The sequence below is a fragment of the Chionomys nivalis genome, chromosome 25, assembly GCF_950005125.1.
Source record: "Chionomys nivalis chromosome 25, mChiNiv1.1, whole genome shotgun sequence".
Classification (NCBI taxonomy): Eukaryota; Metazoa; Chordata; class Mammalia; order Rodentia; family Cricetidae; genus Chionomys; species Chionomys nivalis.
Genome location: NC_080110.1, coordinates 29,864,064 through 29,997,141, shown reverse-complemented (window position 1 = coordinate 29,997,141; position 133,078 = coordinate 29,864,064). Strand labels below are relative to the sequence as shown.

The following is a 133,078-nucleotide window of genomic DNA, read 5'->3' as shown; positions in this document are numbered from 1 at the left end:
CCCCCCCCTTTTTTTGGTTTTGGTTTTGGTTTTTCAAGACAGTGTTTCTCTGTAGCTTTGGAGGTTGTCCTGGAACTCACTCTGTAGACCAGGTTGGCCTCAAACTCACAGAGATCCACCTGCCTCTGCCTTCTGAGTGCTGGGACTAACGGTGTGTGCCATCACCACCCAGCTGAGCAACCACTTTGAAGAATAATTCTAGAATCATGGGAGATTTCCAACTTCTATGAACCAGTAGTTCTGCCCCTGTTAGGAGATCCTAAAAGAACCTGCATGAGTATATCAAGAGATGTTTGACAGGCATTCCCAGTCTTTGCAAGGGGCGTGGGGGGAGGGGACTGGACCAACTTTAACGTGCAATGACCAGAAAATGGATACTTAAGTTGTGGTCTATTCAGATAATTTGCAGCGAGAGTCAGTTGGCTCTGCAAAACTATAAACACAGAGACTCTCAGAAATGTAAAGTGCAAGAAAAGATGCACATTTCAGAGAAACTCACACAGCAAAGACTTCTGAAACATTGCATCAGAAAGATAAACACCAAATTCAGGATACAGGCATCTAGGGGAGAGATGATCTGTTAGAGAGATGTTTAGGGTTAACAATGTGTCCTTTCAAGATGTTTTTATTCATTTTTTTTAAGTTTTTTTTTATTTATAGGTACACACGTATATCTGCAAGTTTGCACACATGTGTGGGTTCCTTCAAACTTCAGCGGGAAGAGGGTGTCAGATCCCCTAGAGCTGGAGTACAGGTGGCAGTAAGCCACCCTTCCTGGCTTCTGGGCCTCGAGAAGAGCAGCAAGCATTCATAACTGCTGAGCCCATGTCTTCATTCTCAGTCCTTCATGTGTCATGCGTGATGCAGAACAGCATCTATAGAAGCTAGACACCGTGATGTGTGGCTACTCTCGGCGGTTTGGGAAGCTGAGTCAGGTGGATCAAATACTTCCTGGAGTGCAGTTCAGAGCCCCCAGGCGGCAACACAGTGTGCTCCATTTCAGAAAGAAATGAGCCGGGTGCAGGGGCATATGTCTTTAATCCCAGCACTCGAGAGGCAGAGGCAAGCTGATCTCTGTAAGTTTGAGGCCAGCCTGGTCTACAAGAGCTAGTTCCAGGACAGGCTCCAAAGCTACAGAGAAACCCTGCCTCACAAAACCAATGTTTTGTTGTGTTTTGCTGTTTTTCTGAGACAGGGTTTCTCTGTGTGATCGTCCTGGTGTCCTAGAACTCTTTCTGAAAACCAGGCTGACCTTGAACTCACTGACCTTTAACCCTGAAGGGATTGATGGCGTGCACAACCACCACTACCACAACTAAGAAGTTCATTTTTTTTAACGAAATTTATTCAAACAGGAAATGGAGGCCCAAAACACATTCTCACGGAGTGGGCCAGCCAGGGTAGGTCCGGGGCTCCAGTGCTGCGGGGCCTGCTGTTCACTTTACCGAGCCGAGACTGGCCTCCCGCCTGTTGCTGCTGGCCCTGTTTGGCTGGTTCAGGGTCCACCCTACTGCAACCTAGGAGACGGAACTGCTGGCACCGCAGCAGCCACAGCGACGCTTGGCACACAGCACGGGCACAATAAGGAACCGTGGAAGCTTGGGAATCACAGTCAGCAAGTTGTGGCTGAAAGGCAAAGAAGAAAAGCTACGTTATGAGCCAAGGGCTCTCTGCGTACTAAATGACCCCAAGAGTCAAGCCCCATTTCTCCAGCTGGCCCCAGGCCAGGAGTAGAAGTAAGGACAAGTACTTGTGACCCAGATTGTACCACCCCACTGAAGCCAGAATGCATGGCTTATGACTACTACATAAAAGTTCCAAGAGTAAAGGCCGACAGGCATGACGTTCTTCGACACAATAGTAGGACTCTTGACAACATTCTCCCCTTTTATGTGGAACACCTGAAGACACCTGCTCTCCTGAACCTTGCAAGGCCGGAGGAGTGGAATGAAGCAACAATTATCTTCACAAGGAGGCCCTCAGGAAACAAGTTTATGGTTTCCTTCCTTTCTAACGGAGGGCATTTCCAGTTCAGATCTCAGACAGACCATCTTTGCATCTCTTCCAGAAGGAGGAGGGAAGGAGGAGGAAGAAGAGGAGAGAGAAAAAAGAAAATCAGCGTATGGTGCTGTTGTGGTTAAACCGAGGGTAGCTGAAGTCCAGAGGCTGTCGCTGAAGAGGAGGCTGCGGGCTGGAGAGAGGACTCCTCTGTCAGCGCCCCAATGGCTTTTCCAGAACGCCCTTCTCAGTTCGCACCCCCAGGGCAGCTCATCACCTCTGTAACTCTAGTTCTAAGGGTCTGAATACCTCTCCAGCCTCCCCTGGCATCATGGGTACACGATACACAGACACACAAGCAGGCAAAACACCCACAGCAATAAAATTAATTTTCTATTTTTTTTTTTTTAAGTAGAAGCTGCGGATGGATGATGGGACAGTGTGGAGGGGGAGGACACTTGTTCCCAGCCGGGCTGTGACAAGTAGGATGGAAGTCTGGGAGAGGAAATGATTGGCGTCAATCACTTCATCCAAGCCTCATTCTCCAGATGACGTCACTCCAGTTCAGAAAGAAGAAAGAACTTGGCAGACAGCAGCCGCTCGCCTCCTGGCCTACCTCCAAGAGCACAGGCCCTCACAGTCTTGCCATCCTGGGTGCTCCCCAGCCTCACTCTCTCTCCTCTGCTGCTGGCTCCCCAGAAGGTGTGCAGCACCTTCTCATTCTATGCACCCTACGGCATCTTTCTTCTATGCAGATTCTCTTCCCTGGCTTCCAGGCCCCCGGGTATTCCTGTTTGGGCCCAGCGTCCAGAAAAAAACACCATCTAAAGATGTGTTTCCCCCTCGCCCACACCCTCTCTGTAGTTATCCCTTCTCTCTCCACCTCCCACCAACAGTCAACATCACTTGGAGTGATTTCTCCACCCCCCCACCCTTACCCCCCCACTTTCACCCCCACCCCCCACCCCCGCCATCAAATACACAACCCCTCAATCACCTTCATTCTTCTAAACAGCACCCGCCCCTCATGGTTGGTTCTTTTTCTCCTAGCATCCCAGTACTGAGGACGGTGGCCTCCCATATACCATACACATTGCTGTGGGGTTGCCGGTCCTCAAAATGTGGTGACCTGCATTCCCACTTGGCTGGGCATGAGCCTGTTGCTCCCTCTGCCTCGTACTCAGCCCACACACTTGCAGCGTTTTGGAGTGGCCACCCGGCAGAGTTCCAGCCCTCAAATCGCACTTCCTAATTCCTCAACGTGACAAAAAGATACCCAACTCTATGAATCCCTCAACACCATGCTCCTCCACCCCCTCCCCACTGTGGCACCCCATCAACTGCACGCTGTCCCCCACCTGCCTTTTGCTTATGCCCACCTGCAGCCAAGGCCTCCGGAGATGCCCACCTCCCAAAGCCTGCCGCGCTCATTGTACAAACTATTCATCCCCAGTAACTACGCACTGCCAATGATTCTCTTCTGCTTAGCCCGGGACAGGCATTGAAACTGCCTAGGCCACTTGATCCAGCACCTGCCTCTGTCTGCACACCCCATCACAAAAACCCTAAAAGCACTTGTCTAATGACTGTTTCTCCCCCACGGTGCCTAGGAGGTAGACAGTAGAAGCTGGATATAAGCGAAGACGGGTTTCTCTTCCCACATGCGCTGGCCTCAAAACAGCCAGCGCTGACCAGAATAGTAAGCACCTGCTTTAGAGCCCTGACTTCCAGAATTCTCACACAGGCCTGTTTCCTCCTAGCGGTTCTCAGCTCAGGCTCCCAATCAGGCACCGGATTACTCTGGACACAGAGACTGCTGACCCACCTCTGAAAGGGAGCCCCAGTCCCTTGAGGGTTTCTGACTTGGTGATAATGTTTCCTTGCCTGTCTTTGGTCCTCAGCACAAGGAAATGACCCAACTATGGAGAAAGAGTGAAGCCTAAACCCTGAACCACGATGTGTCCTAGCTGAAGTCACTCCCGCCCAGCTGGTCCCTGGTCAAAGGCACCCAGGGGAGCTCGCTCCTGCCCTTGGGAGAGAAAGAAGACACTGCACCTTTAAGTCTGCAGCCAGCTCGGAAAAACAAGCTGTGATTTATATAAGCGGGAAAATCATGTGATTTGCAGGAACGTTGCCTCCTCCCTGGCCCCCGCCCCGTCGCCTGTGAGCCCGTCCCAGAGGGCTGGGGCGCGGCCGGAGCTGGGCTGCTGGGCGCGGGGTGCGGGCGGGGCACTGGGGGCCTCTCGGGCGGGCGGTGGCAGCCCCTAAGTGGGCCGTGGAGTTTGGTCTCCAGACAGCCTCAGGGCTGTTATGGTTTGGAAGTGCAGATCCCGGGCACTGCCCCTGCTTCCGCGACCCGCCACTGTGGTCGCACAAAGCTATCCAGGTCCGTACAGGTCCCCACCCCACCCCTGCCCCACCCCCAGCTCCAGCCAACTTGGCCTGGCCCCATCAGGCCAAACTGTGGCTTGAGACACCCAGGCTGTTCCCAACTTCTCCCAGAAAAAGGAAATCCCGGGCCCCACACACTGGCTTCTGTGTCCCAAAACACCCAGCAGGAAGGGAGAGCATTTGGGGAAATAATCTGTTTGGGAAAGGACTTGATGATGAAAGTCGGCCGTTCCCATCCACGCAGCTGAGAGGGGCAGTGTGCAGGTCACCAGCTTTCAGGGAGAAAACAGAACCCTGATGTGACCCTTTCAGACAGAGGACCGACAGCGGTGTTTTCAAAAGAGAGGTGGTGGCTCCGCCTACACCCACGCGCAAGTTCAGCAAGTTCGGTAAGGCATCACTCCTCCGAGGAAAGGGGTGGGCAAGGCCTCACTTGCAAGTGGGATAGAGAAGACACGCTCTTCCAAAACCAAGCCCAAGAGAAGTGAAGCGGGAGAGATGGGGGTCTCTGAGCACCTCATCCTTCCCAGAAACTACAAAGATGGACTCCCAGAAAGATTGTCCTGGTCTTCACAAAGTAACCAAGACCAGACAGGCACTTCAGCCTCTCAGAGAGGGCTTCAAGATCAGTGGTTCCTAACGCTGTGTCCCTTTAATACAGTTCCTCAGGTTGCGGTGACCCCCAACCATAAAGTTATTTCTGTTGCTACTTCATAACTGTATTTTTGCTACTGTTATGAATCATAATGTAAATATCTGTGTTTCCCAAGGTCTTTGGCGACCCCGTGAAAGAACCGCATGACCCCATAGGTCGCAACTCACAGCTCGAGAACCACTGGTCTAGATTCTATTTAATTTTCCACTTCAGGGGATAACTGAGGTGTAGGATGGGTGTCGTCTCCTGCAGGAAAAACTTGATGCTCGTGAACAAGTTGGTAACTTATCAACGAACCACGGAACCATGACCTCAGCCTAGGTCAGCAGAGCCACTCTCAGCGGCTAAGGGCCAGCTGGGCCATTCTCTGAGCCCCCTGGCTGTGTCCCATGAAAAGTCTTTGTCATGCTGAGCTCAGAGAGTCACCGGGGGTCCTGACACACCACAGAGAGAAGGCCCATCCTGGAGACCAAATGTTTTCCATTTCTCTTCAAACCCTAAAGAAAAACACTGTAGGTTAACACTATTCTAGAAAATTCTAGAGGTTCATACTGTGTTCACATACTAAGACCATTCATCCAGTTACTGGGGTATTTAGTGTGTGCTTGGCAAAGCGCTGGGGTAGTGGGGGCGCAAAGTAAGAACAGCCGCTCCCTGAGTCTGGATCCTGCCTCACCGGAAACGGCAAAGAAAGGCCTTTCTGTCCTCGCCAGCATGCCTGTCCCCTCCCAGACCACCCCCAGCAGGTGCTGCCCCCACCCCTGCCGTGATTGCCTCACGGTTTCTTGCCAAGAACCGCTTCTGGAAGGTTCTAACTCTCTAGGGTTTGGGCGGTGGCTATAAGAAGTAACCTAAAGATCTGTCCAAAAAGTGAGATCAAAGTTGGCAGCCTCCTGAGCCACTCCCCCGAAACGATAAAGCCAGCAAATTATAATTCAGTTCAGGCCCCACTTGGCTCTCCCCTACCTGCTGTGTTCTCTACCCAACCTAACCCCTTCTCCCCGACGCCACCCCTGCAACCCCCTCTTGGTACACCCATCCAGCTTGCAGGACTCCTCCAAAGCTTCTTAAGCCAAGGACTTGCCCAGATTGGAGTCCTCCTTGGGGAACCAGTGCCACCTAACTAAAACAGCTCGACTGTACCCCATCTCTAAGGTGCTGGCCCCCTTGGCACTGCACAGATACCTCCTGGATCACCTGCCTCTTCTGCTGCTTACTGAAGGGGCTCCACCATCCGCGGTGACTGTGAGTCTGTCCGCTGTATCTGCCAGTTCTCCTCTGCCTTGTTCAGATCTTTTTCCTATCTCAAGCTCCTCTCCTTCCCATTTCAGGCACAGCATGGTGGCACTCAGAGGAAGTCCTGTCTGTGAGCCTGCACCGAGCCAAGATTTTAAACGAACAAACAAATTAAGGCCCTGGACCGAGAACACCCTGGGAACGACAAACTGTTACCTTTGAAAGGAACCTCCGAGGCCTTTTCTCAAACGCACCAAGGAGGGTGTCAGCAAATGAGTGAGCCCGGCTCACCATGGACACTGTCTCTTTTAGGAAATGGAGCCTCAGCAGGCAGAAAAAGGCAGCCTAAGTCCTGCCAAACCCAACTGTTTTAAATTAGCCTTCCAGTAAAACGGGGGTGCTGTACTAACTGGTCTCCGGGGTCCCTAAAGCAGCAAAGCTCTGAGACTCTCTGCGTTTCCCCTAAACAACCTTTGAGAAAGCATTGATGTTCATAACAGAATGGAAAATGGATTGGGGCTCAGGCCTGGGGCTGTAGCTGAAGCTAAGAATCGGGCTTTCACAGTGTCTCAGGCCTGCTTCCCTGAAAGGGCCCCTGCTCTTTCCCAAGCTGCCTCTGAGTAGAAGAGAGCATGCAACTTCCCCAGAGCGGAGAGGCCCAGGAGAGGGGAAAGCTGGCCCAGGACCCAGTCCAGGCTCCCCTCTGACTCCATAGAGACATTCCTCCCTCCCAGCTGGTGTGTGTGTGTGTGTGTGTGTGTGTGTGTGTGTGTGTGTGTGTGTGTGTGTATGTGTGTGTGTGTGTGTATGTGTGTATGGGGGGGGTACTTTGGGACCTTCTGAACAGCACACCCTTCAGTCCGCCCGGGCCCCCAGCATCCTGAACCTCCATTTACAGTGTTTAGTGACAACTAGCACATTTGACAACCTCCCCAAGTATGAGCCCCACCAGACCTCTTTCCCAGGGTCTAATGGGTGATACTGGGACAAAAAGGCAGGGGGTGGGGAAAATCCAACCAGACAACCTCAGAGACTTGGATCTCAGGGCCAAGGCTAGAGAGGACCAGAAGGAAATCTCCCCAGTCCATCTCAGTATCATCCTCCCACCACAGGAGCAGAGCCGACCCAGAGATCCTAGGATGAACCAATAGTCCCAGGAAGGACTGCCCCCCCCAGCCCACACTTAGCCTAGGTCCTGACTAGGAATCAACAAGCATTCCCAAAAATTCAAGGCAGTCTCTTTCCAAGCCAGGCTCCTCTGAGATCTCCGGATGGATGCAGCCTGCCTGTATATCTCCAACCTTCCACATCTCCGAGTTCCGGTCATACCTGGGAAGTCCAAAAAGCAATGCCAAAGTTCACAGCCCCATAGCTAAGGAGGTATTAGATGTTTTAAAGACTATTATTCTGAACCTGGCGGTGGTGGTGGTGTACATCTTTTATCCCAGCACTATGGAGGCAGAAGCAGGCAAATCTCTGTGAATTCGAGGCCAGCCTGGTCTACAAAGCGAGTTCCAGGATAGCCAGGGTTGTTATACAGAGAAGAATATCTGTCTTGAAAAACAAAACAGAGAGAGAGAGAGAGAGAGAGAGAGAGAGAGAGAGAGAGAGAGAGAGAGTTCTGAATGCTCAGGGTACGTCATTCTGGGCTTGGCTTTGGCTCTTGTTTTATCTCTGTCTCCTAACCAGTACCTTTCCCTCTGTTTATAGAAAGTCTGGAGACAGGGAGCTCCACTGAGGGCCCCCCTAACCTGCCCATTCTGTGCCTGCTCCAGCTTTTGTCGGAGGGCCTCCAAGAAGAGATCTTCCAGCTACTGTGTGCCTGCCAAGAAACCCTTGAGTAAATGATTGGAGTCCCACCTTGCAGGAACTCCATCATCGTGTCTCCCCAACATTGCAGTCCCTTCCAAAACTTGCCCCCACAAATCCCCAAGATGCTCAGAGGGCTTAGGCTCCTACTGGCCTGCGGCTTGGATTTCCTGACTTTCTCCTCCCAACCTTCACGAGCACCTTCCCCCTCAGTGGCTGTCCTCTCCCTGCACCGCCTAGTCACCCTGGGCTCTGCCCTATTGGTGTGTTCTCCCAGCCACCCCCCAGTCTACACAGCAGCAGGCATTTCTCAAGGTGCAGTTACTGAGAAAAGGAGGATTTGCTAACAGGCGGTACTCTTCTGAAAATCTATCCATGCATGGTTCCATACCTCCAAAACTTCCCCGAGTTCCTAGTCTAATCTTCAGTTTTCTTTTATTTTTTAAATGTTATTATGTTAAGTGTATAGGTGATTTGCCTGCATGTCTGACTTGCCACTTGCACGCCTCCAAAGGCCGGAAGAGGGCATTGAATCCCTGGAACTGGAGATATGGATGGTATTGAGCCACCGTGTGGGTGCTGGGAATTGAACCTGTGAACCTTCAGTTTTCTTCCTCTTTCTTCTCAACTTCAGATCCAGGCAGACTCAACTTCCTATGGGTTTCTTCTGCAGAACATTTGTCTCGCCTTCAGCATGCCCAGATTCTCCTTGCTCTCACAATAACCCTTCCTCGAGGGGTTCTTCATAGCCCATTCCTCAAAAAGAGTCATCTTCTACTGGGGAGTGATAGCCTTCTCCCCTGGAATGGCAAAGTGTGGTATTTTATCTTCTTGATAGCACTGTGCTTCGCCCCACCCCAATCCTTACATCCGGTGCCTCTGATAGTCAAGCAATCTACCTCAAATTGCTCCTGGTGATTTGTTTTTAAATAAGTTAAACAAAAACAAAAGTACTGGCAGTGGTGGCATACTCCTTTAATCCCAGCACTCTGGAGACAGAGGTAAGCAGATCTCTGAGTTCAAGGCCAGTCTGGTTCCAGGACAGTCAAGGCTATGCAGAGAAACCTTGTCTCAAAATAAATGAAATATTTAAAAAAACAAAAACCCAACATTTATTTAGTCAGGGGTAAGAGGTGCACATATGTAGTCAGGGGTTAAGAGGTGCACACATGTAGTCAAGAGGAAGAGGTGCACACATGTAGTCAGGGGAAGAGGTGCACACATGTAGTCAGGGGAAGAGGTGCACATATGTATTCAGGGGTAAGAGAGGTGCACACATGTAGTCAGGAGTAAGAGGTGCACATATGTAGTCAAGGGTTAAGAGGTGCACACATGTAGTCAGGGGAAGAGGTGCACATATGTATGTAGTCAGGGGTAAGAGAGGTGCACACATGTAGTCAGGGGAAGAGGTGCACATATGTATGTAGTCAGGGGTAAGAGAGGTGCACACATGTAGTCAGGGGAAGAGGTGCACATATGTATGTAGTCAGGGGTAAGAGAGGTGCACACATGTAGTCAGGAGTAAGAGGTGCACATATGTAGTCAAGGGTTAAGAGGTGCACACATGTAGTCAGGGGAAGAGGTGCACATATGTATTCAGGGGTAAGAGAGGTGCACACATGTAGTCAGGGGAAGAGGTGCACATATGTATTCAGGGGTAAGAGAGGTGCACACATGTAGTCAGGAGTAAGAGGTGCACATATGTAGTCAAGGGTTAAGAGGTGCACACATGTAGTCAGGGGAAGAGGTGCACATATGTATGTAGTCAGGGGTAAGAGAGGTGCACATGTGTAGCCAGGGGTAAGAGGTGCACATATGTGCCACATCACACAGGTGGAGGTCAGAGGGCAACTTGTGGGTGTTAGTTCTCTCCTTCTGCCATATGGGGTACAACAATGGAACCCTGGTCATGAGACGGGGCGACAGGCACCCCACCAGCCCTTTGTTTCCTTTTCCTCCCCCCATCCCAAGAATGAATCCCCATGGCAGCTGAAGATGGCAGTGAAGGTGAGCTGGCATATGAGACACAAAGAACAATAAATGGCTCTAGTGTACCCCAGTTCTCAGGACAGGTGGGATGCAGGGGGCGGGGTCTGGAGTCTCAGTGCAGGGGGAAGAAGAAGGTGGGTGGTGGCCGTGGTCATACAGCAGCAGCGGTCACACAGCAGCAGGAGTGTGTCACTGAAGTTGGAACTTGAAACAGTAAATTTTATGTTACATATACTTGTAACTACAATTTAAAAGCTAACCCTGAGCATGGCCTCAGGAGGGACTTGGAGCTAAGCCGCCTGCAGCTTTCCCTCAGTCACACACAGCACAGCCCTGAGGACCCTGTGCAGGCTCCACCTGCTCTCAGACCCGGATGTCTGAGTCAACCTTGCTCTTATGGCTGCAGGACCCATCAGAACTGCAGAGCAGCGACAACCGTGGCATCAGCTGTTGGTTCTGCACCTACATCAGTCATTAAAATTAGCTGTGTGACTTCTGTCTACCTCAATATGCCTATAAAGGAAAGTAGGAAGATAGTAGCCAGTCCCCATCAAGATACTGGAGGTGAATGTGCTTTGAGAAGTGCGTACAAACTTGTCTTGCCGTCTCATTCCACCTTATCACACAAGAAATATCTCAACCATAAGAAGGAAGCGGTTACCTGAAAATAAAGAGGCAGCCTGCAACGTTCAGGCAATACAACTTCAGCTGAGTTCCTCCGGCCATCACCCTAGCAAAGACAGACGGAAACCCTCTCCGGGGTCTGCACCAGAATATCCTCATTTTGCCAAGACACTTACGTCTCCATGATGGAGTGTTTTGATTTTGGTGTTTTAAAACATATTTGAGGGGCTGGAGAGATGGCTCAGAGGTTAAGAGCATTGCCTGCTCTTCCAAAGGTCCTGAGTTCAATTCCCAGCAACCACATGGTGGTTCACAACCATCTATAATGAGATCTGGTGCCCTCTTCTGGCTATAGGCATACATGCAGGCAGAATATATATATATATATTTGATGATAATGATGAGTGTGGTTGCTTTGCCCTTGTAATACTTTGCATGCCACGTATGTGCCTGGCGTCTGTGGAAGCCAGAAGAGGATGTTGGATCCCCAGAAACTCGAATTACAGGTGGTTGTGAGCCACCCCGGGGGTGCTGGGCACTGAACATCTCTCAGGCCCACGACTGGCTTTTATTCTGAGCCACTGTCAGGTCTGCCGACAGGTTGCCCATCACAACATTCTGATCACACACCGAGAGGGGCCTCAGCAGAAGCATGGCTGGGAGTATGACAAACAGGTCAAGAGGAACTGCACCCCCAGAATACGTGTCCAGAAAGGCCACCTCCTGATGATGCCCAGAGCACACTAACATGCTGTCAGCAACTAGTGAGGAAAAAAATGCCAGCAATATCATGTGACTAGGCCGCAAAGCTCATGAAAAGGTGGTCTCAAGGTGGCTCCCGTTGGTAGTGCTGGCTGCCCTTCAGTCTGCCCACCGGCTGGCTTTACTGCCCTGGCTGTTTCCACAGGATGTAGGAGGCAGTTTTTCTCTTCAATAAAAGTTCTTCTTCCCTTCAGAGCCAAGAAACAAGTTCAGATCCCCACAACCCAAGCGAATGCCAAAACCTCATTCCTCTCCCCAGGCATCGCCGTGACTCTCTGGTCCTCTCTGTCGGAGAGAATGGTCAATATGGAACCTTCCAGAGAAAGGACTGGGCCTGGTTTCAGCAAACAATACTCAGGACTTGTCCCGCACCCCACGGGGCCCCAGCTCCACGCAGATGGAAGTCATCTGGTTGAGGCCCTGTGCTGACTTCACCAATAATTACGTTATCCTTGTCCACACCCATTACCACATCACTTCCTTCCGAGTCCCTTCTCACTCATCCGGACTGTGCCAAGAAGCAGAAACTCAGCAGGGGACCTAGAGACACAACATGGGCCAAAGACTTGGACCATGCACGACTCCAAGCCATACCTTGTCCAGCATGGTCTCCTGAACAAGTGCCACCTCACCTCTGAAGAAAAGGACACAGCCTCCGTAGCCAACCTGTCACTTTGACGGAGAAAGAGCTATGGAGAGATTCCATGGGAGCCTTCCTCACAGGAGTAAGCTTGTGGCCCTTCTCTCTGTTACCCCAAAACACTCCCGGTGGTCTATTCCTGCTGGTCTCCCAGTTACTGTTCACAATCATCTAGGAGCACCTACAGATCCCAGGTTCAAAGACTCCCAAGAAGCAGAGGGTAGTGGTGGGGCTCTGAGGACATCACTATAATCCCCAAATGCCCTCTTCCTCATTTTGTAAGATTTTTCACTTTTCTCAGCGTGCAGGCAGGGCAGATCAAGAGGACTTTGAACCCAGGGGGATCTGGCGAAATAAAAGGTTGTTGTAAGCCGGGCAATGGTGGCGGTGGCGCACACCTTTAATCCCAGCACTCGGGAGGCAGAGGCAGGCAGATCTCTGTGAGTTCGAGACCAGCCTGGTCTACAGAGCTAGTTCCAGGACAGGCTCCAAAGCTACAGAGAAACCCTGTCTCGAAAAACAAAAAAAAAAAAAAAAAAAAAAAAAAAGGTTGTTGTAAAATGGGGTCTCACCCCAGACTCCTCACCCTCTCTCTGGGGCGGCCTGTGTAAGGGCAAGCCAATGTTCACCCAACTTTACCACATTAGGAGCCAGGGAGAAGGCAGAGTGGGAGCCAGAATTAGGAGACCCTGGAACTTGAAGCTCTGTGGAAGGGGTGGGGGAATTCCAGAGCTCCCCACTCCTGGGAATGTCTGCTCAGGAGGAGCTACAAAGGGTCCACGGCAAGACACTAGCAGCCAGGAATGTGGGCGCAGCCACCTCTAGCACCAGCTACCCTCTCTGCTCCTCAGTGGAGCTGTGTCCCCTCTGAGGCCCTCAGAGGCCCTCAGGCCCTCGGCTGGCTGCCCGAGGCCCACCCTGCCTTCTCACAGGGAACTTTGAAGAGCTGCACCTCCAGCCTCTGCCCTCACAAAGGCCCCCTCTGTCACAGCCTTGCTGAGAACAGGCCCCCACAAGGCACCCCCACTCTCCCTCCACCCCCACCCCCACACATGTGCTTCCTACAGGAACAGATTCTAAGCAGAGTTAATGTCAGATACCGTCTCCCGACAGCGTGCCGGAACAAAGGCTGCTCATGACTAACTGTGCCGGGGTGCTCGCTTGTCAGGGCTTAGGCAACCATAATTACAGGGAGAGGCAAAGCCACTCTCAGCAGCCACACCTGGCCATACAGTAGACAGCACGTCTTCCTGTCAAGGTGGGGGAGCCGAGAGACAGGGAGGCGACAAACCACAATTTGAATCATTTGGGGAGAAGCTATAAATATAATAATGAGTCATTTGTAAAATATAATTTCATCCAAAAGCCTAGAAAAAAATAGGAAAAACGTCCCTGTGCTATTTCAGGCTAAATTGTTCAAGAGTGTTCTGCCAGAACCTGGGGAAGGGACCCAGATGCCCATCAAAAGCCAGGCTGGGACTCACATATGGGCATCCTCAAGCTCGCCCCCTGCCAGGGTGCTGCTGGGGACCATGCTTAGGCTCAGGCTGACGCTGCAAGGCTGGTACTGCGGAACGCACAACTTGGAGAACCAGTAAGAATCGTGGACAAGCCTGCCTGGCATCCGGGCCACGAAGCCGGACACGGGTCTAGAAGAGACACGCTGTTGTTTTGGCTAACTCTTCCCCAGCCGTAGGTCAGCCTCCGGTTCCTAATAGCCTTTCCCTTACAGAGTGATATTTTTTTAAGCTAGTGTGGCCCATTCCAATTGCTGGGGACAGTGCATATTAAAACTCTTCCCAGGGCAAGAGGTCAATGGGTTTGGCCAAGTCACCACTGTCATACCACACAGTTGTGAAAGAGCATGTGTGCAATTTACAGAAAGGAAGCCTAATAAATTTGTGTGATCTTAAATCACTTAGAGGGCTAGAGGTAGCTCAGCCAACTGAGAGCACTTGCTGATTTTGCAGAGGCCCAAGTTCGATTCCCAGCACCAACATCATGTGTATCACGACCGCCAGCTATCTCCAGGGGATCTGACACTTCTGTGAACACTTGCACTCACGTGCACACCCACATACAGGCATACACACCTATGTATAATCTAAAATGATAAAAATAAAATTTTAAAGACTGTTGATGTCGTCTGGCAGTGGTGGCGCACGCCTTCAATCCCAGCATTTAGGAAGCAGAGGCAGGCGGATCTCTGTAAGTTCGAAGCCAGCCTGGTCTACAAAACGAGTTCCAAGACAACAGGGCTACACAGAGAAAACCTGTTGCAAAAACCAAAACAAAACAAATATTAATTTCATAAAAGACCTTTATTGAAAGATCCTCTTGTGGTTTTGTTGTTGGTGTTGTTCTGTTTTGTTTTTTAATGGCTGAAGGTGTCAGCATAAGAAGTTTGGACACTTGATTGACAGCTGCCAGACTCTCCCTTACCCAGCAGCTGGGGCAGCTGCTACATCTGGGAAGAAATGGAGGCCAACTGGCCACAGTTACCCTCAAAGTTCCCAAGTCCCAAGAGACTGTGACTGATAATGCCGCCACCTTGAAAAATCCCTTGTGGTGATGGCAGCTGCAGCTCTTAACACCACCATTTTCACCGAGAGCAAGGGAATCTGCCAGTCAAGCAGCCGGTTCCTTGGGCTGTCGTGAGTGCTGAGGCGGTTTCAGTCGGCCCAGGACCGATCCCAGAGACTTGAATCTAGTCCTAGAGGCTGAAGAAGCTTCAAACCAGGAGTCACTGCAGCGGCCACGGCCACTACTCAGCGTCAGATTTTGCTTCAAGAAACTTTGCCCAGGACAGCTTCAAATGACACCATAGACCATCCCAGCTGCACCCGTTCAAATGACGCCACCCACGGCCCTTCCAGCCCTCCGCATAACAATCCTCAGTCTAGACAGGAAGGAACAGCCTCTCTGCCCCCATGGCGGCTATGCATACACGAATGGGTGTCTAAGCAGAGAACCTCACACTGGTCTCCCCGGGGCTAACACCCAAGCTTCAGTACAGGTTCACAGAGCTTCGTTGCTCATTGCCTGCTGTGGTCACCCCAAAAGAAGGCAACCCCCCAGACTACCAGCCCCAGGCATATCTAGCAGCAGCTAGAGGAGACTCAAGAGTCTCCAAGCCTGCCAGACGCAGACACTCTGCAGGTACAGGGCTGTGAAGGCAGAGCGGAAGCACTCAGGCCCCAGCTCCGGAGCCTTGCTTTGAGTTGTGCAGCCACTGGCACAGTTAGGGCTTCTATTGCTGTGATGATGAAACACCATGACCCAAAAGCAAGTTGGGGAGGGCAGGCCTTGTTTGGTTTACACTTCCACATCACTGTCCATCACTGAAGGAAGTCAGGCAGGAGCACAAACAGGGCAGGATCCTGGATGCAGGAGCTGATGCGGAGGCCAGGGAGGGGTGCTGCTTACTGGCTTGCTCAACCTGCTTTCTTACTGAACCCAGGACCACCACCCAGGGATGGCACCACCCACAGTGGGCTGGACCCTCCCCCACTGCTGATCCCACTAATTGAGAAAATGCCTTACAGCTGGATCTCATAGAGGCATTTCCTCAACTGAGGCTCCTTCTTCTCTGACGACCATGGCTTGTGTCAAGCAAACACAAAACCAGCCAGTACAGCCGCAAAGAGTCGCTAATGGTACTGTAGGCCTCTGGGTTGAAGGCCAGTGGTTAGCTTTCCACATACAAGCTCAGAGCTACTGATACGAAGGGTACACCTTACCTGGTTTTGGTTTCTATCCAGAACAAGCTAGAGAACCCTCAGTGGACAGGTGGCATTGGCACAGCAGAGCACCACAAAGGAAGGCACATAGCATATGTGGTCAGTACTGGGTGGGCATGGATAACCCAAAAGCCAAGTTCCCTGGCTTGGTCTATAACCCCTGAGCAAACTTCCCTTCCTCCCTCCTGCTTTGTCTATAGGCATGGGGCTGAGGGGGCAGTATTCCACCTGCTGCTCAGGAGGCCAAGTCAATCAGAACTTCTCATTATCTAGCCAGACCTGGGTGAAGCTGCATCCAGGCCTCCCGTACCCTGCTGTGGGCCTCCTGCTCTCTCAAGTGAGATAGCTTTATTTTCTCCAAGAAATATTTAATGTTATTAAATATCTATCCGTGTTGACGCTTTCTAAATGTCCCCAATTTCCCCCTTTTTAAATAGTTTGCTCTTATTATTTTTAATCTCTTGTATATGTGTGACTGCATGCAGGTCTGTGCACAGGAGTACAGCTGCCTACCGAGGGAGAGTTGGGAGATCTTCAGCCACGGAGCTGAAGTCACAAGTGGTTGTGAGCCGCTCACCGTGGGCACTGGGATCCAAACCCTGGTGCCCCGCAAAAGCGGTAAGGGATCTTCACCACTGTGGGAGCCATCTCTCCAGACCCGAATCTCCCCCATTTTTTATATGCTGCTCCAGGGCCAGATGTTCATATTTGGTTTCAGCTGGTGGTATGTGTACATGTACGCCTGTGTGTGTGCATGGAGTGTGTGTGTGTGTGTTTGTGTGTTGTGTAGTGTGGAGTATGGGGTATGTGTGTGCAGAGACGTGGACGTCCCTCTCCATCATTCCCTCCCTTATTCAATTGAGACAGGGTCTCTCACCCAACTTAGAGCTGGTAGCCGGCAACCCCTGTGACCCTCCCACATCTGATACATACACCTCCCCCACACAGATGTTACAGGGGTTACAGGTAGCACACCTCCTCCCCACACAGTTATTGGGGTTACAGGTGAGTGCAGACATAGCTGGGTTTGGTTTTTTGTTTTTTAGTTTTTTGGTTTTTTTTTTTTTTGTGTGTGTGTGTAAGTGTATTTTAGGGATTTGAACTCATGTCCTTAGACTTCTGCAGGAAACCCTCTTAAACACTGAGTCATCTCTCCAGCCCATCTTTTGGATTTTTGAGCCAGGAGCCAGGAGCCAGGATCTCCTGAACTCAGGAAGACCCTGAGCCCCTGATCCTCCTGCTTATACCTCCCAAGTGCTGGGATTGCTGGAGTTTATGTTTGAATTAAAAATCTAAACAAGATCTATACACTGGAACACTAAAGGAAAGACATCTCTTGTCTTTCTCCTCCCTTCCCCAAGTCTTCCTCTCTCAGGTGGCTCACACCTCTAACATCCTGGCACTCTGGTGACTGAGGCAGGAGGATCAAGGATTATCATGCGTTCCAGACTGGCCAGGGATACAAAGTGAGACCCTGCCAAAAAGCAAAGAAAAAGAGCAGAAGAAAACTCCTCCATCTCCCTCTTTCCCTTGCTCCCTCTCTCTATTTCTCCGTGCACTTTATTAGGAAAAACACCGCAGTTGTTGATCCTACCTACAGAGTTCCCCAAGTCTGGATTCGAACGTTTTAAACCATGGTTATTGAACAAGAGTCTGTTCTTTTGTGTCCTGTAGATTGATAGTTTGTGTGCTATTGGCAGACAGAGGACAGCTTGCAGGATCCAGCTCTCTCCTCCCACCATGTGGGGCATGGGATGGAACTCAGGTGCCCAGGCTCGTCAGCGAGTGTATTTAGCCCGCTGAGCCGTCTTGCCGGCTCTAGATTCAGATTTATTATTGGCGTCTCCTCATGATCTTTTTCTATTTTCTAATATTACTTTAAGTATGACATGTCTACATCGAGTAGATGATGTCCTTTTGTCTCTTTTGTCATATTATCAGTCATTATCTGCCCTAGATCTATCATGATAGTCCATCATTTCTTCTTTATAGATTAGATGGAATTCTCATAAATGTACTCTTGATTACTTAGTATAGATACAGATTTTTTTTTCTCCAGTGCTGGGGTTGAACCTAGGGCCTCACATCTGCTAAGCAAACAAGCATTCTACCAGAAGCCTATATCTCTAGCCCTTTTTACTTCTTTTTATTTTGACATAGGGGCTTGCTGAGGCTGGCCTAGAACTCAATCTGTAACCCAGGCAGGCCTTCCTTGCCTCAGCCTCCCGAGCAGCTGGAGATTACAGGTCTGAGCTACCAAGTTCCCAGCACCCTGGCTTCTGCGATTGCACGGTTTCCTTCCAGAAGTCTCCTGAGCAGTGCTGACAGTGCGGGTTTGCGAGCAACGAATTCCTTCATACTCTGTGTGTCTGGAAAAGATTTGCCCTGAGTCTGATTTCTTATTTGCTTTTCTTTAAGTAAAGAGTTCCCTTAGATTATCTTGGGCTGGCCATGAACATACAATCCTCCTGCCTCAGCCTCACAAATGTTGAGATTATAGGCACACGCCATCCTGCCAGGGCTGAAAATTCTTCGATTTTACCTTCTGTTTGTATTGAATATAGAATTCTAGGATGGTAGATTTTTCTTCTTGTACTTTAAGTACGCTGTTCCATTGTCTTCTGGCTTTTGTTATCTCAAAAAACAAATTCCTGTTACTCCTAAGGGGTTCTTTTTCCTCAGGCTCTATTTTAAGAGGCAAAATCTCTAACCCGGACCAAACCTAAACTCTCTCTCTCCCCTTCTCTCTCTTCTCTCTCTCCCCTTCTCTCCCTCCCTCCTCTCTCCCTCTCCCCACCTCTCTGGATGACCTTGACTTGAACTTCTTAGCCTCCTACCTCCTTTTCCTACCTCTGCTTCCCAAGTTCTGGAATCGCAGACCTGTGCTACCATCTCCAGCTCATCGGACTTCTTCCCGTCCCTGTGTGTCTGGTTTTCCAGCATTTAGGTCTATACTAAGGCCCTGGCCATGCAGAGCAAGCCTCCCACACTGAGCTACAGCCCCAGCCTTGTATTCCCTTTTGAGAAGTCTCTACGACTACAGCTTCAAGTTTATTCATTTATCCTTCTGCAGCGTATAATCTGCTATTCATCTCATCCGGTGGAATTTTTTAATTTCCTATTATGTTTTCATATCTAGAAACTTGATTGAGAACCTTCCTGTGTTCTTATGCGTTTTTTTAATATGTTTAACACTTTCCTGAGCAACTTTTAATGTCTTTGTCTATTAATATCTTTTTTCTGATCTCTATGTCATTCCTGGGTGTTTTTATTGATTGATTTCTTATTGTGGGTGATATTTTTCCCAGCTATTTGTATTACTAATAATTTTTTTTTGCGGGGGGTGGGGTTTGAGACAGGGTTTCTCTGTGTAGCCCAGGCTGTCCTGGAACTCGCAGAGATCCGCCTGCTTCTGCCTCCCGAGAGCTGGGATTAAAGACGTGTACCACCATGTCCGGCTCTTTTTAAATTTTTATGTGTATGGGTGTTTTTACTGAATACATTTGTGTATCACATGTGTGCCTGGTGCCCAGGGGAGCATTGGCTCTCCTGGAACTGGAGTAACAGAGGCTGTGTATGTCTATGTGGATGTTGGGAATCCAACTAGGGCCTTCTGGAAGAGCAGCAAGTGTTCTTAACTGCTGAGCCATCTCTCGAGCCCCCATCGAACTACTCTGGAATAAATTGTGCGCCAGAGTTCAGTTATCTGGAAATAGTTTGAACTTTTCAAACCTTTCTCTTATGCTTTGCTGTTTGGAATGATATCAACTGGTCTAAGGGTAATTTTGTCCTCAACTACACCCACTCAGGTATTCTGACACCGTGATTTATGAGGTAGGAACACACTCTATTCCTTGTCTGTGTAAGCACCAGGGATTGTGCCCTCTTCCTGACTGTGGTCTTTGGGTTCTCCTTTTCCCTCTCCATAGTTTCCCTGGAAGGCCACTGGCATCTATTAAACCTGGGCTTTTTCTATGATTTGGTCTGATTTGGACTATTGTGTCAGTGGAGAGGCTTATCGGGCCATAAAAACTTTTCAGTAGGTGCTGACCCAGGCATGGCAGTGCACACCTCTCATCTAGAACTCCAGAGGCACACCAAGCGACAGTGGTGCATGCCTTTAATCCCAACACTCAGGGTGCAGAGGCAGGTGGATCTCTGTGAGTTCAAGGCCAGCCTGGTCTACAGAATGAGATCCAGGACAGGCTCCAAAGCTACAGAGAAACCCTGTCTCAAAAAACCAAAAACAGGGCTGGAGAGATGGCTCAGAGGTTAAGAGCATTGCCTGCTCTTCCAAAGGTCCTGAGTTCAATTCCCAGCAACCACATGGTGGCTCACAACCATCTGTAAAGGGGTCTGGTGCCCTCTTCTGGCCTGCAGGCATACACACAAACAGAATATTGTATACATAATAAATAAATAAATATTTTTAAAAAAATCAGAGAGAGAATCAGAGTTCAAGACCATCCTCAGTTACATAGTTTTAAGCCAACCCAAACTGTGAGATACCCTATCTCAAAAATAAATGAGTAAATAAAGTATTGCTGTACTAAATTTCAGGAGAATAAATAAAGAGAAACAAGTGGTCAGTTAGACACCAGTAGCTAGAAACAAGGATAAAAGAAGTGTGGTGGTACACACCTGTAATCTCAGCATTCGGGGGAAGAATCAGGCAGATCTCTGGGAGCTTGAGGCCAGCCCCATAAAAACACGACTGTGTCATGTGCATGCTGTTGTACTTTACCGCTAACAGCGCTGGGACACTGACAGCCAACCTCCGGAGCACTTATCTCATCCTGATAGAAGGTGGCAGCACCCAGCACTCCCAAGAATGTGACTTTAAATACCCTGACCTTGACAGTCCCACAGGCTTTGATCCAAGGCCTGTGAAGCTGACTCGGGAGTCACCCAAGGTGCCCAGAAAGTAAACCTGCAACCTGCTTCCCTGAGGCTCTCAAAACGCTCTCTCGTCAAGTGTGGTGGAGAGAAGAAAATATACATGGAAAAGCCTGGAAATCATTCACACTCATGTATGTCTGCTAAAAACAAACAACACACACACTCACACACATCTAGAACTGTCTGCTTGCTCAAGGGACACCAAGTGATGACCCCAGACACACTTGTTCAGCTGTGGACCAGCAACCCCACTGGAATACAGTGGAATGGAAGGACGGAAGACAGAGACAGGGCAGGTGAGCCCTGGCATTGCCATCGCCATGCCTCCCAGCTCCCTGGGCTCGGGATCCATGTTTGTTTTACTTTGAGACCATGATATAACTATATCATTTCTCCCTTCCCATTCCTCCCTTCAAATGCTCCAATACACCCTCTTGACTCTTTCAAATCCATGTCTCATTTTTCCTTAATCGTTGTTACATGCATAGATGTATATGTTTATACATATATATATCCCTAAATACGACCCGTTCAGTCTAAATAATGTTACTTGTGTATATGTTCTCAGAGCTGACCAGTTGGGGTGCTCTTCTCTGGGGAACACTGTTTCTTCCACTCTCAGCATTCCTTAGCTGCGTGATTCTGGGTGTAGGGCTGAAGCCTGATACGCTTTCCCCCGCCCACTTCTGTCTATCGCTGTTGCCCTTGTTCAGCTCATGTTTGGGCTTTGGTGCAGGTGAGACCTGATGGGTGTGGCTTCTGACACTCCTAAGAGACACAATCTCACAGCAGACTCCCCGAGCCTCTGGATTGCACAGTCTCTCCACCCCTTCTTCTGGAATGTTCCCTGAACTATAGATTCGGGAGTTGGTTTGTGGACGTTCCACTTGGAACTGGACTCCACAACTCTGCATTCTGATGCTGCAGTTTTTCTGGTCTCTGTCTACAGCAAAGAGCAATTTTCTTGATGAGGGGCAACGCCTGCATTTGGGGGCTAATGAATACGGTTCTGCCAAACTTATTGAATATGCTCTACACAAGCGCAGATACTGTAAGAACAAAATGTTGATCTTTAATATGATTAAGGAGTGTGTAACTGTAGAAGGAGGGCCTGTTTGCTCGTCCTAGCTGCCCAGAACCGAAATAATCACGAAGAAACTGTATTAATTAAAATCACTACTTGGCCCATTAGCTCTAGCTTCTTATTGGCTAACTCTTACATCTTAATTTAACCAATGTTTTTAATCTATATATCACCACGAGGTTGTGGCCTATCAGTAAAGTTTCAGCATTTATCTCCAGTGGCTCCATGGCGTCTCCCTCACTCACCCTTCTTTCTCCCAACATTTAGTTCAGTTTTCTCCGCCTACCTAAGTTCTGCCCTATCAACAGGCCAAGGCAGTTTCTTTATTCATTAACCAATAAAAGCAACACATAGACAGAAGGACCTCCCACACCATGTAACAGCCCTAAATGTAACATTCTCAAGGTGGGTTTCCCTTGCCTGTCTGTGGAACATTATTGCAGAGCCCTGAGCTCAGTTCTACATGGAAGGTATCAAAATTTTGGAGATAAAACCCAAGAAGCTGTATTTGTGTGGGGGGGTGCATTTTGTATGTGGGTGCACATGTGTATGGAGATCAGAGGTCAAGAGGTTGTGTCTCAAGGACCATTCACTTTGGTTTTGACATAGCGTCTGTCAGCAATCTTCAGGGGTTAACTGTCTCGCCTTCCCAGCACTGGGAAGAACACCCACTTTTCTCCATGGTGCTGGGGATTGAGCATCAAGTCCTCAGGATTCAGCAAGCACTCTGTTGACTGGGCTATCACCCCAGCTGCAAGAAGCTGAATTTTAACGGACTTCCTGTGATCTGAAAGTATGAGAACCCAGCGCTTCAGTGGTTCGGCCTGGAGAAGACTGGCTCATACTGTTTGGGAAATGGAGAAACAGTTGGGAGCTGCAATGTCTTCTACCCAACGTCTCCATCTCAGCTGGGCATTTCTCCAGCAGTGTAACTCCCGGCATTGGCTTCACGACTCTGCTTCTGGATGATTCTAAGAGCTAGTATGTAAAACCAAACATCTAGATGAAACTAGTCTTTGAGTCTGGGTGGCACTGATGCTGACAGCTGTCTTCTGTGTACTCTGCTCAGGACCAGGAAAGTGCTGTTTGGTCCTCTAAGCAACCAGTCTTAGCAGTCTGCCCAAAGCCCCAGATTCAAGCACAACGTAGCACAGATTCTAATTGGTCTTATCAATAAAATCCAGAGTCAGATATTAGGGGATGAAAGCCGAAGTCTCAGAGAAGCAGTGTGGCCACTAGAGGACCTTTTACCTCTACCAACGCTCAGAACGAAGGGTCAATCCTGTCCTCAGACTGCATCCATCTCCACCAAACCTCAGACTGTATCTGAGCTCCTGTCTCCTCCTGCCTTATATTCCTCTCTCTGCTCAGCCATATTACTCCTATCTCACCTCCATAGTACTAGGATTGAAGCCATGGGGCTCTCAAGTACTGAGATTAAAGGCATGTGATCCTCAGTGGTGGGATCACCTTTGTGTGAGCTCTGTTTCTCTTTTAAACAGATTCAATCTTGTGTAGCTCAGGGTGGCCTTGAATTCACAGAGATCCCTCTGCTTCTGTTTCCTCAGTCCTGGGATTAAAGGTATGTGCCACCAGTGCCTGACCTCTAGTGGTTTAGCTGTTAAAACACATACAAAATATCTCCACATTTCCCCATTTTTGTCTAAAATAAAAAATTATAACTAATATAAGAAAAACTATATACAAGAATACAATAACTATATGCAATATATACAGGCAATAAGTCATCAACAATGTCTCATCCATTTGCATTTGACAAATTCAGAGAAAAATTATCTATCATATCTTGGTGAGTACAAAGTGTTGTTCTTAATTTTCTATCCTAATTTGCATTACCATCCAAAACTATCTTTTGCTAGCTTTCAGCCTTATATACTTTATACCCCTCTTATGAGTTTTTTTTCTGAGTCTGCTAAACAAGGAAAACTATAACTATCTAGTCTTCAACTCCCTCAGAGACCTAAGAAGGAAATAATACTAACTGAGTAAGTAGGAAGTATGAGCAAGCAACTTCCAAAAAATGTGAGAAATGACAGAAACAGCTGGCCACCTGGACAGTCACCCAACGTTCCTCTGCAACATTAGGGCGTTCTTCTTCAGCCTACAGGCCAAAATAGCTAACAGACTTTTCTCTTTTTTTGTTTGTTTGTTTTTTTGTTTTTTTGAGACAGGGTTTCTCTGTGGTTTTGGAGCCTGTCCTGGAACTAGCTCTTAGAAGCCAGGTTGGCCTTGAACTCACAGAGATCTGCCTGCCTCTGCCTCCTGAGTGCTGGGATTAAAGGTGTGCACCACCACCACCCGGCCTCCAACAGACTTTTCTGTGAAGCAGGACATTCTGAAGGACTGTCCCACCTTGTTTTGACAATAGTTAAAACAGTTACTTTCTTTGGTGTCCTGCTTGTCCAATTAGGACAGCATACTGTCAGCAGTTGAGGTAAGAGCAATTTTTTGCCCTGTGGTTTACTTTTGCCACAAAGAAAGTAAACTCCACGTGGAGTTTCTTCAATGCCCATTATCTTCTCTGAAGTAGATTGGTGCTGCCATAAGCAGACATGTCTCATTGTCATAAAAAATAACCTATGTTATTAAAACATATTAAATGTCATATTCTGTAGAGCTCTGAAGTGTTTGAAGATGACCTGTCTATTTGAAATCTATCTTTGATCTTGTAAGCATAACTAATATGATGACAAGTTCGATTGTAATAGGTGACTGACTGATTACTAACCTGCATTTCCTTATTATCCTAAAAATTGGTAGTAAGTATTTCAAGGACTAGAAATTTCCATTACATTGTTAAATGAGCTGTATAAGTACAATACCTTGAACAAAAGTAGAAATGTGTGTACAGTATGTTCTAAAAAAATTAATCTCAATTTGTATCAATATACAAAATTAATATACAAAGGACAAATTCATTGTAAAACATTTAAAACTAGTAGTTGCTTTTAAAAAGTAGGTTCAATAATCCACCTTTTTATCTTATCATATCTGTATCTTCCCTTTTTTCTTTTCAGAGTAGATTCAATAATCTACCCTTTTTATGTTATCATGCCTATACCCTTTTCTATTCCAAAACAAGAATCTTAAATCTAATTTCCTTTTTTTAGCTTTTTTTCCTGAACATTACCAATAACAACTTGCAATCAATCCCTCTGAACAATGACAAATATTCATAACCCAATGAAAGACCAAAAACCACCCACCCCACCTCTTGGGAATGTGGATGTTGTGTTCTTAAGTTTATTTCCTGCTGTCTGGGGGTGATGGCATCTTTAGAAGATCCTGAAAGGAAAACCTGGGTTAACTGTCAAGCCCTGGGAGAGGTAGCTGAATCATTTGTTGTCCAATCTCTGCATAATGGGAAAGTGCAAGGCTTGTCTCAAGTTCTGGCTAGAGTAGTCTGTGAGGTTGGATCATCTCAGCTAGCTACCTCAAAATCACTTTGAGCAGTTTGTAGTCCAAAGCCAATCTTTAGGTGGTGTTTTTCAGCTTAGTGGTGTTAGTTCTGGTGGAATCATTGTCGTGGGACCCCATCCTCCTTTTTTTTTTTCTTTTTAGATTTATTAATTATATATACAGAGTTTTGTATGCATGGTCGCCTTCACACCAGATGAGGGCACCAGATCTCATTACAGGTGGTTGTCAGCCACCATGTGGGCAATGGGAATTGAACTCAGGACCTCTGGAAGAGCAGCCTGTGCTCTTAACCACCGAGCCATCTCTCCAGCCCCCCATCCTCCTTTTGAAGACTTCAAAGGTCACTGTTAGGCATGCTCATAGTTCACTGTAGAGAACTCTACCAAAGTTCAGACCAAACATGTAATTCTATCCTCAGACTGTTTCCTCAGACTGCATCCTCAGATTGCAATCCAGACTGTATCCCTCTCTACCAAACCTCAGACTGCATCTGAGCTCCTGTTCCCTCCTGCCTTATATTTGTCTCTCTGCCCAGCCACATCCCCTCCTGTCTCCACCTCCCAAGTCCTCGGATTAAAGGTGTGTGCCACCACTGCTTGGTCTCTGCACTCTGATCTTCAGGCAAGCTTTATATGTTAAAACACATACAAAATATCACTACACATAGTCCTGAGTTAGAACAAATTGAAGGAACATGGAGGGAGGTGCTTAAATCTAGTCCTTGCTCTGTGACAGGAATGGTGGTCTTCTTGGTCTCGAGTTGTATTAGGAAAGAGATGGGGAGCAATCCCATCAACACCCCCGCCTGCCTCACACAGTGTATTCTCCTCTCTCTGCTTCCACAGTCTTGATAATGTGCCACATACCTTGAGTGCCTGCTCATTTACTAACAAGTTTATCTTGGATCCAAGTTTCTGTGCTTTTCCAAGCCTGCCAGGTTTTAGGATCTCAGCAATTTTGTTTTTGCTTTGTTTGTGTTTCTGAAACAGGTTCTTTCTTCACAGCCCTGGCTGTCCTGGAACTCACTCTGTAGTCCAGGCTGGCCTCAAACTCATAGAGATTCACCTACCTCTCTCTGCCTCCTGAGTGCTGGGATTAAAGGCATGAGCCATCACATCCAGCTCAGTTTGTTTGTTTGTTTGTTTGTTTGTTTGTTTAAGCAAGGCAGCCTCTTGTCAATGTTATATTTCCTCTCTTCTGTTTTTGAGCCAGATGGTTTGATGATACCTGTTTATAGCAGTCTACCAACAGTAACAAGAAACAGCCAATTCAATGCAATGGTCTTTGTGTTGCTATTGCTGCAGGCAGCAAGCACAGGAACTACACAGGAAGTAAGAGGAGCCTGGGAGCCTAAGTGACCAGTTATGCTAGACTACAGTCTCCCAGCTCCAGAGGTGAGGTCTCACAGTTCTGACTCTTCTAGCTGAGCCAGTTCCACTTTTAGGGCCGGAGCTCTGCTCATGAACTAGTTTCTGTAACAGTTGGAATATTTAGATTAGAATGAACCAAACTCCAACTCAGCTGACTTAAGCAATGCAAAATACTTATCACCGCATATGTCTGTGGGGTAGAAGGAAAGAGGTGGCTTGAAGCTTGATCCAAGAGTTCACACAGTGTCCCAAAAGACTCAGGTAACCCTACTCCCTCCCCACTCTGTGTTTCTTGATGACTTCATCATGTGTGGTGGTTTGAATAAGAATGGCCCCCATAGGCTCAGATATTTGAATGCTTAGTCATTAGGGAGTGGCCTTGTTGGAAGAACTGTGTCACTGGGGGTGGGCTTTGAGGTTTCAAAAGCCCAAGCCAGGCCCAGTGATTCTTCCTGCTGCCTGCAGATCCAGATGTAGAACTCTCGGTTACTTCTCCAGTAACGCAGATGCCTGTGTACTACCACACTCTCCAACATGATGATAATGGACTCTGAAACCGTAAACCAGCCCCAGTTAAATGCTTTCTTTCTTGAGAGCTGCCAGGGTCCTGGCATCTCTTCACAGGGACAGAATACTGACTAGGACACTATGTTTTAACAGCTCCAACTTCCCCCATGGCAGTCATAACTTCAAATGAGTAGGTGCCAAGCCTACTCATAGTCCCTCGTTGACTTGAAACCCCAGCCGCTGTGGCCACTGTGCTGATTGGTGTAGGCACAGGTGGGGATAGAGTTCCATCCCACTAGACTGTATGGCTGGGGCTGTGACGCCTCTGCTGGAGATCCATGTGCTACAGCAAGGTGCAGCCTAACACACACAAGTTGGCCAAGCACTGATGCTTCTCCAGTTATTTATCCAAATTGACCTTACTACAGCTCAGATTCCGTGCCATCACTGTCTTGATTTAAATCCTTGTGGCTTCCCAGTCCCGCTGGAACAAAGACAGTGTTTGCTGACCAGCCTCATGCGATGATGTCACTGCCCACCTCCATCTTCCTTTCCTTCCTCCCTCAGGCTTCAGGTAGCCTGGACTTTCGTGGTTCCTTAAATTCATCCCACCCTTCTTCCCAACCTCCATGACTGCTTCCCTCTGATTGAACCTCTCTCTTTGCAGCCCTCTGTCCAGCTAGTCACTACTCTGTCCTCACAGATTGGTGTGCATTTCCCTTCTTCCTGGATGCTTTTCCAGAACCTCAATATAGAATCCTTTGGATCTTCCACACCTTGAACTTCTACACATGGTTTGGTAACATATCTCGGGTGAAAACTTTCAGAACTTAATATCAGAGAAGGAGGCCATGTCGGGTGTCTTCCAGATAGGACAAGATAAGCTGAGACAGATGAGGGGAAGTACTTAGAATGAATCCCATGCCACTGGCTTGGACAATAGAGGGGAAGCCAGTGTCACACAGTAGGGAGTTTAGAGTCTAGTATACACATGGCAAGCCTTGTTGGTCGTGGTTGAGCCTATCTATAATCCCAGCACTTGAAAGACAGAGACAGGAGGATTGTTGCAAATCTGAAGCTAGCCTGGTCTGCAAACTGAGTTCCAGTTCAGCCAGGGGTCTATACATAGGGAGTCCCGGTCTCAAGCCTGCACCCCTTGTCTTCGCCCACCACAGAGTCATAGGGGATCTGGAAGACGACTCCCACGCCACCCCCACCATGCTGCAGCAGCCCTCATTAGTGGATACTACACAGCCACATCGCAACCTTAGTGGTGGCCTGGGAAACTCATCCAACCTGCACACAAGACAACCCAGGCATAACTGTGCTCTGCACAGTCCTGAAGAAAGGTATAGGAAAACATAGGCCAGGCTCCTGGGCCTCCTGCTGTTCAGAATTACCTGAGAGGCTTCCTCACCGTCCACCCAGCTAAGCCCCAGCTGCCCAGAACTTGGAGCTACAACCCTCACACTTTCCCCTTTGCCTGCTCGCTCTTACTCCTTACACTCATTCTGGCTTCCCAAGACCATGAAGCAGGCCGGGGGGAGCTTCCGTGGTCACCTCTTCTTATAACAAGGCACTGCAGCAATGTGGCATTGGCAGAGAAGTGGCCTTTTCTCAAACTGCAGAGCCTCTGGCTTTATTCGTCCCTGTTGACCCCTCTCCCTGAGGCGTCCTTTATTGACACAATACTTCCCTGGGTTTCCTCCCACACCCTGGCTGCTATTTTCAGTTTCCTTTGTAAAATACAGTGGGTGGTGTTGAAGCCGGGTGATGGGTGCATAGGAGGTTGGAGCTCTATCCTTCTGTGTGTTTTAGACTTTCCAAAATAGTTTTTAAGAATAGCTTATTCACCGAGTAGCTCCTCTCTTCTCCATCTACCTAGTTGTTCTCGGATGTACAGAGGCTTACATAAACACCATCTGGGAAGCTCACTAAACGGACACTCCCTCGCCCTGCTCGACCAGGTTCCTGCTATTTTTCTGACTTCATCTTCAACCCCTCTCCTTCGCTCTCACACCGCCTCAGCCACACTGGCCCTCTTTTTTCTTGCGTAAACAAACATGTTAGAAAGTTCTCTGCGCTTCTGTGGTTTCCATTCTTGCACAGTAATAACTGACACATGCCCCTACATGCTCTCTGTTCAAACGTCACCTGCTCGGGCAGCCCTTCCAATAACTTGCACGTATGCACACACCCTATTGCACTGACCTGCTTTTTGGCTTCATACACTTACCACCTTCTAAAAATATCTGCTTTATTTGTCTCCTTGGCTCTCGTCCCCTAGCTCCAAGTTGGCTGGTACTCACAGAAGGCAAACTCCTGTTTTCTCTAGCTCCAATCCTGGCATATTCCTCAATCAAGATATGTTCGATGGAGAGATTAATCAGTGGTAGGTAGTCAAACAGGTAGATAGATGATTGATAGATAGATAGATAGATAGATAGATAGATAGATAGATAGATAGATCGATGATAGATAGATGACAGATAGATAGTTGATAGATAGATGATAGATAGATAGATAGATAGATAGATAGATAGATAGATAGATAGATAGATAGATAGATAGATGATAGATAGATGACAGATAGATAGTTGATAGATAGTTGATAGATAGATAGATAGATAGATAGATAGATAGATAGATAGATAGATAGATAGATGATAGATAGATAGATAGATAGATAGATAGATAGATAGACAGATGATAGATAGATAGATAGATAGATAGATGACAGTTAGATATAGATGATAGATAGATGATAGATAGATAGATAGATAGATAGATAGATAGACGATAGATAATAGAGAAGAAGTAGACAGACAGACAGACAGACAGACAGACAGATAGGATGACAGCATACAGAACTCAGGAGAGAGCTAGGGCTGTGGATTGAGGCGTGGCAACAATTTCATGGCTGGAATGGTGTCCCTATGGAGCGCAGGGAGAGGTGAGGAAGACTAGAATAGAATCCAAGAGATCGTCACCTCGGGTGGAGGAAAGATGGGGAGACTGGGGAGGAAACTAGGAATGAGTGGCCAAAGAGAAGGACAAGCACGGGAGGAAGAAGTGGCAGAGAAGCCAGGAGAGATGACTGTGTGAAAGCAGGACGCCATGGCCAGGTCCAGCAAGGACAGAATTAGGCAGAGAAACACCCACTGGTTTCCTGTCACTAGGAAGTCACCAGCGAAGAACCAGCTTCAGCACATTGAGGTTTGGCAGGCAACCAGTGCAAGCTGTGGGATAAATGTTCCACCTTCTGCCATTTGGAGGGAAAATTCTGATGTCCCTGGGAGAAAATAACAAGACCCAAAATAATGGCTTTCCCTCTCTCCTACTTCATTCTTTCTTCTTTGTTTTGTTTTTCAAGAAAGGGTTTCTCTGTGTAGCCCTGGCTGTCCTGGAACTCACTCTGTAGATCCGGCTGAGCTCGAACTCACAGAGATCCACCTGCCTCTGCCTCCAGAGTGCTGGGACTAAAGGCGTGCGCCACTACCGCCTGGCTTACTTCATCTTTCTTATCCCCATTCCCTACTCAGTCTTCCTGCTTCCATGCAGAAGATAAGCACAATTCCTGTTCAGACTTGACTACCAGGAGCTAGAAACAAGATCAAAATATATTGTATGGGGGGAGAAAAAGTCAAATTTAAATATTGCATGGGGGGGGAGTTAAATTTAAAATAAAAAATGGCTGTGTTTCTTATCTCTTACTCTTTTGTACTAGTGGTAGGAAGGAAGGGGGAGCATTTAGGAAGCTTGCCCTTATACCCCGTTGCCCAGAATGAGCTGGTATAGCCAGGTCTAATTTGATTACAGTCATGCGGGGAAAAGGATCATGAATGTTTGGAGAGTCAGGTTTCACCCAGAGCAGGGTTGCCATCCACTGAAGAGAACATGCCAGGTGCCAACTCAGTCCTCAAGGCATCATAATCACCAGGACTAGTGAGTGTGGATGCTACTCACAAGAATGGAGCAGGTTTGGACTGAAGAGATGAGTCGGAATTTAAGAGCACTGACAGCCCTTGTCAAGGACCTGGGGGTGGTTCCCAGCACCCACATGGTAGCTCACAACCATCTGTTACTCCAGTTCCAGAGGATTTGGCGCCCTCTCCTGGCCTTGGCAGGCACTGCACCCACATGTACGTATCCACATACAGACAAGTACATCTACGCATAATTAAAAGTCATTTTTTTCTTTATTTTATTTTATTTATTTATTATGTATACAGTATTCTGTCTGTGTGTATGTCAGCAGCCAGAAGAGGGCACCAGACCCCATTACAGATGGTTGTGAGCCACCATGTGGTTGCTGGGAATTGAACTCAGGACCTTTGGAAGAGCAGGCAGTGCTCTTAACCACTGAGCCATCTCTCCAGACCTAAAAGTCATTTTTTAAAGCATATTTCAACCCCCATGTACTAACCAAGGCTATGGGCGCATACAGTTTGTACCTCCACTCTACCAGACACCACGAGAGGAGCTGGAGCCTGGGCACAGAATGAAGGAACACAAGATAGTCATCCTAACCCGAAGGAGGTGCCATCGAGACACAGTGTATGTGACAGAGAAGAGGCTAACTCCAAGGAAGACTTAGTTAAAATAGATTAGATTATGCTAGAGTAACAACTGCCCAGATTGATTTACCCCAAGCAACCCAGCCTGCACAGATGCCCAGGAGGTCCTACTGGCACCACGCTCACTCCAGAACCCAGGCAGATGGAACATCCTTATCTGCACATTGCCCTGCGCTGAGTCAGAGGGAAAGAGAACTCAGAAGCGAGTTTTGAATTAGCAATTGAATTCCTGGTCCAGAAGTGAAATGTCTGTCTTCCACTTAGAAACCCACTGGTTAGAACCGGCCAGATGGCTCCATCCAACAACAGAGGGCAGAAAGACAGATCCTGCCGCCTTATGTCCGAAAGCAAGGAAGCAGGGATATTTAGCTAAGGGCACAAAATCTTTGAGACCATCATGGGGAAGTGACCTTTGACAAATATTTTAGTCCTCAATGGATGAGGTTAAGAGGCAGAAGGAGGACCTACCAGACAGAATCATGTGAGGGAAGAGTCACCAAGGCTTTACAATACCTGGCAAACCAAACCTGACCAAAATTTCTTCACGAGGAGTTGGGGGCTGGTCTGGAGTTTAGAGTCGGACAGGAAAGCTGAGCTTAGACTGGGAAGGACTTTGAATGACAGAGGAAACATTTTTTACTCTAAATAGACTCTTGACAACAGGAGGCCACTGGAGGAACTTTAAGCAATAAAATAATATAATCTGACTTGTATTTTAGGGAGGTCATGTTGGCAGCACAATGGGAAGGCTGGAAGGAGAGGGCCCGCGGGCTGGGAGATAGCAGCTAGTCTAGGCAAGCAGTGAGGAAGAGGAAGCTGCAAACTCTCCTCGGAGGAGACAAACAGGAGGGCCCTTCCCACCTGAAGAGGACTGTTCCTCCGCTCGCCCTTCCTCTTCCGTGGAAATATGCAAACATGACCAAAAATAAGAGGTAGTTAAGCGAACCCCAATATCACGGCAGCCAGCCTTTAGCCGCGCGTGGCTAATATCGCTTCATCTATAATCCGCTGACACTGCCACCCCACTAAATCCTCGCAAAGCAGATTGTACCCCCAAACTGTAGTTTCTTCATCGTGTGTCCTAAAAGATAAAGTGTGTACTATTATCTCTCATAAAAACTAACACCAAGTCAGGCATATGCCTTTGATCCCAGCACTCAGGAGACAGAGGCAGACAAATCTCTGGGCGTTCAAGGCCAGCCAGAGTTATCAAAAGCATTCTATTAATATAAAGTTCCCTGTAGTCTTTTTAATGGTTACAGCTGGTTTGTTGAACTAGCATGTACATAAAGTTTTTACATTTCAGCCGGGCGGTGGTGGCGCACGCCTTTAATCCCAGCACTTGGGAGGCAGAGGCAGGTGGATCTCTGTGAGTTCAAGACCAGCCTGGTCTACAAGAGCTAGCTCCAGGACAGGAACCAAAACCACAGAGAAACCCTGTCTCGAAAAAAAAAAAAAAAAAAAAGTTTTTACATTTTTACATTTCACACCAAGCCCCAGGATTGGAGGTCATTTGCCCTACAGGATTCCCCAAATCCGAAATCTTACTTATTGACTCCCCTGGTATCCGTTAGCATGTTTTTCCTGTATTTTCTGTAAACTGGTGACAGGAACAAAAACTTTCCTCTTTAAAAAAAAAAAAATTACACTTATTTTGTGTGTGTGGAAGCCAGACAACAACCTTGCCTGTTGTTCCTCAGCATCTCTCACTTGCCTGGAATTTACCAAGCAGGCTGGGCTGACTGAGTGAGTCCCAGGGACTTCTTGTGTCTGCCTTCTCAGCTCTGGAATCATAAGTGCACGCATGTTACTGCCAGAGGTGCGCACGTACACACACACTCACACTTGCCACTGTCAGAGGTATGCACACATACATGCTACTGCCAGAGGTGTGCATACACATTCACACATGCCACTGTCAGAGGTGTGCACACAAACACTTCCACATGCTACTGTCAGAGGTGTGCACACACGCATGTCATGCGCATACCACTTTCAGAGGTATGCACACACACATGCCACTGTCAGAGGTATGCACACACATACATACACACACATGCCACCGTCAGAAGTGTGCACGTGTGCATGCTCACACACATACACACACACAGAGTGAAGACTGAGGTTCTCAAATTTTCCAGACAAGCACTTACCAACTGAACTACCCCCCTAGCCCCTCAGGGATAATTATTTATAAACATTAACTTTTAAATTTTTCATTTTTTTTATGTCTGAGTGTTTTGCCTGTGTGTGTATCTGTGTACCACACTTCCTATGCATGCCTGGTGCCTCCAGAGGCAGGAAGAGAGCATAGGATCCCTTGAACTGGAATTACAAAACCACCATGTGGATGCTTGGAATCAAACTCGGGCCCTGTGGAAGGGCAGCCAATGCTCTTAACCTCTGAGCCATCTCTCCATGGCTTCACTAAGACAGTGTCTCTCCACTAAACCTAGAACTTACTGACTCTGCTGGACTGGCTAACCAGAGTTTCGGGGATCCCCAGTCTCTTCCTCTGAGCAGTGGGATTGCAGGCACGCAGCAGGGTCCCCAGCTTTTCACATAGGTGCTGGAGACCTGAACTCACCTCCTCCCTTGCCCAGCCTTGCCCACTGAGCCCTCCCACGCAGCCCCTTGGTGGGTTTATAAACATCAAGGAGTTCCTCCCTAGGATCCTGCAAGGGGGTCTTTATTACAGCTGAAGAAAGTGAGGTTTGGCGATGTGAGAGAACCCACCCAATCTCACAAAACCAGGACTTAACAGAGCCTGAGTCCCTCCGTGGTCCAGAACAAGTGCCACAGGAAGGGCGCCCTAGCGCTCTTAAGTTCCCGGCTAACTTCAATTTTATTTTATTCTTCCTTTTTCTTTTCTTTTCTTCTTTTTTTCTGCTTTTTGTTTTGTTTTGTTTTGTTTTGTTTTTGTTTTTGTGGGCAGTTTTTTGGTTTTTCTTTTTCTTTTTTTTTCTTCTTCTTTTTTTTTTGAGACAGGGTGTGTCTTCTCTGTGTAGCTTTGGAGTTTGGAGACTGTCCTAGAATTCCAGAACTCACTCTGTAGACCAGGCTGGCCTCCGACTTCAATTCTCTAACAGACATTGTAATTTCATACACGGCAGGTGCCTCACACATCACAGCGACCTAAACAATGGGTTTGCTATTGCTCTTACTTTCAGGAGAGAACGCCAAGGTCCGGGGGCCCTGCAGCTGGTGACCTCACCCCCAGGTGGCTCTGACAGTGGAGCCTCCATGCTTTGCCCCACTGCCCTGCACAACTTTTTCTCATGAAGGGCACCGGCCTGCCAGCACCCATAGGTGGAGCGGCATAAGGAGATGGGAACCAGCAAGCCAGCTTTCCTCACTGATGTACAGGAGAGAGCTCTCAACAGGCCCAGGGCGCGCCCTACCCCTTTCTGCCATGCGGTCCAACCAAACTCAACTCCTGTCCCACACACACAGAGGCCATGAGGGGTAGCATGTTCTCTCAGGAAGCTCCTTTTCCTGCAACACTGTAGCAAGCATCCAGGCGTCCACTCGAAGGAGAGACAGAGGCAACACTCCCCATGAGCAGCGGTTCCTCCCTAGAGCCATGGGGGACAATTGGAGAGAAAAACGGGGACATTTTCCCCCACTGGGATATCTTGTGTATTCTGCACTGGCCGCGGCGTTCCCTTCATCTAAAGGCTCTAAAATTTCAAATAAAAGAGGTACAATGAAAGCAGCAGCGCAGGATAAATAGCCACAGTGATCCGCAGCGGCCCTGCGAGCTCTATTCATAGCTTTAGAACTCCGAAGGCTTCTAGTAGCAGCTGCAGGCACAAAGCTTCACACTTTAATTCTAAGGCTTCCAGAAATAGGTCTGTCAGGCCCAAAATATCTCTGCATTCCATTACTCTTAACTGTGCCTTACTAACATGCCTTCCTTACCAGTTGGGGGTGAGGGGATCCTCTAGACCCCACCCCAGGAGCAGGCAGGAGCTTGGGAAAGAGGACAGGGGGTTGAGACGGGGCTAGCATAGGAGGCCTGAGGGGCAGACTGCTCACAGCAAGGCCGTGAAAGCTGGAGGGTGTTGTCATTTGCAGCCGTGGAAAAGGCTGATGTCACCGAGAGTCGTGCTGAAGGCAAGAGGCATAGGAGGAAGAGACAGCACTGCTGGGGTGGGCCACGAGGGCAATTGCCACATGAAGAATGAGGCCTAAGGACTCGCGGGGGAAAGGGTGCCAAGGCCTAGTGCCTAGCAGAGAGTAGGATTCAATCCAAGGCAAACGAGGCCACAGAACCCCAGGAAATCACAGGGACAAAGCTGGAGGAGGTGCCCGCTCCTGGTGTGCAAGTTTGGAACCTGAAGCGATCTGCACCTGCGTGTTTATAACAAAACAACCGACACTGGGTCAGGTCCAAATAATTCAGTGGGCGCTGTGTTCTTCCCCTTACACCGCGCGTCCCTCCGGTACAAAGGGAAGGGGCTGGCTCATCCCAGGCCTGCGCCTGCTGCCTGGCTCTATGAAAGGGCGTGACAGATGGGCCGATGCTGGCCACCACCCAGTCACGCTTCGCAAGCTGATTGGTTTTCAAAGGAGGACAGGGTTTGTGAATGGGGCCAGCTTGTTGCTTGCCGCCTTCAAATGGATGCTTCTGGTCGTGTGGCCAGCCAGGCTCCCTTGTGAATGGATAGCAACGGTGGGTGGCAAGGAAACCAGAGGGGACTCTCCCTTCTCCTCCCCTCCCCATCAGGCTGAAGCTAAGGTGAGGCTGGGGCTGGAGTCCTGGTGGCCTTCCTCCTGGCTGGTGGCTGACCCTCCTCCTGGCTGGTGGCCATCATCAGTCCTTCCCTTGCTCTGCCTTGGCTCAGCATCTGCTAGGATTAAGTTCTGATGAGCGTACATTTTAAAACATAAAATAAGATGGAAGTTTCTTCTTCTGTCATAAGGTTGCCCGTACACAGCTAGTTCACTAGCTGTGAGCACCTAGGCTGCTTGCCGCTCTGCCGTTCCTAGTTCTCAGTGTTATCCCTCTCGATCAACAAGGCTGTTCAAGCCCTGACATCATATCCACACTCCAGGCATCCACACGAAAAGGACATGGGACAAAAGTGTCCAGGTTCCATACCAGCCACTGAGATTTCCCCAAAGCTTCCGTGTAAGGCAAGGCTAAAAGACGGTAGCCTGATTCCAGCGCCACACCCCGCTGAAGGAAGGTATGGAAATGCAATGTTAGATCCCTATGGGGGAGGAGATGATTTGCCATGGTTTTCTTCCACTCTTCCACCTCCTCCAAGGGTCTTTTGCTCCAGATGATCATTTCCAGGATCTAACAAGCATAGCTGAGGAGTACGCAAGGGGTGACCACATTGCCCCGCTATGAAATAAGCACCTGTCAATCATGAATGTTTTGGGTTCCCCTTATGAGGGTTCCCCTCCTGAAATAAAATCCTTCCTGTGCCCAAGCATCACTTGGTCCTTCAGCAAAGCCGTGGAGGCCCTGGGGACCTGGACCCCGACACCACTGCTCTTGCTTCTGCCACTGCAATGAGCAGTCTTCATTCCTCGCTCAGCAGGCGTGGCTTTTACCAGCAGCCATGATGCGGTGGGCTGGTTTGTTAGCCTGTATGTAGGGTATAGTCTCAGGCCCTTTGTAGCCCCCAATGGTATTGAGCAAAGAGCTGGACTTTCTGTGTGGGGGAGTTAGAAGACTTCCATTCTTGGTCTCCTCCTGGCTCCCACGCCACCCACACAGGTGCTTGCCAGTCCCGTACCAGAGAACAGCCCCTCCGAGTGAGATTTCAGCCACCTCTGGAGTTCTAGCAGGTCTAAAGATGGCATCCTGGACCTGCTCACCTCTGCAACCCTCAGAGTTCCCACAGAAATCCCATGATCTTCGCTGTTTACACCCAGGTGAGAGAAGGGTACTGAATTCTGCTCTGGCTTCTCCTGATTCCCCCAGACCAAACTGTGCCGCCTTCATCTTCAACCCCAGTGGCTCTCAGAGGACCTTCCCTCCATCCCACCCCCACCAGGATCTCAGGAACAACATGCTGGCAGTTCCCAGGCTGCGTCCCCTTCACCACCCTAGCACCAACCCCCATGAGAAGTGAAGGCAGAGAGTCCAGTCAGCCCAGTCACTCCACAGCTCACTTCCACACCCACTCAAGATGCTTTTCTGGGTGGTGGAGAAAGACAATGCCACACATACCTCTTCTCCTTTGGTCTCTTTTCTCTTCCAGGCAAGCAGAATTTTGGAACCACAAAACTCTTTCATGGCCCCTACCCCAATCCCTTCTCTGAGCACGACCCCCTACAGTTCCTGAGGTCTGTCCCCCATGCCCAGCCCCGCTGCTCTGGCCCAGGTCACACTGTTTCTCCCTTAGATTTTTATGCCGATGCCCACCAGCTGTCCCCAGTCCCCAGTCACAATCCTCAGGGCTTCCCAAAGGGCCAAGCTAAGAATTCCATGGCTTCTGGAAGCCGCTGACCATTGTTTTCTTGAAGGTATGACTGCCAATCTTCTCCCCGTGGTCCTGCTTCCCCCACGCTGCTCTCAAAGACCCTTTCACCTTGTACCTGCTGCTGATGCTGCCAGGGGTGCCTTTCTCTCCTCTCTCCAACATCCACCCTTCAAGTCCTAACGCCTGCATGACTTCATCTGAGAAGCTGTCCCTGTGGCCCCTCACTGTCCCAGCTTCAGGCTTTGTCTGTGAGCTGCCTGCCACACACATGCTTTTACTACACACACGTGTTCACTCCAATAGAGCCCGTCCCACAAGGCACACAATTATTCATTCTCGTCACTTGTCACTCTATGACAGGAGCCCTGGGGAGCAGGGACCCTAGCTGCGCCTCTTTGTGACTGACTGAACTGTCTTTCATTCATCTGTAGTCTGAAGGGCCTGGGGTCAGAAGACGCTGGCAGAACTGAGAAGAGGAGGGGTGGAGCTAAGAAGGGGTGCATGAGGGCTTGCCCCTCGTGAAGATCAAGGACTGAGAGTCAAATGACGGAGCACTGAGGACTAACCAGGTCCAGCGGCCATGCTGGTGAGCTCGCACAGTGGCTCTATCCTCCCAGGTGTGTATATATTTGGAGAGAAGGGACAGGGAGGCCTTGGGAATCTGGATCTGTACCAGGTGCTCTCAGAGCCAGTCACCCTTAATAGCACCGATAGGAAATCCTGGGCTCAAGGTGTTTCCTAGGCCTCGGGACAGGGAGCTCCGTCTGTGCCAAGGGCTCTGCTTCCTGCCGCATCCCTGGGGACAAGGCCCCCACACAAGGAGAGCGGATTACATTACACAGTGAAAGGCTTACCTCCCTGAAGCAATGGTATCTCTGAAGGGATCCTGACACACACAGGCACGGATGGGCAAATGTGAAATCCAAATAAAATCTGCAGTCTGGCTAGGAGTGTGGGAGCTATGTCAAGTCTCTCCATTTTGACAAATGTACCAGGGCTGGGTAGTGATGTTAACTTTGAGGAAACTGGCTTACAAGTTTGCATAAATTCCATATACTACCTCTGCTACAAAAATCTACATTTTGCTCATTAAAAGGAGAGGTTTGGATATAGTTTTGTTGACAGAGTTCTTGTTATCACATACAGAGTGTTTGGTTCTTAGCCCAGAGAAGTCCAGAGCGGCCTGTAATCCTAGCGCACAGACTGGAGGTGGTGGAGGTGGAGGATTGCCCTCACCTGCAGAGCAGGTTTGAGACCAAAGCATCTCAAAATAGCAATAACATAACTAATCAATCATCTTATAAAAAAGAAAAGAAAAGACTTCAGGGACTGGAGAGGGCTAAGAGCACTGGCTGTTCTTTCGGAGGACTCAGGTTTTGTTCCCAGCACCCACATGGAGGCTCACAGCTGTGGATTAGCACCAATTCCAGGGGATCTGATGCCCTCTTCCGATGTCCTAGGCACTGCATCACGTGGTGCATAGAGATGCACGCAAGCAAAACATTCAGACACGTGAAAATAAAAAAGTATCTAAAAGAGTCCTGACAAACCCATCAGTGGTGGCGTGTGTCTTTAATCCCAGCACTTGGGAGGCAGAGGCAGGGGGATCTCTGTGAGGCCAGCCTGGTCTACAGAGCAAGTTCCAGGGCCGCTAGAGCTGTTACACAGAGAAACCCTGTCTTGATAAAAAAAAATTAAAATAAATCAATAAATAAATAAACTAAACAAATAAAAGGTCACTGGGCAGTGGTGGCTCATATTTTTAACCCCAGCACTCAGGACACTGAGGCAGGCCAATCTTTAAGTTCAAGGCCAGCCTGGTCTCTAGAGTGAGTTCCAGGACAGCCAGCGCTTCACAGAGAAACCCTGTCTCAAAACACCAAAATAAATAAATAAACAAATAAATACATAAATAGAACAAAAAGATTATAGACCTAATTCTTTCCTTTTTAAAATATTTATTTTTATTTTATATGCCTGCATGTTTGCCTTCATGTATATATTTATACCACATGCAGGAGGCCAGGAGAGGGTGTCAGATTCCCTGGGACCAGACTTATCGATGATTGTGAACCACCACGCAGGTGCTGAGAACCAAATCCAGGTCCCCCGTAAGAGCAGCAAGCTCTCTTATCCTCAGAGCCATCTCTCCAGCCCCATGGATTGAATTCTTAGGAATCTGAAGATCACTTCATAATTCATCATTCATTCTCTCTTTAACTATTAGTTGAACCCCCACCAGGTACCAAGCATTGTTTAAGGAGCCTTGAATACTGTGGTGACCCAGCCAAATGGTACCAACCGTTAGCAGTTTACCTAACCCTTCTCCACCCTGCAGACTCCACAGCCCGGCTCCTGGAGCTGAAAGAGGGGCGGGAGGCTTGATGCGGCTCCAGAACTTGCATGGAGTGCGCCTCTGAGTTCCCAGGGGTCTGTGCGTCAGAGGGGGCTCCTTTATAAAGAAAGCCAAGCAACTAGAAACCGGCATTCTTCCAGACATAGGCTGACGTTCTGTGAGCGTGCTCAAAGGACAACAGGGTTGTAGTCATGTGACTGGAGCTAACTTTTAGATTCAGACCAAGGACTGGGCTGGCAGCCCCTTCTGGCGTCCCTACAAACCTTCCTCTGTTGACTGTCAAAGAGAACTGAAGGCAAAAACTGAGACAAATAAACAATCTGAGCTCACCCAGCACCCCAGTATGGGCTGACTTTAGCCTGATCGCCAACTTAGAACAACTCCACGGTCAAGGTCAGGGTCAGACCCACACACCAACTGGTCTGGGCAGCCACCCTGCCGAAGCCACAGGAAGAAGAAGATGTCGTCATCCGTCCCCACCCCCACCCCTACGGTCCCCTCCAAACACACAGATACTGTGTGTCGCAGCAGGCAGGTTTTGGCTGGGGAGAACTTGGCGCCCAAAACCAAGCATCCTGAGAGAGGCCCAGCACAAGGCTCCCCTGGCCTCCGCTTTGCGCCTTGGGAGGGAAAGTTGCTCAACCGTGAGGAATGCAGAGTCAAAGCTGAGACCAGAGGAAGCTGGGGAGGTGACAACTGGGCCTCGGAGGGGACTGCTCTGAGGAGCAGCGGGCTGCAGACCTCGTCAGCTAATGGCAGCTCTTTGGGGGGAGGGGAGACAGGGGCACCAGCAGCAGAAGATGGACACACAGCTTGTTGCTGCCACTAGAGCAGGACTTGGCTCCTGCCTCGACTCCCTCCCACTGACAAACAAGTCCAGTGCAGCCGAGATTGATTTTACCCATTTCTCTCTCGCACCTGGAGTGAGTGCTCCGAACACAGTAGGTGCACAATAAACCTTTCCTCGTGACCTGATGGGTCTCGGCCTTGGTTTCTTCCTGTGTACGGAAAGGGTTTGATCTCTGGGCTCCTAGCAACTCTGAAATTATGGGATGCTGCGATTAAATTCATGTGTAAGGCTGTGGTTTTGCTTTTAGTTTTTCAGGGACATTTTTAGTGCTACCCTTTATGATGTGCCAGGAGTGAATTTGACACCAGATGGCTTTGAAAAAAAAATAAGAAAGAAGACAAAGGGAGGAGAAGACTATTTTCCAACTGGCAGTGCTGATAGCATTTTGGAAGAAAATCCAGAGACGCAAAGAGGAGCCGTTCTAGCCTGGTTCTTCCTCTTCCTGCACGCTGCTTCCTTGGCCTCCACCAGAAAAAGGATGGCTCATGCTGGCACTTTATGGATGAGGCCCAGGGAACTCCACCCCAGCCATGTCCTCTGTCAGAGGGTGGCCTCTGAGCGCAGGGTCACGGACTGCAGCTACAGGCAGGATTCTGGCTAAAGGCTGACTCTGCCGTTCACTGCAACAACCGACACCTGGCAAATTAAAGACTGGAGCTCTCCTTCTGGGGAACATTCAAGAAAACCAGCCAAGGCGGCGTATCTCTCCTGGAATTCCTCCCTCTCGTGGCGGGGAGCAGGGGTTGGTCCTTGCTCAATAGGGCCCCAAGCTCAGTAATTCATGTGTTGAAGCCCGGAGAGGGGAAATTCCTGGAATAAGCAATTTGGCAGTGCGCATGATGGATAGACAGGGGGTGGCAGCCGTCATTCTGCTCTGGTTCCATCAGATCCTGGCTCCACCACTTGCTAGTTTGTTTGAGGAAGGTAAGAGATTTTTGGCCTCTATGTGCCTGTCTTAGCTGGGGCTCCTGTCTCTGTGAGGAAGCAGGCTGAGAAGGAAAGGGTTGGTTTTGCTAACACTTCCACATCGCTTCGCTGAAGGACGACAGGGCAGGAACCTGGAAGCAAAGGCTGTGGATCTGCACGCTGACTTGTTTGCGGCTTCAGAGGGTTAGTCCATGGCTATCATGGGGAGCATGGTGACAGACAGGCAGGTAATGGCGCTGGAACAGCAGCTCAGAGCTCACAACCTGGCAGCAGAGAGACTGTGACTGGGCCTGGCAGGGGCTTTTGAAACCTCAAAGCCTAACCCGCAGTGAGGTACCTCCTCCAGCAAGGCCACGTTCTTCCTAAACATACAATCCACCACTGGGCACCAAACATTCAAACATATGAACCTATGGGGTCCATCCTCATCCAAGCCACCCAGTTCCTTAGCTGCCTCAGCTATAAACAGAAACAACTGAAAGATCCCACCACAGAAAACTGGTGCGTGAATTGAATGAGGGAGAACAAGTGTTGGCGGTCCACACCTGCAGTGGGCCCAGTGCAAGAGAAGCCTTCTTCCTGTGTGGTCAGCTACAGGAACATCCAAAAATCTGGACCTTGTACTGGGAAGATCCTCAAACTGTTTGACTCTGGTGAAGCCCACTGGGACACTATTACCTGTGAGAAAGAGTCCAGCCTAGTTGACTGTCCCTCCACGTCCCTAGGAGACTGGCGGGAAGACACAGGATGAGCAGAAATCACATGCCAGATCACCATGCCACCGAAGGGACCCGGCAGAAGAAAGGAGTTGTGGGTGAGGAAGGAAGGGCTGTTGGCAGCTGGCTAGAAGGTTGTAGCAACGCAGTAGACGGCAGACAAACACCAAACGCAGTGTGTGACTGCTACCCACAGTCTACAGCTCTGCGTAGGGTTTGTACGCCCCTCAGACATGAGTAGCTAGGATAACCTTGAACTGGTGACTCTTCTGCCTCCACCTCTTCAATGTTAGGGTTACAGATGTACCGCACCACACGGGGGTGACAAACAGTTTGCGGTTCGAGATGCGGTGTCATAGGATCTTGACTAGAAGGTTCATGCGTGTGTAGTGTGTGTGTGTGTGTGTGTGTTAGCATGTGGAAGCTAGAGGTCAACACTTGCAGAGGTCAGTCCTCTATCTCTACCATGTGGGTCATGGGGCTGGAACTATGGTCATCTGGCTTTGCAGAAGTCACCGTCACCCACGGAGCCATCACATAGACCCTAGAAAGCTCCTTGAACTGACTATTGGCTTTCTGTCATGGTGTCTGCACCACACAAACGCCAGAAGAAACAGCTCAGGAAGAAGCATTTCAGAAACACTATGAAGGTGGGGAGGACAGGCAGCAGCTGCGTGCTTGGGTCCCAGAGACAGAGGTCATTCGCGAACCCCAAGTATCGCCCCTTCAATACATAGGCTCCTCCCCCTCAGATTCCATTCAAACTTTTCCAGCCTCTAGAAAGTTACTGACACCTAGCTTGACCTGTCCAGGGGAGGTGATATTTATGTTAGACCTGGGAGCTGGAGTCTCCAGTTGCTATGACTCTTGGCCTGCAGGAGCCTCCATGACAGACTCTGCCCCTGCATCTCTTCCCTTCCTTGAATGACTGACAACTGGATTCCAACTACCCTAGGCAGGCCGGAGGCAGCTGCTCCTTCTTTGCGGCCTTTGTATGGTTCCTCGGGGGCTAGCTACTTCCATCTTATGGGTCTTCTTACAGGGGCTGTCCTGGCAACCATCTATCTAAGTTAAGCCTCCAGGGCTGGGGATAATAAATCCATTGCTAGAGTGTTTGCTTAGCCTTCATGAAGAGTAGGAGGAGAGCCCGCTTGTTCGACCTGGCCACCTGACTAGCTTAGCCCTGAAATAATCACACAGAAACCATATTCATTAAAACACTGCTTGGCCTATTAGCTCTAGCTTCTTACTGGCTAACTCTTATATTAATTTAACCCATTTCTAGTCATCTGTGTATCGCCACGTGGCAGTGGCTTACCAGGTAAAATTCCTAGCCGCTGTCTCTGGCAGCTGCATGGCATTCCCCTCTGACTCTGCCTCCTTTCTCCCAGCACGCCATTTAGTTTTCTCTGCCTATCTAAGTTCTGCCCTATCAACAGGCCAAGGCAGTTTCTTTATTCATTAACCAATGAAAGCAACACATAGACAGAAGGACTTCCCACACCAATGAAGCCCTGGGTTTGATCTCAAACACTGAATAAAACTAGATGTTGTGGTGTGTACCCATAATCCCAGCACTCAGCGAGCATAGGCGAAAGGAGCTAAGTCACCCTAAAATACATGGCAGGTTTGAGGCTACCCAAGGCTAGATGACAACCTGTTTCAAAAACAAGCTAGGGGTTGGAGAGATGGCTCAGAGGTTAAGAGCATTGCCTGCTCTTCCAAAGGTCCTGAGTTCAATTCCCAGCAACCATATGGTGGCTCACAACCATCTGTAATGGGATCTGGTGCCCTCTTCTGGCCTGCAGGCATACACACAGACAGAATATTGTATACATAATAAATAAATATTTAAAAAAAAAAAGCGCTAGCAAATCAATTATACTTTAAGATGTGGGAATCTGAATCAGGATGATATGTGTTCAAGACCAGCTTGGGCAACATAGCAAAACTCTATCTGAAATACAACAGAATGAGAAGGAAAGGAAAGAGAGAAGGAAGAAATAAATACAAGCCACCTCCTAAAGTTGCCTTCCGTTATCTTACCCTGTTAATTAATGGTGCGCTCACCGTTACACCCAGACCAAGAGTCCCTCCTCTGTCTGTTCATCACTGTATCCTAGCCTGTTTCAGGGTGTCCGCCTAGCAGGGTTTGCTTACTGAGTGACACTGCCTCCTCCCTGGGTTAGTCCCCTCCTCTCTGACATGTTCAGACCATTCTCTTCCGGGTGGGGTGAGGCTCAAACATGGGGACTTCCTGAAGATCTGTTTAGAGAGTAGTTAGAGCTTCAGGAAATCCAGTCACAGCCAGAATAATTAGGGGACCTCCTGTGTCCCTGTTCCCAGTCAACATTCATATGGGAGACACACGATCTGTTGGAGATGTGGAACCGGAGAAAAAGGAGTGGAACCGAAAACTGAAAACAAGCATCCTGAACCAGATCAGGTCCCAGGCACACACACAACCCTGTTGTTCACATCCCAGCTCTAGGACTCTGAGCAAGGGGGTGTGTGTGTGTGTGTGTGTGTGTGTTCGTGTGTGTGTGTGTGTGTGTGTGTGTGTTGGGATGAAACCCAGGGTCTTGAGCATGTTGGGTAGGGCTCCACCATCCATCCCTGAGCAGGTGGATGGCTTATAACTTGTAAGTAGGGGAAGGATACTGACAGGTCTTCTGGGAAAAGCAAACTACGCCAGAGAAAAATGGCTACTGACATGCTAATGGGGCTTTCCAGGGAGAGTCCCCAAGCATTGGGCTGCTGGGCTGTGAACCTGCATGGGTAGCTTCCACCTGGCTGGAGGTCTCCTCTCAGAGGTTAAGGAGCAGCAAAGAGGTAGCAGATTGCGGAGGAAAGTCATTTATGTGGTAGAAATCAGAGAAACAGGAAACATGAAATCAAAGGAAAGAGGGACAATGACCAAAGGGGAAAAATTTCAAAGTCATAGCTAGAGAGAGAGAGAGAGAGAGAGAGAGGAATGCATCCAAAGAACATGAAACCGTTTTTAAAAAAGAAGAAAGAAAAATCTAGCCAGTCTGAAAACACTCAGTAAGATTTAAAAGAAAAGAAAAACGGTTCTAACAATATACTGAGTCAACAGATTGGGGCGATACATAGAAAATGTGTCCCAGGGAGGAACAGGACAAAGACACAGTTAATAAAAGAGAAAAAGAAAATTAGAGAATCCATTTAAGAAAGCAGGATTCAAATAATAGAAGTTACAGAAAGAATGGGCAAAGCAGGGTACGGGGTCCCCATTCTCCAGCACTGAGGAGGTGGAGGCAGGATGTGTGATGCATGGAGTGCTCAGGAAACACACTCTCTCTCTCTCTCTCTCTCTCTCTCTCTCTCTCTCTCTCTGACAGGGTCTCTGTACATAGCCCTTGCTGTCCTAGAACTTGAAGAGATCCACCTGCCTCTGCCTTCTCAGTGCTGGAATTAAAGGTGGGTGCCACCATGTCCAACCTGAGACCCTGTTTCGAAAAAGAAAAGATCAGAGTGCCAATAAACACAGTTCCGAGAGAACGGGTATATGTTGTCAAGCCCAGAGACAATAAATTAAAAAAATGTAATTTAAAAGTAAAGGTATGAACAGAGAAAAACAGTAATGGGAGACATTTGAATAAATAAGAAGTTCTTTGGATTGAGGAGCAAAAACTGTAGCCTAGAGGGTCTTCCATGTCAGCGTGGGCCAGGAGGGAGTTGCTGTTCGGTAGGTGTGGGCTTTGGGCACACATTGGGGGAGGGGTTTGGAGAAGGAATACCGCAGGTCACATGTGAGGATCAGCGAATCTCCTGTGGCCACGTGGGTTCTAGGGATCAACATAGGTCATCAGACTTGGTAGTGAGTACTTCTACCTGATGAGCTGTCTCCGGGCCTAGAATCTGCATTTCTGGCATGTTCCCACGGGCCATCTTGATGCTCTGGGCCTGAAGAGCACGGTTTGAGCATGGTGTTAGATGGACAAGAGCCTCCAAATGTCAAGACAGGTGAATGAAAAACTGGGCTGTGTCAGCAGCCTTTCAATATAGTATAGCAGAAAGACAAACGTTCCAGCTGGGTACAGCAGTGCACACCTTTAGTCTCAGCACTCAGGAGGCAGAGGCAGGTGGAGCTCTGTGAGTTTGAGGCTAGTCTGATCTACAGAGCAAGTTCTAGGGATGCATAGAGAAATCCTGTCTCAAAAAAAAAAGGATCTTAAAAGAAAGGGGGAATAAAAGGAGGGGAACAAGTCAGGCGGTGGTGGCGCACACCTTTAATCCTAGCACTCAGGAGGCAGAGGCAGGCAGAACTCTGTGAGTTTGAGGCCAGCCTGGTCTACAGAGCAAGTTCCAAAACAGTCAGGGTGACATAGAGAAACTCTGTCTCAAAAAAACCAAAATAAATAACTAAGTAAAAGGAGGGGAATTGATGAATTCAAAGTCTCAAAACTAAGGAAATAACAAGAACTTCTCAACTGCTAGAAACTGAAACATAAAGGAACAATGTCTTCAAAATTCTGAAGGAAAGTAATTTTCAACTTAAAATTCCGTACCCAGCCAAAACTATCAATCAAGTACAAGAATGGAATTTTAAATATGCAAAAATAATATTTAAATATTTAAAATATGCAGCAGTCTTATTAAAAAATTTTACCTCTTAGGCGGTCTTTCTCAGGGAGCTACTGGAGGATATGCTTCATTAAGACAAGAGAGTAAAACAAGCAAGAAGAAAGCTCTGAGTTCAAGAAAGAGAGGAAGAGAGATGAGTTGGGGAGGGAGCTCGTGCAGAGAGCACCTGCCTAGTATGTGTGAGGCCTATGTTCCATTCACAGCAAGAGGGAAAGAGAGCCGGGCGGTTGTAGGAGGCTGCTTGCTTGTTCCCAGCTGCTCAGCTCCGAAATAACCACACAAAAACCATATTTGCAATAGTGGCTCATGCTTTTAATCCCAGCACTTGGGAGGTAGAGGTAGGCAGATCTCAGTGAGTTCCAGGCCAGCCTGGTCTACAAAGCTAGGGCTACACAGGAAAACCCTGTCTCAAAAAGCCTACAAGTGTACCATAGGCCTACTAAACATGTCTAGAATGAAATTGCCAGAATGGAGTATCCCAGGACACATGTCTGTGAGGGGAGGAAAAGATGGCAGAATTCTGACATATTTGACCATATGTGAAACTGACTGAGGGCACTCTTTGCAGAGCTGTTGAAGGGTGTGGGAAGACAGGACCAGAGAGTCAAAGAAACCAAGCAAGTACAAAATGAGACAGCTGACAAAAAAAAAAAATATATATATATATATATATTAAAATTAAAACAGTTGTAATAGAAAGGAGATGTAAACACAGCAGACAACAAAAAGTCACAATAGAAAAGGAAATGTAACCAGAAAACTTGCACGGGGAACCAGCAATATTTACAAAGTTGATGAAGTAATTATGGTCAAAAAGCCAGCAGAGAAGCAAAGCCCCTCTACCAAAACAAGGAGGGAACAGAAACAAGGAGGAGACAGCAGAAGAAAGGGCCAGGAAACGAAAGGGGTGGTCCCCAGGGACTCGGATCAGCGTTAGGAGAAAAGCCAGGGGGATTTCAGATCCTGTCGGAAGCCTTTTGGCACTGTTTGATTTTTAAGCCGTGAGCACGCTATTTTGATAAGATAAATATTAATTTTGTAAAGCTGCTACAGCGCTGAAATCACAGCCTCCCTGCCACATGCCTGCAGAACTCAGTGGAGCTGGGACGGCAGGGGTGTCCCTACATCCTCCGGGGTGGGCACAACTCCTCAGCTTAACTCCTCTTTCTCCAGTGCAATTTCCCCATCTCCTCCTGTTCCGGTGGTGGCCATCAGCTGGCGGCAAAACTGTTTAAGTTCCCATGACCCTGGGCTTCTTAACCTGTTTCTCTTATCTTCCCCAATCCACTCTCTCCAGCTGACAGATTCTGGCTTCTCTTTCACGCCTCAGGTAAAGTTCCTTCCTAACCATCGCCTTTTCCCGAGTCTCCTCTTCCTTCCCAGCCTCCAGCTGTAACCTTTACCACACAACACAGTAACCGATTTACACCTACCACAGGACTCTTAAGTAGGAAAGGGCCTAGTGCACGGTGGAGTCCCGGATGAACGCGCGTGTCATTTTTACTGAGGGCTCAATAAACATTCGAATGAGTGAATTAATGACTCACAAAGAAGTCACTCCTCTCTCATCACGAGAATCCTGATCTCCTCTCTGCGTTCCACCGTGTCCGTCCCTCCTTCCCACAAGATCACACTTCTGAGGCAGGTTGGAGGTAGGGTATGGTCAACTCCCCAAGCCATTCCTGTCTAGCCTCAACCCTGAGAGGAAGCCAGGACCCCTTCCTGTGATCAGGGTCAATTCCAGGGCAGGGTTTTTCTAAATTTACACTACATTCGAGTTACTTGCTTGGAAGTCTCTGCCCATTTTGGAAGGAAACCGATCAATCCTCTGAGTCCCTTGTCCCAAATGACAGCTTTCAGAAACTTCAACCAGACTTATCAGAGGGTACCCATTTAGACTTTGCTTGACAAGGATAGATCGTGGCCCTTGCCACGCGGCTGGTTTTATCCAATTTTCTCTTTTCCCTGTCCATTTTCAGGCTAGGGGCCTAGATTCCAGTCCCTCCGGTAGACGGACCCTCCTGATTCCCACCATGATCCTGGACTGGGAAAGGTAGGAAGACCCCGAAAACAGACAACAGGCTCAAGGAAGGTAAAAACCCAGTTTGCTCCCTTGACGCGCCAGAGGCCACCAAAGCTGACCCTGGAGGTCGGGGGGGTGGGGGGGGGAAGGGGTGTTAGGACGGGACCAGAAACTGCAACGCTGCCTGGCGTCAAGGCCGCCTGCCAGGTCAGGGGCGTCCTGCCTTCCCACCCCCATTGCACCACGTGACCTCAAAGAGCCGCTGGGGCTTTGGAATGCAGCGACCAGAGCTGTGTTCCCAGAGAGGCCAGCGAGCTGCAGGGAGGGAGAGAGGGAGGGAGAGGCGCGCCTGTTTGGAAGGGAGGGGCATGGGGCGCAGAAGGGGCCCCTTCTATTCTTTCCCCACTGGGCAAGCCGAGAGCAGCTAAGGAGAGAGAGGTTTGGTCTGGTCCCGGGAACCTGTAAATACTGGACTCCGGGAAACTTGATATGCATCTGTGGCTTCCTTATTTAGGACCAGGCTGGGTCCCCATTGCTGGGCGCCCAGCTCACGTGGGTCTCCCAGGACCTGGGAGGGGGAAGACGAGCCTTTGCTTCCAGATGGGTGCAGATCAGCGGAGGGGAGTTGGATTCGGACCCCCAAATAGTTCAGCATTTAGTTCACACTTACTCCCTCCGCCCCCATACTGAATGAGGTGTCAGGGTGGCCGGTCGGCCCTGCCCTGGCTTTTGTGGCCTATGTGCCTTTTCTGAAAGCTTGGGCGAAGCCTCAGCAGGCTTGAATCTAGATACAGAAATTCGATGTAGACTTGATTCTGGGGCTACTGGCATCTGCCTAGGTGGCCGGCAGGGTATTGGCATGCTCAGCTCTGAGGCGCTGAGTTTTTCTTGTCCTGGGTGGTGGGAAAGCAGCCTCCCTGCCAGTCTGAGAGGGGAGCATAGAAAACAAGACAGCCTTTGAGCTTAGGCCGCTGCAGGCCAGTACCTGACTCACACACCGACCTGGGAGGATTTGCAGAAGAGTAGGCACCTGAACCTCATCTACCGTAAAGCGGTACCACGAAGAGAGGAAGGCCTCCAGGCAGGCAGAAATTCCCTCCTAAAATATGGAGGCACAAGGTGTCCCAGTTGCTTCCTCACAGCAGCAGAGAATGTAAGAAAGGGAAGGGGTGAGGTAGGGAAACCACATGGGGTGGGGGTGGGGGGGCTTGTGTGCACAGCCCAGCCTTGGGCTTCATCCCGGAAGCCTCGGGTGAACTGCTGCGTCATTCCATGTAGACTGCATCAGACTCGCATCTGGGAGAGCAGGATGGATTTGGATTCCGGGCTTGAGAGTGAAAACGACCGATGAGGCACCTGCTGCCAGCCTCCCCTGACAGAACAGCAGTGTGAAGGGAAAGGGAGGAGTCTTCAGTGTTCAGGACTCACTGTTGGTGGATGTGAGGGGGAGGGCTTGCTGGGAACGGTGACAGGCTCTCTGGGCTGATGAACAGGTTGATGAAGGGGTTTTATTAGTGGCGTTTCAGGCCCCCACACCTCACCTTCCTTCCTTCCTTCCTTTTCTTTTTTGGTTTTTCGAGACAGGGTTTCTCTGTGGCTTTGGTTCCTGTCCTGGAACTCACTCTGTAGGCCAGGCTGGCCTCGAACTCACAGAGATCGGCCTGCCTCTGCCTCCCAAGTGCTGGAATTAAAGGCAGGCGCCACCACGGCCAAGCTTTCCCTGTTTTCTTTTTGAATCTTCACAACCAGCCATGAGGGAGTCTGTTATCTTTCCTGAAAGAGGAAGGAGTGGAAAGACCTGGTGTAGCTGGGTAACGGGCCTCCAGCACCATGCAGAAATATCCTTCAGAATCAGAAGGCCCTGGGCACTTCCCAGTCTGCACTGCAGGGAAGCTATGCTCCCTGCACCAGCTCCCCATCCCCCAGCTCAGTCACTGTCTCTGGTCTCCCTCCCACAGGACCACACGGGGCTGTGCACCCCTGGTGTTGGGAACAATCAGAGGACAACCAAACAAAGCAAAAACAACAGCAAACTCCGGACTGTGGACTGTTTCTGTTGCTAAAATAACAACAATGGTCAGTCCTGGTGAGGCACTAGGAGGCAGAAGCAGGTAAATCTTTGTGAATCTGAGGTCGGCCAGGGCTACACAGAGAGACCCTGTCTCCAAAAGGAACCAATCAATAAATAAGCAAAATAATAACGAAAAATGGTACTAAGGCATAGGCTAGTGGGTAAAGTGCTTGCCACGCGTGTACCCGTCCTGGGTGTGAGCCCCAGCGACACAGAAACTGCATGCTGGCATGTGAGCATCTAGGAACCCCAGGATCTGGAAGACAAAGATGAAGGATCAGGGTCCTCCATGGCCAGAGAGATAGTAATGGACCTACTGTGTGCGTATGAAGCCCTGAGCTCCTATTTCCAGCATTTGTGTAGACGTTAGAATGAGGTGGTACGCTGGCAGGTAGAAGGGGAGCAGAGGCAGAGGGGTCCACCCTGGAGCTCACCGGCTGCTACCTAGCCCAACTGATTTGCTCTATATTCAATACAAGGCCCCCATCTCAAAAAATATGACTGAGTGATTGAGAAAGAGGCCTGGGATCGGCTTTCTGGCCTCCACATGCACACATACAATGTGCATACGCTCACGGGAACACACATGCGCACACACATACACACACATGCTCGCATGCAAGAAGTTCAAGATCTTGAGCTATCCTTGTGAGTTAGAGGACAACCTGGGATACATAAGATCCTGTCTCAAGAAAAAATGTAATAATTTTTTAATATAACATTTCTGGGCTGGGCTAGACTCAGTGGTTAAGGGTATGGCTGCTCTTCCAGAGGTCCTGAGTTCAATTCCCAGCAATCACGTGGCAGCTCACCATCCAGTGCCCTCTTATGGTGTTCAGGCAATGGACAAAGCACTTGTATACATAAATAAATGTTTAAAATAAATAAGTAAAACAGTGACTGTTGAAGTATGAGCGGCGGGGCTGCGTCCCCGGCACCCGGCCGCCCGCATGGCTAACTTATGCCCCGAAATAATTACACGGAAACTGTATTCTTTTGAACACTGCCTAGCCCATTAGTTTTAGCCTCTTATTGGCTAGCTCTTACATATTGATCTAACCCATTTTTAATATTCTGTGTAGTACCACGAGCTGGCTTACCAGGAAAGATCTTAACCTGCGTCTGTCTGGAGTGGGAGAATCATGGCGACTCACTCACTCGGCTTCTTTCTCCCAGCATTCTGTCTGTTTACTCCACCCACCTAAGGGCTGGCCTATAAATGGGCCAAGGCAGTTTCTTTATTAAATGAAAGTAACTCCTCCATCAAGTGACTTCAGAGAGGGCCATGGGAGGTCTCTCTTGGCCTTCCTGCTTGCTTTTTATAGAAGGGCATCCTAAGCCTGCAGGTCCAGAGGAAGCTCTTCCAGCCCCATGCAGTTCTGCTTCCTTTGGTTCAGGCTTGGCCCAGGAGCACCCATAGGATGTCAATCACCGGAGGAGATAAGGCAGCTGCTCCACTTGAGTCCTGTCCGTCCTGTGTGTCGTCCCCCCCCATGCACACACACACACCTGCCCATCCCTCTGTCCCAGTATTGGGGGAAGTGCTGCAGTTTCCAATCGGCTTCTCAACAACTGCTGAGAGTCAGAGACAGCTACTGGAGCCAGCAGGTGACAGGGGAGAGTCAACAGGCCCCCTCTTGAGAGGGTACTTGGGCCTACAGAGCCCAAGTTTCACTTGGTACTTTGGGGGGGGGGGGTTGAGGTTTGCCTGCATGTATACCTCTACACCACTTGCATGCAGTGCTCTAGAGACCAGAAGAGACCATTGGAGGCCCTGGAACTGGAGTCACGGATGGTTATGAACCCTCACGTGTGCTAGGAATCAAACCCCGGTCCTCTGCAAGAGCAAGTGCTCTTATCACCAAGCCGTCTCTCCAGCCCCCACTTGAAGTTAAAGTTACATCCTGGGTATCTGGTCCAGGATTTGTAGGCAGGAGATGATTTGTAAAGCTGCTAGACCAAAGTTAAAAGAGCCACTTGCCTCCCGCCTCCCCGACCACGTTAACTGAGAAAAGGGCCTATTACCGAAACCCCGGAGGGATTTCTGGAATGGAAATCTATGAATAGAAGGGTGCCCCAAGTTTTTCTGTCCAGGTCTGGGGGTTCCAGTGATGCTAGCACAACCTTTCTAGACTCCATGGGCAGGAGTCCAGCCTCTCAGGGACCTGCCCCATCTACCTGCTCCCTTCCTGCTGTGTTCACACTGTCCCGGCCTTTCTTTGCAGTAGTTACACATGAACTTTCCTTGACTTCAGAGCAAGGAAAGCTTGGGGGCCCCCCTCCTCTGCATCTTTCCGAGAAACCCAGAGCTCAATACATAGAGGACATGGATTATGGTCTTAAAGATCACCACCTTCAAAGTGGAAATAGAAGACACGGATGAAGATGGAGAGGTACTTGTTTTTTGTTTTTTTGTTTTTTTTTTGGTTTTTCGAGACAGGGTTTCTCTGTGGCTTTGGAGCCTGTCCTGGAACTAGCTCTGTAGACCAGGCTGGTCTCGAACTCACAGAGATCCGCCTGCCTCTGCCTCCCGAGTGCTGGGATTAAAGGCGTGCGCCACCATCGCCCGGCTTAATTTTTTTTTTTTTTTTTTTGGTACTTGTTATCCCATGACTCAGGGGCCTGAGGCAGGATGATCCATGTAGATTCAAGGCTAACATGGGCTAACATGGCAACACCCTCCTTTAAGAAACAAAACCCACAGCAATGGAAGACAGCACATGCAATGGAAATATCAGACTGTACACATTCCAAGGATGAGGAGTCTCTCATGAAGCATTGATCACCATTGTCTCACAATATGAAATGTACTTCCAGCTGTGAGCCACTGTGCCCCTGGACACATGCAGTCAACATGCGTGGGGCAAACGTGCCTCTTGTTCTATCAGGCTATACACGAGACACCGACAGCTCCCAGTTTCAAGGGAGGCAGTTCCTACTTAAGGTGTGTGGAAGGACTTGAACTCATGATACCCCTGCCTCAGTTTCCCTGGTGCTGAGACTACTGGTGTATGCCACCCCACCCCCACTGCTGCTGCTGAATCAACCTTTCCAGACCATGTTTCTTCTTCTTCTTTTTTTTTTTTTTAAGATTTATTTATTTATTATGTATACAATGGTCTGCCTGCATGTATCCTTGCAGACAGAAGTTGGGCACCAGATCTTATTACCGGTGGTTGTGAGCCACATATGGTTGCTGGGAATTGAACTCAGGACCTCTGGAAGAGCAGTCAATGCTCTTAACCACTGAGCCATCTCTCCAGCCCCCCCATGTTTCTTCTTCTATACGATGAAGATATCCATTCTGCTAGCCTCGAAATGAAAGATTGAAGGAGCCAGACAATACCTATGAAGTACTTTGTAAATATACGAGGGGAAAGACCGTATCTATGGATGAGGAAATGAACATGGGAGGTTTCACCCAGCAGAAGAGGAAAGCAGGTCTCCTCGGTACTCAGCCCTGCCTGTACTGTTCGCTGCACTGAACTATCTCGTAAGAGGGCCTGGGCCAAAGTCTACCCCTTAGCAGCCCATTAAGATGAGCTTTACCGACCCTATTGTTTTCATGGTGGGAGGCAAATCTGTCAGAACTCCTCCGCCACCTTCTTTCCCGTTATGAATTAGGATCTGCCCGAACCCAGACGTTTAGAGTTACATAAGCATCATTCAGAGCTTCTCTAACAGCCGCTTTCATTTTGGAAAAAACAGCATTTTCATTAAAATGGTGTTATGTAAAAAAGTATTCTGTGTTGTGTGTGTGTGTGTGTGTATGTAGGAACAGGCAAGCATGTGCACTCTTTTTTTTTTTTTTTTTTTTTTTTTTGGTTTTTTTTTTTTTTTTTTGAGACAGGGTTTCTCTGTGGTTTTGGAGCCTGTCCTGGAACTAGGTCTTGTAGACCAGGCTGGTCTCGAACTCACAGAGATCCGCCTGTCTCTGCCTCCCGAGTGCTGGGATTAAAGGCGTGCGCCACCACCGCCCGGCCAAGCATGTGCACTCTTAAGGAACACGGGTATATACATATCATGACGATATCACCTTGTAGGTTTTGACCTACTTGGACAAGATTAGGAGAGACAAATGTCAAGCTATGAGAAGTAGAGTGGGGGAGCCACACCTGCTGCCCCCATCTCCCATGTAATAAGGTCTTGGCCTTCCTTAGCAGGGCGAGTTCCACGCAACTTCACTTTGAAGTCATCCACTACAGATTGACTGCTTTAACAGTCTCATCAGCACCAACCTGGGCAACTCCATTTCTTCCAAGGCAACTTATGGAGGACAGATTACCAAAAAACACTTGAAATGGGGCAACGAGACGGCTCAGACTGTAAGAGCGTTTCCCTTGAAAGTGTTCATGACCTGAGTTTGATCCCCAGAGTTTCGATCCTTCTAGAGTGGAAGGACAGAATAGACTCTGGAAAAATGTCCCCAGATCTCCTCCAGTGCAGTGGGGCGCGCACACACAACACACAATAATTTTTTTTTTTTTTTTTTTTTTTTTGGTTTTTCGAGACAGGGTTTCTCTGTGGTTTTGGAGCCTGTCCTGGAACTAGCTCTTGTAGACCAGGCTGGTCTCGAACTCACAGAGATCCGCCTACCTCTGCCTCCCGAGTGCTGGGATTAAAGGCGTGCGCCACCACCGCCCGGCTCACAATAATTTTTTAAATGACCTGACATGGAGTTGGAACCGCTCCTTTGGAGCTGCTACTCCTAGAAGACTAGTGGAACCCCTTCCCGTGAAACCTTGAGCAGTTGGAGAGTTCAAGTCCAGGCCTGGAGGCTTAAAGAATGAGGAAGGGCTGTCTGCGTTCACTAGGCAGGATGGAACTATGGGATGGTGGTGGGGAGCTGGGCTAGAAGAATGGGATGCCTGATTTGGGAGTGACTGGCACCTAAGGTGTCCTGGCACATAAGGGGTCATTTTAGTGTGGAGGTCACCCAGTCCAGAGGTCAATTCCATTTCTTATACTCTGGAGTCCTGGTTCCGTCCCCTACACACTCCTTTCCAGATTTATTAGCGATAGTCTTATATAAGGCGCTGGGTTCTAAGCAGGAAATGCCGTAATTGACTCGAACCCAGGTTTGGCTTCTCCATTTGCCCAGGTTTCGCAGGGCAGAACCATTGAGCCTTCGCAAGAAAGGTACAGAAACACAAACACCTGGGCCCCGAACAGGGACACGGAATCTTTGGAGAGGCATTTTAAGTAGTTGGGAAGGGGGTGTGGCCGAGAGGACTAGGAGGAGGCAGCCCAGCAAGCGGGGAGTGGCCCGGGGGCGTGGCCGTGGCGACTGGAATGTTGTTGGGTCCTTGCACCGCATAGTAAGGAGGGGCCACGCCCCCTTTCTGCGAAAGGACCAATCGGAGTACCGGAGCGGTTTCAAGTCTCCCCCGCCAGCCTTGCCCGCCCGCCACCCCACCCCCCTCGGGGATTCGCTTTTTCCGTAACAAAATACCAAACCCCTGCCAGGTCCGCAGCCCCTGCCGCTTGCTGGTGGAGGGTCCCGGGGCCTAGGACGCTGACCCGGAGCGGGACGCACCGGCTGGCCGTGGAGACGCCGGTTCAAGAGCGGGGAGGAGCGCGGGGGTGGGCGCTGCAGCCGCGGGTTGTTTATCTGGAGTACGGAGGGGAGGGGGGAGCCTGGAAACCGCCCCGTGTCCCATTTCCTCCTCTTGTTTTCGCTCCGGATTCTCCATGTTGGACCCAAACTGAGGAGCCCGGAGCTGCCACCGGGGGATCGGGGCTGGGGACACCGGGGAGCCGCTGCCTGGGCCGTCCGTCCTCTGTGCAGGCCTCCTCCCTTCCCGACCCGGGGAGGAAACGCCAGGGGAGGGGGATGTGAGCAGCTGTGGGAGTCGGAGTCTCGGGAGCCGGAGCCCGACGGGCCCCCGCCCAGGCCCCCCAGCCCGCCCGCGCGCCCGGCCGCCCGCCCGCGCATCCTCCCGCCCAGCCAGCCCGGGCCCGCGGGATTGTTAGATGGAACACGGCTCCATCATCACCCAGGCGCGGAGGGAAGACGCCCTGGTGCTCACCAAGCAAGGTAGGGGCGCAACTTCCCAAAACTTTGCGTCGCCCCCCGGGCGAGGAGGGGCGGGAGAATCCGGCGGGACCCGGGGTCGGTCAGCCCCGGCGCACCCGTCCGCACCCCGACCCCCGTGGAGGGGCTCGAGCGAGGCCCGGGCTGCCAGCGCCCAGCGGGAGGGTGTCATCGGCGCAGCTGTCACCCGTCGGGCCACCCCTCCCCCCCGGGGGCAGAGACTCCGGGGGCGCGCGGCGCGCCAGGCCACCCGCGCCGCCCCCACCCGAGCCGCGGCTCTGGAGTGGTCACTTTTCTCCCCCTCCCCACCGCGGTGCGCCCGTCCGTCCGGGGGGCCGCGGGGAGGGAACGGGGTGTGGGGGGGTCCCGAGCTGGAACGCCGCCGCCAGCCGAGTTCTCACGCAGGCCCGCGAGCCCGGGCTGCCGGGGCGGTCGGCCGTGGCGGCGCGCGGGGACTCGGGGCGAAGTTCACCGGCCCGAGGCGGGGGCGGCGGTGGGGGAGGGGTCGGGCCGCGGTCACCGCTGGGCGCGGGATTCGGGCGGTTCGGCGGAGCCCACGAGCCCGACCCGAGGCCCGGCCGGAGCCCCTCCCTGCCCGGTGCGCTCCCCCGGGGCCGCTGCTGCACGCACACACAGAGCCGCGTTTGTTTAGCCCGGGAGCGGTGTCCCTGGTTACATAATTCGCCGGATGGCATCGGACCCGGCGTTGTTTCTGAATCGCGCAGCGAAAAAGTGCGAGTTGTCTGTGGGCAGGGGCTCGCGACCCCCGCCTTTTGGGGGGCTGGAGGGTGGGAGGGTCGGATTGGAGAAGACAGGGGTTGTCGCAGGCCCTCTCTGGGGTGTGCTTGGGGATTGGAGCGAAGGCCTCGGCCTCCCGCGGGGGCGGGGAGGAGGTTGGGGCCGGGAAGACTGAATCGCAGGGTTTGATCACAGTGGGGTCCCCTGAAAGTCTTCCCCCTCCCCTCCGTTCATCTGGCTCTGAGAATTGTGTCCAAAATAGCTAGCTGGTAGAAATTTCCGCCGAGTGTAAGGACTAGCGTTGGTGCCTTTTTTTTTTTTTTTTTTTTTTTTTTTTATCCTAGGACACTTGGCTCCTTGGCTGAGTGGAGAGCACGTTCTTGGGACCAAATCCCAAGAGCTGCTACCCTTTCTCTCTACTCTAATGGGGCATAAAAGGCCCGTGCCACAGTTCAGTAGACTGAGGCCTAGACCCTGGAAGGCTGCCAGGTGTGGGGCCTGGATGTAGGACCTCATCCCCCTATTGATTAATATTAATCAGCAGGTCACTTTTCCTTGGGGTTCACTTTTCCAAGGAGTCTACCTAAGTTGCCTAGCCTAGGGGCAGAGCCGCTGCGATGGTATCCCAGCCTCTCTGGAATTCCTCAGTAGGATGGGGGAAGGGGAGCAGTTCGTCTAAAGCAGCGGCGAGTGCTGGGGAGAGGTGAAGCCCTGCTTGCTCAGATCTTACCCAGAAAGGCCCTCTCCTCCTTGCCAGGGTCCCTGTTCTTGACTGCATCGCTGACCCGGCTGTGTGATCCAGGCAGCAACTTTACCGCCTCTGCTGGCCTGTGTGTGGTGCTAAGGACTGCAAAGGGAGGCTGCCTGTGTTTATTTATAATTTACTGCCAGAGTCTTCAGTTCCTTTCACAACCTCGTCCCAGGAAAGGACCCAAGCTTCAGGCAGAGGTGAAGAAATCAGGAAAGGCAAGGACATAAGAGGAGGGGGCATAGTGGGAAACCGGGACCGCATGAGTGCGCTTCCTTCCCACCCACCACCCTCATCCCACCCGCAGGGTCTCCTGGCGGTGTCCTGAGGGTGGCAGGACCACAGCAGGGTAGATGGGGAATCTGTACCGTGCCATGGCAGCAGAGCCGAGCAGCTGAGTTCCTGACAGTGTCGGGTTGCTAGCTTGGTTGATTTTCTTGGAGTTGTGTTTTTGTTTTCTGTTTTTTCCTTTTTTGTGTATGTGGTTTGCCCTTCAAACTTCTTCCTGGAGGAAGCTTGCTTCTTGGTTGTGTCCCCCCCCCTTGTAAATTTGATTGCATGGGGGGGCATGCTTTCTTTTGGACTGCTTGGGCACCGACAACCAAGCCAACTAGCTCAGTTGCACATCGTTTCCAAACAGAACCTGCATCTTAAAACACACATCAGTGAGGGAGCAAATGCTCTCCTCTCCTTTAGGAGTTCCTGCCCCTCCCTTCTCTCATCACCTCCCCTCCCAGCCAACCCTCTTCTACCTTTGGAAGAGGAAGGGAGCACTGTGGAACAGTTTATTAATGAGTTGACTTCGGAAAGGAGCAAGCTGCCTCTGGCTCGAGTGGCCTCTCAGTGAAGTTGTTTACCACTGCCGGTTTTTTCCTTTTTCTCATTCTGTTCTTTGAGCTTAAAGACTGCCTGGTGTGCGCTGATGATTCAAAAGTAATTACAGTAGGGGAAGTGGAACAAAGTTGCTGAAGTCATTGATGATAAAAGCATCAAAATTGGATCATCTTTCCAAGCAGATGGGAGAAATGTCTCCCTGATACAGCAAGGAGCTGGTTGTGTATGACATCAAAAATATAACTATCCGTTTGGGAAGAATGGGCACTTCTACAGCATCATGTGAGGATGTCACCCAGATGCTGGGAGATTGTGCCCAGCTTTGGGCTTGGATGGAGGAAAGCAAAGGAAACAAGGCTCCACCCTGTGATAGGCCAGTGTGACACAGGGGAGGCCTCCTCAGCTCAGCAGCATACTGGGGGGGGGAGGCCTCCTCAGCTCAGCAGCATACTGGGGGGGGGAGGCCTCCTCAGCTCAGCAGCATACTGGGAGGGGGTCCAGAAACGACTTGTTAAGGGTTGGTCCTGTGCCCACTCTCAGAGAGTGACCCAAGCTTTGGATTGCTCTGCTCACATCTGGAACTGGGCGGGGTCTGGAAGCTAGTTACACTGAGGGTTCTTCTCCAAGACTATCCCTAAAAAGCAGAATGATGACAAGTTTTTCTTAAATATATTTTACATATATGAGTGTTTGGCCTGTGTGTATGTCTGTGTACCACATGGGTGCCTAGTGCCCACAAAGGTCAGAAGATGGCATCCCATCCCCTGAAGCTAGAGTTAGGTGGTTGTGAGCCACCGTGTGTGTATGTGCGTGTGTGCGCGCGCTGGGAATTGAATCCAGGTCCTCTGAAAGAGCAGCCAGTGCTTTAAACCTCTGAGCCATCTCTTCAGCCCCGTAGTGACAAGTTTTTCTTCGTGCTCTCCACAGAAGGGGGAAAGTCTTCCTTTTCCCATAAGAGCCTGCAGATGCAGCTAAGCCTTTACCAGGAAAAGCTTTAAAAGGAGTTTTGTCAACATCTGTATTGGGTAAGGCCTTCCTCAGCCAGCCTACAAGGGCTCCCTCCCAGTCGTGGAGGTGCTCCTCGATCTTTGGATTTCCACTGTCCTAGAATCTGGTTGAGGCCTTTTAAGCTAGTGTTTATTAGCATGCTAAGAGCCCAGGGTAGTGCTTCTCCTACACAACAGAGTTTGTAAATGTACCAGGCCTGCAGTTTGCCAGCTGACTTAGAGAGATTTAAACTAAGTAAGACTTCAGAGTCTGGGTGAGAAGTCCCTGGGGGAGCTGGAGAGATGGCTGAGAGGTTAAGAGCATGGGCTGTTCTTCTAGAGGACCTCAGTTCAATTCCCAGCAACCACAGGGTGGCTCACAACCATCTGTAATGAGATCTGGTGCCCTCTCCTGGTGTGCAAACAGAACACTATACATAGTAAATGAATCTTAGAAAAGAAAAAGGCCCTGAGGATAGAGAGGCAATGTGTGGGTGGGCCTGTGTCCTTCCTCCCAGCTAGAGAAGGTTGGGCAGTTAAAGGAGGTGGCAGCTGACTCTCTGGGAGGCCTTCCCAGTCAGTCCTTAGTGAATTTTATTGAAGGAAATGGTAGCTGGGTAGTGGGTGGCGCATGCCTTTAATCCCAGCACTTGGGAGGCAGAGACAGGGGGGCCTCTGTGAGTTTGAGGACAGCCAGGATTGTTACAAGGAGAAACCCTATCTTGAAGGAAAAAAAAAAGTGTTGGGGGGAGTGACTAGACAGATAAATTTCTAACAAGATTTGATGCCCCCAACCTTTCTGTGGAGACTTAATAGACATGTTTGTATGGGAAAGAGACAGCACGTGAAGTGGCTGTGTGCGTGTGCATCTGACAGCAGCTCCTCCTTCACTCTCTTCCCTTATTTCTGTCTTGGGATGTTTGATTCTTGGATTGGTGAGGCAGTGAGACCAAGGGTTGTGTAGGGAAGTAAGTGTTGGTTGTTATTGTTTCCTAAGCGCAGCTTGGCTGCTGTCTGCCCTCCTGCTTTACCCCCAAAGACGTACTGTATAAACAGTACCCAGTAGTGTGGGTTTTCTGCCCAAGACGGTGCCCCAGGGTCTGAGGGGACACTGGTGTGGAGGGCATTGGCCTCTTGGAAGGGTTAGCCTCTGAGCCTTCCACAGACTTCTTGTAGACTGCTTCTTTGCTGTGTGACTTGGTGGGCTGGGAGCTGGAATCTTGTGCCTCCTAAAGAGTCTCTAAACCTTAGAGATGGAACTACCATAGCTGCCACTGTCTTCACTTGCCTTGGAGTTAATGAGCTCAGCGAGATTCAGATTTCTTGTAGATACACTCATATAAATACACACACATAAATATATACATATATATATTTGTTTTATGTGCATTGGTGTGAGAGAGTCAGATCTATTGGAACTTAAATTACAGACAGTTGTCAGCTGCCATGTGGTTGCCGGGAATTGAACCTGGTCCTCTGAAAGAGCAGCCAGTGCTCTTAACCGCTGAGCCATCTTTTATGTACTCTTAATAACAATGAGAAAGATAGGTTTTGTCGAGAAATAGATAAAGGATCTCTCTCTGTAGCTGTGACTGTATTGGAACTTGCTTTGTAGGCCATGCTGGCCTTGAACTCAGAGATCCACCTACTTCTGCCTCCTGAGTGTTGGGATTAAAGGCGATTAAAGGCATAAGATAACACTGCCCGACAAGTAGATATTCTTAATCTTGGCCTTTATGACTTTTGTCTGAGCTTTTGGTTTGAGAGAGCATTAAACTGCTTTTATTGTGTCTAAAGCTGGCCGGCTCTGGGGTGCCTAGAAATGACTGAGAAAAGGTGTGGTTGGGTCTCTGATTGTTTCTCTCACATGTTCAGCACTGAAAGCTAGTTCCCAGCTGTGATGTAGATAAGCTTGCAACAGGCAGATGTTAGGAAGAAACCAGTAGACATCAAGGGGGAGACAGAGACAGGGAATCAGAGACTTAGTAGAACAGTTTCCTGTCTGAGTATCCAGCCCTTCAAGCCAGAGTGAGCCTTCATGAGACCTTCTGCAGCATGGCTCCTGTGGACACGACAGCCTCCCTCTGGGCAGGAGTGGGTGTTCTCTTTTTATTGGTTAGTTTTCCTACCAATTAGCCTTGAACCTGATCTGAGTGGACTTGACATTTCCTTTCCCTTCCAGTGGTTCTTCTCATATACACACACCACTTTGTTTTGTTGTAGTGTTGAGACAGAGCCCATGAGCTTCTCCTGCCTCCTGCCTATGCTGGGATCCACCTTGTCCGGCCTCTTAGAGACAGACTCTCTATCCTGTTGAATTTGCTCTTACCCACCTGCACTGTTGCCAGGGAGCAAACATGGCTCCAGCTCAGTGAGGAAAAGGCTGTGTGCCACAGGGAAGGGACTGTGCGTCCACCTCTTACTTGCTCAGCAGCGGAAGGAGTCCCTCCTCCCTAGTGACAGAGGGGACGAGGGGTACTGCGAACTCAGATCTCTTGACTGGGGTTTGGTTCGGTTTTGGAATAAAACAAGTGGCCTTAGAGGCAAACCAGATTCAAGTCCAACTCCTCCCGGGCCTGAGGGTCTGAACCCATCGGATCTGATGTGGAGAGGGCTGCTGGGGTTTTGGCTGAACTGCCTTCTAATCCTGGAAGGGGTTTAGAATTCTCTGGCGCTCAGCCAGGGACATGCACGTCAGAATCTCCTATGACACTTACTAAAAATACAGCCCCACCCCCACCCTCAACACACACACCTGGGACCCACTGACTCAGAGCACAGCAGGTGGGCCAGGCATGTGTGTTCCAAATGCTCCCCCTGATCTTGACAGGTGTCCTGGGAGAAGAGCCAGGAAGCTCAGCGAAGCCAACTGCCTGCTCAGCCCCGACCAGATTCCCCTCAGGGTCCAGATTCACTCAGGAAGCCTGCGGTTCTTCTGGGAACTGGAGGAGTTTTCTGTGTGAATGGGCAGAGCGATTGTCCTTGCTTACTCAGGAATAGCCACAGCCAGTATTTACAGAGCACTCACCGTGGGCCTGGTGCTCTGACTAGGGTTTTGTCTCAGCAACCTTAGGAGATAGAAGGAATTCCCACTTGCCAGATGGAGGAGGAGTCTGCTGAGGGCTGAACAGTCTTGCTTGGCCTGGCCTGCAAGGGCCCTCTTGCTTGTGCTGCCATTACACCGAGCTCTGAAGTCACTTCCCAGAGTGCTCTGCAGGGAGACTTTCCCTGTTGGCCTGCAGATGAACCCAGAGCTACAGAGAACTGCCCAGGAATACAAGAGTGTGTTCTTGTTGGCTGGGTCTCCTAGGGGAAGCAGGGGCAAGTAGGGAGGAACAGGGGTCCTGGAAGTGGGCAGAAAGCCACTGTGGAGGCCCGAACCTGAAGGAGGAACAGGTTGGCCAGCCTCTGAGGCAGAGACACACAGACAAATTAGTTTTGTGGAGTTCCAGGAAAGGCCATTTCCCAGGCCTCTCCCTGCCCCACTGGTTCTGCTGTGCAGCCTCTGAAATAAATCTCAGTGGTGTCGTACTGTGAACCTTCTGAGACTGAGGCCCAAGACTGGAAGTGCTCTGATCTTAATGTCTGGGGTTTTATGTCAGCGCATTCAGAAGCCCTTAAAATCCTCACTCTTTGATTAGTGGTCCTCTTGCCATTTTACAGATGGAAAAAACTGAGGCTCCTGGCCACATGCAGTACTTGTGCCAAAGCCAGAATTAACTTATTTTAATTTTTGCTGGTGGAGATTTAACCCATTGAGCGTCACCCTTGCCCTCAGAGCCAGTAGCACCTTAGGTAGCCATTCTCCTGCTCACTCCGTCCTGTGCCTGCTTGCTCTCCTGCTGTGTCTGACAACCTAAGGCAACAAAGGAAGCCTGAGAAGAGAATGGTTCTTCTTGGTTCTCCATAAAGACAGCACTGAACTGCCACCAAAGTAGTGTTTGTGTCCTGCTTGTCAGGTTTCTCTTAGCCCACCCGTGAGCCTACTCTGTCCCCCTCAGGAGTGGGAGAGCTAATGCGCTGCCTGCCGTCCAGTACCCAATAGTGCCCCCTGCTCTAGCTGGCACTGTGTGTGGCAAGGTAGGCGCTAGCCCTTGACAGTTTTTTGAATGTCATTTCAGGTTTGTCCCTGCTGGCCCAGAACCTGCTATTTTGCCCCCCCCAGCACACCTTTAAACTTTTTTTTTTTTAATATTGAAATCTGCCAATAATCCAATTAGAGGCACCTTCTGAAATCAAGGTGCCTGGGAATCCTTGTTTCTAAAACTAAGATCTTCCTTTAAAAAAAAAAAAAACTGAGATCTTCCTAAGGGAAGAAGGTCCCTGAAATTGAGACCAGAGACCCCGAGAGGTCTGAGGGTGACTAGACTGTGAGGCATGGGAGCGGAAGACTAACCCCCCCCCCCCCCCGACCGCTAGGCCCAGGCAGGCATTTGAAGATAACTTGAACTACCTGGGCTGCCTCAGATACATACACAGGAAAGAAAGAGGAGAGGCGACCTCTTGCCCAGGGATGAGGAACCAAGATGCTGTTGGATCGGACACTACCAGTGCCCAGCATAGGTCACGCTGGCCGTTGTGAGCCGAGTCCTGTGGTGCAAACTCCATGCGGTGAGAATCACATCTACTTTTTGCCCTGTCTGCCTTGTTAGCAGAACACATCTGTGGTTGGGCATTGTGGATTGGGAGTGTATCTTCCCGTTGTTTGCAGTCTTCTGGGCCCGTGGAGCTGTCTCGGCATCTCTTACCCTCTTTTGTCTCCTTGCCCACTTACCTGCTGGTCCAAGGGACCCTTCCATATATCTGGCACTTCAGAACAAGTCCTTAGCCAAGACACAGATGCCTCTTGCTGACAACCTGGGAGGACTCCTCTCCACAGGGATCCCCAGTCAGATGTGTCTTGGCTGCAGGGCCCAGGCAGCAGGCCAAGAAGGGCCGGAAATGCTCCAAATACTCTCCTTCCTCCAATAGCAAAGGGGAGGGAGGCCACTCAGAGAGGCCATTTTATAGTGGGAGCCAGCCCTGGCCTTTGCTGTGGGGGATGGGAGCTGGGGAGTCCTTGGGAGTGTTGGGGGGGGTGAGCCGTCCTTGTATGGGAATGGTCTTGTTAAAGTCCCATAGCTCAAAGAGTTGCCTTCTGCCCCGTCCAAGGCTGCGTGGATTTCCTGTGAGGCACTCCTAGGATCCAAAGCTGTGTTGTTGGCAACCGTGGTAGCTGGACCTGACCTTCAAAAGGTTAAAAATAATGTTATCCTGGCAAGGCCAGGGTTCATTTGTACATGTGCACACACACATGTGCAAACACATGCTTCTTACAGGCAGAGATTCTTACTGAGGCTGTGGGGGTGCACGGGGAGAGGGCAATGTTCACGGCAAGTGATGCTTGTCATGACAGGGTACCATCTACAGTTTACGAGTTCTTTGCTGGATTGGGGAATAGGTAGGGGGATTTCTCCCAGGCACTCTTCCCTCATCTGACCTTGAACTTCAACCATGTGGTGTGGGTAGGAGACCCTTAATGCCTTGTTGCTGGGCTTCTGGAATGAGACCCATGTCAACTCCGATTCATGTTGATGCCTGCAGTTGAGGCCCAGGCTGTTGGCAGTTAGTAGTGTTGCTTTTATTCAGTTTCAGAGGCTGTCCAGGACCTTACTCACATGTTTAGGCTGTCCTGAATGAGGTCTTGCTACTAACTCGGTTTATGGACAAGGAAACTAAGGTTGCATGGTTGAATCAGTAGCTGGCAGAGCCTGGACCCCAACCAGACAGCCCCATAGAGAGGCACCTCCCTAGCGGCCTCTCTCTATAGGCCGCCTCAGTAGGAAGCCATTAGTCTTGAGTTGGAGGCCTGGTGGTGAGCAGGTGCTGACCTAGCTCTTCTGCTCAGGGCTGGCTTCCCCATTGTGCCTTTGCTGGCCTTTTCAGGCATCCCAAGGTTTAGGGCAAGAAGAGCAGGTACTTACCAGGAGGCAGGATCATAGAGAGGATGGGGTGGGGAGGAGGCTGAGCAGCTTTCTAGGGGGACCCTACCTCCTTGTTGGGGACACTGTGCACTGTAAAATCCCTTCCTGTTCCTCTCCAGGGGAGGTGGACTGGCCTGACTCTCAGGGACACAGTGCAGAGTGTGAACTATAAGGAGCTATTGGAAGGCTCTGCCCAAGCCTGGCAGTAGTGCATGGACATGCACCAATGTCCCTTTCAGAGGCTGATGGGAAATGCCTGAGAGCCGTGGCTCTGGGTTCAAATTCTGATTCTGCTGTCATACCTCCGTGTGGCACCCCTACCCCCACAGACTGATGAACTGTCTCAGTTTCCTCCTGCAAATCGGGGACTGTGATGGCAGGGGTCTTAACACAAGTCTGTAAACTTGACTGTGGCCCAGAAAGCCTCCTGGCTTGGTTCAGTCACCCAGCTGCTTCAGTGCCTCCTTCCTCTCACGTGGAGGCTTTTCTGTTCCCAGTTCTGGGAAATGACAGAAGAATGCAGGCTTCTCCAGGGCTTAGCTAGAGGCCCTGTAGTCTCAGACAGTTGGTGAAATTATTAAACACCTGCCTGCCATGGGCCAAAGGCTGTGGAATATAACAGGCAAAGCCTTTGTTAGCCCTGAGGGGAAGCAGCCATGTTGGGGGAAGCTGAGTTCAGCCTTGATGACCCTTAAGAGTAGTGTTGGTAACATAAGGATGCTGTGCAGTGGGGCCTGTGAGAGACAGGGTCGGTAGACTAGCCTCCCGACACAGTTGTGGGGGTGGGGTGTTTGCTCTCAGAGCCTGCCCTCAAGGTCAGTGTGTGTGTTTGTGACCTCTTGAAATGCAGAGTTCAAGGTCCGTCCCCCTTAGGCCTGGGAAGCTGGTGCCTATTGGGCCTCTATGTGGCCCCAGCCAGCTGCCTGTTACTAAGGTATTGAGCACGTTCCTGATGTGGCCTCTTCAGGAAAGGCCTGGGTTGTGTGCCCTTTTAAGAAAGACTGTGCCTGGGTTAAGCCTTTAGTTGTGGTTGTGCCTGAAGAAACTACGGAGCAAGGGAAAAGGCTCAGATTCGATCTTGGAGCTCTGTGTTGGGCATCTGTCCTGAGTCCCTCTGGTTTCTGCAGAGATGACTAGGAAGTGTCTGGAGGATGCTCCAAGGGATAGACAGCTTCTTATCCCTCTGCTGTTAAGTACTGGGCCTAGCTTTGAATTTGGTCTTTGAGATTGCTTTGGCAGAAACACTTCATGACAAAATGCCCAAAGAAATCTTAGTTCCTCATATGTAGCCAAGAGGTTAGAAGTGATGCCAAAGCGGCCAGCAAGATGGTTCCAGCAGTCCTGCAGGCCTGACAGCCTGGAACCCACATACAGGTGGGAGGAAGTCATAAAAATTTGTCCTCTAACTTCATGGTTTTTAAAGTGATGCCCAGATTTCCAGGCAGTTTTCTGGGAAGGCTCAGTTGCTTTTGGAGAGATTCCCAGTGGCCATAACCCAGAAGGGGAGAGAACTCTGCATCCCCCATTGGGGGTTGACTCTTCTGATGTTGAGGGATCAAGAGATGTCCACGGGTGGCCTCCCCTAAGAACATAGGGACGTTCTAGGGGTTCACTCTGTTTTGATTTCCCTCACAGAGGCATTTCTGGCACTTCCTTGCCTGCACAGTTGGTCCTCTGCCTCACAGTGGACCAGCTTGTCTCACTTAGGCTCTGGAACACTCAGCCGCCCAGGAGGAACCTGTGACTGGGGACCATTCCATAATTGGATGTACAGCGCCACCTCCTGGCCACGATACTCTTTGCACCGGCTCCTTGTTTGTGTAACAGTTACCAGAGCAGTTTCTAGAGTCCAGCAACTTGAAAAGGACAATTTGAAACCCATTGCTGCTGGGCCTGTAATGCCCTTTGCTTTATATCAGTTTGGTCTTTCTGGAGCTGCATTGGGAAACTTCTTGTTAAAGTGTATTTATATTTCCAAAGCTCAGGTGACCAAGGTAGGGCAGAACAGCTTTAGTCTGCGAAGCAGACTGAAGGCTGCAGGATGTGCACGACCTGGGGCCGTAACCATCTGTTTTCCAACAGATTCCCTGGAATAGGAGAGGAGAATGGGTGGGCAGTGAAGTATTGGGAAAAAGTTAGAAATCATGAGAAAACTAACATGCCTCCTGTCTTGGAGCTGAGGCTTGGGGAGGGAATTGTTTTGTTTGTTAAATTTGTGTGTGTGCGCACGGGCAAGCAGCATTAGAACAACTTGCAGGTGTTGTTCTTCTCTCCCACCATATGGTGGCGCTCAGGTGGCAAGTATCTTTCCCCAGACATCTCAGCCAGCCCATTGTAAGGAACTTCTGAGATTTTAGGCAACTCACGCTCAGTTCTGTTGCCACTGATCAGGATTTAGGGAAGCTGAATCATGGGTGATCCCTTTCCTAGAACTGGGAGTCTTCCTAGAGACTGGGTAAGGAGAACTTGGGTCCTTACAGGTTCATTTGGATGGTAGTATACTGCCATAGAGCACGGAATACCCAGCCCACTGTGATACCCTCTCGAGACGCACCAGAGTATGAAAATCAGCCCTGTGCATCCCAGGTCTCCCATTCTCAGACCAGAGAGTGGAGATCACTACTGTTTCCTCACTGAAGGGAGCATGCTAGGAGATGCACATAGATTTTGTTGTTGGAGTGTGGCATTTCAGTGAGCAGTGTCCACTACTCCAGTAGAGCCCAAACTGGAGGGTGTATGTGCATTTGGTAGCTGCTGACAGAAACTAATATCCCTGTAGCTAATGGCCTTTGTCGTTCCTTGTTCTCTTAGGCCTAGTCTCCAAGTCTTCGCCTAAGAAGCCCCGTGGCCGGAACATCTTCAAGGCCCTCTTCTGCTGTTTCCATACCCAGCATGTTGGCCAGTCAAGCTCTTCAACCGAGCTCACATACAAGGAGGAGACAAACACCATCGCTAAGGTAGCAGGCTGGGACGAGCATTCTGACCTGGTCTGAGGATCCCTGGTCTTTTGGCCCTTCCTCTCTTCCCTTAGCCTGTCTCCTTTCTGATACTTCCCATCTGTGGGGTGGGCAGTTGAGATGGTGCAGATTCCAGGACCCCTGAAAGATCCCTTGCAGACATGAAAGCTCAGGTCCAGGGATGTAATAAGTGTACCCCGAATTAGCCCCTGATAGTGGTGGGATTGGAACTCAAATCTCTGGCTCTGAAGCCTGTGTTTATTATTGTCTAGTACTCAAAACTGCCTTCCAAGTGGATTTTTTGTACGAACCAAGGATTTAAAAAGGCCCATGCTCTTAATAACCCTGATAGCACTCAGGAGGCAGAGGTAGGTGGATCTGAGTTCAAAGCCAGCTTGAGCTACATAGTGAGTTTTTTTTGTTGTTTTTTTGTTTTTTTGTTTTTTTCAAGACAAAAGCAGCAACCAACAAGCAAACCCTGCAGCAGATTGCAGCTATGCCACCATGAGTCACTTGGAAATGTGTGGTTGTTTGTACCTCAGTGATAAAATACCTCCTCTAAACCCTAGTGTGACTCTGACACAGCCATGTCTAGCTGTGTTCACACAGCCAGGCTGTGCACAGGAACAGCCTGCAGAAGGAGCCCTTTTGTCCAGTGGGGGAACGGTTGAGTAAATACAACCCCACAGTATTACTAAGCAGTTAATTTTTATGGTGCATTCTTAGTAACATTAAGAAATACTTATCTGGGGCTGGAGAGATGGCTCAGAGGTTAAGAGCACTGACTGTTCTTCCAGAGTTCAATTCCCAGTAACCACATGGTGGCTCACAACCATCTGTAATGAGATCTTGTGCCCTCTGCTGGCATAAAGGCTTAATGCAGTCATAGTGCTCATACCTAAAAAAATAAAAATACATAAATAAATAAAATTAAAGAAGAACTTATTTGCACAGTTAAATCAAAATGTAAAATCATATATTACCATAGGGAAATGCTAGGCTGTCCTTGAAAGAAACATGGCCAAATGACAATCTTAGGTTTTTCTAAGTTCAGAATTCAGCTTTTTTTTTTTTTTTTTCTTTCAAGATTTACATTAGGAACACTTGGTACACTGTGTAACATTTGCAGTGCTGTCTTTGTGCTCTCTGTATTCAGTCTCCCTGCATATTCTGGGGCACCCCAGTAGTATTTTATGCTGGTGTGCTCAGTATTTCAGTACCTACACACAGGATGCCTGCCCCAAGGAGGCAAGAGGAAACATACATTATCAACAAGAAGCTAGGTTTAAGGGGCTAAGCAGAGGTTAACCACAGAGAGCAGTAGACTTGAGTCCCTAAGTCCTGCCTGCTCACTTTATGGAGAGGAGGCCTTCCTTGTTTCTACCCAGCTCCCCAGAAAATGGTCACTTTTGTCACTGTGAGGAGCTGCTAGGTGACTGGGTCTTGGAGAGGCAGAAGCAGTGGCTTGGTTAGGGCAGGCGGAGCTGACAGGTTGGCACTCAGCACCTCCTTTCTCTCCCACAGTCGGATCTCTTACAATGTCTCCAGTACCAGTTTTATCAGGTATGTCCATCTGGTTGACCCTCCGGGCACTAGCCGACCTGGCAGGTGGGGTGATCACCTGTACCCTGGGAAGCCATTTATGCTGAGTATTTGCCGAGGACCCCTCTTGTCTCTGCTATCTCTCCCACACCAGCCCTGACCAGCATCCAAAAGTCCCAGTGTTTTCAGCCTTCTACAGCTAACACCGACCTGCTGCCTCTTCCTCTGCCTTTAAGCAGGGTCTTCCTGGGTTGGTGACTCTCCATACAGCCTGACTCTGTAGCCTTCTGCTGAGGTGGGAGTGGGCGTGCTTCTTGGTGGGCACATCTCAGCATCCTGACTCTGATTTTAGATACCTGGGACCTGCCTGCTCCCAGAGGTGACAGAGCAAGACCAAGGACGGATCTGTGTGGTTATCGACCTGGATGAGACCCTTGTGCACAGTTCCTTTAAGGTAAGGCAGCACATGGCCCCTCCTTCCTCAGGACCTGTCTGAGCTCTACAGCAGGTGCTGGGACGTGCTCTGCAGGTAAAGACAAAAGTGATGGAGGGAAGGAGCCAGGCCACCCTGGAGTCACAGGTACCCAGAGGCCATACTGAAGAGTGTTAGGAACCTTCACACGCATGTGCACACACGCATCCATCATAAATCACTACCTATATGCTGTGTCTGTCTCCACTTAGCATGGAAATAGTAGTTAAATCTGCTTTGGCACTTGGGTTTTTCTTACCAGCATATTTCTTAACACAGAAAGCCTTAAATTGGGTGCGGAAGCACTTCCATAATCCCAGCACTTAGGAAACGAGGCAGGAAGATCATAAGTTCTAGGATGCCCTGAGCTGCACAGTAAGAGCCTGTCTTGAAAAAGCTAGACATCAAATGGTGCAAGTCTTTGACTGATGGGACCATGAATTAGAGGCTAGCCTGGGATGTGTAGCATCCCTGTCAAAGCCCTGGAATTCATCTCTGGTAGAATTCCTTAGGTAGGACAGATGAGGTGGAGGGGAGGAGGAGGAGGGAAAACCAGAACGGCATGAGGCTACTTATCCTGTGTTGTCCAAGAACTGCTTAGTGGACTGCCTCCAGGAGGATGGTGGGAGTTTCCTGTCCACTGCCATGCTGACGCCATTAACTTCTGCTTTCCAGCCAATCAACAATGCTGACTTCATAGTGCCTGTAGAGATTGAGGGAACCACTCACCAGGTGAGCTGTCTGCCAGACCATACCAGCCTCAAATGGGAAATAGGTCATTGTGACCTATTAACCATTCCTTTTCTTCAGCTTCTCCTATTTTATTAGTGATTCAACACTCCAACTCTCATCCATACCTCTCCTAGCCTGCCTACGTTCACAGTCTGACTGTGAGAACTGTCTCTCTTCTCTCTTTCTCGCTTTTTTTTTTTTTTTTTTTTTTTTTTGAGGCAGAGTTTCTTTATTTAATTCTGGCTGTGCCCTGGAACTTGCTGCAAAGACCAGGCTGGTTTTAAATAATAGTCATAGCCATCATTTCTTTCTTTAATGATTTTTTTTTTTTTTTGTAATATGCATTGGTGTTTTACCTTCTCATGTGTCTGTGTGAGGGAGTCAGATCCCCTAGAACTGTTGTGTGGGTGCTAGGAACTAAGCCCCGACCTGTGGAAGAGCAGCTGATGCTCTTAACTGCTGAGCCATTTCTGCAGCCCCTGTAACTGTATTTCTTAATCACCATCCCTGCCAAGTGAACAGGAGCCTCATTTTTTTACAGCACTGTTAGGATTTACTTCCTTTTTCCCCTTGGTAACAGTGTCTCTGCCTGTAAGAGGCAGGAAACAAAGAGCCTCTGTTCCCTGCCTGGAGGGCTCCTCCCCATGCCCACAGCCCAGACCTCTCCTATGCCCCCTTCCCTGACGTCCTGTCCTCTGGGTTTTTACACTGGGTTCTTTAAGTGCTCAGTAGACATTGGCCATGCATACCCAGCTCTATCTGGAACTGAAGGTCAGGGACCATTGCTGCAGATGTCATAGCAGGCATGATACCTGTTTTCCTGGGCTGGTTGGAGAGATATTCATGGGGAAAGTCTGGCTCGAGGCGTTGATGGGTTTGTCACAGTCCATCCCTTCACAGGCTCTCTACACCACAGCTTCCCTCAGTCTAGTCAGCCATGGGCAAATCTGTGCAGGGACTTCTGGTTACTAGAGGCTTGAATTAAAGACTAGTGGAATTGAAGAGGAGGAGGGCTGCCTGTGCAGTGTGGGTCTGAGAAGAGAATGGGTAGAGAGGTCATGTTGGCTGTAATGGTTGAGGAGGGGGCTTGTGTGTGACGTGGAGGAATAGCCTGAAGGGGTGCTGCTGCTAAACTGTGAGCGCTCTCCTGAGGAATTGGCGGCTAACTCAGGCTAGGAGGACATTGTAGCAGGCACACACTGTGGTAGGATTAGTGTAGACAGAGCTTTAAGAAATGGATGCAGGGCTGGAGAGATGGCTCAGCGGTTAAGAGCACTGGCAGTTCTTCCAGAGGTCCTGGGTTCCCAGCACCCACATGGCAGCTCACAACCGCCTGTAACTCTACCTCCAGGGGATCTGACACCCTCACAAAATACCAATGCACATAAAGTACAAGTAAATAAATCATTAAAAAAAAAGAAATGGGGGCTGGAGAGATGGCTCAGTGGTTAAGAGCATTGCGTGCTCTTCCAAAGGACCTGAGTTCGATTCCCAGCAACCACATGGTGGCTCACAACCATCTGTAATGAGGTCTGGTGTCCTCTTCTGGCCTACAGACATATATGCAAACAGAACAGTGTGTCCATAATAAATAAATAAATATTTTTTAAAAAAAAAAGAAAAAGAAATGGGCAGGAGGAGCACTTGTGCAGGCTGAAGGTGGAAAGCAGTAGATTGTAGACTGGGGGAGGGCATGAGCAACTGAAGAACCTGTAAGCAATGCAAGCAGAGTCCTCACAGGTGGTGTGCCCTGCTCTAGTGTTCACAGAGGCCCTGGGGGGCATGGGTCTGACGAGGTATTGAGGTCCTTGCCAGATGGGGGCCTACATAGGCTGTCCCACTGGGATCCAACACAGAAGCTGCTGTGGAGGCTGTGGCTGGATTCAAGTAATCCAGGATAGGCTATTTCCATCTGTGAGGCCTATTCTTGATTACTTGTTTCTGGAGGCAGCTAATGGTCCACCCCGGAATGAAGATGGCTTCTGGGACATGGTGTGCCTTCCTTCCTCGCAGTTTAGGATTGGGCCTGTGGAGCCAGCAGAAGCCTGGTTGGAGTCATCCTTGGTGGGGCAGAGGTTCCTAAGTCTTGGCATGAATACCTAGGCCTGATGGCTTCTCTGTGCTGGTGGGAAGGTAGACAGTGCTACCTCCTCATGGAGTATCTCCAACAGCCCTCTCTGCCTCTCCAGGTATATGTGCTCAAGAGGCCTTACGTTGATGAGTTCCTGAGACGAATGGGGGAGCTCTTTGAATGTGTTCTCTTCACTGCCAGCCTAGCCAAGGTACCTAAGAGAGGATGGGAGGAAAGAAGAGATGATGCAGCAGCCACAGGGGACCCAGCACAGCACCCAAGCTAAGGCCTCTCTTCTTCTTCCAGTATGCCGACCCTGTGACAGACCTCCTGGACCGGTGTGGGGTGTTCCGGGCCCGCCTGTTTCGGGAATCATGTGTGTTCCACCAGGGCTGCTATGTCAAGGACCTCAGCCGCCTGGGAAGAGACCTGAGAAAAACCCTCATCCTGGACAACTCGCCTGCATCTTACATCTTCCACCCAGAGAATGCAGTGAGTGCTCACACAGGCCCCACGGCCTCGGGCTGGGACGAGGAGCTTCACCAGAGTGCACCACCCCAGTGTGGCCCAGCAGCCTCCAGTGGTACTAGCAAGGAAAGGAAAAATCAGATTAACATCACCTTTTCCCACCCCAGGTGCCTGTGCAGTCCTGGTTTGATGACATGGCAGACACAGAGTTGCTGAACCTAATCCCAGTCTTTGAGGAGCTGAGTGGAGCGGATGATGTCTACACCAGCCTTGGGCAGCTGCGGGCCCCTTAGCCTTCTTGCTTCCAAGAAACGGCCATCCCAGTAGGGGACTTTGCTACACTGTGCCTTTCTGATCAGCCTGACTGATTCAGCCGAGCAGAAGCTGGAGCGCTTGCCCAGAGGGTCTGGAAGGAACTGGAAAGTGGTTAACTTTAGGGCAGGTTAGATGCAGAGCAGGCAAATCAGACCTATCCAGAGCTGTCTGCACCCTATATTTGGTTTCCAGGGGAGAAAGAGAGAGAGAGAGCGTGTGGTGTGTGTGTGTGTGTGTGTGTGTGTGTGTGTGTGTGTGTGTGTGTGTGTGTGTGCGCGCGTGCGCGCCCGCACCCATAAATAAACTATGGCCTAGGGGGTCCAGTGTTCCAGTAGGGGAGAAGCTGAAAGATCCAAGACTCAGTCCGAGTCATGTGTCTCCCTTCTGACCTGTGAGCTGTTGAGCTTTACAGTGATAGAAACTATTGCAGGCTCCCTTCCCAAACCGTGGCTTTTCCTCAGCTTTACAAGGCCTGTGCCAAGGAGAAAGGAGAGGCCAGAGGCTACCTTGATGCCCCAGGCACACACCTTTCTGAAAACATGAAATACTAGCCAGCAGCAGCAGACATACCAGGGAAGATGAGAGCATGCAGAGCCAGTACTCAAAGACATCTGGTCCTGTGGTCCCCAGGCTGCATCTGGCTCCAGCAGAGCGCCTGTCATGGGTCCTGCTGTGTCTCTGCAGGCTCCAGCACCAAACCAGCCTTCTCGTTCCCTAGCCATCGTCTTACTCCCATGGGGAAAGAGGTCTTCTGCCTGCCCTGGAAGAGGACAGAGAACCGATTTCTGTTCTTTTAACTCCTTAAAAGTCTTTCTAAACATGGAGTGGTGGGTCTGGTTTGTATCTGGCCGAGCTGCAGTCCTGGGCTTGAGATGCATATGGGAGGTGCTAGGGTACACGGGAAACAAATGTCCAAAGCAAAATGTGCGTCTCCTTGCTTGTAGATCCTGAAAGTGCTCTTCAGGGATTCTGTGCTGGTGCTGATGCAAGGACATTAGCTCCAAAGGATGGGAAGGGTTGCTAGGCTGCTGCAGCCCTCCTGTTGCCCGGGCAGGCTCTGTGCTGTGTCCCCTGGTGTCCTGTCCTAGTTGTCTCGTCTGATCTAGCTCTGTCCTTCCTGGCTGTTCTCTTCCTCTCCAGGGCCTTGGGAGAACTGCTTTCCCAGGACTGAGGGGTTGCAGGGCTTGCTGTCATTTGTTTGCCAAATGGGCAAATGCCTCCTGACTCTGGTGTAATAGGACCAAGCGGGGTCCTCACAGACCTGCACTCTGGGCTCTCTAGGTTCTCCATCTTAAATGCTTTAGATGAGTTGCAGAAAGGACGCTTCCGAGAGTTGAAAACGGAAGGGAGGTGCTGCTGTGTTCGAGCACAGGGGCCCCTGAGGTGCCTGCCCCACCTCAGCATCACTGCCTTAATTGAGTCCTGCCCCTCTCTCTGAGCTGGGTGGAGTTCCTAGCTGCATCTCTGCTCTCCCTGGAGGCAGGTGCCAGCATTTGTGAATTGTTTCAGGTGTGGTCACCGCCCACTCAGGAGCCATACAATAGTATTTTAGTTTCCACCCTCTAGGTCCTGCCTCAGGAACTAACCATTTTGAGAAATCCTGGTGGTGGAGCTGGGTGGTGTGAGTGGAAACTGACTGTCTGGCACCTTCTAGCGTTATGCAGTCTTCCTTAGTCCAAGACTGTGGCGCCTTCTCTTTTGCTTTGGTGATGCAGCGGAACAGACTCTCCAAGCTCAATTTGCTGGTGCCTGTGGGATCCTGCCAAGGTGATGGGGAGGACTCCAGGTGCTAGCCAGGAGCACGGGAGCTTGGTTGTGGCTTCAGATCCAGGGCCTGGTCTCACTGCCACCCTGACGCTACAGGAGGGGTTCTCTCACAAGGCCTGCTCTGGGGGCTAGTCCTGATTAAGCAATAAGACCCTCAGAGTTGAATATCAAGGTCCCTTTCTGCCCTCTTCTGTGTCTCCATGTTTTACCTTGGAGAGGAAGAAGAGCCTGCACTCCACCATTTCTGGGAGGCATATGCAAGGACTAGAGTCTGAGTCTTGACCGAAACCCAGTGCGGCTTCACAGAAGAGCCCTGCTGCTTCTACAAGGAGCCCCAGCCTTCTGGGCCTGTCTGTCATCAGAGCCCCTCCCACCTGTAGTCCGCTACCGCGAGGCCATCCCCTCTTTCCAAACCTAAAGACATGTCCTGTTTGCTAGTTCCATGTCTTAGGGGCAGGCAATGGTTGGGAGGTGCTGCTAAGAGAACTCAGGCAGGCACAGAGAAGGGCAAGGCTGGGGGGAGCCAGCTCATCCTGAAGTCTGTCGCCAGGCTCGCCACAGGCCTTCCCATTGCAAACTAGTCTTCAGGAGTCAGTAGACCACCTGGTCTGCTGTTAGCATCCACCCACTCGAGCCATGCCAGGAGTCCGCCCAGCTGTCAGGTTCAGCTCTTTAAGGTGCCTCTTCAGGGACACAGTGTGTCTCTCTGATTGGGCTTCTAAATCAAAAGCCTGATGTTCGTGTCCCTCTTATAGGGGGAGCTTTGGACACAGGACCAGTTTGTTAAAGGGCCATGTAAGGGTTTCCACTCTGCACATTGTAGAGGGGACGCTGTAGGCCCATGGGTCCCTAATTAAAGAGGTTGAGTGAATCTGCCTTCATTTAACCAGGGACCTGTTTCACTCCCTCCTGCCTCCCAAAGATTTCTATGTAAATTTGTAGCCCCCTCTGTTAACAGTGGCTCAGAAAAGTTTCGTACTAAAAGCATGGGGCTTTCAAGACAGCCATTCTCTGGGAAATAGATCCTCAGTGATTCTGTTCCAGAGGCCTCTTGGCAGTGCAGCCCGAGCGTCAGCCTGGCTAAATGTGAGAACGGTTAGCCTGTTTTCTCTTTGGGCTACTTAACTATGGCTACTTCTCTGTTCCTTTTTTTATATATATATACCTTAGCTTTGTTGTTTTTTGTTTTTCAGACAGGGTTTTATGAATCCAGGCAGGTGTTTGAACTCACTGTTTAGCCAGGGATGATCTTGAACTTTTGAGTGCTGGGATTCTAGGTGTGGCCACATACTGGCTCGTGTGGTGCTGGCTCAACCCAGGGCTGCATGCATGCTAGGCAGGCGCTACCAACTGAGCCACACCCTAGCTACCCTTTTGTCTCTTTAGAAAATAGAGGTGACAGGTCTGGCCAGCTGTCCCACCCCATACCTTCAGTGCAGGATCAGTTCCTGGGACAGCCCCTCTCAGACTGGTGATGTCCTTTGCCTGTAATTACCCCAGATTTGCCTATTTCTCCTTTCAGGATGCCATTTGGAGGGGAGGGGTCTGCTTCCCACTGTGACTGGGCTATGGGATCCTTGACCACCCTGCTTCATGATTTGATAAATTTGTTGTATTCAAAAACTTGAAATGTAGGATGCCATTAAGAGTCTGTTTATATTTTTGGAATATTTGTATTACTTACAATTAGTTAATAAAGGCTGGTTTAAAACCTGTGCAAGAATGGGAGCTGCCTTCCTTGCTGCTTTTGTCACTGTGGGCACTGTCCTTCCCATATGACCTCTGTCACTGTGGGCACTGTCCTTCCCATATGACCTCTTTGGTCATGAAGCTGTAGCCCCCAGCAGAACACGCACTGGGTTTCTGATCAAGGTTATAGGGGTTAGACTACATTAGCTCTTCTTCAGCCTGGTTTGGGGCCAACTCCTTCATCTCCGGGTGCTTAACAAGCATATGCTTGTGTCCTATTGACTGCAGGGTTTAAACTGGAGCCCTAGGGGATTTAATGCTCAATGCTCCTCTGTTCATTCTTGATGGTGCCAAACCAGAAGCCCTAAGATTCAGAGCCCTGGAGTTTCCTGGAGCATAGTAGGATGGCAAGTAAAGACGCCAAGAGATAAAGCCTTCCTGGCACCACAGAATCCCTGAAATATGGCCAGAGCCATCTCATAGAGCCCCGCCAGCCTGGAAATCCAAGCATGCAGTGTGACGCTGAAGAATCCCTGAAAAACACCCAGAACCATTTCTGATGGCAGCCCGCCATCCTGAATGTCCAGGCACACAGTGGGCGGCTCTAGCTGTCTTCTGTCATCAGCATAATGCATTCATATCTACAGTATGGCAGATTTCATATCCTCCCTTTCACTGAATTATTGATGGGCTGTGCACTTAAAAAAAAAATCAATAGACTAGGGCGTGGAGCTTGAAGGTCTGCTCCTCTTGTTTTCTCTGTTTTGAATAGGAGCAGAGAGATAAAGCTTTTCCTCTGGTTTGAATAAGTCAAGCCCAGGGCTAGCTTGGCTATGATTGGCCAGAGCTAGGAAAATGTGGTTATGATGCAAACACAAGCAAATATATCCCGGCGTCTGTGCAGCCATTGCTGAACTGAGGCAAGCAGGATCTGAAGCCGCCTGCTTTTGGGGGGTAGCTCATCAGTACTTCACCCGCTGCTTTTCCAGCAAACGGACCGAGAAGGCGAGGTAAGTCTGTTGTCTGTATACCTTCTGTACTCAGTCAGATGCTGAGTAGATATGGTAGAAAGTGGAGGATTGGTGGACCTTTGCTTTGCTTTTGTCTTCTGGAATGAAGCTGTTGAAAAGATTGAGCCAGGAGTTTGTGACCAGCTTTGTGAACTTTCTAGAGGAAGTACCTGTAGAGCCCACTGAGGAAGTTGATTGTGGAGGGGGGGTGAGAGGGGGAAGGAGAGAAAAGACCCTCCCCCCAATCTGTTCCTCTGTGGAGCAAGAAAAGTTTAAACCCCAGCAGATTACAAACCACTAGCTTTTATTTTGGAATCCCCAAACCACACCCTGTGCCCCTGATCTTCGCAGCCCCCTGAGGATCCTAAAGGGCTGATGACTGGGACTTGGGAAGAAAGGGATCCAGCTTTGGGGCACTTTGCTGTGGAGGGTGGATTTGATTGGCCTTCTGGGTGTGGCAGTACCTGGATCTTGTGTCCCTAGTCAGTCAGCTCCTGGATTTTGAAGTCAGTGGGAGACATGGGGCTGTACTGGGGGTTCTGAAACTCGCCATGCTAATGCCAGTTGGTTAGGCTTTACTGGATTAATCGGGAATATATTGGCTCTGGTTTCCTTTGCTGAGTGGGTCAAGCATTAGACTTAAAAATTTAGGACCTGAAGAAAACCGGAGTATTTCCTGGTGATTCTGAGCCGCGCAGGGTGGGGCAGCACAATTTATCAAATTAAAATCCTCAAACACTGGCAGTTCCGCATCACGGCTCTGCCTTAGTCTGCTGCCAGCTGTGCACAAAGGGACCTGGCTCTTTGGTGGTCATGGCACAATCCTCCCCAAACCTGGTTTTATCCATCAAGGATCACGAAAAGAATGGTCACTTTCCTTTAAGGGGTGGGGTGACACTCGGGATGACAAATGGTCCTACCGTCTGAACTACACCCCATCCCAGACAAGCTACACTTGACCAGCCCAGTATACCACCAGATAGCAAACATCCACACAGTCCCCCCGGCAGTTAATTCTGCTTATTAATCTCTCATAAATCCGCCCATCCCATCCCTACTTTGAGTCTCAGGAGAAAGCAGCCTAGCAGTCATTTGGCGAACTGTCAGCCCAGTCTCCCTGAGAGCAGGACTTGAGGGCCGCACGTACACAGGTCCAGGGTAACCCTGTGTGTGCTAACCAAGCCATATCTGACCGTAGAAAGGGTCTCCAAGATCTCCAGAGCACTTCCTCCCTCCCAGCCTTCCTCAGCCCTGCAGGTGCTGGGCACCTCCAGGCTCGCTGAGCACAGGTGGGAGAGAAGCTGGGGTAGGGGCAAGGAGGCCACACCCACCTTCCCCATTGGCACCCTGAGCCCTTCGTCCCTAGCTCTTATCCTACTTTCCCTATTTTCCTGCAAGACCAGCTAATGTGTTAGTCAGAATAAAGGATATAACAGTTGTAGACAGTTTACAAAATTAAAAGCCGAGAGCAGGTGGGGTTACAAGATCTCACCAGGAACCTGGGAAGAGGAGTTCATGGACCAGGAGGCCATGGCTTCCTTCAGAAACACTGTTTCTCACTGGAGCTCCTCTCTGTGAGCCACTGAACTTAGTTTGGGGGAAGGGGAGCAAGCGTGAAAAAATGTCTAAAATAGGCTTTCACAATCAGATATGAAGATATGAAAATAAACGGGATGGAGCTGGGACTAGAGGTAGAAGTCATAACTGAAGCAAGTCAGGAGGCCAAGGCAGATTCTGCGACCACCTGGGCTATGTGGAGAGACCCTATGGACAGAACAGATGTCATTCTAGTGTGTGCTCATAGACAAGTTAGTTCCTACCTATTTAGACCTCATTCGTGCTAGGACGTGACAGGGCCACCGCCTGGGCATGGTACAGTGTGTGCAAAGTGAATCAAGGCAGACTTGACATCACCCCCTGCCCCCAACAGAGAGCTGATGGGAGATGCTGCTCTTCCAGAGAGCCTGACTTTGATTCCCAGCACCTGCTTAGGTGGCTCACAACCACCTGTAGCTCCAGCTTCAGGGACTCTTTTAACACTTCTGCCTCCCAGGGGCACCCACAGCCCATGCACACACCCACCAACACACAGATCGCTATCAGCTAGAACGCTCCGCCAGGGAGCAGCAGGTGGAAACAAACCTCTGGACGCAGGGCTGGTCCAGCCGTATCATCACTATGATCTTGAACTGCTGTCTACCACGGTGAGATGGTATTGGGGGGGAGCGCAATGGTTGATGCGACAGAAGTCTTGGGAGAAGCAGCGGTTCCCTGTCCACTGTGAGGGGTGTCACCTCCGGCTTTGTGATATTTCAGTTCCAGGAAGACACACTATGTCCCTGAGCAGTGCTTTCAGGGCCGTGGGCAATGACCCTGGGATCATCACCTGGAGAATTGAGGTGAGCCGAATGGGAATCACACCCACCCTGACGACTGGGATTCGAGCCTGTGGCCTCTGAGGGCCAGCATCAAGGGCAGGTTTTCCCAGCCTTGTGCTCAGTGCAGGTCCCCAAACAGAACCAAGCTTGTCCTTCATCCAGCCATCTGCTTGGTGAGTCTGCACTTCCAGTAAACACCTCCGAAAGATGTTTACCTTCCCCAGAGATTCTTGGCGGCTGGTCAGAGAAACGGAACATAATCATCGTAGGAACACTGGTCCCTACCAGTTTGGGGGGGGGCACGCTGCACAGATGGCCATTTCTCATCCCTTTACCCTGTGGGTTTGGTCTCCGGGTGGCTCTGAGCTCTGGTCTGGGTCACCTACTGGATACAGGACACACCCACGTCTACCTAGTCAGTTGCAGCAGCTAGAACACCACAAGTAACACGTCCCTGCTCAGTTCCAAAGTGTGAGTCACTGCTTTCTGGCAAGCCTCCAAGAGGCTTGTGGGAAGCCCAGCCTACTTCCAGTGTTTAAGGCTCCCCATTTACTTCAAAATGAATAGGAAGGGCTCGCCAGGTGGCTCAGTGGATATAGGTATTGTGCAGCCAAGTCTGGACCTGAGTGTAAGCCCTGGGACTCACGTAGTGGAGGAAGAGAACGGACTCCCTCAAGTTTCTCTGCCCTCCACATATACAGTGTGGCTCTTGGGCACGCCCGAAAAATAAATGTAAAAGAGAGAGAGGGGGAATAGGCACTAAACTGGACTCGTCAAAAGTTATATATCTAGTCTTTTCACACTTAACATCCAGATTTTACACAGAACTTATACAAATATGGCTGCAGGCTTGCCTTACTTGGGAAGAAATTGTGTCGTTTTCATGTGAGGCTCTGTATATGGCCCTCCTAGAATGAGCAAATCAGGGAGGGCCCCAACTCGGGCTCTGAGTGCAAGATACTCAGCCTCAGTACCACCAGCTGCTGGCTCTCTCCCTGCTGTTAGCCTCCCCTTTGCTCAGCTTCCCAGACTTCTTTTGAGCAGCCTGGTGGCTCTAAGTCAGTGGGGGAGCTGAGGGTTGGCCAGAGGAGGGGCTTTTACTTGACAGTTATGCCCAGTTCTTCCCCTTCCATGGGCTTGCCTGGGGGGCGGGGGACTCACAGGCCTTTCCAGAGGACTAGGGATGAACAAGCAGGACACGGGAAGGACACGGGGAGGACACCACAGCAAATTCGGAGCCAGAGGGATTAGTGGCAAGCTCCCAGTCAGAGCAGCAGGCCTGTGCTGTGTTGGCCACCTGCCCCGCAAGACTGGCAACAGCTTTCCTCCATCCGTGCCCAGCGACAGAGAGGGAGGCTGCAGGGAGGGCGGGAGGCAGTATGGCTGCATACTCTTCTAATCCTTGTAGAAAATGGAGCTGGTGCTGGTGCCTCAGAGTGCTCATGGCAACTTCTACGAAGGAGACTGCTATGTCATCCTTTCGGTGAGCAACGTCTTCCACAGGCAACATTCCTTCCTCAGCAGGCAGTTCCCAGGCCGCAGAAACCCAACTGTGAGAAAAGCCGGCACCTGTGTTTGTCTAGATTCCCCTCCTGGCACGCAGAGCCTCAGGCTGACTGAGAATGGCCACCACCAAGCCTGAGGTTGTGGTTGTGCATTGGAGGGTAGGCACAAGCCCCTGCCCCCGACACACACACACACACACACACACACACACACACACACACACACACACACAGTGCCTCCCCCTTCCACAGTCAGCCACACACTGAAGTGTTCTGATTAAGGCTACACAAATACACAACCCTGTCTGTGGCCACAAAGTTCTCATTGTGAGCTAGACAGAGTTTCTGTTGCTGTGATAAATGTCCTGACCAAAAGCAGCTTGGGGAGGAAAGAGTTTTACTTCATACAGCGTGGCTTTTATTTTTCTATATCCCAGGGCCACCTGCCTGGGGTTGGCACCACCTATAATGGGCGGGGCCCTCCTCCTGTTGTGGGCGGGGCCCTCCCACGTCAATCACCAGTCAAGAAGAGCTAAGCAGGGCAAGTGATATAGGCCTATGATTGTAGCGCTTGGGAAGAGTGTAGGCAGGAGGATTAACTCCAAGGTTAGCCTGGGCTACCTAGTGAGTTCTTGACTAGCCCGAGATATACACAAAAACCGAAACAGTGGAGCATGGTGGCCCCTCCTACAATCCTAACACTTGTGTGTGGGGTGAAACCGGAAGATTGTGAATTTAGGGCCAGCCTCAGAGAGTTTGAGCTATCTTGGGCTACACAATAACGTTTTTAAAAGTGTTCATTCTGGTGGAGGAAACAACACCTCGCATGGGCAGTGCTAGCAGCTGTACGGTTGTTGAGTGTAGGGGACCTAAAGACTACGCCTGCAGTACAGTAACTGGGAAAAGAGTCCCCACTTTGGGAACAAGCTGCCACCTTCCGCCAATGTGGGCAAGCAGGCCTGTAGATGGGTCGGGCCGGCTCTAGTGCCCACGTACGGATAGCAGAGGGCTGCGTGCCGGGGAAGTCGGCAGAGCCGCAGACGGGAGTGTGGGCCTCACCCGCCTCTCCGGCTACCTCCTAGACCCGGAGAGTGGGCAGCCTCCTCTCCCAGGACATTCACTTTTGGATCGGGAAGGACTCTTCCCAGGATGAGCAGAGCTGCGCGGCCATCTACACCACACAGCTGGACGACTACCTGGGAGGCGGCCCCGTGCAGCACCGCGAGGTCCAGTACCACGAGTCGGACACCTTCCGGGGCTACTTCAAGCAGGGTGTCATGTGAGTCTATGCGCGGGAGAGACGGACACAGCTGTTTCCGAGAGCAGAAACTAAAGGGTTGTAGGCCTTGGAAGAGACCAAAGCAAAGAGCAAAGCAGAGCAGTCACCCGTGCCCATCAGGGTGGGGCGGGGCTCAGTGCTGGGCGGGCTGAGAGCCCGCATTGCATGCTGGAGCATAACTAGGGCTGCTGAGGCAAATTCATTTCTCAGAACTCTAAACCCCTCACACACCTAGGGCTCTGAGTGTGTGTGTGTGTGTGTGTGTGTTTGGTTTTTCGAGACAGGGTTTCTCTGTAGCTTTGGTGTTTTTTGAGACAGAATCTCTCTGTGTAACAACTCTGGATGTCCTGGAACTCGCTTCATAGACCAGGCTGGCCTTGAACGCATAGATTCCTCCCAGGTGCTGGGATTAAAGGCATTTGCCACCACCGCCTAGCTGTTCCAGAGCATTCTTTTTTTTTTTTTTTTTTTTTTTTTTTTTTGGTTTTTCGAGACAGGGTTTCTCTGTGGTTTTGGAGCCTGTCCTGGAACTAGCTCTTGTAGACCAGGCTGGTCTCGAACTCACAGTGATCCACCTGCCTCTGCTTCCCGAGTGCTGGGATTAAAGGCGTGCGCCACCACCGCCCGGCTTCCAGAGCATTCTTGACAGTGTGACAGTATATTGGTGGTGGGAGGAGGCTGTGGTCAATGTAGGTGTCCATCACAGGGAGATGTGTGCATAGGCAGCAGCAGATTAAATACACACCTAGCACACACACACACACAAAGACAATAGGCTGAGATGTACAACAGAGTGCCAACTTCTTTTTCTATAAAAAAAAAAAACAAACAATTGTGCACACAGGAAATAGGACACATTTCACTAAAATGAAGAAGGGACATTAATCTGCCAGAATATGAGAAGTATCAGGGAGAGGTCTGGGAGGTTGCACGTGGGTGTGGGGATACATAGACTTAACATGAGTGTGGCACACACACGTCTATAATCCAAACTTGCAAGGTTCCCTCTGCCCTTAGCACGGCCCGTCTGGTTCTTGGGACTTGGCATTATAATACCTCAGCTCAAATGTCCCCTCAGAAAGACAGCCCTGGCCTTAGACACCGAAGAGACCCTCGGGAGAGCAGGTGCAGGTCTGCATTTACTTTGCACATTTGCAAAATACCCCACGTGGGTAGAAACTCGTGCCTGCGTGTCATTACTGTATTTAATTCACAACAGTCTCCTAGAACCTAGCAAGGAGCAGGTGCCCAACAGTAACTGGATTGCTATCCCCTCAGTTATAAAAGGGGGGGCGTGGCCTCTGGGATGAAGCACGTGGAGACCAACACGTACGACGTGAAGCGGCTGCTACACGTGAAAGGGAAGAGGAACGTCAGGGCCACTGAGGTGAGTCCCACCCTGTGACTGTCCTGCCCTGACGCCTAGGACCAGCCCTCTAAACAGCCCTGACCTTCCCCACACAGGTGGAAATGAGCTGGGACAGTTTTAACCGAGGTGACGTCTTCTTGCTGGACCTTGGAATGGTCATCATCCAGTGGAATGGCCCGGAGAGCAACAGTGGGGAGCGACTCAAGGTCTCACTATCTCCCATCTCCTCCAGGCCTAGAGCTGGGCTCCTTGGGTGCCTTTGCCCTTTGCCTTCTATGCTGGCTGACCTTCCGAGGTTCCAGGAGGACTCCTGCCTTAGAGCAGACCCTGGCTTACAGCTAGACTGAGGGCAGGTCTCACCCTGGGGCTCCTTGGCGTCAGGGTAATTGGTCTGCAATCCTGGTGGCTCCCACTGAAGCCATCTGGAAGGAAGGGGTACTGGGTGAATTGAGTCTCCCGTGGGCTTCTTTGGCAGGCCATGCTTCTGGCAAAGGACATTCGGGACAGGGAGCGAGGGGGCCGTGCTGAAATCGGAGTGGTTGAGGGAGACAAAGAGGCAGCCAGCCCGGAGCTAATGACAATCCTGCAGGACACCCTTGGCCGGCGCTCCATTATCAAGCCTGCAGTTCCTGACGAGATCGTGGATCAGCAGCAGAAATCACATATCATGTTGTATCAGTGAGCGCTCAGTCCTGACTGTGGGCTGGAGGCTGGGGGCGGGGAGATGGCCCCTAGAAGACCAGGCACTCAGCTTGGGCAGAGGCATCTACTTTTGTGCTCTGGGGTTAGCCTTCTTAAATATATCTCCCACAAGCAGCTCAGAGACAGCCCCTCTCGAGGAGGTAGCTACCCTCTGTTCTTGTTAGAGTCTCCTGACCTCTGGGTGAGACTTCCTGTACTCTGGTATATCCACGCCAGCGGATGTGGACAGGATAGAGTTTGGAAGGGACACACTATCACCTCCAGAGAACAGAGTTTGTCTTCCTCTCTGTACTCGAGCTGTGCACTACAGCATGGCTTTAGCTATCTATCGGATGCTCTCCAGAGAGAAGGTACAGGTTAGTCTCCCTCCTTCACCAGTGTCTCGGATGCAGCTGGGCAGCTGGCAATCACAGAGGTGGCAACAAGGCCTCTGGTCCAGGACCTACTGAACCATGATGTGAGTAGACCTGGAGGGGACTTTGCTTGGGAAAGCCGGAGTAACTTCAAAGGCAGACCCTGGGCAGAGTCCTCCTTCCAGCTCATGTATCAGTAACCATACCTATTCCTGGCTGACTCAGGACTGCTACATCCTGGACCAAAGCGGAACCAAGATCTACGTGTGGAAAGGCAAAGGAGCCACGAAGGTTGAGAAACAGGCGGCCATGTCCAAAGCCCTGGTAGGAGCTGTAAATGTGTGATGCCACCCAAATACTCTGCCAGGGTCACTAGAGACATGCGCCCAGACACACCAGGCACCAAGCACAGAACAAGTAACAGAGCGAGTGGGATACAAAGGCAGGATTTACCTTTCCCAGCTGAGTGTTCTGAACAAGACCTCTGAGCTTCAGTTCCTGATATCTAACAGGGGTACCCCTGTCTCCCAGAACCATGGCGGGAGGTGGTGGCGCACGCCTTTAGTTCCAGCACTCAGAAGGCAGAGGCAGGTAGATCTCTGTAAGTCTGAGGCCAGCCTGGTCTACAGAGTGAGTTCCAGGATAGCCAGGGCAACACAGAGAAACCCTGTCTCGAAAAACAAAACAAACAGAAACAAAAAGTTGTAAAACACTCAGAACCATACAGGAACACGGAAGCTGCTTCTGGAAGGTGCTGCTGTTAGTGGGGGGGGGGGGTCGTCACGTGTCCACATTAAGGGACCAGTCTTCAAGGGGCATTTACTAAATTTTTCAGACCTAGCACATAACCCAGGTGTGATTCCTCAAAAGCAATAAATGCCTGTCTCAGAATTTCTTTTAAGAAAAAGCAATAACTGAAAAAAAAAGAAAAAAGAAAAAGAAAAAGCAATAACTGAACTATGATACAAAGTCGGTAGAGTTACATAGTAGGTCTTGCAAAATCAACCCATAATGGTCATAATCATGGCAGTCTAGTGGGGAGACCCAAAGTGTTTGCATCTTTTGGTGGCAGGTTACATGGGACCTTAGACAAAAAGTGAGGTACAAGTTGGCTATGATTCCCAAGGGCGGGGAAGGGAGGGTCCTACCACCTGACTTCAGAGGAATGAATTGCCAGATGAGCAAACACTCGGCATATGCCCTGACTGACATGCTTTTATATGGGGGTGCCATAGGATTTCATCAAGATGAAGGGTTACCCCAGCAGCACCAACGTGGAGACCGTCAATGATGGCGCCGAGTCGGCCATGTTCAAACAGTTGTTCCAGAAATGGTCCGTGAAGGACCAGACTACAGGCTTGGGCAAAATATTTAGCTTTGGCAAAATTGGTGAGTTTCCCCCTCGTGTGTGCTCGTGTTTGGAGCCCTAGGATGGGGCGTGCGTGTGTCTTGCTCACTCGGCCTTCTCCACCCCCTTCTCTGCAGCTAAAGTTTTCCAGGAGAAGTTCGACGTGAGTCTCCTACACACCAAGCCGGAAGTGGCTGCCCAGGAGAGGATGGTGGACGACGGCAATGGCAAAGTCGAGGTGCGCCTGGCAAGGGCAACACTAGCCCCTGGGACGGCCCTGCTGCAGAGGAGGGCAGCCTGCACTGCAGACACTCCACAATTCTGTGCTCTCTAAGAGGCTTGGAGTTGGCTGGTCCCCCACAACATTCAGGAATAGGAGAGACACATCCCCACAATGGCCATCACCTAGAAGACACATCTAAGCCATCACTCAGTCTACGAAGACCTAGGTTGTACTGGACCAGTGTGACCTGTGACCCCCACCCTCAGAATTCATATCATGCAATGTGATTGGCCTTCCAGGCATAAAAGACAGAGAGAGAGGGAGTACTTGGGATGGATGTTAGCACCATCCCCTCTTGGGTTCTCTGAAGAGGATGCCCCTCTCTGGGTAGCCTAGTGTCTCCTCTTGTGCCCAGGTCTGGAGAATTGAAAACCTGGAGCTGGTCCCTGTGGAGCATCAGTGGTATGGCTTCTTCTACGGGGGAGACTGCTATCTGGTGTTCTACACTTACGAAGTAAATGGGAAGCCCCACTACATCCTCTACATCTGGCAGGTAGGCCAACCAGCTCTCAGTGATGGATCCAGACGCCCCGGCCATGGGACCGAGGCCCACCACTCCTCTCTCACCGCTGCAGGGCCACCACGCCTCACAGGATGAGCTGGCAGCCTCGGCCTACCAGGCCGTGGAGGTGGACCAGCAGTTTGGTGGAGCCCCAGTGCAGGTTCGGGTGAGCATGGGGAAGGAGCCACGCCACTTCATGGCCATCTTTAAAGGAAAGCTGGTTATCTACGAGGTGAGGACCTGCAGACGAAACCACCTGTGCAGGGATGCTCGGGGCTCAGGAGTCCGTATAGAGCAGGACAGGCCAGGGTTTGGGTGAGGGGGTTGTGCATCAGGGGGTCGACACAGGGGACAATGACAGTGACAGTCAAGGGAATCTCTATGCCTAGGGCTCCGAGTCCAAGCCCCTGTCCAGTTGGTGCTCACGGTCTTTTGCGATCCGAGCCGTGTTACCGGTACAGGCGTAGCTGCCTCGGTTGCCCACCCTGCACCCTTCCAACACTGCTCTGCTCCTCCTCCCTCGCTGCCCAGATGTCTAAGGCCCACTTCTGTGGAGCTCTGGCAGAGCATGGGCAGGCAGCGCAGTGACATGTCAGTTGTCACATAGAGTCCCTTGCCATGTAGAAGCCAAGTTTCCCAATCTGCTTCCTCGTGGGCACAGTGGAATAACATCCGCTTCACAGAATTATACTGAGGTCGGTGAGTGGTGGCAGACACGGGCGTAGGGCGACATTCCCACTTGGATCCTTTCCAGGTAGCCTAGGAGACCCTGAGGGGTAAAGACGGGATCCAGGACATCTTGGTCCACAACAGCCACCTCACGTGGTCCTCCATGGATCTGGCCTCCACTTTTCTTCTCTCTAGGGCGGGACTTCCAGAAAGGGAAATGCAGAGCCTGACCCTCCGGTAAGACTCTTCCAGATCCAAGGAAATGACAAATCCAACACCAAAGCAGTGGAAGTCTCGGCCTTCGCTTCCTCACTCAACTCTAACGACGTCTTTCTGCTGCGAACTCAGACAGAACACTACCTGTGGTATGGCAAGGTAAGATGGCTGCTGGGTCCTAGCCCCTCAGAGCTTGCCACGCTTGCCCTGGCTCCATCCTCAGCCCCGCCAGCAAAGCGAAAGGTACTAAAGAGTAGGTTGGTGCCTCAAGTGGAGGGCCTGCCCCGAGTCTTCAGAGGTAGCATCCACATTCCACAGTCAGCCCCCCAGAGACATGGCGTGTGTTCCCATGCATGGACCCTGGGTCAGCGCTCGTCCCCTGTGGCAGGACAGGCTGACAAGGACAAAGCACAAGAGATGCCATCAGTCCAGGCTGCACGGAGCTTTAAAAGAGAACTCAGGCCCCAGTGTGGTGATGTGTGGCTTAACCAGCTCTTGGGAGGCTGAGGCAGGAGGATCGTGAGTCCGAGGCCAGATTATCTGGGCATAGTCAGAACCTATCTCAAAAAACCAAAAGAGTTTCTGGGGTGGGGTGAAGAGGGTGCCGGTGGGTTGGCTCAAGGGGTAAAGATGCTTGTCTTTGATCCCTGCATCCCACGGTGGAAAGAGGGATCTAACTCCCAAAAGTGGCCCTCTGACCTCCACACATGTACTCCAGCATGCGTGCCTCCATCATAAAAACACATACAAGAATTAATTAGTCAATTAACTAAGTTTTAAAATGAGAGAAAATTAATATGGTGGCACAAACCTGTATTTCTCACTACTTGGGAGGTTGGTGTGGAAATCTCAAACTCAAAGACAGTCTGGCACAGCAAGACCCTGTGCCAAAAAAAAAAAAGAAAAGAAACAAGCAAAAAATGGGGAACTGGCTAAGAAAAACGCCAGATATCACTGCTGGGGAGTGCCATAGTAAGGTGTCACTACACTCTTATCGGATGACGAAAACACAAATAATATAAAACATGCCGCAGGAACTTCCCGCACTGTTTGTAGGGCTGCAAAATGGGGCGTATTTTAGAAAAGAGCCTGACAGTTTCTAAAAAATTACACTCACATTTACCACACAATCCAGCAACACGACCCCTGCATATTTACAGCAGTAGACTAAACCACCGTCTTCAGGGGCTGGGGAGATGGCGCACCTGGTACGGGGCTTTGCTGTTACAGGGCTTTGCTGTTACAGCACAAGTACCACGAAAGGCTGAGAGTAACCGGTGCGCACACAGAGACATGCACATACATACATAGACATAGACATACACACACACACACATACACACATACAGAGGCATGCACATACATACATAGACATAATACATACACACACATATATACACACATACAGATATATACAGACATACACATATATGTACATACATACATAGACATTCATATATATACACATACACACATATATATGCACACACACATATATACACATACACATACAGAGGCATGCACGTAAATACATAGACATACATATATACACATATATATACACACAGACATACACACATATATGCACACACACACATATATATACACACATACACACATATGCACACACATACACATATATACACATACATACACGCAACATATATATACACACATATACACAGATATATACAGACATACACACTCTTTAGGGGTTGGAGAAACGGCTCAGCAGAGGTGCCTCTTGCACAGGACCTGGGTCTAATTCCCACATGTGGCTCACAGCCATCTGTGACCCTTGTTCCAGGAGATCCAGTGCTCTTTGACCTCCACAGGCACTGCACACATTAGTGCATACACACACGGACAAAACACTCATACACATAAAACAAATCTTAAAAAAAAATACCCAGCAAACAAAAACCCCTTACACAAAGAGTTGTCCACACTTGTGGAGAGCACATGTATTCACAATCCTCTCAGATCAGAAGAAATCTGAAGAACAGACAGACACAAGTGTTCCTACAATGGAGCACTCGGCCGTGAAGATGATAGTCATTCATGCACTCAGCGTGGAGGAGTCTTCAATTCATGCTAACTCAAAGTATCTGAACGCCGAAGCTGAATGTCACCTGCTTCCACTGAAGAGAGTCTAGAAACGGCGAGACGTTCTAACGGAGAACAGCCTAGCTTAGCAGCTGTCGAGTTCACAACTCAGGGCTCCCCTCCAAAGGGGTAGGGATGTCACGGTAATGGCACTGTGGCAACCGAGTTCTGTTTTTAAGCCCAACACAGTCAATTTTACTGTAATTTTAAAAAAACATTACAGCACAGAGACCAGGTGGTGGTGCACACCTTTAATCCCAGTGCTTGGGAGGCAGAGGCAGGTGAATCTCTGTAAGTTCAAGGCCAGCCTGGTCTACAGAGTGAATTCCAGGACAGCCAGGGCTGTTACACAGAGAAACTCTGTCTCAAAAACCCTTCCACTGAGAGAAAGAATGAAAAGTGCACGTTAGGCCTGGGGGATCTAGTGCTTACTCTAGAGACAAGGCATTTGCTATGCATGTGCACAACCCTAGGCTTAAATACCCCCATATTTACAATCAGGAAGCTCATGCGCTGGGATTCTAGATGAAGCTAAACCAGCAGTGACATCTGTCTGTGACCGCTGAGGGCTCTGGAACAGGCCTACCCTTTGCCTGCACGTCCTGCCTTCATCCCCTCCCCATCCTTAGGCAGTGCAGCTCAGAGCAGACCCCATCCAGTCTTGCGTCCCCTATCAAAGAGCCCCATGTTTCTAACACCTGTGCCTCCCTCACCCACTCAGGGGTCTAGTGGGGACGAGCGGGCAATGGCTAAGGAGCTGGTTGAGCTTTTCTGTGATGGCAACGCGGACACTGTGGCTGAGGGACAGGAGCCACCTGAGTTCTGGGGCCTTCTGGGAGGAAAAGCACCCTATGCTAATGACAAAAGGTACGTGAACACACCAGCCCTATATCCTGGCTCCTCTGGCCTATAGGCTTGTGGCCTGCACAGATCCTAAGATCCTTCACAGTGTTAAATATGATTTCTGGGCTGGGGACACAGCAAAGTCCTTGTGCAAGCATCGGGCCTGAGTTCCATCCCTCAGAATGTACAAGACAGACAGACAAAAAATAGCTACAGAAACGCAGGGTGCAATCCTGCCGCTGGGGGTGGTGGAGGTGGGGATGGAGACAAGAGGATCCCTTAGACTGCTGGTCAGCTAGTCTAGCCAAATTGACACACTCCAGGCTCTGTGAGAGACCCTGTCTCAAAAACAAGGGTGGAGCGCTACGAAGGAAGACGCCCAAAGCCACCTCTGCCCTCATGTACATGCACACACGTGCACACACACACGTGCACACACACACGTGCACACACACACGTGCACACACACAATGACCAGGATTCCTGTGCAGCTCTGCCCTTCCGCGTGACTGTCCTGCAGGTTACAGCAGGAAATCCTGGACGTCCAGGTCCGGCTCTTCGAATGTTCCAATAAGACTGGCCGGTTCCTTGTTACTGAGGTCACGGAATTCACCCAGGATGATCTAAACCCAGGTGATGTGATGCTCCTGGACACCTGGGACCAGGTAAGACACAGCCCCAGAGTTCAGGACAACTAGCAAAGATCCTAGTTTGGGCCGGTTTATGTGTGGCGTCCCTACCCAGGATGAAAGCAAGTGCTGGACCAACTAAGTAAAACATCTTCAGTGGTTGCTAGACTGCTTTATGCCACAGTCAGAACAGAACGGTGTTTAAAACTCTCCAGCTAAGCCGGTGTAGGGGCGCACGCCTTTAATCCCAGCCCTTGGGAGGCAGGGGCAGGCAGTCTCTGAGTTTGAGGCCAACCTGGTCTACAAGAGTGAGTTTCAGGACAACTACATGGAGAAACCCTGTCTCAAAACAACAACAATGAAACTCACCAACTATATTAGTTAGGGTTTCTATTGCTGTGATGACACCATGACCACAGCAACTCTTATAAATGAAAAGATGTATTGGGGTGACTCGCTTACAGTTCAGAAGTTTAATCCATTGTCACCATGGCGGGAAGCAAGGCAGCATGCAGGTGGACATGGCTCCGAGAGAAGGAACTGAGAGTTCTTACATCTTGACTCACAGGCAACAGGAAGTGGTCTGTCACGCTGGGCATGGCTTGAGCATATAAGAGACCTCAAAGCCCGCCTCCCCAGTGACACACTTCCTCCAACAAGACCACCCCTACTCCAACAAGGCCACACTTCCTGAGAGTGCCACTCACTTTGAGACCCATTTTCTTTCAAACCGCACCAGCCTTAAGCCACTATACTGCACATGCCTGGAATCCAGGCAGCTAGCAGGTAGAAGCAGGAGGATCAAAGTTTAAGGTCAGCCAGGGTCCCTGTCTCAAAAACCTAGAAAGTGGACCAGCAAGACGGCCCAGTGAGTAAGATGCTTGCCACCAAAGCTGATGACCAGAGTTCAATCCCCAAGACCCACGCAGTGGAAGGCGAGAACTGACTCCTGTAAGTTGCCCTCTGACCTCCACACCTACACTATGGCACACACGTGCCCACATGTGTTAAATAAACGGATACAATAGAAAATTTAAATGAAACAAATTCCTCTCCCCACCCTGGGAACTTTCTCACCTTACTTTGGAAAGCAAAGCATAGCATATGTCCCGCCCCTATTTGAGGATTGATGACACCGGACCCCAAAGCCTTCTAGGAAGTATGAGTGAGACGACTCCCTGAGTGTGTCGTTGCCTTCAGATCAGCTTAGCAAGCTTCCTCCATGCTAATGGCTGAGCTAAGCAATGTCACCGGGTGAAGAGCCCACCCGACGGTGTTTATAGGCTAGTGGGGAGGGCCAGGCAAAGAATCATCAGTGCTTTATGAGGTATAGAAGACATTCAATAGGGTTCAGGGCTCTGAGAGGAATCTCCTGGAGGAGACAGCTCCCGGATGAACAGCAAAGGATGAGTAGGGCCCGGGGCAAAGGAACAGGAACCTGGACAGCAACACATGAAATCCTACCAGAGAATAAATAAGCCTGACATGGTGGGTCACACTTGCAGTCCCGGCACTTGGGAGGCTGAGGCAGGAGAATTTCTGTGAGTTCAAGGTTAGCCTTGGCTACAGAGGGAAAGAGAAAGCTTGAGGCCAGCCTGGCCTATAGAGTGAGATACTGTCTCAAAACCAACCAGACAAACAAACAAAGACAGAGCTAAGATGCACCCTAGGGGTAGCATCTGAGAAGCAGCTGTGAACTGTGGACCTGGCCTATCAATCACTGGAGAGCAGGATGGGGGGCCCAGAAAGAGCTGCTGTTGGCTGCATGAAGGCAGTGACGGGAAGAGAAAGGTGGTGATAGGCCAGAGAGGTCTGCCTTCATCAAGCTGGCAAGTCCAGTGACTCACTGGATATAGACTATGGCCCTGACTGTCGTGACGTTCTGGCCTAGGGTGACTGTCTGGATGGCTCAGGCATACCAACAATGGACATTTCAGTAGGCACTTAGACAAGAAGGGCTACATTTGGCTCTGCTGAGGTTTGAGGAACACAGAGAAAACATGAGTGTTTTGTAGGCTGTTAATTCAGGAAGCTTAGGTTTGGGAATGAAGAGACACATGGTGATTAAAAAAAAATCACAAAATCAAGTTGCTTCTAGAACCTTCCTCTTGAGACCACACATGAAGCCAAGAGCATTTTCTGTGGCTCTGGCTGGGGGAAGGGGGCGGTGCGCACAGCAGCCCTTAGTCCTTGCCGTGACCACACTGACATTATAAAACTGGTGCCACAGGTGTTCCTGTGGATAGGAGCCGAGGCCAATGCCACAGAGAAGGAAGGGGCCCTCTCGACTGCCCAGGAGTACCTGGTAACTCACCCCAGCGGCCGAGACCGCGACACACCCATCCTGATCATCAAGCAGGGCTTTGAGCCTCCTACCTTCACAGGCTGGTTCCTGGCATGGGATCCACACATGTGGAGTGTAAGAAACTGGGGGTGCTGTTCTGACTGCCAGGAAGCTCAGAACCCAGGGCGGGGGTTGGGTACTGACTCAAGAGCCAAGTAAAACCAGGCCCTCACTCTCCCTTCCCTCTGAATTCCTTGCCTTGCTTTGCTTCTCTTGGGCTTCATTCCCATGGGAGAATGCTGAGCTCTGAGAGCCGGCCACCTGCTTCTTTTTGCCACCAAAGAACGTTGATCATGTGTAAGGCCCTTTGGACCCTATGTGAACCTCAAGCAACTGAAATCCTTTAAGATTCTACCACGTTTTGCTTTTCCTGAAAATACACACCGTCCCTCAGATGCCTCTTCCCTGTTATCAGCCAATACCTCATCCTGTTTTCTCTGTCTCTTCACAGGCGGGAAAATCATACGAGCAGTTAAAGAAAGAACTGGGAGACGCCGCTGCTATCGTGCGAATCACCGCCGTAAGTGGGGTCTACCCTCAGACAAGGCTGCCACTGCTCTCGTGTGAATCACGGCCGAGGGGAGGGAAGGGGCTGCTGTTCCCCTTAGACAAGGCTCTCCAGAACCACGGAGCGACAGCATGTGCCTTTAAGGACTCCTCCAGTTGTCTCCTTGGAGGCGAAGAGGTTTTTGTTTTGCTTGAGGTGCAGACTAGACTCTACTGTTGAATTACACCTATCCTCGGAGGTATTTTAAATCAGCAGAAAAGCAGGTCGCAAGCAAACATGGGAGAATCCTGAGGTCTAGTCAACCTAGTCTACACAGTAAGACCTTAGTCTCAAAAACAGTGGGGGGTGAAGGAGGGGGAGAAAAAGCAGGTCTCAGAGCCAAGCTCCTAATTTACCACCCAACAGAACACGGGGAGGGCAGGGGTAGAGAGCTGGCTTAGTTGGGGGCCGAGGGAATGGGGGTGGAGAGCTGGCTCGGCAGAGAGAGCATGCGCTGTTCCTCCAGATTGCCGGCACCGGTGTCGAGTGGCTCACAGGAGACGGTAACTACATCCCCAGAAGTATATATTCCTCTGGCTCCAAGAGCGTCTGTACTTGTGTGCACATAGACACCCCCACAGACATAATGTACAAAATCAACTCGAGTTTAAGGTCATCCTTGGTGACATATTGAGTGGAGGGCCAGCCTGGGATACATGAGACCCTGTGTCAAAAACCAAACCAAATAAGAAAGAATAAGAATAAAACCTACCTATTATTCAGCTTTTCCGCCTCTCAGGAGAGATTAAGGTTACTGGCAGTATTTCTCAGAGACAAGCTTCTAACCCAAATACTACTTTACTAGTTTCCGACAATGAAATCCGCAGCAGCTCGAGCTGCTGACCCCTATTTCAACAGCTAAAAGAGTGGAGCTTGCAGCCAGCAGTCCTGGAGCGTCAGGACAGGATGCAAGGCACAGGGTGTTCCATCCAACACTGTGCTCTACGAAGTCAGATCCCAAAGCAAATGGGAGGTAGTTAGTGTGTTTAAACTGGACGTAAGCGTGCCTTCAGTCTCAAGGCGTTTAGCCACTGGAAACATGGGACCTAAATAAAAATGCCAAGAAAAGGGATCTAATCAGAGTGTTCAGGGAAGACTTGCGGCTGGAGGCAGGAGTCAGTGGTAGAGCACCTGCCTAGCCCACGAGCTCTGGGTTCAAATCTCAGCACTACATAAATACAGTAAAGACCTAAGTATGCAATACATGAATAAATACAGTACTACATAATAAATACAGTAAAGACCTAAGTGTGGTGTGTATGCCGCCCTGGCTCTAAGCATTCACATTTAGCTCTCCTGAATCAACTTTCCAAGGTTATTCTGACATGCATCCAAGTTTGGGGACCACCGTCCTGAAAGATGATCACAAAGAGTAAAGCAGCAGAAGCCAAAATGTAAACCTTACACACACAGAACTGACATGTGAGACACCAGTCCCTGCCCACGTCTGTACTCTTCCCTTACCTAGGATATGAAGAACGCAACCCTCTCCCTGAATTCTAATGAGAGTGAGCCAAAGTATCACCCTATCGAAGTCCTACGGAAAAGTCAGAACGAGGGGCTGCCCGAGGACGTGAACCCTGCCAAAAAGGAGGTATGCAGCTGTGGGCTGAAGGTGGGGGGTGGACTCACCACAGGTTAAAGCACCAAGCTCGAGAAATGGCTCAGGAGGTTGGACACATGGTGGGCACTCTAGGGAGCATCTGCGCTACTGACTCAATTGGAGGCTTCTCCTTGACGTCCTTCCTACCCCCAAAGGAATCCATCTGGTAGCCTCTCTGCTGCTGGTCCAGTCCAGCCATCGTGCGCTACTGTGAACTAACCTGTTTGCTCACCATGCCTCAAATTCTTCCCTGGCATAATTGTAATTAACAGCCAGGGATGGTTCAAAAGCAGCTGATGCCGCTCTATCTAAAATAAACACCTCCCGGCTGGCAAGGCCACTCAGAGGGTAAAGGCATCTGCCATCCAACTTAATGACCTGAGTTCGGCACCCGGGACCCACATGGTGTGAGATGATGATCCCACAAGTTGTCCCCTGATCTCTAAATGCATGCCCCTCACAAATGTAATAGAAAACTTTAAACCATCTCCAATGGCTTTCCACTGAAAAGACCCCAAAGCCCTCCAGTCTGGCCCTGTCCTTGGGGTCTCAACACCCTCCTAGCCCTGCTTTTCTATCCCTTGAACATGCTCACCCCAGCCATGGTGTCGATACGCTAGCCCCAGGGAGAGTTCTCTGTCCCTAAAACACCTCAGAGCCAGCCCCTTGCTGTTTAGAGTCCAGCTCTGGTTGGCCTTCCCTGACCGCCAGTTTCCCATGTCCCGACCTCCCCCTCCCTGCAGCACACACGCCCCTTGGACTGTCAAGTTTTAGGTTTTAGTTAAATGAATGAATACATTCAGGCTGAATGGACAGATGAGTGAATGGGTTTTTCCCCTTGAAAGAGTTGATTAAGAGAGTCTGGATATTCTGTAACATCTTAAGATGTTATGACCCAGTCTTAAGCATCTAGACTATACTGTTCTTAGATGCAGAGGCCACAGGTCAGTTGGGCTTGGGGGCCCTTGACAGTAATCCGGGCACTAGGGTGACTAAGGCAAGGGAGTCACTATAGGTCCAAGCCAGCATGGCCTTGCCATGAGTTCCATGACAGCCTGGGCTATGGTGAGTTGCTGTTTCAGAAAATAGTAAATAAAGGTTGTAGTTTAAACTGACCTCAACATGGGCACTGGATTGGTGTGAGCTACTCAACCTTGCATTTTAAGAATTCTGGGGTTTCGGGGTACAGTGCAGGGGTAGAGCACATTCTCAGGCTCCTCAGACAGTAGTCCAGGGGCCACTCTCTAGCACCAAATAAGTGTTCAATAAGAATGGTAGTTAAGGGCACAAAGCAAACAACACTCCATTCGATTCTCCATCCTTCCAAAATCAAATGTTTATAATCCATCCAGAACATAAAAAAAAAAAAAACCATGCCAGGCGGTGGTGGCGCACGCCTTTAATCCCAGCACTCGGGAGGCAGAGGCAGGCGGATCTCTGGGAGTTCGAGGCCAGCCTGGTCTACAAAGGGAGTTCCAGGACAGGCTCCAAAGCTACGGAGAAACCCTGTCTCGAAAAATCAAAAGAAAAAAACAACAACAACAACAAAAAAAAAACCTATTCACTGCCTATGGGGCAAGGAACCAGGACCGTGTGACAAATCCAGTGGGACTCCATGGCCAGTGAAGGACTTTGGTCTGTTACACTCTTCCTGGACATCCATCTGATGCTGCCCTTTCAGGGCTCAAAGCCAGGCAGGGCCTCTTGCATGCTAGGCAAGCGCCCAGACGTGCAGCTGCCTCACCAGCCCACCCCTCCCCTGCTGGCACTGATGCCCACCCTGCCTTCCTCCTCACTACAAGTTTTCTTTTCTCGCAGAATTACCTCTCGGAGCAAGACTTTGTGTCTGTGTTCGGCATGACAAGAGGGCAGTTCGCTGCTCTGCCTGGCTGGAAACAGCTCCAACTGAAGAAAGAAAGGCGGCTTTTCTAGAGCCAGGCGTCTGGTGTCCGACCACAGGAGAGAGCAAGCACACAGTGCCAATATCAGCCAAGAAGCCACACACCAACTGAGCCTGGCATTCGGCGGCTTCAGATACAACAGATCTGAAAGTCCCGGCACGCTCTTTTCTCTTTCCCATTCACCCTTGCGTTCCTTGGTTGTTGTACACTAGAAGGTTGCCTACTCATGGTTTGGCTTTTGTGGCCTCAGCAGAAAGCATGAATGTAGACAGGTTGTGAGAACCGGAAACTGAGCTTAAACTATTTAATGCCTCAGGGCCCACATTTGCTTTAAACTGCATACACCCTGTACCCCCAAACACTGGCGTTACAGCACACACTGAAGACTCCAAAGGCCCAGGTCTACCACGTGCCAGAGCATGCTCAACTTTTCAAATAAAGAGGCCACACGAGCACATCGGCGTCCTTTCCAGCCTTCCTTCTTATGGTGACTTTAGTTATGTAGCATTTCAGCGCTGAGAAAGTAGAGAGGCCATGCTGAAATTGGGCCTGGGTCACAAACTTGTAATCCCAGCTACCGGCTCAGCTGGGACAGGCACACAGTGAGGTCAAGGCCTGCCTGGACTGTGGGGTGAACTCAAGGCCAAGCTCAGTGACTTACAAAGAGCCTGTCTCCGAATTATTTTGGGGATGGGGTGGGGAAAGGGGTTCCAAGACAGGGTTTCTCCTTGCAGCTTTGGAGCCTGTCCTGGAACTCGCTCTGTAGACCAGGCTGGCCTCAAACTCAGAGATCTTCCTGCCTCTGCCTCCCGAGTGCTGGGATTAAAGGTGTGCACCACCACCGCCTGGTGTGGCTCAGTTTTTTTTTTTTTTTTTTTTTTTTTTTTTGGTTTTTCAAGACAGGGTTTCCTGTGGTTTTGGAGCCTGTCCTGGAACTAGCTCTGTAGACCAGGCTGGTCTCGAACTCACAGAGATCCGCCTGCCTCTGCCTCCCAAGTGCTGGGATTAAAGGCGTGCGCCACCACCGCCCGGCCCAGTATTTTTTTTAAAGTGCACAGTGTAGGGCAGGAGAGATGGCTCAGGGGTTGAGAGCACTTACTGTTCTTACAGAGGACCCAGAGCCAGTCCCCAGCTCCCACATGGTGGTTCACAAACATCTGTAGCTCCAGTTCCAGGGGCTCCAATGCCTTCTTTTGATCTCAGGCAGGCACCAGGCATGGACACGGTGCATATGCACACATGCAAGCAAACACTCATACACATGAAATAAATCTTTAAAAAAAAAAGTGCACAATAGTAAAACACCCGGCAATGTGCCTGAGGTTCTGAGTTCAATCCCCAGCATCAAAAGCAAATAAATAAATGGCTACGTTGTGGAGCCGTGTAGTTAACTGAACCACTATGTTTCTGTCTCGGGAACAAGAATGTCAAAACCTGACTCATAGCTACCCAGGAAATCACACACATTTCACGAGCACACGCTAGTGTGTCTACACTTCAGAAGGCACGCTACAGTCATCAGGGGCACACGCTAGTGTGTGCACACTTCAGAGGGCACGCTGCAGTCAGGGGCACGTGCTAGTATGTACACACTTCAGAGGGCACGCTGCAGTCGTCAGGGGACATGCTAGTGTCTACACTTCAGAGGGCACGCTACAGTCAGGGGCACATGCTAGTGTCTACACTTCAGAGGGCATGCTGCAGTCGGGCACGTGCTAGTGTGTGTACACTTCAGAGGGCACGCTGCATGTGCTAGTGTGTACACACTTCAGAGGGCACATGCTAGTGTGTGTACACTTCAGAGGGCACACTGCAGTCATTAGCATTCAAGCCCACATCTTCCAGACAACTCTAGCACATCAACAGTATGAAATCCTGATCACAGGCTAACACTGCAGGGGAAGCTCCAGGAAAGATGCATGGCCTAAAATGTCACAGAATGGACAGAATCAGAGATTTTTTTTTTTTTTGTCATAGAACAAGACAGAGTCTGTAAGAAACTTAAGGAACAATGCGATAGATTGACAATGGGGACTAAATTGGTGAAAAAGAGAAAGATGCCATGTGACAGGGCTCACATGTTTGTTTTTTTAAATTGGGGGAAAGGGAATGGAAAAAGGAGGAAGGGGAGGAAGGAGACCGGCCTCTGGGGATGGGAGCAGCAGAAGAGAGAGAGAGAGAGAGAGAGAGAGAGAGAGAGAGAGATGGGAGTGGGCAAGGCCACCTTTTAAATGAGAACATCGTGAATGTGCACGGGAGATGCTCTTAGTGGCTGCAGATGAGGACGCATCCTGTCAGGACCCCAAGGGCAGGAGTGCAGATGCCTGAATACTAACACTGGGTAAAAGTGCTTACCACACAAGCCCGGCATGTGTGTGCTCACACACTTACAGTTTTTCAAAATTTCAAAAATAGTTACATCCAGTATTATGCAAATAAGGAAAATCCTACTTTATTACTATTTAACAACTTTACCCGCAAGTATATAATTTCATTATAAACTAAAAAGAGAAAACAAATTCGAGGGTTGGGGGCTGGAGAGATGGCTCAGAGGTTAAGAGCATTGCCTGCTCTTCCAAAGGTCCTGAGTTCAATTCCCAGCAACCACATGGTGGCTCACAACCATCTGTAATGAGGTCTGGTGCCCTCTTCTGGCCTGCAGGCATACATGCAAACAGAATACTGTATACATAATATATATATATATATATATATATATATATATATATATATTTTTTTTTTAAAAAAAAAACAAATTCGAGGGTTGGAGAGGTTTAGAAAATAATTTTTAATAAGGAAATCCAGATCTAAAAATAAATATTTCCACCTGGGCCAAAAACCTATTCGGCCTCTGCTGCCTCTTCCACTTCTCCACATTCGAAGCGCACGAAGTCCACTACAGACACGCCCTGGGGCTGCACGTACTGCCCCAGTGTGATGGAAGGGTCCAGCAGGTACGGCTGGGACAGCATTCTGGTCTCAGTCTCTCCTCCAGGCTCATCGTCCAGGGAGCCAACAGAGAGAGGGGCCATGCCCACGACATGCTGCCCCAGGCGGCGGCCCACATCCTGCAGGTTTGCACTCTGCTCACAGGTCTCGCAGACGACCAGAGCCGCATACTTCCCCAGGACCAGGTTGTGGAGGGAGGGGCTCTGGGTTACTCCGTGCACGTAAGAGCCAACATAGAACCCAGACGGCACCTTCACCCAGGCAGCTCGCTTAAGAATCATGTTTTCTCCCAGTTTCCCTATAAAAGAGCAAAAACAAGAAACGACGACCACTGGATTGTGGTGACCAGGGTGGCATGAATGTGGCCAGGTATGCATGGCAACCTTTCTGTCCATGCAGTAAATCTTCAATGAGACAGAAGATGCGAGCCTCATCTTGTATCCTAGGAGGAAGGGGAGGAAGGAAAACGGCAGGGTCCCTACAGGATATCCTAGATGGGGCTGGCTGCCACAGACTCACCGCATGGTTCTGCCTCTTCCTGGCTCTGTGACCTCGGGCATTTATCAACTGCCCGAGTCTTAGCTTCCTCACCTATACAATGGAAATACTACCTACCTTTCAGGGTTACTGCGAGAAATAAAGAGGTGACATATGCAAGAAGCATGTCTTCTGTTGTCTCATGCATAGCGGGCACTCAGAACCTGGCTACTGTCATCAGACTAAACTCAGGCTCAGAGAGGTCGGGCGACGCACCCACCTATGTGTGGCAGAGTTGGAATTACAACTCAGAGTGGACCCCGAAGCAGAAACTGGATTTTCTCCCCACACCACTGTGATGAAAACACAACCACACAGAAACACACAACTCCCATCACCACCAGGGTCTGGGAAAGGTCTATAACCAAAAGCCCCTGACAGTTTCAACTTCCGCCTGCCAGAAGTACAAAGATAACACTCTCAAAACCTCATGAGAACCAAAAGCAGACTCTAGTCTTCTCCTTTTCCCCAGGATCCCCGTCCAACAGAACCCAAAACAAAGACTAGGGAGGGACAAAGGCCAAGCAGCAGGGTCTGAGGAAGATGCAGTGACACTTTCAGCTAGAGGTTATAAAGTGAGAAAGACCCAGGAATCAAGTAAACAGAAAGCAGATCAGAATTCTACCCAACAGACAACTACCAGAAGCTGCCAAGATCAAAACCCCCATTTCTTTCAGGATTTCTTAACACAGCTGCTGGCCTGGCTGTTCACCCAGGACTCGCTGGGCAGCAGTACGAGGTCACCTTGCAAAAGCAGAACTATGCCTTGACTAGAAGCTGCAGACGGCAAGAAAACTCCCAGCAGTGAACAGCCAACTTGCTTCCCTCGCTCCATCAGGACACATGGAAAGGGGGCAAGCGGCCCTCCTGAAGCCCCATGACCAGGCGGGGCTCCCTCACAATGGCTTCTGCAGACAGGCATCCTTATAAACTCACCAGCTCATTCCCAAAGCACATGAGCTTACATTTTCTTTAGAAAAAAAGATTTTTTATTTCACGTGTAGGGTGTTCTGACTGCATGGTTGTCTGCGAACAACATGCACGTTGTGCCCCTGGAAGCCAGAATCCCTCAGAACTGGAGTTCGAGATGGTCGCTAGCCACCAAGCTGGTGTTAGGAGTCAGACCAGGGTCCTCTGGAAAAACAGCCAGGGCTTTTAACTTCTGAGCCATCCCCAACCCCTTAAATTTTCTTCTCACCTTTGGTGTGTTTTTCCCTACAACATACACAGAAGGGGTCACCTGGAAGCTAGAGCCGCCTCATCTTTGTTTAGTGCGTGGTGAGAACTCCAGTTCCCTCAATACGCTACCCAGTTAGAGCTTGGGGATGCTGCCTCCTTTGGCTCTTCAGGGTGTCTGTTGCTTCCCGGAAGGCCAACCCAGATTCACATACTCCTGCCCTTAGAGGCACGTAAGCTTGTCATTCTTTTTTATTAGTTATTACTGAGAATTTCATACAGGTATGACACATTTCTATCATATTTACTTTTGAGAATGTCACACATGTGTATGACACATTTCTTTTTTTTTTTTGGTTTTTTGAGACAGGGTTTCTCTGTGGTTTTGGAGCCTGTCCTGGAACTAGCTCTGTAGACCAGGCTGGTCTCGAACTCACAGAGATCCGCCTGCCTCTGCCTCCCGAGTGCTGGGATTAAAGGCGTGCGCCACCACCGCCCGGCTTGTATGACACATTTCTATCACATTTATTACTGACAGCATCACACATGTGTACGTATGACATATTTCTATCATATTCACTCCTACCACCTGCCTCCAATTACAGAATGAGGTCTGGGGGGATATCGAAGAGACCAGGGAAACTCAGATCTTAACTTCCACTTCCCAGAACCCTCAGATACTCACCAATCGCTAAGGCCAAATGATCCTTGAGAGAGCCTTCTGTGCCGGGCCCAGCTGCAAGTTCAGAAAGCTCAGAGGAGTTCAGGAAGCCCTACGCACAGGAGACAAGCGTGAGCGGGCGCTGCACTGCCAGAATCAAAGAGCCTGGACCCGGGAAGATGGTAAGATGACCATCTATAAACAGACGAAGCTTCCGCTAGGCCCAGGATGTTAAAGACTGGCAGCATCGCCATGCCTACAAACCTCACTCTCTACTGCACCACCCCTTCTCTATTCGACCCTCATCCCAGGCAACCTCCTTAGGATTTCCTAGAAACCAGGACCAGGATTTTACACACTCATAGAGGATCAACCCTCTTGGTTTTGGGGGTGTTGCCAGGATTTTACACACCCATAGAGGACCAACACTTGTGGGTTTGGGGGTGCTGCCAGGATTTTACACTCATAGAGATCAACCCTCGTGGGTTTGGGGTGCTGCCAGGAACTCGTGATGCTGCAGGAGCAGGAGAGGACAGCACCATTTCCAGCTGAGCACTTAGCCTTTGACTCTGGTTCCCAGGGCGGGGCATCTGAGGACACTAATCCTTTTTTATTATTGTTTTATGGGGACAGGGTCATATTCTGTGATCTTGAAAATCTTGGAATGCACAGTGTAGCCCAGGCTGACCTCAAACTCCTGGAAATCTTCCTGCCTCTACCTCCCAAGTGCTGGGACTACAAATACACATCACAACCAGCTTGATGATGAACTTCCAAGGATACAAAAGGATGAGGATTTTTAAAAAAATTTGTTATGTATACAATAGTCTGTCTGCATGTATGTTTGCAGGCCAGAAGAGGGCACCAGACACCATTACAGATGGTTGTGAGCCACCATGTGGTTGCCAGGAATTGAACTCAGGACCTTTGGAAGAGCAGGTAATGCTCTTAACCATTGAGCCATCTCTCCAGCCCTGATGAGTTTTTTAAAAGTGCAAATACACAGCATTATTCATTGAGCAATGAATTTTGATTTCTAATTGTTGAATTTTGGCAATAGCCTAAATGCCCAAAACAGGAGACTGGCTGAATAATCCACACAAAAGAATACTATGCAACTAGGAAAAAAAAAGATAACAAGATAGTGAACATGGTGGAACAAAGGAAGATCTTTATGAACTGCTGTGAACTGTTCCCATGATACACGCAAATGAAAAAACGAGTGTGCACGTCACCATCTGTACCGGAATCAAATGCACGTTCTTCGTAACAAGAAATACTTAAAAGTCAAACCATGATCCAAAGAGCCCACTTATTTACAAAAGTGGACGAGAATGGGGTTTCGAGAAGCTGGGGAGATGGCTCAGTGGTTAAAAGCACTGACTGCCCTTCCAGAGGACAAGTGTTCAATTCCCAGTACCATATGGCAGCTCGCAACTGTCTATAAGCCCAGTTTCAAGGGACCCAGCGCTCTTCCTGGCCTGTGAGGGCACCGAACACACATAGTGCGTTATATAGGTAAAACAATCATATGCATAATGTAAAAATAAATCTTAAAAAAGGAAAGAAAGGAGAATGAGATTCAAGGCTGGAGAGACAGCTCAGAGGTTACGAGCACATAAGGCTCTTACACAGGATCTGAATTCAGTTCCCAGCACCCATATTGGGCAGCTGACAACCACTGTGACTCCTTCTCACCTACCTTGTGGGCACCCAAGTGCATGCAAACAAACATAAAATTAACCTTATTCAAGAAAAAATAATGAGATTCAAAAGGGATTAAGGGGGCCCAGTGAGATGGCTCAATGGGCAAAGGCGCATGCTGCCAAGCCTGACCACCTGAGCAGCTGCAGAACATAACGGAAGGACAGAACTGAGTCCTGCCAAGCACGTGTGCACACACACACCAGTAAGTATATCGTAATAAGAATAGTGCAATAAAAAAAAATCTTTAAAAGAGAAGGAGTAAGATATCTCTTTGTTTTGAGAGTTCCTTTAAAGACTCTAGAGTCATTGATGTGATATTCTGGATTAACAATCTGTGGTTTCTGATCAGTTGGGGCTGAAGAATCAGCTTGTGATTATCAAGAGACCAGAACACCGATGTGAAAGCCTTGCTTTACATGGACAGTCGATGCTGGCTGGCAAGGACTGAGAACTGAGCATCACTGAGGGGAAATCTTCTGGGAAGGGTTTCCTTGCGGTCACCAGGTAAGGCAGTGAGAACTGGATCCCCAGCACTTGCATAAAGAGATGGTCACCCCGAAAAGAACAGACCCCTAAGGCATGGTGACAAATTCAGCAAGCGGAGACGCCCTTCAGACTCACCTTGGTGTAGGTGGACAGTTGATCTTGCAGGCTCTGACAGTGAGACAGGGTCCCCAGGGCGACTTGCTGGACCAACTGCTGAAACTTTAAATTTCTAGAGACAAAATCCGTCTCACAGTTTACCTGTGGGAATAATGGTACAGCTGCACAAGCTGCTTACGAACAGTCTCCAAACGTCCTTGAGGTTGGAGGCTAAGCCAAGATGTCAGCAGAACAGGCTGCAGTCTCCACAGAAGCAAACAGCCCCGGCTTAAAGCTGCAGCTCCACAGCTCTGATGAAGCAGGAACCAGGAAGTGACTGTTGCCATGGCAGGGAGTCGGCAACAACCTGCATACCCAGGAGGACCCCAGAGCATCCTGAAGGACTCCCGAGTTCACCACACACCACAGTCACCTCGTCCATTAACCTGCATACCCAGGAGGACCCCAGAGCATCCTGAAGGACTCCCGAGTTCACCACACACCACAGTCACCTCGTCCATTAACCCCGTCCTACCCCAAACCTTTTCTGTCTTGTGAAAGGGTCTCGGGCTGGCCGTGAAGTGGGTGAGCAGCCGTGGATGGCCCTGAACTGATCTTCCTGCCTCTGCCTCTAAGTGCTAGAACTACACCAGGAACCACCATGCCCACTCTCCAATCCACTGTTACTGTAACCTTCTCTGCATCTGCTGTCAGTCGTGACCTGCCGCGCACCACGCCCCCGTGTCTGCGCTCTGTGCACTGGCACCCAGTTACCGAGCTTCGGGCAAGGGGGCTGGAGGTTAAAATACACAGACACACACACAGAGATTGTGACACAGGTCATCCTTGAATTCCCCAAGAATGCCCCCTTTATTGTGTTCAGGGGCAGATTATATAGAGATAGACACACCCCCAGCCAACCCACCAGAAACCACTCTCCTGCCATCAGGAACTCCCGAAGGTCTCGTGCTCAGAGCAGCTGTAGGCACTCAGATCAGGGGATTACAAGAAATTCCCTGCTCCCAACAATGACCCTCCAGCCTCCTCTAAATCCACTACTTATTAGTCCTCAATATACAGAGTAACACATTAACATAATTACTAACTTTAAAAATCTATTTTACTTTTTCTCATTTTTTTTCAAGGGTAAAGGGGTCTGGATTTCACTTTCGCCTAGCTGCCCTCAAAACCACAGTAATCATCCTGCCTCAGTCTCCCAAGTGTTGAGATCACAGGAAAACCTACCTGTTCCAGGTCACAATGCTGCACTGGATCCACACTGAGGAGAACCAATCTAGGTTGCTAGGCCGTTTCCCATCAAGATGCCTGTGTATCTCCACACTAAACCCAGGCCCTGAGAACCGAACTCCGACCACCACTGCAGTTCTCAACAGATGCCGTAAGCACGCAAAGGCCCTACCACGGGCCTTGTACCCCAAGACAAGGCTGTTTCTAGTTCATGGACTCCCCAATGACTCACCTCTACTAGCACGGCTGTGTTTCCCTCTTGCAGCAGTCCAATCAAGCCTTCTTTGGCCTTCCTCCCACAGAGCTTGGCTGCTTTGCTCCAGCCTTCCTTCTGAGCCTGCTTGTGCAGCCAGGCCTCTGCCTACAAATGGAAAAGAGGAAAATTCGAAATGAATGGTGCTTTAAAGTATATCCAAACCAGCCCTGCAGTGGTGGCGCATGCCTTTAATCCCAGAACTCGGGAGACAGAGGCAGGCAGATCTCTGTGAGTTTGAGGTCAGCCTGGTCTACAAAGTGAGTTCCAGGAAGGCGGAGGCTACAAATAGAAACCCGTCTTGATAAACAAAACAAAAATTATATCCAAACCAACCGATGCTTTCTGCACTCCCACATTCTGTAACAGAAACTAGTGCCTACTAAATGCTTTAATCTTCACAACCCCACTACGGGTCAGTGTCTTTGTTACACAGACAACGCTGACATATCTCTAAAGGATTAACTGTAACGTACAAAATTACGGTGCATGAGGGCCTCTGGCGTCTAACTTCGAAATTTACACAAACACTGATCACCAAGCAGTAGCAAATTCCACAGCCCTCTAACATGAGATCAACTCTGGGAAAATCTGGGTCAATGGACGAAATCGTTTAAGCCAAATTCTTCGCTGTGGCTCTGTCGTTAAGTTAAGGACGCTGGGCCGTAGGTCACGTCTATGATCCCCAGAACGGCCCCGGAAGAAAAGTATGATGTCGAGCCGCAGCACCAGGTCGGGCAGCGCCTCCTCCCACCTGCTTGAGGTCACCGCCACAAGTCTCCAGAGCTTTCTTGCAGTTGACGAAGGAGTAGCCTGTTTTCCGCCGCAGCTTCATAAGGAGCTCCTTGCTGGAGGCAGATGCCAAGGAGGGGCCCGCGTGAAACGTGTGCCATGGCTGAGACGACTGAAGCAGGACGGACCTCGCCTGGAGGGAGGAAGGAGAAAGGAGATGAGCGGTAGGGAGCGCCCGGGGCTGGACAGAGGCGAGGGGGCACGTCCGCAGGGCGAGCCGGGTGGATGGCGCGGAGTCCGGATCGGGGAACAGGAAGGGCTCGCTCACGGCACCCGGGAGCGCAGGTTAACCCCTGGGCCACGAGCCCTCACCGAGCGGCCGGTGCACACGACCGGGAAGAAGCGCAGCGACCGCAGCAGCGACATCCTCTCTAGCAGCCGGACACGCCCGCGCGCCGGCGCACAGGTGAGACTCCCGGCCTACGGCGTGGCGCGAGGGCCAAAACTCCTCCCGGAACGTGTCGAGCGAGGATGCTGCCACCTGCAGACCGGAGGAATATAATCGCCTCTTCGGCTTGACTTTTTAAACTGCATCAGAAAAGACTTAGACCTCAGTGGGTAAAACAGAAAAACGACATGGTAACATTGTTACAAAATAACAACACAAGACATGTAGGCAATAGTTTATGTTTCTTTATTTCCAATTTTCATTTTCAGTATTCATTTATGACTCAGGACAAAGGGGAAGCAGGTAGGTGGGCTCAGGAAACTATCCAAAGTCACCTGGAGAGGTGGCATGAAGTTCCTTCAATAAACCGAATATATAATTACTGAATCAGCAAAATGTCTGCTGAACACCAGTGTGCCTGGGGCTCTTGTCAGTTTCAGGGGATTCGTGATGAATAAATGACAGACAGCCCTGCGCACCAAGGTATCTATTGGTGAGGAAAAAGAATCAGATGGCAAGATAAGGTCCCTAAACAGATAAAGATCTCCCAAGAAGGAAGTCACAGCCAAATAGAAGGACCAACAAAAGGAGGGTGTTTTTGTTTTGTTTTTCCAGAAGCAAAGAGCGAATTTTAACAGGAAGCAGTGGCCCTTTCTGTAAGAAGAAGTAAGGAAATGCAGCCACAGAGCTAGCGAACAAAGAGTAGGACTTTAGCAATTTGGCTAAAAGTGCAATACAAAGAGGTAGGAAATGAAATACAAAGCAGTTTGTGAGCACGCAGATGTAGCCTGAGTTCCAGGCAGAGACATTCGCTTTTGTGGTAGAAGCTAAATCCAGCAGATCTGGGAAGACTGTAAGAATCTGAAGAGTGGTTTGGAGGTTAAGAGGAAGGCAGTAGACACACCAGAGTTAGCTGTGCGCCTAAACAGTAAGCAAAGAGACCCGTCCAGACCGCTTCAGAGGGCAGAGACAAGACGTGACGGGAAGACAAATTAGGAAGGAAAAGCTAGAGACCAGAAGAACCTAGAACTCAATCCAGGTTGGATACGACATGATAATCTGTGGTCAGGCCTTGAACTCTGCAAAGGATGAAGAAGTATAACCCAAGGGACAGCTCTGCAGCTTGTCCCACCCAGGCTCTGGCTGTCCTGGAACTCCAATTGTAGACCAGGCTGGCCTCGAACTCTCAGAGATCCACCTGCCTCTGCTTCCCAAGTGCTGGGATTAAAGCCGTGCGCCACCACCGCCTGGCTCAGGCTCAGGTCTTAGAGTCGTACTATAGCAGGCAAGAAGCAGGTGTTCTGAGGTGTCTTGGTACCAGCTCCCCCTCAATATCTACATTTTGTGGGTGCAGAAGAGATGATTAATGCTCATTTTTTCCCTTAAAGAATGTCAAAGAAATTTTTTTTTGGTTTTTGTTTGTTTGTTTGTTTTTGTTTTGTTTTTTGTTTTTTTTTAAATATTTATTTATTTATTGTGTATACAATATTCTTTCTGCGTGTATGCCTGCAGGCCAGAAGAGGGCACCAGACCTCATTACAGATGGTTGTGAGCCACCATGTGGTTGCTGGGAATTGAACTCAGGACCTTTGGAAGAGCAGGCAATGCTCTTAACCGCTGAGCCATCTCTCCAGCCCCTTGTTTTTGTTTTTTGAGGCAGGATCTCGCTATATAGTTCTAGCTGGCTCGAACTCGGGCTTCAGACTCACAAAGGTCCACCTGCTTCTGCCTCTGGAGTACTGGAGGGTTAAAGGCATATGTTGCCACCCCAAGCAAAGAATGTGCTGTTTTAAAAAGTCCTTTCTGAAGCTGGGCGGTGGCACACACCTTTAATCTCAGCACTCAGGAGGCAGAGGCAGGTGAATTTCTGTGTTTGAGGCCAGCCTGGTCCATAGAGTTCCAGGACAACCAGGGCTACACAGAGAAACCCTGTCTCACAAAAACAAGCAAAAAAGTCCATTCTGTTTAAAGACCCGGAAGTGATCAGGGGCAGTCTCTCCACAGCCATGATTCATACCCAGTTTGCCTCCCTTACCCCCCATATCCTGCACACCGTCTCATCCTCCTCCGCTGAAGGCCCCTCTTTGGGCTTTAAACTCATTGCTTCTAGGGCTCTGCTATTTTTAACAAGCTGTCCCCCTCCTGCATCTCCCTAAGAATACCTCGGGGAGCAAACTGGAAGAGGTAAGAAAGAAGACAGGCAATCCATCCTTCTCTTTTCTCCAGATGTTTATGGCTCTGGAGATATGCCACCCTCTGCTGAGGCAGGGGCTGGGCTCAGCAGCAGGGGTGAGGCCCAGCAGGTCTCACTTCCCTGTGCCTGGCCCTATAGATGTTGATATTCACATCCTCATCCCGTTGGGCCAGCTCCAGCTGGAAGTGCTGGGGCAGGAAGTGCCGAAAGAAGCTCTCGGTCCCATGCTCCTCTCTCATCTTGCAGGCCAGGTAGATGGTGCCCTGGGGCCCACACAGGTGTTGGAGGGTCCCCACCAGCTGTGGGAAGGTAGGTTCCAGATACACAATATCTGCCCCCAGCACCAAGTCATAGTTTTCAGGAAAGCCATGCTGGTCAATTCCCCAGGACAAGGCACAGACCTTCACCCGGCCTCCAGATGGTACGTTAGCGCGGACATTATACTGGATCTGCTGTAAGGCCAGTGGTAGATCAGTGATGGTAACATCCCCCCCTGAGGGAGAGCAAGGAGGAGAAATCCAAGTCAGAGGGACCATGAAATGGCTCATGACTCCTGCCCGGAGGGTCCAGAGACCTCAAGGCCTCATGCCTTGAAAGCCCGAAGTCCATACTTTGGCTTTTAGCTGCCCTAACCCCAGCCTCACCCATGCCAGTCTTGTTACTCTACATTCTACAACATCAACATTCTCTCCGAGCTAATCTTCAACCTCTCTGCCCAACACACAACAACCAGATGTCAGCAAAAGCCTGGGCAGGACCAAGCTGGCGACGAGCTGGGCGCCCCCACCCACCTACCCACCCAAACTCAGAAGACGTGACCTCAGCTGAGCCTCAGAGGACAAGCACAAGTTGGTCAGATGAAGCTTTCCAAGCACGAAACAGAGCACAAGGGCCTGGAAGGCAAAGGGCACGGCATAGTTAAGGAAGGCTACAGTCTAGAACAGCGGTTCTCAACCTACAGGTCTCGACCCCCAAATGGCCATGGGAAAACACAGATTCATATGATTCATAACAGCAGTAAAATTACAGGCATGAAGTAACAACAAAAATAGTTTTATGCCTGGGGGTCACCACAGCATGAGGAACGGAATTAAAGGGTTAAAGCATTAGGAAGACTGAGAACCACTGCTCTAAAATGTCAAGACCGTACCCAAGGCCTCTGGCATGCTAAGGAGAGCCAGGCTTGAGAGTGTGTTCACATGCTGAGCAAGCACTCAGCCGCTATACTCCCGGTCCAAGAAACAGGTCTGAAGAGAAGAATCTGGGGTAAAGATGACCAGATCGGTATTACAGAATACTTTACTCACACAACAAACGAGGACTGAGTTCTTGCTAAATGCTAGGGATACCATGGGAAGCAAAACCAAACTACAACCTCCCTAAAGTTTCCCTCTGGACATGGAAACACGCACACACAAATCACAAAAGTAACTACTTGATTGGAAGCAGGATTAACAGTATAGAAAGCAGAAGCAATAAGATCTCACTCATCCATCCTCATCACGGGTCCTCTGTGCCAGGTGTCTGGAATACAGCAGTGAACAAGACAGATCCACCCCTTATGCTGGGCAATGGTGGCGCACGCCTTTAATCCCAGCGCTCGGGAGGTAGAGGCAGGCGGATCTCTGTGAATTCGAGGCCAGCCTGGTCTACGAGAGCTAGAGCTAGTTCCAGGACAGGCTTCAAAGCTACAGAGGAACCCTGTCTCTAAAAACCAAAATAATAATAATAATGATAATCCACCCCCATGGAGTTTATAGAATAGTGTAGGCATGGCAAAACTTCCCTGTGATTTTAGCACTAGGGAAGCAGAGTCGGGACAATCATCACTTAGAGACCAACTACACAGCAAGACCCTAACTCAGTAAACTAGAGGAGGGCTGGAGTGAAAAAACAAAACACTACTACTAATAATAATAGTAATAATAATGTTTCAAAATAAATTAGTTTTAAAAAGGGAGCAGGCTGGGGTTGTAGCTCAGCTGGTAGAATACATAAGGCCCTTGGTTTTATTCCACCAAAAAATTAAGTAATTAATTTTTAGACCGAAAGTGATAGTACATGCCTGTAATCCCAACACTAGAGAGGAATAGGCAGCCAAATCAGAAGTTCAAGGTCACCCTTGATTACCTACTTTGAGGCCAGTCTAGACTCCACGAGACTCTGTTTCAAAAATAGGGGGATGGGGCAATAAGGTAACTCAGTGGATAAAGATGCTTGCCACCAAGCCTTACAATCTGAGTTTGAGTTTTGAGCCCCATATGGTGGAGAGAACTGACTCACACAAACGTTCTTTTGACCTCCACACGTATGCCATGACAAGTATGCTCCCCTCAATAAACAAATGTAACTTTTTCAATTAAACAAAGAACAGTGGTGCCAGACAGTGGTGGGCACAGGCCTTTAATCCCAGCACCTGGGAGGCAGAGACAGGCTGATCTGAGTTTGAGGCCAGCCTGGTCTACAGAGTGGGTTCCAGGACAGCCAGGGATACACAGAGAAACCCTGTCTCGAAAACAACAACAACAAGCAGTGTCAAGAAGAGAAGATATGACTAAAAGAAACGAAATACCCAAGCCTAGCGGTACCCACCTGTCTGTAATCGTAGCACTTGGGAGGCTGAGGCAGGAGGACGGTTAGTCTCAGACCATCTGGGGCTGCATGGCAAGACACATTGTCAACAAACCAAAAATAAACAGGGCCTGGTGGCTCACACCTATAATCCCAGCACTTGGGAAAAAGAGGCCAGAAGATGAGCAGTTTAAGGCCAACCAGGGTTACATTAGACCTTATCTAAAAGAACAACGCAAAAAATAAGACACACAATACATCAAATACATGGTACAGTGAGGCACCAAGCAGGGAAGAGGTATGGCTCCTTTGAGGACAGACGGCTTGGGAAATCCTTCCTAAGCATTCTTGGGAAAGACCTAAAGAGAAGCAGGGATGGAGCAAACCACATGGCTCCCCCTGGCTAAAGTCTACCAAACACCTGATCAGCAAGCAGGCACAGACAGCTTGAGGCAGGACCGTGCCTGGCAGGTGTGAAGATGGAGCAGCAGGGACAAACAGCAGCAGGAGCAGAGGGAGGGGGACGGGGGGACGGGGGACTCCTGTGATGAGAGAAGGTGGGGCAGTTTTAAGTGGAAGGACTTCCTTACACTGACTCAGGGTTTAGTAGGTGTACTTTGATTGTTGTGATTTAAAAAACAACAAAAAACAAAACAAAACCCACAAGCGGGCTGGAGAGATGGCTCAGCAGTTAAGAGCACGTGTTCGTGTTGCTCTTGCAGAGGACCCCAGCTTGACTCCCATCATGTGACCCACATGGTGGCTCACAACCATCTGCAACTCCAGTTCCAGGTGATCTGATGCTTCCTTCGGACATCTTCAGGCACCAGGATTGCATGTGGTACACACATACAGGCAGAACACACACAAATAAATAAATAAATCTTTAAAACACACACACACAAGCAAAAGACTGTAGCAGAGCAAGGACAGAAGTAGGGGAATTTAGTTAGGAAGCAACTGCAAAGGTACTTGTCATGGGGTAAGATGATCTTGGTTGGAAATCAAGTAAGTGACAAAGACGAAGAAGCAGTCAGATTCTGAATATATTCTGAAGGTGCTGCCAGTGTCAACAAGCTGATATTCTCTCCTCTCTCTCTCTCCCCTCTCTCTCTCTTTCTCTCTCCTCTCTCAGAGATTTTTATTAAGGATTTTTATTTTGATTAAAGATTCTTTTTTTGACTCGAGACAGGGTTTCTCTGTAGCTTTGGAGTCTGTCCTGGAACTTGCTCTTGTAGACCAGGCTGGCCTCAAACTCACAGAGATCTGCCTACCTCTGCCTCCCCAGTGCTGGGATTAAAGGCGTGCACCACCACTGACTGGGGATGTTTTTTGAACATTTGGCCTAACTCAGACCAAATTGCCCGTGATGTAAATGAAGAGGGCTTCAGGAGAGGAGGCAGACTTGGAAACGGGAGCGCGATTTCATTTGTGAGCAAAGTCTGAAATGTCTATCAAACAATCCCGGGAAGATACTGAGTAGGCAGGGGTTATGTAAACAAGTCTGGATATAGAAATGAGAGAATCCTGGTCCTCACCATAAAAAGGACACTCAAAGCCACAAAATCATGTGACTTCTCAGGAGGGAGCATAGCCAGAAAAAAATAAGGGGTCAAAAGGGCTACTCCTGAGCTCTGGGGCACTCAAAGTCTCTGTTGTAAGGATGAAAAGGAATTAATATAAAAAGAACGAAAAAGTATGCCAGCAGTGTAGGTGGAAGCCAGAAGTGCACTGGCCCAGAAAGCAAAGGACGTTTCAAGGAGAGAAGAGTATCATGTCAGTGCTGAAACAACTGGAGTGTGCTAGAGACTGGTCCCGAGTTCAAAACACAACCCCAGCTAGAGACCCGGAGGGAGTGCCTAACTGGGTGGACTGAGGAAAGGACAGGAGAGGACTACAGTGCTGTGGACATTTGGATTTACTCTCTCCGGAGCAGAGAAATGACTCACGGGATGTAGGGATGTAGGGATGTAGGGATGTAGGATCGGCCGCTGACCTCCCCACAATAGAAATTCAGCATAACTATGTACGTATATATCAATCATATACACATGCATACACACAGCCAGTATGTAGATTCTACTCTGTGTGTAAAGGATAGATAGATAGATAGATAGATAGATAGATAGATAGATAGATAGATAGATAGAGTCACAGATAAGGGTGGTAATTGCAGAGGAGACATCCACAGTTTGAAGAATAAGAAGGTTAGGAAATAAATGTCTAAGAGCATGGAAGAATAAGCAGGCAAAGGAAATTTGACAAGCTAGCTGGGTAGCACAAGGACCCACCTGAACTCAGCGAAAACCAGCTTAAAGTGAGTCTATGAGCACAATTCTGTGAGTACTAAGAGATCCAAGCCAGCCTGGGCTGGGGGTGGTGGGGAGGAAGGAAGGGCTGTTTGAGCCTAGCAATGAAGAATACATTTGCATTCGCCAAGCAGTAAAACTGTTTCAAGCAGAAAGTGCAGCCCCCACGAAGTCCCTAAGGAAGGAGACATCAAAGCAGGTTTGTAGAATGAATAGATACAGGCCAGGGAGCAGAACAGAAAGAGGTCACAGAGGGAGGCAGGACATTGGTAGCCAGGTCAAAGGGGTCACTTTTACACGGAAAGAAATAAGGATCGGTAGATGACTTGGACGGCGGTGTGGTGGGGTGTGGGGATGATACCTGCATTTTGAAAAAGCCACTCTGATTGTAGGGTGTAACTGAGCCAGGATGTAGGTGGGGGCCAGGACTCAAAGCAAGAAGACCAACCAGTTTAACTCCTTATTATAGTCTGAGCAAATGATGGTGGTGGCTCAGGCTGCAGAGCCAGGAGGGGAGTCGAGAAAACACAAGAAAATCCAAGAGATTTTTAGGAGTTAAAGTCCACAGGACATGAAGGGTATGAGGAAGAAAAGCAGGGACATGACAAAGGTGATGTTACGGTTCCATACTGGGTGGGTGGTGGCTTCATGATGGGAGAGCCTGAGGGAGAAACAGGTTTGGTGGAGGAAGATCACAGGGTCAGTTTGGGGGTGGTAACCCTTCCCATCATGAAGACACTTGTGAAATTGGGGCAAGAAGTGGTGGTGGACAACCCAAATATGGTGGGACAAGGGACAGACAGTTGTGCGTGTGTTAAGAATACAGGACCGGGCCGGGCGGTGGTGGCGCACGCCTTTAATCCCAGCACTCGGGAGGCAGAGGCAGGCGGATCTCTGTGAGTTCGAGACCAGCCTGGTCTACAAGAGCTAGTTCCAGGACAGGCTCCAAAACCACAGAGAAACCCTGTCTCGAAAAACCAAAAAAAAAAAAAAAAAAAAAAGAATACAGGACCGGGGCTGGGCGGTGGTGGCACACGCCTTTAATCCTAGCACTCGGGAGGCAGAGACAGGAGGATCTTTGTGAGTTGGAGGTCAGCCTGGTCTACAAGAGCTAGTTCCAGGACAGGCTCCGTAGCTACAGAGAAACCCTGTCTCGAAAAACAAAAAAACAACAAAAAAAAGAATACAGGACCGGCTGATTTCTGGGACACAAAGCGAGAGAATAGATCACACCCAGATTTCAGACTTGGCAACTAATCAGGGCACAAAGCTTCCGCATCCCCCCTCCCCCTTGCTGGCCTGACAGTGCGTGTGCGCTCTCTCTCTCTCTCTCTCTCTCTCTCTCCCCTTTCTCTCTCATGCACGTACACACACACACACACATTCTCCCTTTCCTCCTTCCCTCCCTTCCTACCCGAGACAGGGTCTTATGCTCTAGCCCAGGTTGACCCTTGACCTTATACCAATCTTCTTACCTCTGCCTCCTGAGTGCTGGGATTATAGGCATGAACCCCTAGACTTAGCTTCTCTCCTCCTAATGTAACTTTCTGACTCTCATCCACCCACCCTCCTCGACCCCTCATCTGTCAGCCTCCCCTTGATGGACCCTTCAGCGGTCAAGATAGCTCTGACAAGAGTCCCCCCCACCGAGTATGTGCCATAGCGTCTTCTCACACTGCCCCTCCCTAGACCACGAGGTCTTGGAGAGAGGAAATCCTTGTTATCCACGTCAGCGCCCCCAGCAGGACTCTTGGCACACAGAGGACTTAGAATACATGTTGACTGAATGAACAGAAGAATGAATGTCTGTGTCTGCAAAGCCTTCCCTCAACATGACCCAGTTATGTCCCCTATGACAAGGACATCTTGTTTGCATGACTTAGACCACAGGTAAGGAACTTTTTTAGTTTCTGACTCTTTATTAATTACCCCCTACATCTAAAACGAATATCGATAACCAGCACACCACCTACATCTAAATGAATAATATATATATGTATATATATATATAACCATTATACCCTAGCCCTCCAAAATTCACACCCTTATTTCTTCTAGCAATAAAAACTTAAAGCTGTATTTGGTATGGTGGTATGCACCTGCAATTCCAGCACTTGGAAAATTAAGGCATGAGGACCATTTTAGGCCAGCCTGGGCAACAAGAGACTTTTCTCGACTAGACCACACCCCATCCCACATCCGAGAGAGAGAGAGAGAGAGAGAGAGAGAGAGAGAGAGAGAGAGAGAGAGAGAGAGAGAGAGAGAGAGAGAGAGAGAGAGAGAGGAGGGGGGGGGAGGGGAGGGGAGGGGAGAGAGATTTAAAAAGATAAAACTCAAAAGACTCTAACATAACGAAGCTATAAAGCTTTGATGAGGTTTAAGGCCCTAGGTCTCTTCTCCCTTCCGAATACCCACCCACACATGTATTTTAACGCAAGAGCATCTCCAGCATTTTTCTTGGTTTGTTTTGCCCACCCTTGTACCAACTAGCCTTGGTGTTCTGAACTCCGATCAGCGCTGTCTGCTTCACAGTAAAGTAGGGGTTTGTTAAAACTATAGAACTGAGTTGAGTTCAAAAGTCCTGCCCACCCCAAGGAATCCACGTATTAACTTCCCGCACTCGGCTCCCCCTCCTCCCGCGATGCCAGCTCACGCACCCTGCAGCGCAGCCAAGATTCCCACGATGCCCGTCCCAGCGCCCAGTTCGATCACCTTCTTGCCTCGAAAATCCACATTCTGACTCTCGAAATAGTTACACAGGCTCAGAGCCTACGAGGGGTTGGAAAGAAAGAGAAAGAGGGACATTGTCACGACCGTGCTTCCATGTGGGAGAGGCGGGGTCCGGGAACTGGATCTCTCAGGGACCCTCACTGAGGGCAGCCCCTTCCTCACCGCATCCCACACGCGTGCCGCCACCCCAAGGCGCGACCCAAAGTTCTGCGTGATGCTTAGCTCGTGCCCACAGAAGCAGAACCGGCTGCTCTCCGAGTAAGAGTCGGTGAAGAGCCGGACCTCCCGTGGGAACACGGATTCGGGTTCGGGTTCAGGATCAGGGTGGGAGCTGGCCATCAGGCAGAGAAAGCACCGGAGCACGTCGGCCGGCGCTCGGATCCCACTCGGTGGCTGGGTTGAGGCTGGGGACTGCCAGCCATCTGGGCTGCTCCCAGGCACCGGGCCCCGCCTCCCCAGCTCGCCCTCCTCCCTCCAGCTGGACTTCCTGGAGATGGATGGGGTCGACCCCTCGAGCTCCGGTCCCTGGCGCACACAGAACAGGACCCATGCAACACCACACAGGTCGGACCCGGCTGACTTGGTTTGAGACCACGAATAGGGAGAAGAAATAATGCTTGATGCGACCGTCAGAGGCGGGATCCTCATAGCCCGCTCACCTGTGGGGCGCACAGGTGCATGGAGGCATCTGGGAGCCCAGACCAGGCAGAAGCAAGCCTACAGAAAAGGCGGGGTGCCTGGGGCTGGCCATCTCGCGAGCTCAGTCAGTCCAGCAGCGCGCTTGCCCTCCCCTGCTCGCCCCTTCAGGGTCCTTCCCTCACGTCCAGCAGAATTCGCCCTTGGTTCTTTAAGGGGCGGGGCCTACTGGCAGCCCGCGGTGTGCGTCATCAACCTGCGCCCGAAGCCACGGCTCTCCACGTGGATTCTGTGGCATCATGGCGGGAACGGAGGCCCCCCAGCCGCAGAAACGCTATTACCGGCAGCGCGCCCACTCCAACCCCATGGCGGACCACACGCTGCGCTAGTGAGCGAGCCGGGTGGGGTCCGGGAGGGAGGCAGGGCTCCTCAAGCAGCCTGGGACCTGAGAAGGACCCGGGAGAGTTGTCCGGGTGACACGTCAGCCGGGGACGGGTTAGGGAGACGAGCAGAAGGCGGAGTTGACCGGCTGGCGGCTGGGAGGGGTCCTGGTGTTGTAGACCAGGTCTGGGTGGACTTGCCAACCAGATCTGGGAAGAGAAAAACATTATTGCTGAAACTAAAGTGAAGAAGCGAAGCAAGTTGATTTTTCGAGACAGGGTTTCTCTGAGCAGCCCTGGCTGTCCTGGAACTTGCTCTATAGCCCAAGCTGGCCTCGAACTCACGGAGATCCACCTCCCTCAGCCTCCTAAGTGCTGAGATTAAAGGCGTGCGCCACCATACCGGGCTCCTATTTGCTTTTATTTTTTATTTTATTTTAGTTTTTTAGTTTATAAAAAGATAAACATATATACACTCCGGGCCACCGCTTGCTTCATCCTCTGCACAGAAAACACATACATAAATAGATTAGTGTGTCAGTGTCTGGGAGAAAGAATTTGAGTTCCAGAAAGGAGAGCTCCCTGACACATTACTACCCAGAAGTAGAGATTGTCAGGTCAGCAATCATAGCCTCATGAAGAGCTGTGATTCACACCCTAGGAGCCAGGGGACTTTCTGTCATGCCCTCTAGATACCACATGGCCCACGACTGGATTTTTTGAGAAATCTACCATCTCCCTCCCACCCCTACACAAGCAGGTCGCAATGGCATGCCCTACAGTCTCACGTGTCTGTCTTCTTTTCAATAGCCCTGTGAAGCCAGAAGAGATGGACTGGTCTGAACTTTACCCAGAGTTCTTTGCACCGCTTACTCAAAATAAGAGCCATGATGATGCAAAGGATGAGGAAGAGAAGCAAGCTGGGGCCCAAGTGGAGTTTGCAGACATAGGGTGTGGCTACGGTGGTTTGTTAGGTAAGGTACCAGCAGTCTTCCTGGGACAAGGAGAGGCCTGGGATCTGCAACCTCAGCAGGTCAGGCACAGAGTTAGTTGACCTTTCCTCCTGTGACCAGACGTAGTGACATCAGGTAGCGAGCCTCCACCTTTCTTCTACCCTGGGTCTGTGGCCTTTGCTCTGGAGAAGGGAGGGGGCTGCCTGAAATGTATCTTAGGACTGGGCCGTTCTGTCTGGCTCCAGTCCCTACACAAGCCATGTCACCTGCCCTGTGCTGGGTCAGTGAGCCGGTCAGCACAAGCGTCAGAGATCATCAGCTACCGCGGGCACTGATCCTGAACTGTCTTTCTTGGGGATTCCACCAGCTTCTCCCTTCTACATGCTTTCTCACCAGAACACATTCTGCCCCACACTCTTAGGATTTGGGGTTCCTGTTGTATTGTCTTGGCTTTCGAGAGCATGCATGCCAAACTACTTGCCTGTGTTTCACCCTTCCCCTATAGAGACTGGAAATGTTGCCTCACATCCGAGCTCTCCCCCGTTAGTTCTATGATCTTGAGCATTTCTGAGCCTCAGTTTCCCCACCTTCACAATCTGCCACAGAGCGTGAAAAGGATCAAATGAGACTTTGTCATGAAAACGCTCAAGCAGCGGTTCTCCACCTGTGGGTCGCCACCCTTTGGAGTAACATATCAGATATTTACATTACAGCTCATAACAGTAGCAAAACTACGATTATGAGTAGCAGTGAAGTAATTGTGCGGTTGAGTCAGCATACCTTAAGGAGCTAAAGTTTCTGTGCAGCATTGGGAAGCTGAGACATTGCTCTGAAACAAACGCAGCTGTGCTTGTAGTTTCTGCCCTTTTACTCTAGTCTATATGACAGGTCTGTTTGTTGGTTTTTATTTTATTTTTTGAGACAGGATCTTGCCATGTAGCCCTGTCTGGTCTGGAACTTGCTATCTGGAGCAAACTGGCTTTTAACTCACAGAGATTCCACCTGCCTCTGTCCCCCTTCCCCTATTTCCAATGCTTAGGATTAAAGGCATGAGCCACCACACTGCCCCTGTGACGTGTGACAGTTTTGTGTCTTTTCTGTCTCCTGCAGAAAACTGCGGGTGTGGGTATCTGCCCTGCTCATGGCTTAGAAATCTACACACAGAAACTTTCTCTCCTGTGTTAAAACCTCTTTGTTCTTCCTCGAACTATGACACTGATGATCCCATTGCTGTTTCTGTCCCCAGTGGCACTGTCACCACTCTTCCCAGATACCCTGATTCTGGGTCTGGAGATCCGGGTAAAGGTGTCGGACTATGTACAAGACAGGATTCGGGCCCTCCGTGCCGCTCCTGGAGGTGGATTCCAGAACATTGCCTGCCTCCGCAGTAACGCCATGAAACACCTGCCTAACTTCTTCCGCAAGGGCCAGGTGCAGCCTGGGGAGCAGCCCGGGTTGGGTGGGGTGGGCTGGTCGGCCGGTGGAGCGGGAAAGCCAGGCACTCACAAGCCATCCTGTTGATGCACATCTGTCCCACAGCTGACGAAGATGTTCTTCCTCTTTCCCGACCCACATTTTAAGCGAACAAAGCATAAATGGCGAATCATCAGTGCCACACTCCTGGCGGAATATGCCTACGTGCTAAGTGTCGGGGTGAGCGGGGAGGGTGTCGGCGGCCTGCCCGGGACTCTCCACCAAGAAGTCAAACTGGGGGGACATTTAGGCAGTTATACTATCATGCCCATCTCGTTGCGGTCAGCCCATATCTAGATGGTGTTGTCTCTCCAGGGCCTGGTGTACACCATCACCGATGTGCTGGAACTACACCAGTGGATGTGCACCCATTTTGAAGAGCACCCACTGTTCGAGCGCGTGCCTCTGGAAGAGCTAGTAAGATGCCTGAGGGAAACTGCAAGAACCCAGCCCTATTCATAGTGGTTCTCTAGTCCTTGAACTTAGCGTAGGGCCAGGAATGGGAGTCTAGTCAGCCAGGGCAGTTAGAAAGGTGGATAGGGACATGCCAGACCCTCTTTCTGCAGAGTGAAGATCCCATTGTGGAACATCTGGGCACTTCAACTGAGGAAGGAAAGAAAGTCCTACGCAATGGAGGAAAAAATTTCCCAGCCATCTTCCGAAGAATACAGGATCCAGTCCTCCAGACAGTGACCCCCAATCCCACCCTGCCTGACCACTGACTTCTAACTCTGCCTGAGCTGGACTCATCTAGTAACTAGAAGAAAGATCAACTCTGCACCCCAGACCTGCTCAGACTGCTGGGACACGGCCATGATCTCTGAGAAGCTGCATGTGGCCTGTGTTCTCACCCATTACCGACTCTGTGTTCTTGCCCCTCCACTGTCAGAAGAAAGCAGAAGAAGCTGACCGAGAAGGTCAAAGGACCTTGGACCAGAGGGTGTATTTGGAGGGGTGTGGGGTTTTCTTCTCCTCAGCTGGAGTGAAGAGGGCAGCGCCCTGCTGTCTAAGCTGTGTGTTTGGCTCAGGTTGCCCCCCCCCCCCCGTTGTGTTTATTCTGCAGTCCTGGGGATAGTGTGTGTGCCCGCGTGCCCATGCTGCTGTTTCCCAGGAATGCTGGGGTGTGTATCACGTGCCTCCTCCCGTCTCCTGGCTTACAGTCTGACCTGGCCATCGGTGCTGCCGTTATTGTTGCCGCCTCGTACTGGAGGGCGAGAGGGATACCACAGTGACCTTTGATTCCAGACTTTCCCAGCTAACTGACTGACATACTACCTGATGGGCTGAGGGAGGGAAGGCGGAGGAAGAAAGACCGAGGAGCAGGGAGCTAAACCGGAATATTAATTTTTAAAATGTATGTGTGTATTTGCCTGCATGTAGGTATGTGCCCTACACTTGTGCCTGGGCCCTTGGGAGTTGGTTCCCCTGGAACTGGAGCTACAGACAGTTGTGAGAGTCTGGTGTGGGTGCTGAAAACCAAGTCCTGTTTGTCTGTAAGAGCAGCCAGTGCTCTTAACTGCTGAACCATCTCTCCAGCCCCTGAACGGGAAGATTCTGTGGTTCAAAGTAGTATGTGGCTGCTGACCACAAAGATGCCCAAAAGAGACTGAGTGACCTTAGCCTTCATACTATCCAAAGACAGAATCTCCAAACTTACATACTTTCCAAAAACAAAATAAAAAAAAAAAAAACTCCTTTGTATTATTATTATTGGTTTCTCAAGACAAGAGTGTATCCCTGGCTGTCCTGGAACTCACTCTGTAGACCAGGCTGGCCTTGAACTCTCAGAGATCCGCTTGCCTCTGCCTCCTGAGTGCTGGGATAAAGGTGTGCGCCACCGCCTGGCGTGTATTATTTACATTCTTGTGTGTATGGAGGTGAGGGTGTACACAGGTCCATGTGTGATGGTAGAGGACAACCCAATGGCCTCAGTTCTCGTTTTTCACTCTGGGTCCCTGGAATCAAACTCAGATCATCAGACTTGGGTCAAGTTCACTTACTTGCTGAGCCTTCTTGCTGGCCCTAGGACACTCTCTTCATTTCTCTTCCTCAAACCCTAATCATCATGTCTGAAAGGAAGGGACTTGTTGAGCTAAGACACTCCCTCTCCCAAGAAACTAAGATGGAGTGTGGAGAGATGACTCAGTCAGTGGATAAGAGCACTCAGTCTTCTTCCAGAGGACCCGGGATGGATAACTTTCAACAGCTTGTAACTCCTGTTCCAGGAGACCCGATGTCCTCTCCTGGATTCTGGGCATGCATATACATGCACATGTGTGCGCACACACATGCAAACCAACATTCATCTGCATAGTTTAAAATCTTTAAAATGAAAAGGGATTAGAGCTATGGCTCAGTGGTTAAGAGCACTTGTTGCTCTTGTAGAAAGCCTGAGTTCAGTTCCCGGCACTCAACAGGTGGCTCAGTCATCCTTAATTAAAGTTCAGGGGATCTAACTCCTGATTTCCACTGTCACCAGACATATGTCACACATGGATTAAGGCAAATCATACACATAAAAAAAAAACCACTAGCCGGGCAATGGTGGCACATGCCTTTAATCCCAGCACTCGGGAGGCAGAGGCAGGCGGATCTCTGTGAGTTTGAGACCAGCCTGGTCTACAGAGCTAGTTCCAGGACAGGCTCCAAAGCCACAGAGAAACCCTGTCTCAAAAAACCAAAAAAAAGTTCCATTTTAATCCTTTAACCTACATGTGGTGTTGTCTGTGTTAGACATAGGAGGAGGAGAGTTGTGGCTAGGCTATCGCAGGTAAATCCCTGCAGCAGAGAAGATGCGAACCTAGAATACGGGAACGGCTGAAACTGCCTTTACCTTGTTTCCATTCAGGGTGATAGAGAAGAGAGAACTGGGCCTGAAGAGACTTGGCTCCCCAGGGAAGTAATGGGACTATGAGGTGCTGGTTTCCGAAGTCCTTGCTCAGTAACCTTTCCCAGGAAGAGAACTTTCGGCTGCTGCCGCTGGACCAAAGCATACAAGAGAAGCACTGAGGGAGCCCTGACGGCAATCATTACCACAGGAGACCCAAAGGAGCAAGGGAGCCAGCCCCGCCTACTGCTCCTGGGTGCTGTGCTCTCTGCAAAAGGGATTGGCTGAAGGGCTGGACGAGAGCGTCTTCACCCCCAGGGCCAAGGGTTATAAAGGGGTTCAGGCAAGGGCAAAAGATGCTCTGGAGAGGTGGCGGACTCACTGCACATAAAACATGACCCAGGCTGTCAGCCTCGCCTCCAGAGTGCTCCATCGAGTGCACCTGCCTCCACAGCTGGATGCCTCACTGGCCTCCAGAAGCTCTGACTTAGCTTTCCAGAGCTTGTCTGACATCCCTGGGCCCTCTATGCCGAGATTCCTGGCAGAACTTTTCTGCAAAGGGGGGCTGTCCAGGCTACATGAACTGCAGGTAAGAGGGACAGTCCCTGCCACTGGTGGGACTGAGCTGGGAGAACTGGCTTTAATGGTAGAAAGGACCACGGTGAAGAACACAAGAAGAAGGGCCAGTGAGAATGGGTACCTGTGGGTAATGAATCAGAGACAGTTCTATTGTCCCACAGTCTACACCTACATCTGGCAAAGGGGTGTGCTATCACTTTACGATAGGAGACCCTGCAGATCCAGGACAAGAATATGGGAGGGGTGAGAGCGTTGTGCTAGCTTTCCCATCTGGCTTAAAGCTGCACGTTCCTTTTTTTCCTGGAGACTCGTCTTGAGGTGCAATCTACCAGAGGAGCCTTGAAGAAACTGCTCCCCCTAGGCTAAAGCCGGATAACTAAAAAAGAAGCCCTAAACGTTTGCTTTATGCAAAGTTCCTCTATTTTGCCATCCCCGCCCAAACTTTCGTGGGATGGAAGAAAAAGTTTGCAGCATCTGGGCCGGCACTGGAAAAGCTCCCCTTAACCAAGCCTAGCCACCGCCCTTGGCCTTGGCACAAGCCAAACTAAGAGTCACCCTCCCAAGTGTTCAAACGTCCTCTGCACGGGTTCTCAGGTTCAGGGAGCTGCGCGCTACGGGCCAATATGGTCCGGTAGCTTCGGGACACTTCGCACTGTGTATGTGGCCTCCCCTGCACTTGTGGAGCAGCTGCTGAGACAAGAGAGCTCCTGTCCAGAGCGCTGCAGCTTCTCATCTTGGGCAGAGCACCGTCGCCGGTACCAACGGGCTTGCGGATTGCTAACAGCGTGAGTGATCCCTTGACCTCCCAATCCTCCATCCCTGCCCTTCTGTATCCAGCCAAGTTGGGCTTGGAGAGAAGTCGGCAGTTTCCACCAACCTTCTGGCATCTCCGAGTTCTCCAATCTGTACCATCCAAACTCAGGCAGAGCCAAGTCCTTGCCTGTCCCCGCCCCCCTTTGAGGCCAGGATCCTAAGAATCCGTGATACTAGCCTCTGTACGGAATGTAAGCCTCTGTGACTCAGCTTTCCCTAGAACCCACTCCCATCCCTGGGCAGGAAATGAGTAAAGAAGGGAGATGAAAGATGGGCTAGGTCAGGGGCAGGTTCCTGCACTCTACACTCGGAGAGAACAGGCACGATACTTTTGGTCACCCTAGCCTTCTCCACACACGCTCACCTCCCTGATGCGCGCTCTCTACACCCGGGCAGGGATGGTGAAGAATGGCAGAGGCTCCGAAGTCTCCTGGCCCCGCTACTCCTCCGGCCTCAAGCAGCGGCTGGCTATGCAGGAACTCTCGACAACGTGGTCCGTGACCTTGTGCGACGGCTAAGGCGCCAGCGGGGTCGTGGCTCTGGGCTACCCAACCTCGTTCAGGATGTGGCCGGAGAGTTTTACAAATTTGGCCTAGAAGGTGAATCCTAAAATAGCAGTTAGGGACAGGTGTCGGTGGCTCTGGGACCTAAACGCCTGGTGTCTGACTGCGACCCCTTCTGGCCGGTCAGGCATAGGTGCGGTGCTGCTGGGTTCGCGCCTGGGCTGCCTGGAGGCTGAAGTCCCTCCGGACACAGAGACCTTCATCCATGCGGTGGGCTCGGTGTTTGTGTCCACACTCTTGACCATGGCAATGCCCAACTGGATGCACCGCCTTGTACCCGGACCCTGGGCCCGCCTATGCCGAGACTGGGACCAAATGTTCGCCTTTGGTAAGGCACAGAAGTGTGTGTTGGCTGGGGGCGGGGGGGGGGGTTAGGAGGGGGAGGGGAGGCGTGTTGGAGTATCTAAAGCTGTATCGGCATCATGAGGCATCAGTCTGCCTTTCTCAGCACAGAAGCACGTGGAGCAGCGAGAAGGCGAAGCAGCCGTGAGAAAACAGGGAAAACTTGGGGAGGACGTAACGTCTGGGCATCATTTATCCCACTTCCTTTTTCGGGAAAAGTTGTCTGTTCAGTCCATCGTGGGGAACATGACAGAGCTACTACTGGCTGGAGTGGACACGGTGAGGATTCTCTATAGTCCCATTTCCAGAACGCAGTTTCCTGACTCCAGGGCCACTATTCAAGGCATCCACTCTGATCGTGTATACAGGCTTGGCTTTAGTAACTGTTTGGTTCCTGACCACGCCCTCCCTTTGCTACCCACTTCACCAGGATTCCCATGTCTAACACCAGATGGTCTGACCTGTTCCTCCAGGTATCCAATACGCTCTCCTGGACGCTCTATGAGCTGTCCCGGCACCCCGAAGTCCAGTCCGCCCTTCACTGTGAGATCAAAGCTGCTGTGGCCCCTGGCTCCCATGCCCAGCCCCAAGCTTTGTCCCAGCTACGCCTGTTGAAGGCTGTGATCAAGGAAGTGTTAAGGTGAGGAGGGAGAAAAGTAGGAACTAGAGAGAATGCTGGAGGAGAAAATGCTGAGGAAGCTGACAGTGGATGGAAGCTAAGAGGGAGAGCAGGGAAAACTGGCTCTCTACTCCCGAGAAGGAGGAGAAGGAGCTGGGTCCCCAGCCGCACTTTGCTGAATCCATCTTTTGTTTTGTGACCTAGATTGTACCCTGTGGTACCTGGGAATTCCCGTGTCCCAGACAGAGATATCTGTGTGGGTGATTATATTATCCCCCAAAATGTGAGTAGATCCTTCTGCTAAGCCATTCCTAACCCCCGTGGGCCCAAGCCATCCTCAAACACTCCCCCAAACCTTCCAGACTCCCCCCCCATCATACCTTTTTCTAAGATATAACGGCACAATAAAGAAAGTTCCTCACCATCAACCAGGGCCTGCTTTTACACTAGTCCATGAATCTTCTTCAGAGTCCCCCAGCCTGCACTCTCAGCCTCAAACTGTTAGCTTTGGGGGGAGGGGAGAGGACCTCGCTGTACAGCCTCAGTTGGCCTTGAACTCACCATCCTCCTGCTTGTTTCCTGAGGGCTAGAACTGCAAATGTGGACTCACAATCTGGCCACTGAACTGACAAGTTTGCATTTACCCCCTTCAGACGCTGGTCTCTCTGTGTCACTATGCCACTTCAAGGGACCCTGCCCAGTTTCCAGAGCCAAATTCTTTTAATCCAGCTCGCTGGCTGGGGGGCGGCCCAGCCCCCCACCCATTTGCATCTCTTCCTTTTGGCTTTGGCAAACGCAGCTGCATAGGGAGGCGCCTGGCGGAGCTTGAACTACAAATGGCTTTGGTCCAGGTAAGTGATCGAGAACTTATGACTGGGTGTTCTTGTCCTCTGACAAACACAGTGAAATATGTAAGACTCAGCCAATTCCCATTATAAGTCTGGAGTATAAGCAAAGATATTTGGATTTCATTTTCCCTTCCGTAACTCCTGCCCTCATTGACCAAGAAGTCCCTTCCTGGTCACAGATGCCATCCCAACGTGGCCATTCTGATGCTAAAAATGTTCTTTGACAATCAAGGCTCATCCATAATGATAACCTTCTTCTTCCCTCTTTAGATCTTGACCCATTTTGAGGTGCTGCCTGAGCCGGGTGCTCTCCCAGTCAGACCCATGACCCGGACTGTCCTGGTACCTGAGAGGGGCATCAACCTGCAGTTTGTAGACAGACAGCCTGACTGAAGGAAGCTGGAGTCATCTGTCCTCTCTTAGGCACAGGAGGCACACCTTCCCTCAAGGCCTGTCTGTCTGAGCAAACTTCAGAAAGTAGGATGTGACCTACGTGTAAAGCGTGTGCGTGGCCTGACTCAGCCGGCCCTCACGGAACCACAACACTTTTCTCTTGCTAGGTACTTCTCCTGGTCACTCCTCAAGGACCAAAGCCATCAGATTTTAACACATCTTTTTTTGTTTTGTTTTTCTTTCTTTCTTTTTTTTTTTTTTCCGAGACAGCGTTTCTCTGTGGTTTTGGAGCCTGTCCTGGAACTAGCTCTTGTAGAACAGGCTGGTCTCGAACTCACAGAGATCCGCCTGCCTCTGCCTCCCAAGTGCTGGGATTAAAGGCGTGCGCCACCACCGCCCTTAACACATCCTTAGAGTCAACTTGGATGATAGTTAATAGCCCTGGGTGGCTTGGGGAGGGATTCAACCCGTTCCTCCCATGCTTACAGCATTTGCTGGCATGCTGTCTAAGCGTTTACCGTGGCATGAGCTAAGTGATTGTGCACCTGGTGTACACCTGGTGGGTCCCTGTCTAAGCACGTGAGCTCTTTGAGAAGAGCGATGAAGTCTTATTGGTTTATTAGACTACTTTTTTCTTTTTTTGAGTCAGACACTTGTGTGATTCATGCTGTCTTTGAACTCACAACCCTCTTTATCTTACCTTTCCAAGGATTGGGATACTTACAGTTTTAGCAGTCTTTAAGCCTCCTGTCAGGGTCCATCTCTGGCTACGTCACACCATGTACATCCTCAGATCGAATCTGGGCCTTCTGGCAGAAGGATGAACACTCACCAGGCTCTGCCTGCCCCTTTTCTCTGGGAAAGCGAGTCTGTCCCAGCCTCGTTTACGGTATTTTAAAGCTCCCCTCGCTCTCCGGCCACTCGGAAGTGGGTCTGCTCCACTTCTTACTTCACGTCTTTTGTCTTGTCCTCACCCCCCAGCCTGTCTTCTTTTTTATATTGAAAAATATATTTATAATAATAAATAATATAATTTATATTATCAAGCGTTAAAATAAAATGTTTACTCCTTGGTTTGGGGTCTACTTTTCTCCCACTCCTGGCAAGATCTGACCCCCGTCTCCCACCTTGGCTTCTCAGGCTCTGGGAGTAACTCCCTTAACAATGGGGCGGTCTGGACGATCCGTCTGGAAGAGTGTGTTGTGACAAACCCAGACGAGTTTCTATCTGAGTGGGAACAGCCAAGCCTAGTCGGGCTTCCCGGAGGTGAACAGTAGGCACAGAAGCCCATGTCCAGTGGTCTGGGTGCCAATGGATCCGCCGAGATGGCTCAGAGGCGGCTGCTCCACTCTTGGTGACAAAGGAGCTTTCAGAGCCTGGATCACCAGAATCGAAGGCCATCCTAGACTGACCACTCTGCCCTCCCTCAAAGGAAGACAGGGATACAGGCGGAGAAATTGAGTCAATCGGGCGGGATGAAAGAAGAATGGAAGTGGGCGGGAACCCTGGAGCCCTGAGGCAGGAGAAGGGGCCAGGCCAAGAGAACCTCTGTTTGCCTAAGTCAGCACTCTCCGGCCGCCCTCATAGGCCGCACACAGTATCCCCGTATGAAGTATGCAGAATCACTCATCCTCCACCCACGTGATCTCTCAGCACTCTGTACCACTCCCTCTGTAGCCCAGACTACCTCCCCATGTCAGGACTTGCCTCTTTCTCCTTCCTTCCCTCCCACTCTAATTAACTGGGTGTAGCTTCTGCTTCACACTTCCTCTGGCCCATAAGACATGGCCCCCTAGCCACAGAAACTGTCAGCCGGTGAACTTCCCATGAGGAGCCAATCAGACATGACCGAGAGAAGCAGGGCATGCCTGGAGGCCTTGCACAGAGACCAAGGTTTTTGGACATGCCTTACGCCTCTTCTCGTCTCTACTATACATTC

At 50.1% G+C, this 133,078-nt stretch overlaps 6 protein-coding genes across 7 annotated transcripts; 4 read left to right on the top strand and 2 right to left on the bottom strand.

Moving 5' to 3' along the window:
* Positions 1–57,148: 57,148 nt before the first annotated feature.
* On the top strand, positions 57,149–79,055 carry Ctdsp2 (CTD small phosphatase 2). The gene is made up of 8 exons (XM_057757793.1): positions 57,149–57,750; positions 69,828–69,973; positions 71,498–71,536; positions 71,868–71,969; positions 72,663–72,719; positions 74,909–75,001; positions 75,097–75,282; positions 75,426–79,055. Exons 1-8 carry the CDS (start codon positions 57,687–57,689, stop codon positions 75,549–75,551), a joined length of 813 nt encoding a protein of 270 aa, XP_057613776.1. The 5' UTR covers positions 57,149–57,686; the 3' UTR covers positions 75,552–79,055.
* An 868-nt stretch (positions 79,056–79,923) lies between these two features.
* Positions 79,924–101,056, top strand: Avil (advillin). Its single transcript, XM_057757901.1, has 20 exons — positions 79,924–80,039; positions 82,356–82,438; positions 83,826–83,900; positions 85,005–85,201; positions 86,480–86,588; positions 86,666–86,776; positions 87,046–87,248; positions 87,651–87,729; positions 87,851–87,949; positions 88,861–89,014; positions 89,111–89,211; positions 89,612–89,749; positions 89,832–89,990; positions 90,623–90,802; positions 93,471–93,616; positions 94,113–94,257; positions 96,452–96,640; positions 97,017–97,085; positions 98,581–98,706; positions 100,534–101,056. The coding sequence occupies exons 2-20, from the start codon at positions 82,373–82,375 to the stop codon at positions 100,645–100,647; spliced, it is 2,460 nt and encodes an 819-aa protein (XP_057613884.1). The 5' UTR covers positions 79,924–80,039; positions 82,356–82,372; the 3' UTR covers positions 100,648–101,056.
* A 2,329-nt stretch (positions 101,057–103,385) lies between these two features.
* On the bottom strand, positions 103,386–110,921 carry Tsfm (Ts translation elongation factor, mitochondrial). The gene is made up of 6 exons (XM_057758242.1): positions 110,834–110,921; positions 110,484–110,654; positions 109,709–109,837; positions 108,268–108,390; positions 105,964–106,051; positions 103,386–103,863 (listed from the first exon to the last, which is right to left on the bottom strand). The coding sequence occupies exons 1-6, from the start codon at positions 110,885–110,887 to the stop codon at positions 103,457–103,459; spliced, it is 972 nt and encodes a 323-aa protein (XP_057614225.1). The 5' UTR covers positions 110,888–110,921; the 3' UTR covers positions 103,386–103,456.
* A 2,265-nt stretch (positions 110,922–113,186) lies between these two features.
* Positions 113,187–121,221, bottom strand: Eef1akmt3 (EEF1A lysine methyltransferase 3). Its single transcript, XM_057758241.1, has 3 exons — positions 120,876–121,221; positions 120,641–120,752; positions 113,187–113,596 (listed from the first exon to the last, which is right to left on the bottom strand). The coding sequence occupies exons 1-3, from the start codon at positions 121,050–121,052 to the stop codon at positions 113,187–113,189; spliced, it is 699 nt and encodes a 232-aa protein (XP_057614224.1). The 5' UTR covers positions 121,053–121,221.
* Positions 121,222–121,637: 416 nt separating this feature from the next.
* On the top strand, positions 121,638–126,676 carry Mettl1 (methyltransferase 1, tRNA methylguanosine). 2 transcript variants are annotated; one of them, XM_057757880.1, is made up of 6 exons: positions 121,638–121,737; positions 122,540–122,703; positions 123,929–124,113; positions 124,222–124,335; positions 124,471–124,572; positions 124,722–126,676. In XM_057757880.1, the coding sequence occupies exons 1-6, from the start codon at positions 121,649–121,651 to the stop codon at positions 124,875–124,877; spliced, it is 810 nt and encodes a 269-aa protein (XP_057613863.1). In that variant the 5' UTR covers positions 121,638–121,648; the 3' UTR covers positions 124,878–126,676. The 2 variants fall into 2 exon arrangements, with proteins under 2 accessions (XP_057613863.1, XP_057613864.1); XM_057757881.1 differs by lacking the exon at positions 124,222–124,335.
* Positions 126,677–127,376: 700 nt separating this feature from the next.
* Positions 127,377–131,139, top strand: LOC130866204 (25-hydroxyvitamin D-1 alpha hydroxylase, mitochondrial). The gene is made up of 9 exons (XM_057757429.1): positions 127,377–127,571; positions 128,156–128,346; positions 128,771–128,973; positions 129,065–129,265; positions 129,386–129,558; positions 129,753–129,919; positions 130,103–130,181; positions 130,552–130,749; positions 131,017–131,139. The coding sequence occupies exons 1-9, from the start codon at positions 127,377–127,379 to the stop codon at positions 131,137–131,139; spliced, it is 1,530 nt and encodes a 509-aa protein (XP_057613412.1).
* The last annotated feature ends 1,939 nt before the right edge of the window (positions 131,140–133,078 follow it).

What these genes read in the sequence shown, in the direction of transcription:
- Ctdsp2 (XM_057757793.1), top strand. Translation starts at nt 57,687, where the DNA reads ATGGAACACGGCTCCATCATCACCCAGGCGCGGAGGGAAGACGCCCTG. An exon ending in CCTGGTGCTCACCAAGCAAG is followed by an intron (nt 57,751 to 69,827) that starts GTAGGGGCGCAA and finishes TTGTTCTCTTAG; the next exon opens with GCCTAGTCTCCAAGTCTTCG. An exon ending in TTGTGCACAGTTCCTTTAAG is followed by an intron (nt 71,970 to 72,662) that starts GTAAGGCAGCAC and finishes TCTGCTTTCCAG; the next exon opens with CCAATCAACAATGCTGACTT.
- Avil (XM_057757901.1), top strand. Translation starts at nt 82,373, where the DNA reads ATGTCCCTGAGCAGTGCTTTCAGGGCCGTGGGCAATGACCCTGGGATC. An exon ending in GGAACGTCAGGGCCACTGAG is followed by an intron (nt 86,589 to 86,665) that starts GTGAGTCCCACC and finishes TTCCCCACACAG; the next exon opens with GTGGAAATGAGCTGGGACAG. An exon ending in TGAACCCTGCCAAAAAGGAG is followed by an intron (nt 98,707 to 100,533) that starts GTATGCAGCTGT and finishes CTTTTCTCGCAG; the next exon opens with AATTACCTCTCGGAGCAAGA.
- Tsfm (XM_057758242.1), bottom strand. Translation starts at nt 110,887, where the DNA reads ATGTCGCTGCTGCGGTCGCTGCGCTTCTTCCCGGTCGTGTGCACCGGC. An exon ending in ACACAGCCGTGCTAGTAGAG is followed by an intron (nt 108,391 to 109,708) that starts GTGAGTCATTGG and finishes TTATTCCCACAG; the next exon opens with GTAAACTGTGAGACGGATTT. An exon ending in TCATTTGGCCTTAGCGATTG is followed by an intron (nt 103,864 to 105,963) that starts GTGAGTATCTGA and finishes GCTCTTTTATAG; the next exon opens with GGAAACTGGGAGAAAACATG.
- Eef1akmt3 (XM_057758241.1), bottom strand. Translation starts at nt 121,052, where the DNA reads ATGGCCAGCTCCCACCCTGATCCTGAACCCGAACCCGAATCCGTGTTC. An exon ending in CGGCACGCGTGTGGGATGCG is followed by an intron (nt 120,753 to 120,875) that starts GTGAGGAAGGGG and finishes AACCCCTCGTAG; the next exon opens with GCTCTGAGCCTGTGTAACTA. An exon ending in AATCTTGGCTGCGCTGCAGG is followed by an intron (nt 113,597 to 120,640) that starts GTGCGTGAGCTG and finishes GCTCTCCCTCAG; the next exon opens with GGGGGGATGTTACCATCACT.
- Mettl1 (XM_057757880.1), top strand. Translation starts at nt 121,649, where the DNA reads ATGGCGGGAACGGAGGCCCCCCAGCCGCAGAAACGCTATTACCGGCAG. An exon ending in GCGGACCACACGCTGCGCTA is followed by an intron (nt 121,738 to 122,539) that starts GTGAGCGAGCCG and finishes TCTTTTCAATAG; the next exon opens with CCCTGTGAAGCCAGAAGAGA. An exon ending in ACTTCTTCCGCAAGGGCCAG is followed by an intron (nt 124,114 to 124,221) that starts GTGCAGCCTGGG and finishes TCTGTCCCACAG; the next exon opens with CTGACGAAGATGTTCTTCCT.
- LOC130866204 (XM_057757429.1), top strand. Translation starts at nt 127,377, where the DNA reads ATGACCCAGGCTGTCAGCCTCGCCTCCAGAGTGCTCCATCGAGTGCAC. An exon ending in TACTGGCTGGAGTGGACACG is followed by an intron (nt 129,559 to 129,752) that starts GTGAGGATTCTC and finishes CTGTTCCTCCAG; the next exon opens with GTATCCAATACGCTCTCCTG. An exon ending in ATTATATTATCCCCCAAAAT is followed by an intron (nt 130,182 to 130,551) that starts GTGAGTAGATCC and finishes TACCCCCTTCAG; the next exon opens with ACGCTGGTCTCTCTGTGTCA.